Raw genomic sequence first — 144179 nt, forward strand, 5'->3', positions numbered from 1 at the left:
TAGGCCAAAAAAAAATTTTGTGTGTTTATGGTAACCCGACCTAGCCTACAAAAATGCCCGACCCCACCATTTTTAGGTGTCTGTTTTTATTCTATTGTGAATTTTATATTATTTCTTTTAAAAATCCGTTTTTAAATAAGACACAAACAAACATTCTTAGGATTCATGCAGAAAAAATATGATAAAATAAAAAAATCCCTACCTACCTAACCTAATTTTTTCATCAGTGTTACCCTAAACACACAATTTTTTTATAGGCCATATTCAAATAACTGATATAGACTTTTTTGCTTATGTGATATCGTTTATTCGATTAAATGGCATATTTAAAATGAAAATTAAAAGGATTCCACATGGGATTTTCCTATCATCCAAAATTAAGTTTTGTTTACAGATTCAACGATGAATCTATTATTCAAGTCCCCGAGCCCACTCTTCGTTCATCTAAATATGAATTACAAGTTATTTATGTCTCTGATTATATAGTTAAATAATTGTCAAAGTATCAAATTTCCATTTTTCCGGATATATACTAATGAAATGCGATTAATATATATCGATATAATCTGTTTAATATCGAGGAAATAGGATTTTGAACAAAAAATAAAAATAGAGTCTTATTGTCAGTCTTTCGGGAAATGTAATTACTTAATGTTTTTATTTAACGTCGGGTTCGGTGACGCACTATAATTTTGTCGAGAAAAATTCTAATAAATCATACTAAAATAATTGATAAAAATCTAAATTATATTTTCTAACTATTTATTATTTGACGATGATTTTCACATGTCACAGAATAGATAGTTACGATAGTTTTGACTTTTATCATCAATGATGATGATCCGTCAGGCAATTAGTCTTAACAATTCGAATTTGCACTGTCATTCTTTTTCAACAGTGAAGACACCGCTAATTTATTTAAAGTTTATGTAAAGAAAATATCAGCAACACCCCAGTACCAAAATGTCGTCGTCGGATGTACAGACGTTAATGGAGATGGGATTTTCACAGAATAGAGCGTAAGTTAAAACTAGAAACGGCAGAAAAGTTTAATTTAGAGTTGAAAGTATAGTGAAACTTAACTGTAGTAATGTTTAGAACAATTAGAAAGCCTTTTTATTATGATATAAGTCCTATTAAAGGGTAAGAGATCATCCAACATATTTCTCTTACGCATGTAAGATGAAATGCACTATCAATTTGTATAACTTGAAAGGAGTCATGTGGTACTTCCATGTATCGAAAAATCAATTATTTGCATGTCTTGATTATCAATTGAATTTTTTTTTCAAGTGAGAAGGCTTTGGCCAAAAGTGGTTACAAAGGAGTCCAGCTAGCAATGGATTGGTAAGAGTTTATCAGTTTATAACTCATTTTACTTTTATTGTTTATTTTAAGTTAAATTAATCTTTCCCCAAGCCATGGAGGTTCATAGTGTCTGTGCTTACCCCCAGTGGGACACCAGACCATCATAGGTTAACTCCCAGCATAAGCTGGTATCCAATTTCAGCTTGATGGACTGAGACAATAAGATAAAGTCTCTTGTCTAAGTTCACAACAGTATTAAGAGACCACGTACAACAGGGTTTGAACCAGCAACCTTTGGGATAATGGCCTAATGCCTATAACCACTGAGCCATGTGCTCCACTTGTTATGAGTACTTCTACTCTAAACAGACTAACATTAAAAAATCAATTAAGGTTTGCTTTCATTTCATATAAACACATGTTACTGTTTTTATATGACTAGAAATCATGGTATCTACAGGTCTACAAGGTACCAGCATTCACTTTTGAGATGTGGACAGGCATAGCCTACATCCATTCTATACTTGTCCACTTCTCTAAAGAGAATATCCGCAAGGTATAACCTTTTGAGTCATTAGATTTAACTGTTAATATAGTGGTATGATTTTGCCGGAGTAAAATTAAACAGTTAGGATAAATCATTGATTAAATTCTAAATAATATTTATGTTATTACTCGATCATTTTATTTGAAGTCTTAGCCTAAATACGTTATCAACAGAAATCAAAATCTGCTGTCACAGATGCGATAAAATTGTGAAAAATCTGCGTAAGGTGACAAAAGTATCTACCTAATTCAATTCAGACCTGAAAATTTCAATGTATTGTGATAATTATTTCTGAATATAATATATTTTGTAGAGCATGAGGTAACGACAGTCGCTGCACGCTAGCAATGTAATTTCTAGATCTTTGGCGTTCTGGTAGAATTTCGTAATTTAGTACGCTATATAAATTCACCACAATGCTCTATTTTACATTTTTTATAAAATTTTTTCATAAAGTAACTAATTCATCTTTTTGTAATCGATGAGGTAGCTAGTATATAAGATTATTTAATGTGCGGTCAGTTTGTCGAGGTCTCTTCAAGAAGTCATTAACGTAGCTTTATGATATAGCCACTGACATACGAACCCAGCTTTAATTTTTCTTCAGAGCGTATGTCTTCTATCTATCTAATTTATTTATTTTAAAAATGACATATGCTTTTATTAGGTATTGGAACCACGTTTAAGGTACCCTGTTCACTCACTCTCAATTTTAGCTTGATATATAAATTCCAGTACATTTTCTAGTTATTTCTATCCATCGAAGCAAAAACTGCATCGTGTCACTATTCGCATGTCCAGCCTTTTTATCCCTTGAAGAGACAAAAGGCATTGGGTAGATATCCGAAAAGGAAAGTAACGGTCTTTAATTTTTTAAAACAGTTAGAAAAAGTTAATGATATATCTGTTTTAAAATATTGTGTTGTTTGGGGCATTTTTAAATTTTGAAGCATGTAATTTGTTCATATATACAAACCTTAAAAAAGATGTAAATTCATGACGCGGCGATGTCACGTATATATCATGCTATAAATATCAATATTATGTTAGGTTTCCAACGAAATTTAATAAAAAATTTTAATTCGAATTTAATTTTTGATAAGGAAATTTTGATGTATCATTTTATACAATAGCGCGTCATTGAGAGGCGCGGTGCATAGTGTGACATTACTTTTGGATCAATGGTGATTATCAACAGCACAGATTGATTTCCAATCAAACATTTGCCTGTATGAGGACATTGTCAGTATCAGTCAGTATATTAAGGATTGGGGAAACATACCAAGAGGCATTTATTCACATCCTTTATTGTAACAATATTCTGTTTGCCAATTCTAATGAAGACTTCAGATTGAATTTATTAGAAATTTTGTCTATTTTTTCTTTTTTCCAATCCGAGTTCAAAAACATATGCCAAAAAGTTTTCTTGATTCTACTTTTGAATATTCCTAGCATTAAAGTTTATGATGCTTATTATGAGATATATACTTTATATGAGGAATTATATTATGCTAACCGATACCAGTGAATGAACTGAATGAATACCGGTATGTAAAATGTTTCTTTTCTGTTTTAAAATGACATCATGTCAAATTAATTAGCGGTACACTGGTGTTGTCAATTTACTAAACCTCTTGAAAAGATTTAAAAGAAGATTGCAGATTGAATAAAATAAAGCATGGATAATTAAATTTTAATTTGATGATTGTTCTCTATGTGATGATAAGAATATTCATTTGACAGGCTATTTGCTCATGAAGATGACCCCGACATTGATGAACCATTTGAGGCACCAAAAGGAGTTGTTCTAGGAAAGCAAGGTACAAGTCTTTTCTTGACTATTTTGGTAATGAATGAAACAATGAATAGAAAATTTACTGTGGCATTGAATTTTTAGTCCGAGCTGTTTAAAGCATCCAGATTTCATGCAACCAACTTGGGTAATACAGTTACTGTGGAATCATTAGAATTCGTGGTGGCTCAATTTTTTTGGTATTTGTGGGTAGCCCTCCCTCGCGAATTTACATCCTCAAAGAAAACGAATTTAGAAAGAGTTATCTTTCTTGCTGAAACTGAAAACCGACGCATCCACAAAATTACACACCCACAAATAAGCAAACAACCCACAATCCACGAAAATTGGCCCCCATGAAATTAAATGATTTCACAGTACCGGGTATTAATAATATCATTGTATTAATAATATCATTGTAATTTTTATGTATACCGGTAAGTAAAAGTTGCAAATGTTTTAACAGACGATGGTTCTGGGCCTTCAAATACTGAGCCTACTGAGGCCAGCTCTGATGCAGGGGGAGATCAAGCGCAGGCCCGCTCCCTAAAGTGTGATGTGTAAGTTCTTGTAACTTTGTCCTAACACCACATAGCAATGGAAAAAGAGACATTAATGTACCACATATCCGCTTTTTTGCGAAATTTGCAAAAAATAGTATTAGAATATAAGCTCTGTTATTTTTTTGTCTCGGGCATTGCTAGTGATTCAAAAAGTTTCTAATAGCAAACAATGCCAAATATAATTTCAACATATTGTAATTTTTGCAATGTGAAATTGATGCTGGGACCAGGTTCATGATAACAATAATCAAATGTACGTTATTACATGTCTCTAAATTTGTAGATTTTATTTTGTCAATTTATATAAGACACTCAATTTTGAATAAACAAGCTCAATGTTGTAATCTTGAGAAGTTTGGTTAAAAAATAAAATGAAAATCTAAAATTGTTGATAACTATAGATGTGGAAAACTTCTTAAAAGTGAGTTGGATGCGCAGGCTCATGCTGCGCGGACACAACATGACCAGTTTTCTGAATCCACAGAAGAAATCAAACCTTTGACAGAAGAGGAGAAGAAAATACAATTAGAAAAGTAAATATCTTAGATACACAAAACATCTTAATTACTGTGGTTTCATCAATATTTGTTGAATACCAATTTCATGGATTTCGTTGTTTAGTTGATCCACGAAAGTAAATGTTCATTGAAGTGCAATTTTTATTAATATTTTGTATTGATAGGGTCATTGGCCACAAATTTACATATCCTTGAAACTGTAATTTTCACTTTATCCACGAAAATTGATGCCCTTGAATATTAATGAAACCACAGTATTGGAGATTTATTTTGTTTTATATGGCATGCAAAACTGACAATTTTAGAAGAAGTTTCTCTAAGGGATCTATCTATAAAATAACATACTGTAGTTAGTTAAATACCAACCTATTTTACCTGCATTAGTCAACAATGGATTGGCCAAAGGGAGAGTATTTGTAAATTCATTTTTGAATTAATTTGCAGATTTATCTTTGTTTTAACGAAAGAGGGTGATAACTTAAACCATTTACTCTATTGGTTTTGTCAACCCCTGTCCCCCCCCCCCCCCCCCCAAACATATAAAATAAAAAACCAGTCATTCTCTTATTAAGTGTCAAGTTTATGTTACAACCCAACAAGTAAACGTATTGTGTGTCTGTGATTTAAGAAATGTACCGGTATTTTTTAGATTGGCATTTTTCTTTTAAACAGTATCTTTAAGCAGATGAAGATAAGTAGAAAATTAAAAAATGATATCTTCATCTGCTTAAAGATACTGTTTAAGAGAAAAATAAAGTAGAAAATAAAAAAAAAATGATATTCCATTACAATAAACATGAAAGGGCTTATTTCGCAAAAATAATGAATGTCCATACTTATTTGTTGCATGGGTTTCTTTTAAAAGATTACAGGAAAGAATAAAGCAAAAAAGATTAGAAAGAGAAGAACAGGAGAAAAAAGAACAACTGGAACGGGAAAAGTCACGCAGGAAAACTGGGAAGGAACTCGTTGACATAAAACAAAGGTAAGGCATTGGTAGATAGTGCAGTATATTATTGCTACAACATGCAAATACCAGTACTATGAATTGAGTCATTTTGGTTAATTTCATTTAAAAATGCCATCTACCGGTACACATGTAATTATCTGGCAGATTTATCTGATTTAAAAAAAAAAATGGTGCCATGTTGAAGAGGTGGTCAATATGCAATATATTCAATCTGATCAAATTACTTATCTCTACATAAGGCCTATAAAAAAAATTGTGTGTTTAGGGTAACACTGATGAAAAAATTAGGTTAGGTAGGTAGGGATTTTTTTTTATTTTATCATATTTTTTTCTGCATGAATCCTAAGAATGTTTGTTTGTGTCATATTTACAAACAAATTTTTTAATAGAAATAATATAAAATTCACAATTGGATAAAAACAGACATCTAAAAATGGTAGGATAGGTAAGGTCAGGTTACCCTAAACACACAACTTTTTTTTTTAGGCCTAAGTGCACAGCTGTGCTCTTATGTAGAGATCCTGTATTTCAGATTGCAATACATTTTATTTGATAAAGCATGCAGTGTAACTTGGTCTAGCATAACTTGCAGTATTACTTTGCTTGTACAATGTATATCATACAGTCAAACTTCGTTATCTCAAACTAGATGGAACTGTTTTTAAAAAACTTTGAGATATCCGGGGATTCAAGATATTGAGTGTAAAATATTTTAAAAATTAGTGTTTGGGACTTACAAATCACTTCGACATATCCATTGTATTCGAGATATCAGAGTTTGAGATATCGAAGTTCAACTGTATTTGTATCATATGTTGAATTAAAAGTGAATTGATGCAAGAAATGTACTGTAAAGATCTAAGGAAATAAAATTTTATTTTTAACAGAAGAGCTACTGGAAATACCACATTACACTGTTAAAAACCTGTAATTAGAGCAAGAACATTAAATTAAACACATCTATAGTAGTACAGGTACATTATTTGGCAATTAAAAGTTATGTGTTCCTATAGCACATGCATTCTGTTTGCAGAATGGAAGAGCAAGAAATGAAGAAAATAGCAGAGCAAAGAAGAAGGGAGAAAATGGAAGAAAAGCAAGCCAGGTACAATGACAGAGAAATGTGGTTCATTATCACTGTACTGTTCAATGCATTGTAAATATTACTGTAATCTTTACATACATATTATTTATGTACGTATACATTAGAACAGAATGGCCCTATAAATGCTAATGTATAATTATGATAAGTGTTTTCATAAATTTAATTGAGACAAGTATATGAGAAAATCAGATGAACCCATCCTTAAATGGTACCGGTATATGCATTTATGTGTGGTGTGATTTCAGACAACGAGTTAAAGAGCAGATTGAGAAGGACAAACGAGACAGAGCAGCAAAGGTAAAGGGTTGATAGAGAAGGAATTGTTTATCTTTTAACACTAGTGTATACCTGGGTATGTTGTTCATATGTTGTTAAAAACATTGAAAAACTTTAAGAGGGCTCGATATTTGTGGCCATTTTTAGCATGTATGGATCTCCTTGAGAAGAAGAGCTCTGAAAATTATAAGAAATACCCAAAGGACCATGTGCAGTATTATGCATTGTTCGCCCCCAAAATTAAAGTTTTATAAAGATCTTTAAAAATAAGATGGAAGATAGTTAAAATCATATTGAAAATAAGTGTTTAAAAGGTTATCACCACAGTGACATCATAATGTAGAAATGATGTCATGAAGATTATCGTATTTTGATAAATTGATGTATTGTAACAAAATATGGGTGTTTTCCGATTGTTTTTTGACTGGGAAACATCGAGCACAGGCTTGCTCAAGTACCATTTTTTAGTATGATACACCATGTATGTATAATTATATGAAAAAAAATGTGTTAAAATCATATTTGAGCAGACCTGCGCTCTATACTTTTGAATGCAAAATATGAAGAAAAAATGACAAAATTTTCATCTGTTTGCAAAATTGCAGGAAATTTGTCATTGAAATGACGTCATAGATAAACAGCAAATAGGCAATGATGACTAAAATCAAGATTAAAGTGATGGGCATCCTCTGTGCAATGATTTATGAAGATTTGATTTTCATACGATACTATTTAAAAATTGGTTGAAATTGGGGGCAGATATTTGACCATACCAAATGTAGTTCTTTAATATGGAATCTTTCTTTACTTGATAATACTTTATAGCGAAACAAATAATATCTTAAAATTTTAGGTAGATGGTTAATTTGTTAACCATCAAGCCACCTTAAGATGCTTATGCATTTCATTTCCTATATGAATACTGGTATCAGTTCTCGATCCTTACATTATGAAATACGGTAGATTCTTAACCCCTGTGAAAACTATAACGACTTCCACTTTACATGACTGTTCTTGTGGAAGTGTTTGAGTTTAAAAAGATGACAGCATTTTTTAAAATGAATTTGAAAAAATACATATAAAAATACAAAACAATGCATAAAAATACACATTTTTCTAGGGAGGAAAGAAGGGGGGAGTTAAATTATGGCATCTTTTAGAAACTGAACAGTCCCCTATAAAGTCATGGTTAGGAATCTATGTGTAATTCACACCAAAATTTAAATAAATTTGTCAAATATGTGATGTTACTTTCATACTTCATTTTAGTTTGGTTCAGGGGGTCAGTCAAGTGCTCCTGCACCTAATAATACCCCTGCCCCTGCCAGCACGCAACCTCCACCTGCTGCAGAGAAGAAAGACTATTCTGAATGCAGATTACAGGTACATATGTTCTGCAATATATTGCATAATTCAGACACGGTATGCTTAATAGAAGTTTGAATCAATTTTCAGAATTTTTACTTATAACTTTTGGATTATATGTGATTGTTTTTATTTAAAGTTGTTCAAAGTTGTGTGTGCACACTACAGGTACATGTAGGTACAAAGAATATTATAACATGTTGTTACAGATCAGATTAACAAATGGACAAGCGTTAACACAGACATTCTCAGCCAAGGAGCCTCTAGCAGCTGTGCGTGTGTACATTGAGACCAACAGGACAGACGGATCAGGACCCTTTTCCCTAATGACTAATTTTCCCAAAAAAATCTTCCAAGGAGATGATTTTGAAAAACCTTTAGATGTTTTAGGTATGAATGAACACTTGTATGATTGCTGATTTTTTTAAATTTTTTAAAATGCTTACATGAGTTATGTTTAAACTTTATTGATTTCATTTATGAACTAGTATTAACAACATCATATGTTATTACTTAATTAATAATTGCAAATAAAACAAAAAAGATTTAAAGGGAGATTACTCTGAATCTGGTGTAAATTTAATTTTATGAATGTTGTGATGGGTATAGCAGTAGGCTGAATTATAATATAAACTATATAACTCTTTTGTTCAAAATTTCAAGTGATTCTAAATTTTTTGTCAAGATTATTACATAATAATTCATGATATAGGTAATATACCCCATATGTACCGTAGATTTGTTTTAGCAAGTACGGTATTAAGTAAGATACGTATGCAGGAACAACATCAGACATTTTGTTTTAAAATTGTAGGATTAGTACCATCTGCTGTACTTATGGTGAAAGGACAATGATGCAGATCCCAGGTACATGAGTAAAAATTCACCTACATGTGCCAAGCAGAACCTAGGTGTGAAGAATTAGTGGACTTTGTTAATTGGTGCAAACCAACTTTAATTCTATGCTGTTTGAAATTATTATGTATCTATTTCAAGGTTTTTCAAAATTTCAGATTATTAGCGAATTTGTCATTATTTGATTACATGTATTTTTTAAACATGTGTATGTATTTTTACGTTCTTCATAACCTCTGACAGTTCTCTGTTGAATCACATTCATGTAATTACAAGTACTGCACTGAGAATGCTGTCAATACCAATTAAGGTACATACCATGTATTTGTATGGACATGTTTTCATGTTGATAATTTGTGAAATTTTGATTGTTTAAACAATAAATAAAATTAATTAAGCTTATTTTTAAGCTTAAACATTACCAACTTCTTTTCATAATTGTATAGCCTAATATTGAATTAATTTTGCAGAATATTACACGTTATACACAAAACAAAGGACTGAAATAAGTTAAATCCAGAATCCTCACTTTTAAGTACTGATTTAAAGTTTTGTGATATTTTTTTCTAAGTGTCCTGCGCAGATATAGGGGAAAGGGGGGGGGGGGGGGGGGTGGGGGGTCCAGCCCCCCTGGAACACAAATTTATAAATTCACATAGAAAAATTCTTGAAACTACCCCCTCCCCTCTAAAAAAACAAGATTATCACCTGGACCCCTTTATACAGTACCGCACATTAGAACTATTTGGTTTACAGATGCAGTTAGGGAAATGTTTTCATGAAGGTTGAGTACACTGCTACATATGTATCTCAAACAGGTAAAACTTAAAGTCTCTCAAAATATTTTTATTTTCCAGAGAATAAATTTACAATAGAAAAAGTACAAATATATAGATATATAGATTTTTTTACATAAAAAAATAAAGGATAGAGATCTACATGTATATTGACAATCATTTTCAGAATACAATGTATATCAGTACACAGTCAAACCAACCATAACATGAAAAACCTTATAAAATGGAAAAACATCGTTCTCCCTCTTTCAGACAACTGTCGAACAAAATATCAAAATGCCCTTGATTGTATAATGCATACACATTTTGATTTTATAAATAAAGTTGTATTATGCTTAAAATGAAAACATCAACTGAACCTTTCTGATGTGAATACATTAATTGTAGTTTACATAAATATATGTAAATTTTAATGACCTTTAGTTTTTGTGATTTCCCATTGAGAACCATCACTTTGTTGGTCCACTCGGAATAATGGAAACAGGATTTGTAATGGAATTGTTTTGATGGGTCCAAATACAGAGCGAATGTTGTTGCCAATTCCTTGGTCATAAATGGGACCAGTTCTATGAGATTCATAGGATGTCACACCTTTCAGTATTAACATCAGTTCAAACAATAGAAAAAACACTGCAGCACACAAACACAAACAGCAAAGTGGAATCTGTATCATTAAGATGGCATTGAGGATTGAAAAATTTCCCAGTAAAAATTGAACTATTGCGACCAGTGGGAAAAATGAGAAGAAATCATAAAAAGAATTCAGTGGATATACATCATTCAAATAAGTTATCTGGAGGTATAGAGCCCATATATTGCCCCATACCATGTATACAATGTAGAGAATGAAAAATCTTTGATTGTAGAATCCAATACACGAGTCGCTAAAGAAACAATGATGGTCTCTTTTCAGTATGCAGGCATTGCAATGGGTACAATGGAATGATCTAGGTGGAGCATCAACCTGCAAAATAAAAATCATCTCTTCAAAGAATTTTGTCTTGGAAAATTTTTTGATATATGTGCATTTTATCCAACATTCAGTTAGATTATATATATACAGGTAGAGCCATGTTTTAACACAGATTGGACTTTCGGTAGTTCATGTCAAACTCTGATTTGAAGAGGGCAACAGGTCCTAGTTCTTGTTAAAATGGCTCTTAACTTTTTCTTGAATGGATATTGCAGTGAATTGATTAGAAATGCAATGTCTAATGAGTTTTTTGTTATGTTAATCTTTGATATGTTATTTTCATCAGTCACAACCAAATTGGTAAAGTTTAATCTCTATCTACAATATCTATATATTCTCTATAAATTATTACATCTTTGAATCATGCAGGTATTATGAATTTCTTCTGTGACTGATTTCTGAACTGATAATTTTAATAGTGAAAGTGTCGGTTGAAGTATCGAGCCAAGCTTAATCTTGCCCAAGATTACATAGAGGAAGTTACATCTAGATAAGGCATTGAATCCCGCTTTAATAGCTGCAGAACTGTACTTCAACTGGAAATTTGGGTCGATGGCCATAGAGCTACAGCTAGATCCACACACACCAAAAAACTGTATTTATTGTGCACAAATTTTTTTTGGACTTAATTAACTAATTTAGGAACATAAAAATTATTCTGTGAAAATTTTAATAACAAAAAATTCTTGAGATGTCACGCTATACTTTTCATCACTTTACTGTAATTGCCTCACAAGAACTTTTAAACATTCTTACCAGCCCCTTAAAGTGAAACGGTGTGGTTTGTTTACAGGTAAAATGGTGACTCTTAATTGATCCCGAAATGAATTTAACATGCTTTATTTTCCAAGGCTGGTTTCTCTCAGGAATTTTTCTGCATAAAAATATTTACAGATTTTATTCCTCAATTAGCCCAAAACCCTGTGAAACTTATGTGTCCAATAGATACATATACAGTTTTTTATATGGTGTAGCTCTACAGTCCATCAACCCAAATTCCCCGAAGAGCTACAGTTCTGAGATTTGGAGTGATGGGGTCATTCGAAATATCAAGCCATGCCAAACCTTAGCTTAGATTACACAAGCCGCTTTTTTTTTTTTTTTTTATAAATTAATTACTATAGCTGAAACAGAATCTTTTAAGTCTCTGGACAGGCCTATAGTCTCTTAAACGAAACACACAGCCAACCCATAGCCTTGGATGAAGATTGTGCCTGTCAACTTGAGAACAGGGACAGTTTCCAATCAAAGTTATAATGCGTCCCAACTGCAGAAATTTGCATCAATTGGTGCATATGGCTCTGAAACCGCAGAGGTTATTTAATAATAATAATAGTTTATTTCCAATTTTCGGCCCGGGGGGGATACAAGATTACAGATATTAGATAGAAATGCCTAAAAGAAAGATTCTACAAACACATACATGAACTTGTAACCGCGTGGTAACGCTGCCGGGCAAATGTACATATATGTTACTTGGTGAATAAACATATACACGTAAACATATTGTTACCATATAAAAGCATAATCATGATAGCGAAAGTTATCGACAAATTCTTCCACATAGAACCATACCTGACAAGTAGGGCAATACTTCCATCCCCGTGGAGTTTCTGTGGCTTGTGGAAAATGCTTCTTGCTCAGCTCCTTGTCAACGAAGCCAGTGCTTCCAAAAAACATCCCCATCCAATTTATCGTTGTTAAAAACAGTGTGAAGATGGCCAAAAGAATAAATATAACCATGTTCCAGCCACTATAAATGTGTGGAATGAGGTAAAACACCGATTCAAGGAACAGTGAAATGGTCATTCCCCAGAAAAACGCAATTCCTAATTTGCTTACATCTTTTTTCTTCGGCGTGAAATCTCTTTTGCGGTAATGGTCAGATAGTTTTTCTTTTAATGGTGTTTGTGCCTTTCGCTCCCTGACTTCCATTTCTTTATTTACTGAAAATGCGTTGTCCGACTTGTCGACAGCAGGATCTTGTTGTAAAGTGGTTGACCGGTGCGTGCACGTTTGACCGGAAGTTTAATCTATATCCATAACAACATTCCATAACAATGGTTGTAGATAATACGTTCATATGTATGTCGCGATTTTTGAACTTCTCGAAACAGTCCTATTATATATAAAAATAATATTTGACATTCATGATCAAATAAATATGTATGCAACTTTCGATTTTACGTTGCGTGTTGTTTTAATTTTGTTCATGTAAGATTTAGTGTTTTTGTAAACTGGGTAACGTTATTGTTGTGTTGACATGGAAAAAAAAGAAGAAAAAATACAGCTTCATGATCGAAAAAGATATGAAAAGATTAAAAGTATTTGAAACAAGTTTTTAAAAACTTGTTTAAAAAATTTGCAAGATTTAAATTTCGCGCTATATTCACTGGAACGAGATAATCACATGACTAGTGTTTTGGCTGTTCCGAAACACCATTTTTGAATGTTTAAAACATCTCTTGTGTATCTTAAATGAAAAATTCAAGTTTAAATGCTCCTTTATAGATTTGAACGTTCATATTATATTGAAAAAATAATTAATTTTTCACAACTGGATGTCTTGAATCGCAAAGACATTATTCAATGACTTAACGAGGGAGGCAAACGGAATTGCAGCAAGATGGCGGCCATGTGGTCGTGAAACCGGCTCGAAGAAAATTCGTTTGCATCTAAGAACGCGCGCATTTTGTTCTTTAGCGACCACACATATTTGCCAAATATAAGGTAATTTATTGATAAAATACAGCCATATGAAATTAAGACATAGAGGTGATTGAACTTGCGAATAATCAATTCCAGTGTCAGAAAGCGTGGGTATCATCGTTTGCTTTCGCACATTCAGTAAATCTGGTTGGCACTGTAGTATGCAGGTCGATTGAGCAATTAAAATCATTGGATATTTAAGAATATAATATCTTTAAATATAAAGTAATAATGTCATTACGAGCTGTACTTGTTGTGTGCAACTGTCTAGGATTTAAAAGACATGCCGTTTGCGGCATAATCATTCAAAGCTGAGTGAAGCCATTGAAATTGTTTTTTGCGTTTTTTGCAGTTTTTATTATGCATCCTACTCACAACAGCAGCCACCAAAATTCCATATGAAGCCTGTTCTGCTTTGTAGATTATTTTATATAATTCTGAAATGTCCACCCGTGGTTATTTTCTTTACTTCTAACTCCAAATGCCTTGTTTTTTTTATCATGTAAATGTTATTTTTCCTTCAAACTTTATAAATGAATTAAATGAAATTCTTAGATGTTATCCATGCATTTTACAAAGTTATTGCAAATTTGTCCAAAATTAACAATGGAATAAACAAGTTGAGTTTGAAAAAAAAGGTACTGGTGCATCGGTGGCTCGAACTCTTTATCAACATGTAATTGACTAGTAGTTCTCTGTCGATCCACTAAGCCAAGCATGTAGTTGTGTGACTGATAGTAATACTAAAACTATAATACTAATTCAAATTGTCTGTATAAAAAGTCAGATTTATGGTACGAATAAAAGAAATCTGGATAATTTAGAGTTATGGAACATTGCTGAGGATCGGAGATAGTTAAGAATGTTCATTTTCACAACCATATTACACAACTAGATATTTTGGTACTGATTATTTAATAAGAATGTTCATTTTCTCAACCATATTACACAACTAGATATTTAGGTACTGATAATTTAATACGAAAGTTCATTTTCACAACCATATTACACAACCGTATTGTATTGCACAACCGTATTACACAACACTAATATTTATCAGACAAATTTTCTTATGTGTTTATTATACAAATTGAATCTGATAGAGTACCATAACGCTGATTAGACATTTCCATCATCTTAAATATTTTGACAAATTCAAACCTGTTGTAAAAGGAAATAAAATTATCAGTTAGAGTCTGCCTGACCTAGCTTTTCATTATTTTGTGTCTTTTTCCCACAAATTGCCAGGATTAAATGGATTTTTGTATTGTAAATGAGGTATTCACCTATCTTTACAAAGATTACTATTTTCAGTTTTACAAACAGTTTTGTCGAAGTGGCAATTGAAAAATTTTCATTCATATTTTACTCAACTGAAAAATAATTTAATTAACCAGCACGTTTTATTATTTGATTTAAAGGTGGTTCTTGTTGTTCATTGTATATTTATAATGTTGCAAAAAAAGTTAAAAGAATCCTCATTGTTTTCCCCAGAGTTTTTATAATGAATAATCTTTGATTTTAGAGAAAAATGGAAAAGGACAAAAAGGAACAAAATGAGAAACAAAGTAAAGAGAAAGATGCTGCACCTAGTACATCAGGTTCAGCAAAGAAGGTAGGAAACCACAGATTACAGTTATAGAAGGTTGTCTGATGTATTGTAATATGATTTTACATAATGTTGGAGTACCACACATTTTCTGACCTTAAAGCCCAATCATACAATTTCCAATTGAACCTTGCTCTGGAGTGGCGATCTTGATAATTTTCTCGCTCTCAAATCATATGCTATTAATGAAGGACATAAAGAAATTTCCTAGCTATATTTTCAAATTTCTTGTGTTTGTTTTGCACTAAAGCTTACAAAAATTATTTAACAAAATATCGTAATGCATGATAAGTGGAATTTGGTTTTCTGTTTTTAAGTGTTTGAACACTGAAGTACTGTATGAATTAAAAATTACAAAGTGCTCTGTGTGTCAGGGAATTTAGATCAAGGCTAATTTATTTCTCCTTTAACAATAATTACTGTTTTGACAGAGGAGGAAGTCAGTAGATGTTGAACCGAGAACTCCATTGAAGAGACAGAGAGTTCCTGTCCAAAGGTTCCAGTCCCCAACAGAGGACCTCATACCCATCATAAAGGCCAAAACACCCAAGAATGAGGTGGAACTGGTGTACAAAAAGGGTGTTTTCCTTGCTGTCAGGGGGGATGCAGGTAATGCTTTGGAAATTCTTTTATTCTCAGTAAATATGATATGCAAGAATAATTCTTTGTTTTGTTGTTTCTTTTTTATGTTTTTTTTTTTTTTTGTTTTAATCAAAAAAGTAAAATATCATACAGGATTGATTTTAATTAGAAAAGATTCAGATGGTGTCATCAGATTCATTAATGCTTCAATGTCAGGTTTTTACAGAGTAAGAAAGTATTCCACATCTGTGTTTGAATGTCACTGAAAGAATCAAATGCAGTCTGTCATATTGATTTTTATATTTTCAAAAGGTTCTTGATTCTTTTTCTTTTTTTGAGGTGGGGATAGGGCAAATTTTCTCAGTAAATTTGTTATGGGTTGAACCATTATGTCTACTCTCTTGTAAGTTAACATAAATTGTTTATTGTTGATCTTGGAAATCAACACATAAATTTGCTTGTAATGTTCAATTAGCAAGTACAGGTATACATTTGAAATGTGATTTCTGAAATAAAGATGTTGTAATTATACTCAACAAGATAAGGTTACTTCACTTTTAAAATTAATTTGAAAGCAATGGTTTAAAGAAAAAAATACTTTTATCAAGAGCCAGTTAAAGAGATACCTTTTGATTTGTATTTTATTTAAAAAAAAACTTAAGTAATCAACTATTTAACAAAAAGAATAAGGATGTCATAAAAGAGATGTAATTCAATATGATTATGTGTGTTTCCATTTTGCAGGAAGTTTTTACTTATGCAGAACCCAACAGAATGTGTTTCAGAACACAAAACATTTCAAAATTCAGTGGTTGGACAAGGACGAGAAAAGCGATGTGTACAAGTTTGACTTTCTGGACCACACTGAGATAGAGTGTGTGCTCACCAATGTACGCATGGAAAGAGTGGCCAGGGAAACCTACGAGCTCCCAGAGGCAGAGAAGTCCAGAATTGAGCTCATCTTGTCGAAAGCCTTGAAGAAGGAGAAAGGGGAGCCTTATGAAGACCTGGTTATTGACACTGAGGAAGAAATCAGTAATGAAGAAGGTAGGTGTGAGAAGGGGGAATGTGGGTTGTTGTGGATTTGTACTTGGTGGTGGTAATGTGTGTAGATGTCTTAAGAAGTTTATTGATTAGATTGAAAACTTGGCTTTTTTCTGTTTAACTGTTGGCCTTACCGATTTTGTTTATGATAGCTGATATTGCAATTAGTTTTGCTTTTTGTGTACATGTACAATGTATGTTTGTGTCATCAAAGATTTGCTGTTTGAGTTTGCCATCTCAAGAAAGTTGATAGAAAATGTTCAATGCATGAATAAGAAATACACACCAAAAAACAGTTTCACTGTCAGAATGCAGTTGATGTTACTACTTACTAGTAAATAGGAATGTGATTTTTATGTGGAAATGCTGATTTTTCATTTATTTCAAAGACCTAATTATAATTATTGAGATCATTACAGACCCTTTGACTGATTTCATTTCCTTTATTTTTTTCTATGGTAATCACATGCATGAATTAATGAGATTTTTATTTGAAGGACTTTGTTTTCATGAATTTATTGTTCAGGGACCAACCTAGAGGAGAATTTTAGGGAGACTTCACTTTCTTTCAAACAGAAAAATAGGGAGAAGTGAGGGAGACTACCATTACTTGACAACGGCATAATGTTTATGATTATATACACAGATTTAACCTTAAATAATTTAAATTAGATCCAAGTTATTAAATTTTATTAAATTTTATTTGTTTGATGCATTTAATACATTTTATATATGAAATGTTTTGTAATTGTGTTCGCTTAATAACAAATAAAATCAGTTCCTGTATTTCTGTGTATTTTAGAGGTATTAGTCCAACCCTTTAACCCAATTACATCTGTTATGTAGAGGATCTTATTTTTTTTAAGATAACTGTAAACAAACGGTTTTATGATTATTTAAGCATTAATTTGGCGGAGTTATTAACTAATTACAAGTTACCAACTAATTGTAATTTCAATGCTTAAAGTAATAAACATAGGTTGCTCAGTGACAATCTCAAGCTGTTCATCACAACAGGGGCTAACTGAGGCTGTGAAAACGTCCTTAGAATTAGCTATTATCATTTGATTGCCTTTGGGGTTAATTTACATGATTGTGAACTCGTGATAGAGGGCAACTTCAACTTCTCTTTCGGAGGAAATTCTGGCGATCAAAAGGCAACTACATATATTTCGCCCAAGTCGCCCCCCCCCCCCCCCCCCCCAAGGTTGGTCCCTGATTGTTTGATTTTGTTGGAATGAATGCTTATTATAGCATCTTCAATTGCATATTTTATGTAAGATAATTAGTTTGATTGTTATACATTAAGAGTTTGCATGAGTTTTGAATTTTATTTTGATTACATGATAATGTAGATGAAGAGGATGAGGATGAGGATGATGAGCCTGTGCCAAAGAAAGGGAAAGCTAAAAAGAGCATTACTGTTGCTTTCAAAGAAGGTACCTGTACATGCATTCACATGATGCATTGCAGTTGATTGTTTTTATGAAGACTGGTCTTTAAAGTGAAAAAATAACTTGAGACACAAATTTCGAAGGTTCCTACTTTGTCTTATTAATGTAGAACAATGAATTTCACTTAGTTATACTTAAATCTTAGATGAGTAAAACCCAAATTTATAGGAACATTTTTTGACATGAGAAAAGGGGAGGGGAGGGTCGATTAGGTACCTTTTTAATAAAGAGATTGTAGGATCAATCTAGTATTATTTGACCTGATATTTTCAAAATCAAAGTTCCTAAAGACAGTTTCTTATTAATACAGTTTCTTGAATTGGCTTTTTACATTTGTAAAATGTGTATATTTAATTCCGCTCTTAGGTAAAAATGGAAAAAAGCAGCAGCCACCTCGAGGAAGGTCAAGAAAGAAGGAATTTAAAGGTATAAGATTGAGAAACCCACCTCCAAACACTTTGTTTAACTTAAACTTTTGTAGGTACAATGTATCTTGTGAATTTTGTTTTTGAAATTGTTTTGAATTAAAATAACTTGTAATTTGGTTGATTTTTTGTGTGGTTTTTAAAGAAGTAGAGGTAAAGAAAGAAAAGAAAACTGCCTCCCCAGGAAAGAAGAGAGGGCCAGATAAAAACCTCTTGCCAAATCCCAAAATCAAAATACTGGAGAAAGATCCTCTGTTTGAAACAAAGTATGTGTTAGAATATTTTTGAACTGTTTGTTGTATCTATATAGGCTATTCAGATACATGTGTATTTGGTGAATTTAAACTTTTTAGGAATGAATCGATGCAAAAAGGTTTTTACATGAAAAGTGCTATTTGCTATGTATTTATGTTATGTTTAAGTTAAATCTTTTGGTGGTGGTATTATGCTTGTTTTCTTTGCAAATTACATGTACATCTTTAGTGAGATGTTATATCTTCACTTTGTAGAGATCATGTTCCCTTCATCTCAAAGAGGGCACACCAGCGTCTAGTTTTCCGAGCAGTGTTTCAAAATGACATTGACCTCTTGAAACAGTTACTAGAGGACGACCAACACATACATGATGTAAGTGTGCATTGTGAGACTTCTTAAAAATTCTTATCCTATTCTCCTCAGTTTAACATAAATTTTTAAGCTTTTTAAGATTTTTTTTATTGTAACCATGTGTTCTTTGTTATTATCAATTCTTTCAGTACTTACTGAGTGTTAACCTTTGATTATTCAGTTTAAGTAGCATAAAATTCTGATTGGAGATTCTCCATTCTTTATAGAGATACACAACCTTTACTGTTATGCCTTTTGTGATTTTTAAACTTGTTCATGTTTTGAAAATGTCAAAGTTACATATTAATTTTGTCAAAAGTGCAAGTTTTTGGTCATTTGTATGTTACTACAAGTGTTTAAAAATCAAAGTCTTGAAGTAGACCAAATAGAATTTGGCTACCACTTAAAGTGCAGAGTTTCACATACAAATGTACTGTAAGGCTTAATAAAATTGAAACTATGGTTCTCAGGCCCGCGCGCATCCATTTTGAGGATGCCGCATCGCAAATTTTATTGCATTTTCAATAAAATAAAAAGTTGATAATGCGGGGACCTTTCCGGGGAAAAAAAAGTTTCCGCTTTCGGTTTGCATATTGTTTTACTTTCGCTTCTATTGCGCAGCTTCCGGTGTAGTCTTAATCATTAAGTCGCTTCTTTTCGTAAGTAAAAACTTAATGTTCCAAACCTCCTGATGATATAGACGATACTTGTGAAAATGGGGTCGATGGAAATTTTGGACTTATAACGAATGAAATGTCTGCTGTTTCGATTTGTATCTGCCATGGAACCCTTTTAATTCTACCGTGGACTATTATTGAGGGTTTACCCAATGGATGTTCTTTGTTGGACCTGTACCAGGGCGTGAAATCGATGAAATTCGATATAGGAAGTTGGACCTTTCCAGAAAAATTACTGAGTGCCTTCGTTTCTGTGTCAGTTGGCAAAAAAAAGAATGATTTGGACTCCGCGATTATAACCATTATAAACTTTCAGGGTTTATTGATAACTGCGGTGTATTCAAGACTTACTTCTTAATTGTGAAGAAATGTGGTCCTAGTGACTGTCGTATATGTTTGGCCCCAAGATTGCCTAAAGATGTCTTTAGCCAGTCACACAACTTTCCTGATCCAGTGCCAGGTATTTTAGAGTAAACATCATATATGTCATTTTACGTTTTGTAAAGTGGTTTGGTATTAAATGATTGCCATTTATTAAAGGAGAAGAAGGAGTACTAAGGAGAACTACAAGGAGGTCAGTGGGCCTTTTTGAACCAATTATACAGAGGAATATTGTCCTTCTTATCATCAAAACTGGCACAATCATTTGCAAACAGACATGAAATTCCATTTAGTCTATCTGCTCAGACTGCCATAACAGTGAAACAAACAGTAACCTGCATAGATTGCCAGAAACCCAGAGTCACATATAGTGCTGCTAAACTTGGTGCCCGAGAAAGTGCCTTGCTTACCAAAATCATTGGACTTGGATCAGTTTTCATGTGGATATGAACTTCAGGAATTAAAACCTAATAATCCTGATAAAGCACCCTGTATATGTGCTCTGTTGGAGATTGTTTCTATGCGATCAAATTTGGCCTGTGCATCTCCAATTGAGACTCCCTACTTCATGTACAGCTCTGGTGTATTTCCCCCAATGTGCTATCACTGTGGGACACAAGACACAGATACAGAAGAAGGACAGTACCCAATGTGTCATGATTGTGTTGTTTCACAACAACAGCCCCCTTTGAAAGGGAAGAATGTTCAAAGCTCAACAGCAAAGAAGCAGAAAAAAAATGAAAAGAAACAGTTCACCTATAAATGACTACCGTAATCCGGTGAATATAATACGCACTTTTTTCCCAGCATTTTTTACCCTGAGAAAGGGGTGCGTATTATACATCCCTATAGGATTTGGACATATTTTTTCCCTAGCTGAAGCACAGGGTATCATACTGCCGTATTACCTATGCTGTTCACAGACAGGACCGATACCCCGCTATACATCGCAACATTACTTCATTATCACATATATATTGTTATTTAACCCTTAGGGAATCATTGTTATAGCATGTAATTGAAGAAAATGTATACTTTAAGTCTGTTAATAAATAAACTGTTTCAAAATGGCCTTTAAAAATTAATTTGAACTGCTTATTCTTTATCTCCGTGTACGCCGCCATTACAGCTGTTATTAATAGAATGCGGACTTGGATGGCCACGTGCTATTTGTAACCGATCTTTGAAAACAGCTTACACATCATTTGGCTCACTTTTAACCATTTTCATGTAATGCTAATTAGTTTATTGCAAATAATTATGAATATAAATAATTCTATAACCTATTCCGTCAATTGAAGCCATTGAAACAGTACTAGTTGTGCTCCCCCACCGCTAACGCTTGACACCTTGGGTATCTCAGACACCCCCCTTAGGCTATGTGTACTATACACAACACAACTATTTGTGCATATATTTTATTATGTTCCAGGCCTTTAATTGATCACTTTGATCAGAGTCATTTAAGAATTTAATAAGGTCCATTATCTCCATACCTGTACATCGTCCTTTTTCACTTCACAGGGTTTGTAATGACTAAACAATTATATAACGCTTGTTAAAAGTAGTTGATTTTATTTACGGTAGAATATTTAATACTAGGTCTATTTAAAACATTGATTATGAATTAAAGATATTACCGCGATGTATTAGTTACAATATATCCGTATCTAAGAAAATATTGTGTTTTTCTTATTTCCGGTAGCGTATTCCCGCGATGAAGTTGAGCATGCATACAAAGTATAATTGCTTTGTTGATACTCAGGATTACCGTTTGGTCAATTTTTTTGATGCGTATTATACATCCCAACAAGCTTTTTTTCACCATTTTCAGGCCCAAAGTGAGGGGTGCGTATTGTACACTACTGCGTATTATATTCACCGGATTACGGTAGATGTTTTTTGATACCGTTTTTTTCCGACGACTCGTCGATGCGGACGACTCGTCGAATTGCTCATTTTTAGCCAAAATTTTAACAAAATCCTACGATACGTCGATTCAGACGACACGTCGAACTTATCGCTTCAAAATGGTGTATAAAACTGCAGTAACATTATCAGTGTATGATGCCACGATGTCCCCGATATTGCTACCAATTATTATTAATGATTAACATTTAAACAATTACTCTTTATACTTATACATCATGTTTTCAAATACCGACAACATCTACAAAGTCGCTTGCATTTTAAACAATTCCCGATATCCATGTTATGCAAAACTAAACTTACTTTGACAGAAATATTTTATTCCCATGCATTAAAATAATTATCCACATTGACCATCGCCAGTGTATTCGCCATTACGTAACCAGCCACCTGTTGACTCGGCGCGTGGTCAATGTTTGTATAACAATTTCCGGTGTCAGAGGCATGCACCTGTCTCGTGTCGGACTTCAAATGGGGATCTCAAGTGCAGAAAGCTTAGCAATTACTATGATTTGATGAAACTTGTTTACTTTGTATCCAGTAATACAGTTACACGCTATTATTTTAAAGAGACACTGTTAGAATAGATCGATCATTTGTACGACTTGATAATGACGATTTTTTATTTAACAATAATCAAAGAATTGGACAATAATTAATTAATGAACTATAATCACTCTTATAACGGTACTCTTTATGTACACAGTGAGTGAAATTGCCGTATAGATGTCAGCCTTAGCAAGATTATTAACACAACCGGGATCAGTCTACCGTATAAACAATAGAGTTGATAATTGCCGATTACGTATTTTAAGATTGATTTTGACCATAAAATATTTCTTATTTATACTTTCCACTAACAACTCTTTACTAATAAAATAATAAAACTTTAAAACATTCACTGGACCTACTGCAATATTTTTTTCCATCCAAGTTTGGTTTCAATTTTACTGCGCAGAATTATCTTCCCACCATAGTAATATATGGAATCATGTGACAATGTGTTTATAAAAACGGAACGGTAAAACTTTTAATTGATTAAAAAAATACACCATTGTTCAATAACTGTTATTAATATGTATTCTAGTGTTAACAGATGAGTGAAAATGATAATAATTAAAGATGAACATTGAATTCAACAACGTAATTTTCAATAACACAGCCAGCTCAAGATGATTAAAACCAAGATTTTTAATACTATTTTTCACAATTTTCTGACCTCAAGCCTTAGACAAGTCGATCAAGACGATAAGTCGAGTGCTCTGCTTCAGAGAAAAAAAATACCGACTTATCGTCGGGAAAATACGTTTAATAGATATCCTTTATTAGATAATAAAACAGCAGCTTGAATAAAGAAAATCTTGTTTTTTAAATTTTAGGTAGTTAATTTCTTTCTCCGATAAAAAAAACCCTCCCTCATCTGTTTTTTTTACCAATAAAAAAGAAAAAATAAAGCCTCCCTCCCTCATCTATTTTTGGAAAATTTGGCCTGAGAACCAGAGAATTAATTTTACTAATTTACATTGTTTTACTAAATTTCTGAATCTTGCAAGAACTTGCATATAACTTGTGCAATATTGAATTTCTGCACACTACATTTAACCAAATGCAGCTTTAAATTGTTCTATTACATTGTCATTTTACTTACAGATTGATGAACATCGATCAATAATGGACATTCGGTCTCCATTGCATGTTGCCTTAGAACAGAACAACATTGAAGCTTTCAAGTTACTTTATGAAGACATTCACAAGAAGGAGAATAAGCGTCTGAAAAGCGGATGTTTGCCTATACTGTTGTCTGGTATTGACACTGGAAGGTGGGTTTATGATATTTTAGTCAATGTGGCGGTGTGAAAAATTAACAAAATGCAGAAAATAGCCCACTGGACTATCCCACTTAGATTTGGGATAGACTTTGGGAAAATGGGTTTATCCACAAGTATCAACAACAATTTTTTCTATCAACATGAATTTATTCATATTCATATTCAATCTCATATTCAGCAATTTTTTTAAAACATTTTCAGGATAATCCTGCTCCCAGTCTGATTCACTTTCGAAGTCTAACTCTTCTTCTCTTTCTTCCTCTTCACCCTGTTCTCTGTCTCAGTTTCTCCCCTCTCATGTTCTTTCTCACTATCGTGTAGCTTCTGATCTGTCTAAGTCTCTGCAATCTCAATATCATCTCTCTCTCTCCTGTTCTTTTTCTCTATTTATATCTTGCGCTGTTAAACAACGCTTTCTGTGGTCAAATATTTCAACATGGCAGATGTTTGAAAATTGAAAATTGTTTCTTTATATCAGTTATCACATGAAATATGAATGGCTTGAAAGAAATGAATACATTTGTTCAAATGAATAGCTATCAAGAATACATGTAGTATAAGCTACAAGTTATATCTTATGGGTTCTTTGCAATCTACAAGCATGTTCATTCCTGTACATACATTATAAAAAATATATTGCAAAAACTGACGATGTAATGCACATACTTTCCTTTCTACATGTACACATTGATTTACTTAACTTCTCTACTATAGTATCTACAGTATTTTATTTGGTTTCAAATGAAGTAAAATTTTCATTAAGCTTTATATGAATATTATTCTCTTGTAGATACAACCAAGCATCTCTGGGTGTTAGAGCAGTGATAAAACTTAACACATCACGTGGTAACAGAGAAGGAAATGCAGCTTTCCTTAAGGTTTGTGCTCTTCCATTCATTTTCTTTTCAATAATTCATTAAAAACTTACTGATTTAATATGTAGAGCATGCACCATATACAATACTTTAAGGCCATTTTAAGCTGTCAATACCATATTGCAGAAGTAAATGAAGCAAAGTAATAAAACCAAAGGTTTTATTTGCATTGTTTGTTTGTTGAATCCACCTGCAAAGGATAAAACAAAGCAAAAAATTTATGATTGTCACTAGTTGCTGGCTTGCTTGATTGTGTACTCCAAGGGTCTATGGGAATATCTGATAAACTATTGCTAGAAGTTGTTTCTCTTGATCTAAATGTATGCATTTTCACACCCTGATTGCTTGATGGCCCATGTTTGTTATCCTGATTAATTAAGAATTTAACTGCAGCCTACTGTAGTTTGAAAAACAGAATAAGCATTGTATGCATGTGTATATCAATCAATTAGAAGCTTAAATATGTAGTATTTAACTTTCTTGCTTAAGAAGATTGTAGTTAAAAATTTAAAGGTGTGGCTTTGTATTTTAGCATTAACTTGAAAATCATTTTCTATTTGCAATTGATGGTTTTTAGTAAGCCAAAGTCTGATTAAGATAAATAAGCACATAAATGTTTGAACTCATTTAATTAAAAAATTTACAACCTCTAAAACTCTGCAATTAACTGGTATATTATTTTGATATACATGTACAGTGTACATGTAGGAAAAAATATGCATCGATTAATACATGTACATGTTTTTATCTGAATTAATAGATTAGTTTAAATGCCTTTGAAAAATTTTCAAAACAAAAAAAACGTTTGGTAAAGATATGGGAATTTTTATTCATCTTAAATTACATTTGTATATTTTATGAGATTTTTTCTTCCAAATAGGACATAGATATGGAGGATGTGGAGAATATTGATTTGGTCAAACACTGTATGATAAAAGGGGTAAAGAAAGAAACAATGGATGCATTCCTACAGACAACCAATAATAGTAACTATTGGGTATGTGACATAATAAGTGCTTCGGTACTCTAGTCCAAGCAGAAAAAAATACATTTATGTAGTCCTGAATAACATTATCATTATTATTCTTGTAATTATAGGATGTTATTAGCAAGATTCATATTGCTGTGAGTCGTGGGCACTTAGAACTCTCTGGAAAACTAATGGACTCTGCCTTTGAAAAGGGAGGATTTGGCTTTAATTTTCTACACAGAGATGTAAGTCTAGGCTTTTATGAAATTTGTTTTGTAATGTCTCTTCCACTCTTTTAAAATGGCAACTGTGTTAAGCTTCTTTTTAAATTGTATTCCTCTTTATTATAGGTTTTAAACTTTACAAATGAAGATCTCAAATCATTTGCAAGTGCTTCTGTCAGGAAAAAGCCAAATGATAATGCTTTGGTATGTACATGCACAAGAACTTTTACATATAGTTATACAACCCAGTATATTATACCGTATTTCACGGAATTTAGGTCGATACTTTTTTCCCCTGACATGTGGACCTCGCCCTATTCATCGCTTCGCCCAATTTATGTTTTTTTTTTTTTGGTTGGAATTTTGCAAAAATTTATGCAACCCTCCAATAAAATTATGAGTGTTTACTATAATACTGCTTGAATTTCTGTGTAAAAATCGTATGGATTTTAATCAATATACTGTAGTAATTTACCATTTAAACAAAATTAAATGTAAATAGATTTATTTCTTCTTACATTTCTTACTTAGATCACTGACTGAATCATTAAATGCTGTCATGCATTTTGATCGTGTGCTTACGATAAACAGGAAATCGATTTCGCGTGGTAAAAGTAAAATGAGAACCGTACAAAGGGTAATTATGGGGGGAAATATCGTCGGGAAGAAATAAAAAAAAAAAACAATTTGTTTTCATAATAGAATACATGAACAAGTTTTTTTCTGTATATTCAACATAAAACTTTCGATGAAATTTTAGCCAGGTGTCTCTGAAATCAGTCTGGGTAGCGCTGACTTTGTTTATACACAGTTGAACTCTCGGCACGTGCTACTCATGCCTGCAGGCTTCAATAAGATCAGATCGAGGTTGACTCGTGTGTATATACACAGTAAAAAGTCACATAGAGACACAGGGTGGCATGTGCTACCGTAGTCATGCCTCCAGGCTAGGTAACTATCCCCCGGTTAACACCAGTTTGTACACATGGCAGGGAAGTAATAAAAAACGATCTTAAATTATAACCGGCTGTACTGAATTATTTGGTTTGAAAATGTTGACGCAATTTCAGACATTTTCTTACGATGTTTTCAAGAAATACATTTTATTTCCCTTTTGTTTAAAACTGTGAAATAAGATTAAAGGCTACTATATGATAACGTTATTGGTTTAAACCATTTATTCATTAGAACTAGCGGTAATTTTTCGACCAATTCTTCGAAGTCGACCTATTTATACTTTTTTTTATATTATGGCTAAAAACGGCCTCCTTCGCCCAATAAACCGTATCGACCTAAATTCCGTGAAATACGGTACATCTATTGATTTGTTTAAGAATGAACCAAAAGTATCAAAGTGACAATTGAAATGAATATGAAATAAAATGCAATCTATTGAAACTATGTGTACATTTTTTCCTGAAAAATACCCCATCCTATCTGACTACAAATATATTCGTTGAAATGATAATGTGAGTTAGATGTACTCACTACTTTACAGATAAACCCAATGCACTGTGCTTGTATAAATCCTAATGTCAAATACCTGGAAAAGCTCCTCTCTGTGGAGCCGGATTACACCATAGAAGACAAGTATGGCCGTAAGCCCATTCATTTTGCTGCAGCCTGTCAGGGCACAGGGCCCCTGGAACTCCTGCTTCAGAAGTAAGGAGCAACTGAATGCTTTGTTGAGACTTGTAAATTAATTGAATTAAGGTGGTATTGGACACCTCCATATTGTGACATTCTTCTGATTGAAATAAACAATAAAAGCAAGCATAATTTTATAACCTTTTATTTCCCTAAATTGTTACCCAACAGGGTAGTGCAATGGTTTAGAGCATTAACCACGAATCTATAAGTCGTGAGTTTGAGTCCCCCTGCGACTTTTATGACTTTTTTTTAAAGTCAAATTTTGAGAAAAAATTGTAAATTTTAAAATGGAGAAAGTATTTTGATTATGATGTACTTTTATCCACATTAACATCGACAGGTGTCCCATACCATTTTAAAGCATTCAATTTGCTGGGTGGACATTTATTGAGAATTGATTATGGAATTCTCTACTTTTTTTAAACAGAGGAGCCACCCCAAATGAAGTGACAAAGAGAAAAGTCACTCCATTACATTTTGCCTGTTATGCTGGGCGAGTTAAAAATGCTGAAATTCTCCTTGAAAAAGCTAAATCAAGTAAGAAAAAATTGTTTGTATTAGTACATTTATATGAATGAATTGCTTTAAGGTTAGTTTTTGTAAGATATAAAAGGACATATTGTGTCATGTTGTCATCAACTACTCAAAAGATTCGAGTTGGTAAAAATTGTGCGTATACTTGGAGTAAATCAACAAATGTGGTTTTTTTCCCCAGTAAATACGGATAATCAGTTGATGTCTAAATGGGGTGAAGGAGGTGTGAACAGACCTACCTGGGAATCTATCTGTCCAATACACATAGCTGTACAAAATAATGACATGGTATGCTGATATGGAAAAATCATTGTAATTGAGTCACTTGATAGGGAATTTACATTAAAAGGAAAAGAATGCAGTTCATAGTAAAATATTTCATAGAAGAAAATTAATGTGAATTCAAGAAAATTGAAATCTCTGAGATGCAAAATAATGTGCTCTCTAGATGTCTTCTAATAAAATGTTGAGCTCATTGTTTTCTATATGGCTCTATGTTAAACAGGATCTCCTCAATCTCCTTCTGAAGTATGGGGCAAATGTCAACAAACAATTATCAGCTGGCAAAGACAAGTTGTCTCCCTTGATGCTGGCAGCTGCCCATGGGCACCTGGACATAGCAAGAAGGCTTGTTCAGGCGGGGGCCACTGTGGAACTGCTTGGTATAAATCTTCCTTACTTTTTTCAAATGGATGTTTTCACTGCAATTTTTTTATATTGATGAAATGAAAATGTATAGCCTTGTAATGAATTGTTTGACAATGTTTCTTCTTTCAGACAAATACAAAAGATCTGCCTTAACACATGCCGTCATGAATGGCAATGCCAATGTGGCATCCTATTTGTTATACTTGGGATCAGATCCAAACCGAGTAGATAGTTCCGGGAATTCCCTGACTCACTATGCAGCTGCGTATGGATGGTATTTTGTTCTCAAGTTGCTCGTTAATGAGGGTGGAGCTAAGCCCAGTGTGGCTAATGATTGGCAGGTATGAACTAACCATCAGGTTACTCTCAACAAACCAATTATTTCAATGCATGTATTTTGTAAAGCTTTTTGTATGTATGAAATTTAAAGTTTAAGAATTATTTTTTTAGCTTACTCCTGTTGGGATAGCCTATTTAAAAAGTCACATTGGATTGGTCGACTTTCTACTCAAGATGCCAGGAGTTGATGTGAATTTTAAAAATGACACAGGTACAGTTACAGTATAAAGTGAAATAATGCCTTTAAATTTAAAAACAAGTAAACTTTTGTTATGCAGTATAACCTCTTACCACAAAATATATTGAAATAAAAAAAATGAAGCTTCTTGTTTGTAACCAAACAAAGCTTTTGTAACAGATCTCTTTTAATCACAGGTCAGACCTTAGTCAGTTTTGCCTGCAGCAATTTAATAACGAAAGGCCTAGTAGAGCAAGTTTCCTACATTTTGGACAAGGGAGCAGATCCCACGATCGTTGACATCGATGGACTTAATGCAGTAAGTTTTGCATGTCCAGTTTTGTCTTCTATGTTTGTATGGTGTTATACACGGTGAAATTGTATCATTTTTACGCCGCCATGTATATTATTAATAAAACAATGATGTATTTTGTTCTTTACAGCTACATCATTTATGCGATAATGATGAAGAGGTATGAAGTAAATTTTTGTCCTCAAATTTTATGCTTTCTTTACACCACTTGCTATTTGATGTACTCTGGCCTTTTCTCTATTTGATTTTCTCTTTTTAAAGTGGGGATACAATGATTCAAGAATGGACATCACAGTTACAATAGCTAAGTTATTGATAAAGTATGGCTGTAACCCAAAAGCCAAATCTACCAAGAGGCAAACCGCTATCATGTTAGCACTAGCCAAGGTAAGATTCTTTGACTTAATTGTCTAAGAGTTTTCTGCTAATATTCATTTTCAGCTAATGTGAGAAAAAAATTGAGCCCACTTGTGCTTGATTGCCAAGATGAAAGACATATTTTTCTCTGTATTTATTTCACCGCTGCATAATTGTTTTTCAATACAGGCCAATACAAAGCTGGTGAAATATTTGATTGAAGAAGGAGGTACTGTGACACCAGAGAAGAATGACAAGGGGCAAAATTCTTTACATTTACTGACCAAACACTGTACAAGCCATGAATTAGCTTCTCTGTTGAGGACATTTCATAAAGAAGTGAGTTACATGTATTTTGATTCTTTGCGACTATTCCTCTTGCTTATACAGCATGAACCTTTAACTGATTTGTCCTTAAAGTTGACGTTAGGAACCTATAAATCTGCTAAGTTTGATGATCAATTAAGACTTTCAAATATGATGAATTCCATACATGTTTTGATTATCCGTAAAGCCAAAATTAAAAAAAAATTGTTTTGTTTGATGCACTCCGAATGACCTATCAAAATTGGCTCGACTCGATCTTTTATTTTAGTACTAATCAAATTCAATATTTTTTCCTTCTTGGAAGGAAATATAATGATCATATTGGTTTTAAAGTTAAAGTTTTGTATATTACATGTATATCCTGAAAACGCTTTAATTCAAAAAAATATATTACTTGTAACTAGCAAACATCTATACAACATCGATGAAAAAGATAATGGACGAAGCCACGCTACAGTTTCAAATGTGCACTGGATATTTGTAGAAAACTGACTGCTGGCATTGTAGTTATTAAAGAGCATCTAAGAATAAGATCATTAAAACATGCTGAATTCAAAGCTTTGTTTGTATATCATCTTTCTCTGACCTGTGTTAACAGAAATTTGCAAAATATAATACACACTTTTTCTCTAGAAAATTTCCTTGTGAGAAATGCATGTTGTTTTTTTTGCAGGGATTTCAGTATGTCCCTATTACTTTACACCCCAATGGAATTTTGACTCTTTTTAAACATGTAGAATATTGGCTATCGTAATTCAATAAATAACCTTTATACAGAAACACTACTTCTGTTTGTTTACCGCATTTTTTAAACAAATAAAAATAATTGTATGAGCGTATTTAGCGGAAAATGTATTCCCCTTGTGTGTTGATAGATAAATTGTATTGAAATGGCTGTTTAAAATTCCTAGAAACTGTTTATTCAGCAATCAAAGCTTTGCATTCATCATATCCGTGATCGCCGCCATTACAAGATGTTATAAATAGATCTGTGCATTAGATCTCGATTGCAGGCATGAATGAGTAAGCCTGCCACATGATTTTTAAATAAATAGGCATTTTAAGTTCCTGATTACTAGTATTGAAATTAAAACAACTTGTCTTGAAGATTCGTTTTACCTTAATTTTTAACACCTCTGCGGTCCTATAGAAGCCATTGTTGTACACATGTGCGTCCTGCTTATAATCTTTTGCATACAGTGTACCCTTGAGGTAAAGAAATACTTAGAACATTTAGTATCATACAACCGAACCACATTCTTTCATAAATTTTCAAGGCCAAAGATGGGGTGAGGGATGGGAATTCTGTATTATACACAACCATGTATTGTATTTGGGAAAAAAACCCAAAACAAAACAAAAAAACTGACCTACCTACCCACTTTTGAAACTAGGGGATGGAATACATCAACAAAATTTTTTTAATGATGGCCTATTTCTTAGATATCCTGCTTTGTGCTGCAAGATTTACAAGTAAATCAAAAATTCCATTTCAGGCATCTAAGAATGATGTAAAAGAAAATGGCATTGGAGATGAAAGCATGGAAGTCGATGGGGTGAAAAAAAGTCCCTCTGCTCCAAAGGTGCCGTCTCTGAAGAAACAAGCCTCTTTCCAGTCTGCACTGAGTGTGCTGCAACAAATGGTGAATGAGTATGATGACCAGGGATTCACCCCACTTCTGTTGGCTTGTGAAATGTATATGAATTATACAAAACCTCCTAAAAGAAATAATGTAAGTTTATACCACTTGCACAAATGTGCATTTTGAATCACTTCCTGAAGGGTTATTCCATGCTTGGTTGGGACACGGTCAAAACTATTGCTTCGAGGTAGAAAAAAAGACCTGGGAAACTGTTGTACAAGGCTGAAGGCTGAGGACAACAGTTCCTTGGGCTTCTCCATACCATTGGACAAGGTTTTGATTATTGTCTTATTATCTAAATCCAATCTACTACTACACTTTAATCAGATACTAAATAATGAAGTTACTGGGAAATACTAGTAGTTCATTAAATGACTGATTAACAGTTTGTCATATGTTGAACTGTTTCATCATTGGTCATTTTTTGTATGTAGCTCTGTAGTTTAAGATGGTGAACAAAAATATGTGATATCTGTGTAAACAGTGGAATAAAAAATAAATATAGTTCTAGCATAAATTGAATAGAAACAAGAGATTCTCACTCAGTTGGGAGATCTGTTGACTGAGTTGAAGACTAATGCTGATGCTCTTTGCAGGAGCCGGAGATCACTGGCGACCAGTGGTGTCTGGATTTTATTAAGACACTGATTGACATCACCAAAGTGGACTGTAACCAGAGTGTGAAGGAAGTGGAGAAAGGCAGACACAGTAAGTTCAATGAAGGGTCGTGATTGGGTACCAAGATCAGTCAGTCAGAATTAGTACCCTGCCATAACTAAAATGTAAATTTTGAAAACAATGATGATGGATTTTGGGTATATTTTAAAGTCCCCTGACCAGGTTACAGATTCATGCAAACAATTGATAAGTTCATTACATCACATTTTTTATATGATGACTCCATCCTATTTGGTTCGTTACCCTATTGCTGGTCTGGTTTTATAAATTGCATATTGCAGGGGATACTAGAATAACTCATTTTATTTCTTTATTTTGTATCATTTATGAAGACCAGAGTTATTATGGTGAAAAGTGGAGGAATTGGCGTAACATTTGGAACTGATTAACATAATTTAGAGTCTACAAGTAAAAGGTTTATCAGTATGTGACAATAATTGATCACTGGCGATTAACATTGTTTTCCAGGTCTGTATAACCCACTGCATTTCATGGTCCATGCAGCTTCAAAATGGGACACTAAAAGGAAGGGAGTCACTTTTTTCCTCTCAGAGAAAATGAATTTAGAAAGTGCTGAAAGTGGGGGGAAAACACCTCTGGCTTTGGCTGCAACATCAAAGTTGTTTGAAGTTGTTGAAATGTTGGTAAGTGTTTGTTAATTAAGGTTTTATGGACTTAGAAATCAGTTTCAAATGTTTCATTTAGAGTCGCAGAATCTTTTGCCCAGTAAAAAGCAAAAAGCTCAAGTGAGTCTTTTTTTCTGTTGTATGTTATTGACATTGCATTGCTATAGAATTTTCTTATTTTCATCTCCCTTCCTATATGGTAGAATTCATTGAAAAGAACCAAAAAGTACACGTGTCAAAAAAAGTTCTTTTCCCTACAGTTAATGCTATTGTTGTATAAATATTTTCATAGGTGGATGCAGGAGCAAAGGCAGATACACAGTATTTTGTGGATAAAGAGAAAGGAACCAAAGTGAGCTTGGTCAATACAGTTGCATTGTGAGTAAAAAATTTTCCACACAATTAACATTTTATGCATGTTGTTATTAAACGTGGAATTCAATGTTTAAAAGTCTTCCAGAAGTACCATGCTGTTAATCCAGTGTTTTTGTATGTAATCTGCAGGAGTGGTTCTGTCCAAACAATGACATGTTTACTGGCAGCTTTAAATGACATTTCAAAATGTCAAAATACAGAAACCATGAGAACTCCTTTGCATGAAGTTGCATTCAGAAAAGGTGAAAGCATAAAAGATTAACAGATGAGTGATGTTGTATTCATGCAAGCAGATCATCATTTACATTTTAAGCTTTTAATTGAGTGAGCTGTAAAAATGGTTGCGGCCCACAACAGTTTTATTTAGTCAGATCTTCGTACTTTTTCAGGGTCCACGGGTGAGGCTATGGTGCAGAAGGTCAACATCTGTGAGGCTCTGCTGAAGGCAGGGGCGTCGGTTAACGCCAGGGACAAGTGGAACAGGACGCCTCTACACTACTGTGTCAGCAGTAACCCTGGGAATGCCGACGCCAGCACCGCCATGGAGGAACTCCTTTTGGAGAATAAAGCTGATCTCTTCCTGAAGTGTTATCTGGGCAGATTACCGTTACATTACGCTTTCGATAAAGTGGATATGTAAGCACATTTTTGTTTCTGATAGTAAATTTTTTAGTCAGAAGGAAAATGAATTGCATAATACTTGAGGGAAGGGATTTTTTGTCTTTTGATTATACGTTTCCATCTCTTGATCATACTTGTTTATAACAGGAAAAACATTTAGGGTGAATTATTGGGTTTTTTTTTCAAATTATGTAATTTTTAGCATTATTTAAAAAACATACATATTTATGAATATATAAAACACACCCAATGTCATTAGATTAGAAGAATCGTTTTGTTCCATTATCACAAGTAATTTGTTATTGCGTAATATGATCCATTTTTGATAACAATTGACAGGTTTGGTCAGTCCTCTGCTCTTGACCCCATTGAGCTGTGTAGTGTATTGACCGGTGCCATGAAGGGTGAGCACATTGATGATGGAGACAGAAACATTCAGTCCGCTCTCCACTTGGCGGCACAGAGAGGGGCCACTATCTGCTGTGTCCACCTCCTGCAGCAGGTAAATAGAATAGAACCTAATGAATCATAGGGGGGACCCAACCACCAAAACCCATTTGGCTTTACTCATGTACTACTGGTATACAGATGAACATAAGCACCATCAAAATACATATATCTACTTCATACTGACCTTTAGAGTTTATTATGTTAGCTACTCATTCAGGAGTTTGTTACCACCACCTAGTCAAATTTTAAACACTCCCTAAACGTTAACAGCACCCCCTACAACAGCACTTAAAAGGCCTTAAAAGATGAATCAGAAATTCCTGATGATATTCTGTCACAGTTGTTGGGGGGACTAGCAAATGCTGTAGTAGACTTTGGTGTACTTACATTTTACAGGAAAGTTAAATGGCAATGACTTGCACATGTACATATAGTAATACAGCAGAACCTTTAGCAAATTAAAATTGTATGCTATAAGGGCTTTATGCATGCATATTTAAGCTGACATTAGTTAGGACAAACTGTAAATTTTCTTTATCTTGTTCATATATGTACCATAAGTGTCATTAACTTTCATGTATACACTTGTATGTCTGATAGACACCCCTTTAAGTTGGTTGAAAAATCCTGAAATTAATATTGAGTGCCCAATATAACTGCTGTTACCTGGTATAGTCCCCAATAAAGGAGAAAATCAGATGTCAGAATTTTTGTGTGGAATATATAATCGATAAATATTCATTAACATTAAAAAACTGATTTTAACTCATTTAAAAAACTTGTCAATTCAATGTTTTGAATTAATGTTTCAGAAAAATGTGGAGATAAATAAAAAAGATATTAATGGAAATACACCCTTATCTCTGGCTGTGAGCAAAGGTCACGACAGGCAAGTGTTGGAAATTTATTATTAACTAAATGGTCAGTAAAAAAAACCTGTTGAGAGCTAGAATATATGTGAAATACGTTTTAAACATATTGCTACCATGTTTCAGTTTGAAAAGTAATGGACTCTCATTTGAAAGTATACATGTAAAATATGTGAAAAATACTATAGCAAAGATCCTGACAATTTTTTTCATTGTAGTTGTGCTTTAATGCTGATTCAAAAAGGAGCCAGTGTGAATGAGAAAGTAGTAAATGAGGCTCTGAATTATGAAGAACGGTCAAAGACTGATAAACATCCAGAGCCTCATATCTGGGTGTGGAAGCAAGCCAAGCCTGTGGAAGTGAAAGAGAAAAAGGAGTTCTCCATTTTCCAGGTGTGTTATTGTTAGCTAAAAGCCTTGAACTTGTTGTATTCAATAATTTAATAATAATTAGTTAAGTTAAAAAGGAATTTCACACTAAGGATTTCTGACTGAAATTAAGATCCACTGATTAATAAAACAATGTAAAAATTATACAATTGGGTTGTGTAACTTATTTGAAACAGTATATCTTTAAAAAGAAAAATTAAACTTTCAAAGAACTATATATGATATTAGTCAAATTTGGCCCCCAAAATTCGCTATTTTTAAAATGATTCAGGTACATTAACTTGTTGTGTTATTTTAAAAAAGAGTTGACATGAAATATGTTTTTCACCCATTTATTTGATTTATATGCACTCACTGGCAGTATATGACGTCAGAAGTGACGCTATTTTTATAATTCAATCAAAATCAACCAAAATTTGACATTTTTCTTACCTTTTTTCGAATGGGAAATATAGAGCGACTCTTTGAACAAGAACGAACTTTTTGTCACTTATAAGTATTGTACAGATACATCTTTGGTGAAAATATTTTGTTTGTTCAAGCAGTCGCTCAATGTTTCCTTTAAGAAAAACTGCCTCAAAACAAGCCGTTTTATGCTAAAAATGAGAAAATGGCGGGAAAAGGTCAACTTTATGATGTCATATTTTTAAATTGTGGGCACTAAAATCAAAATGAAAATTATGAAAAAACTTCAAATGTATATTTGTACAAATAAAACAAAGAATTACAGTAAAATGACAATGTTCATTTTAGGGGGCCATTTTAGGCTCAAACCATATATAGTCCTTTGAATCCCCTATCAGAAAATGTTTACAAATGTGTTATAGACAACTAATAAATTTTAATCCATTATCAGTATATGTGTACAGGTGTGTTATAGACAACTAATAAGTGATTTAGATATTCATTTGAAATACATGTAAATATAACTACCTGAACCAGTATTCTTGAACTTTTTGAAGATTAGTCATGCATATATACTATATATGCTGAACCGTTCCCAACAAGTTTTTGGAGTAATTTTTTTATAGAATATTATGTGTTCAAGTGTAACAAAGATCTGTGGATAATTATTCTGTGTGTGTACATGAACATGATGGTTGACTACTGTGTGCTTGAAATTTATTTATTTTTTGTTTGTTTATATAGGACTGCATTAAGAAAGAACAACAGGGTGTAGCATACATGGTTCTAGAAGCAGGAGATATCAATGCTTCTATGGTTGAGGTTAGTTTCTTGATAGGAGAACAGTTACAAGCCATTCCTTTACGTGTTTGTTTTATAAAAACCTTGTCAGGTGATGAGAGAAGCTTCCTGAACCACTGTTTCTGAATTTTTTTTAACCAGAGTATTTTGTATTGTTTTGAATCTTGAATGTTGCACTGAGACAGTGCAGTGTTTGTAAGGCGAAACATAGATTAAACCTGCCGGCTACAGACATGTCTGTCTTAAAGCTATTGAAATAGACCCTCTTAGTTGGCACACAGTGAGGTAGCATTGATAATTTTTTTATTTTTTTTCCCATTTATGAAACAGTGTTTGAAGATTCTTTAGTAATCTGATGACAAAGTTTGATATTCAACATGTCTAATTTATACATTTAAAAATATCTAAAAGAAATATTTTGCAGCATTTTGAGTCTCGTTTATTACACAGGCAGCTTTAAAAGTGAACAAATTCAATGTGGCATTACGAGTCTTAAAGAAGATCAAAGATAACAGTAAAGTACAGATGTTGAATGCCAAGAAACAGAACCTGTTTCACATTCTAGCCCTATGTAGCAGCTCAGAAAACCAGGCAGTTCTACAATATCAGGTATATTTAAGGAATGAATTTCATTTCTACAGTAGGTATGCAATACAATATAACTTAACTTGGGGCAGTTTACGCTTTATAAACTGCGAAGCGGCTTATAAAAAAAGCATAAACTGTCCCATTTTATGTTATACTCGTATAACATACATAGATATTAAATTCATTCCTTATAATTTAATTGTTTAAATCAGAAAACAAGGCCCATTATTAAAGGGTACCTGCAGCCCTGCCAATGTGAAACATATGTTAAAGAGTTTATTTACCAAAATTTAATGCAAAAAACCGCATCGAAATCGGTGCAAAAATAACGGAGTTACGCCTCTTCAAAGTGGCTATTTTTACCTGCTTTGGGAAATCTTATCAAGAGAAAACAGAATTAGGCGATAACGAGGCTTCCACGGAAGTGACGTCACGGGGTCAACACGAGGGAAATTTCCTTACAGAGCTATACAAATTAAATTCGATTTTTCAGCCAAAATGATTGATATAGGTCTGATGTTTTGACGTATCTTGTTATTTTAAGTATTGTAGATCTAGAAATTTGTATCCGTTATTATTTTATTACAATCAGATTTCTTTTTAAAGGATTTTAAAATTTGTTATTCTCGTCGCCTTTTTACCGATGAATATCTTAAAACGCTTACATGGGTAAATTTATGTTCATTATTCATTTTTTGATTACATAATATCCTTTCACACACGAGTGATCCGATAATAATGACACAGGTAAACAGGTAAACTAACGAAGCCACTGCTCCAGACACACGTGTATCTGGGGTATGTATACACAAGGTACACGAGTCTGGTGAACAAAGAGAGGGTTTCACACCTCTAGACTGGTAAATTGATTTGTGTATAATTAACTACTCAATTGTTAAAAGATAAAACAGAAAAATAAATTAGACTGTGTAAAATCAAGCATTCGTCAGCTAAAACATGTCCGTCAATCAGTGATTAAAGAATCATGCATGATACTATTAAATAGTAAAACTAATGTTCGAAGTAAATGCATTTATTGTTACTTATCAAATCACTTAAATAATGACCAAATTTACAATTCAGCAAAACAGACCTTTTTTTATGTGAATAAGTAATTATTTTGGATTTATAATTTCTTATTTAATAAAGTGCAACTTTCTTTCGAGCGCTATGGTCAGCAATTAAACGCTTTATAACTCCGTATAGCTTAAATTGTAATACTGACAAGGAATCATTATGAAATCTAAATAAACTGCAACATTTTGACAAAGGATGTAAATAAATGTAAAATTAAATTCCATTATCGTATTTTTAAAAGAATACGAGACAGACTTAATCATGCAGCCATCTTGGACTTTCGCCTTGATCCGTTTATAATCCCGTGTTTGTTTGTTAAAGAATGCATACTATTTTGATTGTTATTGGTCCGATGTCAATAGTATTGAATAATCGGGCGACATCATTTGTAATTTTATGCCTTATATGAGAAATAGACCCCGAGTTACCTTTTACGAAATATCATTATGTATTATCAATATTATTAATCAGTTAATAATATCACTGAGAAATCAATCGAAAGAATGACAATATTAACATACTATGTTTCTTATAACAATGATGCTTTGATTAATTGTCATTTTGCTACATATGGTGTGCATTTATATGTAAAATGTGTTACACATTTGACGAAATTCATGAAGCAAACAATTGTTCGAATTCGGCATTTTTGTTCGATAAAATACGGGTTAAACTCAAACAACAGTATAATAAGTCATCCAGGGTTGATACAGAAATAAAACAACAGAAAAAAATGTTCATATATCAATAAAACAATGCAAGAAAACAAACAGTTTTCATATGATAATCCTGTTTCTCATGCAGCGGCGTTGACCCCGTGACGTCACAGTTCATCTTGCGCCAAATCGGCTTGATTCAAAACTCGTTCAGGTGTGAAATCGGGTTTTCCCCAAATATCTCGAAAACTACTTATGCGATCGCTGTAGAATTTTCAGGATGATGTTTTTACACATAGATATCCATTATATCAAAAATTGACCGGCACTGCAGGTACCCTTTAAGTAAAATAACATTTTGTACAAAATTTAAACATAACGTCAAGCGGATTAATATGTTTGCACGCACATCGCATTGTGTTGTAGGCAAGTTATGTTATACGATATATATGATTTTGTTTAGCCAATCAAATTAGATGTTACAACCGGATCAAATTTTATTTATATATATACTATATTTGATGTCATTGTGTCTATAAAGAGATTTTCAGACATCTGTACCATTAGGGAAGAAAATATAGTTTCTGATTGCTTCAATTTCTCCAAAAAAAACTTTTTCTGGATTTTTCACAGCAATGGCAGTTATTGGTTTCATCTTTACTAGAATGGACAAAAATTTGGCAAGATTTAATAAAAAGTTGCCTTATGTACGATGTAGAGGGAAAGTGTTTGAAGAGGTTTAAGAAAAAGTAGCCTTATGTACAATGTAGAGGGAAAGACTTTGACAAGGTATAATAAACAGGGTTTGACACTAACGGTAGACCGGTGGCCCGAGTCCACCAAAAATTGAGAAGGTCTACAAACAGGTCGTTCCACAAAAGTTTTATTATGAAAATGAAGTTATAAATGCAAATTCTTACATTGAAATTGACAGCCAAAATGAATAAATGAAGTTTTGTGATTGCGGTAACTGCACCAGAATTTCCTCATAAAAAGAAGTTGAAGTTATTCTGTCCTCTGAGTTCATGATTGTGTAAATTAACTTCCTTGGCAATAAAGTGATAGTTGATAAATAAAAAGACATTTTTAATGCAAAATAGAAACTAAAACGATTATAATTTAACCAGTTGGCTATCCTCTACATAACGGTGGTGAGTGGGTCATTGGGTTAGACTAGTTTCTCTATATACATGTACACTGAAGTAAAGTGAAAGATTTTTATTTGTCACTTAGCTTACAAATGATCAGATATTTCCTTTATTAGAGATATAAATACATTTAATAACTCAAATTTCAAACCAGATAAGCTTTTTATTTTTTTTTCTCAAAAAAAGTTAGATTTTTTATTAGCTGTTGTGGACATACTTCTAATCCAATGTACATGTTTATAAGTATAGGCTTTCCCAAAATATTTAACAATATTTTAAATTTTAGTTTTGAATTTGTGAATATCATTAACTTAATAAATAAAATGAAGTCTCCCTGATTTAATTCTCAAACTTATTTCTATAAATTTTTCTGTTGGGGAGATGTAAAGTCTTCCTACAAAAAATTGTGACCTAGTAAAAATATTTTGAATATATGTTTTGCTATTGGAAATGATGATGATGTAGGAAAATGAAATAAATTCAATTAAGTAGAAGATTACACATGTTTATGTTCAAATCAATTACATTTAAGAAGCGTGCATACACTGCATAGCATGGAGTAAATTCATTCAACAAAAATTCCAACATTAATGAAGGTCCACCAAAAATTCTTGACCAGTGGACCTGCAGTCCACCAAAGTTAAAAAGTTAGTCAAACCCTGATTAAAAGTAGACTTGTGTATGATGTAGAGCGAAAGTCTGGTTTGTGACCAGCTGAGTACAAATACGTAAGAACTTCTTTATGTTAAAATTTTATGAAGGGTTCTACATACGTTTTATGTTTGTAGGTTGCAGAAGCCTTGAAGGCCCGTGGAGTATCATTGAGTGAAACAGATGAAAATGGTTGTATCCCTATGCACTATGCAGCTTTAAAGCACCAACCCTACAATTTAGCCAAATTTTTTATAGGTAGGTATACTTATTTATGTATATGTATGGTAATTTTTATATCCAAAATTTGACAGTCAACTTGAAGTAAATGTGTTAATACATGTTTCACATAGAGATTTTCTCTGTTTGTGAATATGATTAAGTTGGGGAATAGCTTGGTAGGATGCCACTCAGCTTTCTACTGGTTGCTAATGGAAAAGAGATACAATTCCGTAAAATTAAAATAAGTTCTTTATTCTTTAAACGTAGGATGGAAAGTGAATTAAAACAAAATCATATTTCGAAACACCCTGTAGTAAAACCCAGCAATGCGAGAAAGCAAGATCGTTTTTATGCTTATAATCTAAGGATCGATAATTCCACATAAGTATTAAAATGCATAACGCTTATAAAATGCAAGAAAACTAGAAAACAAAAATATAAACTGTTGTCATTAAATAATTAAAGAGGAAATACATGTAACTTACAAATATTACTTAGCTGACAAATTTCTACCGATTCTTAAATTCACCTTCTCACATTGAAGAGTTCACTACAGGTTTACGATAATTACGCGGCGATAAAAGAGTAACAGCATAGAAGTTCAATAATAAAAATCACACATTTAAACGAAATGAAGCAAAATAATGTATCATAGCATAAAAAACAATGACGCGAAATATCTTTTATAGAAAATGAAAACTAAATTTCTCGAATGACAAATTCATAGTTCCACAGAATAATAAGAAATATACAATTAATCAATGTTCTTAAGTATTTTAAACAAAACAAACTATAATTTATCAAAATTAGCAACAGAATAATATAATAAAATAATGTAATGAAAACCTAAAATACTGAAAATAGATAACATTTCATTCAAGCTTACCTAATGGAAGAGAGAAGAAATTCTGTAAAATTAATACAAGTTCTTTATTCTTTAAACGACGGATGGAAAGTGAATTAATAAAATTCACTCACCATCCGGCTTAATTTGGAATTGCTCTCATTGACCAATCAGGATACTTGATTTAAATGCTAGCGGGCTAATTTCACAGAATTTCTTCTACGAGCTGACACTGATTACTAAAGGCCAAAAAGGTGATACAGTCAATTAGATGAATTTTGATGTACGTATGTTAACAAAGAGTAGATTAAGTAAAGCCGTAAACGAGTAAAAACAAGTAAATAAGTTTTCTGACGTAATGAAAATAGAATAATCTTTGCGAGTCGCTAATGTGTTGCTCTGATAACACGAAGAATTTATCTTCAAAGGATTTAACAAATTAAGTTATTGTCCAACAATCTGTGGTAACTAAATAATTTCCAGAAAAGTGTCAAATTGTTTAGATGCCATGGTTATTCAATTAAAAAGTACAACGCTACCAATAAATTTTATCGATTAAGAAATAAAGTATAACTTTAAACAGTGAAAAAAAAAAGCAAAGCAGTTAAAATAAGTAAAATATAAATGATTTTGAAATAAAAATTGTAACTCTAAAATGCTAAAAATAGAAAATTAACTTGTGCTGAATTAACATTCAGAAATTATAACCTTTTTAAATTGTTATAGATAGTTTTAAATTCTCTGATTATTAAAACTTTAATGTAACACGTATTCATGCTTCTGTGCATGCTATTAAGGGAAGACTTAATACCTGTTTAAACTATATAACGTTTGGCATATATATTTTAGAGAATATGATAATGATACAATAACCAAATGGATGTTAGTTCAATTGGGTTGGGGTCCTTCACTCTAGATCAGTGATTAAAAAACTCTACATTGCAGACAATGACAAAACCTTTGAGCCAAATAAGAAAGATAAATTTGACAGGACGGTATTGGCAGCTTACTTATGGGGCATGGACCTCACTCAAGCTTTGTCAATGGAAAACAAGTAAGTTCTTGTCATAAATTTAGGATTTTTTTTTATTTGTAAATAAACATAGATTGTAGATGTACATGTATATAAAAAATGAATGTAGAACTTCATGTTAATTCTTGAGCCAAAATTGTAGTTGGCTAAAGATACATTATTAAAGTGTATGTAAAGTCCCATACAATGTAGCTCTGATAAAACATGCTAGAAAATTGATTGAAAAAAGACAGTAACTTTCTCCCAGACATCAAACATTTGTACACATGTGCAAAACAAGGCTATTCAGACTACCTTTTCTGAAGATTATAAATTTTTGACATATTTTGCTTTTGTAGACAATGGTTTAAGCTTTTGACAGAGAAAGGATCAAGCTACGACTTTTTGTGTGATTTCCCCTTGCCTGATTATCCAGCATTTGATGTTATCTCAACAGAGACCACCGACTATTTTACCACCGCTAGCTCATATCGAATCTCGCCCCTTATCGTGGCCATCAATAGTTTTCATTTTGAACTGAGCAAGTTCCTTCTTCAGAATGGAGCGTCTTGTAACTTTGCAGACAGTCAGGGTGTAACTCCACTGATGCATACTGTCAAAAAGGCAAGTGTATGGTTGATTAACCATTGTTCTTTGTTTCAGCATTCATGAAGGCATGGTGAGAAATAGAAAAGTGTTTTTTGTTGTAAAAGATATGAAGTATTTAAAATAGGTCTGGGGGTAAAAAAGAGTGTCTAAATTATTATTTCACATGTATTATATATAAATTATATATTTATAATTTTATTAGGAGAAATGATTTTTAATAATATCAAAATATCAGATTTAAGCAAAAACATTAAAAAAAATTTTAACATGCATGTACATGTGTTGAGTATTCTAAAGCTTTACTGTATTGATATCCTTATCACGTACCATTTGAAAAGTAATTACGAGTAGATTATGAAAACCACATGTACATTTACATGTTCTCTTTATAAGTAAAGGATTCAAGTCGAAACTGTTCATGCTGTAGGAGAAAGAAATGATGGAGGCCAGTAGGGCCGAGATTAGTTCTTTCTCTCACAGAATGGAAGTTTGAGGCCAATATCTACCTTAAAACATTACGTTCTTTGTTTTAAGAATAGACAGTATCAGGTAGACCTGTTGACAATACTGAAAATATATTTTCTAACTTTATACAATAAAACCAGTCTTGCGTAAAACTTTCTTTTGTCACTTAATTGACAGTTTCAGGTATGTGCAAGGGGTTTATAAAGCTGTGCTGTGAAATTCATATTCACTCTTCTACTAAGCAACACAAACATCTTATTCTCTATTGGGGAGAGCATTTAATATGAAACAATATTCAAGCATGTAAAAGAGGTACCGTGTATACTGACACTGGATATAGAGGGTGGGAATGCTGTGCCAAATTTTTATATGACCTACAAAATCATTTGTTGACAGATTAGGCAAACCAAGACAATGCATTTACAGGTTCAAAAATTTTTCCAATGGTGTGGAGGAGGTTGAAGGTCAGTGTTTTAATTTCCAGGTGGGAGAATGTTGTCCAGGTCATCGAGAATTAACTTTTAGATATGTGAAGAAAATGATTTTCATATAGTGCAGTGAAATTTGTCTTGATCCACGTTCTGATCATATATGATGTGATCTGTGGTTACAAGTAATTGATATAATAAAGTGGATTCATTTGGATTCATGATTTTGAAAAATGGAGTAGATATATATCATATTTGATAATTTAGTAGTTTTAAGTGTTTCTCCGATGTATCGTTCCCAAGGTGTAAAACATTAAATCTGTTTCTTATTTTGCAAATGCGATGTCTTTATTATTCTTGTTTCCAACTTGCCGGTAGCCGTCCAATAAGTCAACAGTTTTACCTTTCTCTGTCCAATATTCTTTAAAACAGACAGTTTCTATCCATTATTTTTAAGAATGGGACACCTACAGGTACAGTGTACCTTATTGGATTGTTTTTAAATTTAGAAGTATTACATCTAATTTTTGTATAAAAGCCAAAAAGAACAAAGGATTACATAACAAAATTGATTTAATGCATGTTAATGTACAGGAGATGGTTTACCTTTACATGGAGAGGAGGTAAAGAAATGTAAAAGTCATAGAATTGTGTTATCTGTATTTTTTCAGAACGAAATCAATCTTGTCAAATTGCTGCTCAATCATTCCTATTGTCATGATGATGGACAACAACCAGAAGGCCAGAGAAAGGGAGGTTTCTCTTTGTCAAAACAACATTCTCGCCAGATCTTCCAGATCAAACCCATACAGGAGTTGCCTGATGATGATGAGGATGGTGATGAAGATGATGAAGAAGAAGGTAAGCAAATGATGGCTTTGACATACATCATTTTTGGAGACATCATGTGTAATGAATGCAATGTACTACTGCAAACAACAGTATGATTACAGTCATTGTACAATTGTGTAAGCATGCACATGTGCATGCTAGTTTAGGAGTTGGTCATACTCATGATGGATGACAAGGAGAATGACAGGTGAAAGGACTGCGAACTAGCATTGTCTAGCTGCCTTACTAAAAGTCATTTTTTGATAATTGTCTAATTAAATTAATTTTTTTATAATAATGTTAATATTTACGTATATTTTCATTAGATATAAATGATTTGGTCAAACAGAGAGAGATAACTTTGTATTTTGGGTTTAAATAGCTCATTTTATAATAGAAACTAACGGAAAACAGAATTTTTGTTAAAAACATCTTTCCCAGTTCTTGCTGTTCTGTACAGTAGTACATCTAGGTAGCATTGTTGGGAATTAGTTTGGACTGATTAATGTACATGTACATGCCTTTGGCTTAAAAGTATTTTTTTAGCTCACCTGAGCCAAAGGCTCAAGTGAGCTTTTCTGATCATGATTTGTCCATTGTGTGTCGTCGTTGTCTCCGGCGTTGTTGTAAACTTTTCACATTTTCATCTTCTTCTCAAGAACCAATGGGCAGATTTCAACTAAATTTGGCACAAAGCACCACTAGGTGAAGGGGAGTCAAGTTTGTTCAAATGAAGTGCCACGCCCTCTTTCAAGGGGAGATAATTGAGAATTATTGAAAATTTGTTAGTATTTTACAAAAATTTTCTTCTCAAAAACTATTCGGCCTGAAAAGCTTAAACTTGTGTGTAGGCATCATCAGGTAGTGTAGATTTAAGTTTGTTCAAATCATGGTCCCCTGGGGTAGGGTGGGGCCACAATTGGGGGATCAAGTTTTACATAGGAATATATGGAGAAAATCTTTAAAAATCTTCTTCTCAAAAACTATCAGGTCAGAAAAGCTCAAATTAAAATGGGAGCATCCTCAGGTAGTGTAGATTTAAGTTTGTTCAAATCATGGTCCCCAGGGGTTGGGTGGGGCCACAAAAGGGGGATCTTGTTTTACATAGGAATATATAGAGAAAATCTTTAAAAATCTTCTTCTCAAAAACTATCAGGTCAGAAAAGCTCAAATTAAAATGGAAGCATCCTCAGGAAGTGTAGATTCAAGTTTGTTCAAATCATGGTCCCCGGGGTTGGGTGGGGCCACAATTGGGGGATCAAGTTTTACATAGGAATATATGGAGAAAATCTTTAAAAATCTTCTTCTCAAAAACTATCAGGCCAGAAAAGCTCAAATTAAAATGGGAGCATCCTCAGGTAGTGTAGATTTAAGTTTGTTCAAATCATGGTCCCCAGGGGTTGGGTGGGGCCACAATAGGGGGATCATGTTTTACATAGGAATATATAGAGAAAATCTTTAAAAATCTTCTTCTCAAAAACTATCAGGTCAGAAAAGCTCAAATTAAAATGGAAGCATCCTCAGGAAGTGTAGATTCAAGTTTGTTCAAATCATGGTCCCCGGGGTTGGGTGGGACCACAATTGGGGGATCAAGTTTTACATAGGAATATATGGAGAAAATCTTTAAAAATCTTCTTCTCAAACACTATTAGGCAAGGAAAGCACAGCTTTTGGTGGAAGCATCCTCAGATAGTGTAGATTTAAGTTTGTTCAAATCATGGTCCCCGGGGGTAGGATGGGGCCACAAAAGGGGGAACATGTTTTACATAGGAATATATAGAGAAAATCTTTAAAAATCTTCTTCTCAAAAACTATTAGGTCAGAAAAGCTCAAATTAAAATGGAAGCATCCTCAGGAAGTGTAGATTCAAGTTTGTTCAAATCATGGTCCCCGGGGGTAGTGTGGGGCCACAATTGGGGGATCAAGTTTTACATGGGAATATATGGAGAAAATCTTTAAAAATCTTCTTCTCAAACACTATTAGGCCAGGACAGCTCAGCTTTGGGTGGAAGCATCCTCAGATAGTGTAGATTTAAGTTTGTTCAAATCATGGTCCCCGGGGGTAGGATGGGGCCACAAAAGGGGGATCATGTTTTACATAGGAATATATAGAGAAAATCTTTAAAAATCTTCTTCTCAAAAACTATTAGGTCAGAAAAGCTCAAATTAAAATGGAAGCATCCTCAGGAAGTGTAGATTCAAGTTTGTTCAAATCATGGTCCCCGGGGGTAGTGTGGGGCCACAATTGGGGGATCAAGTTTTACATGGGAATATATGGAGAAAATCTTTAAAAATCTTCTTCTCAAACACTATTAGGCCAGAACAGCTCAGCTTTGGATGGAAGCATCCTCAGATAGTGTAGATTTAAGTTTGTTCAAATCATGGTCCCCGGGGGTAGGGTGGGGCCACAATAGAGGGATCAAGTTTTACATAGGAATATATAGAGAAAATCTTTAAAAATCTTCTTTTTAAAAACTATTAGGCCAGGAAAGCTCAAATTTGAGTGGAAGCATCCTCAGGAAGTGTAGATTCAAGTTTGTTCAAATCATGATCCCTGGGGGTAGTTTTACATAGGAATATATAGAGAAAATCTTTAAAAATCTTCTCAAAAACTATTAAGCCAGAAAAGCTCAAATTAAAATGGAAGCATCCTCAGATAGTGTAGATTCAAGTTTTTTCAAATCATAGTCCCCCGAGGTAGAATGGGGCCACAATTGGGGAATCAATTTTTACATAGGAATATATAGAGAAAATCTTTAAAAATCTTCTTTTTAAAAACTGTTAGGCCAGGAAAGCTCAAATTTGAGTGGAAGCATCATCAGATAGTGTAAATTCAAGTTTGTTCAAATCATGGTCCCCGGGGGTAGGGTGGGGCCACAATTGAGGGATAAATTTTTATATAGGAATATATAGAGAAAATCTTTTTTAAAATTTCTTTTAAAAACTATTTGGCCAAGAAAGCTCAGCTTTGAGTGGAAGCATCCTCAGATAATGTAGATTCAAGTTTGTTTAAATCATGGTCCCTAGGGGTAGGGCGGGGCCACAATTGGGGGATAAATTTTTATATAGAGAGAAAATCCTTAAAATTCTCTTCTCAAAACTATTAGGCCAGGAAAGCCCAAATTTGAGTGGAAGCATTCCCAGATCATATAGATTCAAGTTTGTTTAAATAATAGTCCAGGGGTAGGGTGAGGCCACAATGGGGGATTAATTTTTATTTAGGAATATATAGAGAAAATCTTTAAAAATCTTCTTTTTAAAGGCTATTTGGCCAGAAAAGCTTAAACTTGTGTAGAGGCATCCTTAGGTAGTGTAAATTCAAGTTTGCAAAATCACAGTCCATAGTGGTAGGGCGGGACCGACTGATGGCGGTTTGAATTTTTACATAGGAATAAATAGAGAAAATATTCTGTGAAAGTTTTCTGTCCAAAACTTAGTACTTTGTGTGAAAGCACAAGTTATGCAGATTTAAGTTTGATGAAACCATGATTCCCTAGAGAAAAGTGGGACCACGAAATTGGGGGGGGGGGGGGGGGTATATAGGAATAGAGAAAAAATTTCTTACAGGTACAACAACAAAAGGGGCTTGGTATTTACCAAAAAATAAGAGGTGGATAAAATTGGCAGATTTTCAATTTTTTTTTAGCAAGATCTACTGTACTCAGTTGTCAAGATATTTTGATACTGTAATGCTAATTTGATCAGAATTAAGGCAATTGTTGCTCAGGTGAGCGATGTGGCCCCTGGACCTCTCGTTATTTTCAGTGAATGAACCATCAGAAGCTGACCAGGATAAGGAAGCGGAAGATAACCAGGAAGACGAAGTGGATAAAGGTAAGGAACCTTTATTTTATCTGGGACACTCTGGAGGAGTGAAATAAAAGTATTGTTTATAAATGGAAAGGATAACATGTTCATGTAAATGATTTTTAGAGGTGGATTATGAAGTGGATAACTTTGATCATGATGATGAAAGCGACAGAGACACAGATATACTGGATGCCAGTGATGAGGATGAAGATGATGATAATGATGATGCAGATGTTCCAGAACGATTTCCTTTTATTGTCAAAGTGGCCTCTAAGGAAGATGACAAAGAAAAGAGTCCATCAGGTAATACACTGTGTAATCATTTATAATAATGGTGTTTCTAGTAATTTGTTCTCTGTTGGATACATGAAGTAAAGAAAAAGTATTCTTTTTATTGTTTAATATGCCATTCATTGTTGAAGAGATACATCAAAGAACACAGTTCATACTGTACACCTTAGTCCAAAGTTTCAGCCAGGTTATCTTTCAGATGGCTTATATGTAGCTGCATGCATCTATACATTTATAAAGTCTGACAGCAATCTGATATGAGCATCTGCAATAAGTGATTCGTTAATGCATCGTTTCTCTTTCAGAAAATGAAAAATGGTGGAAAGCTAACCAAGATAAAACAATAATCAAAACCAGCGATGTGAATTTGAATGCCACAGATAATCAGGGGTGGACAGCAGTACATCACACTGTGTGTCCGTTAGAGTTAGGAACATTTGATAACAAAGAGATTCTGACTGTTCTGGCTAATTGTAATGCAGATATTCAAAAGAAAGACCGTGCAGGATTATCTCCCCTTGATCACGCTTTGATCCGTGGGGCGTGTAAACTGGCAGCTCTTCTCCAGAAACTCTCCAATGTGCCGGAGGATAAAATGGTCAGTACACAGATTTTAAAACAGATGACTATTGTATTTTTATGAGCAGAAATTTGACAAACGAACAAAAATGCATGTTTGCTTACTTTTTATTGCATCTGTACATTTTTCCCAAGGATTTAAGATACTGTAGACGTATTTTTGTCCGCGTGGTATTAATTTACGCTATGAACGCGGGCACAAATTTTCCGCGGAATTTTTTCCCAGTTTACTTCAAATGCATTTTGGAATGAAATCTTGAAATTGCATTACATGAATAAGGATAATCGGAAGTTACTTCATTATATAACACTTGCATATACGTGTACCCAATGTATATCGTTTTTATCTATGCAAACTGTCAAACATTTGTATTGAGAATTCACATAATAAATAATGTAATGTCCAAAAGATTTGAATTTTCTGTAAGTTTACTTGCATGAAATTTAAACTTCTCCCAGCTTGAGATAACTGCACGTGTCAAACGACAAATAGCCCCGAGCGGGTCTGTCTTTCAGTCTTTCAATGACCCAATTAACTACACGCTAAGACCCGTCTTTTTACTGCAATTTTTAGATCCCTTTGTACTCTGACTTTTAATTGATAAAACTGATCAACTCATAATTTAAACGACATGTGAACCCATAAATTGACAGTTAATAAAGATTAAAATATTTATTTGGCTTTAAAAATACGACATGCACATAAACAGATAAACATCATAACATCTTGACGGCTAACTAATGACTACCGACCAGTGCACAACCAATAATTACTGTTCACTGTGAACAGTTTTTACAATTTAAGTCCAAAGTTTGACAAATTCTAGGTAATGAAAATCACTCAGAACTAAATTTAATGATAATTATTCAAATGATTTTTTTTTTTCATTCAAAGAATCCGCGCAAATTTTTACCCGCGGATTAAATTGATATTGTGATTCCGCGGAATTATGACCCCGTGGAAAAAAATACAGCTACAGTATTTACAAATTACATGTAAATAAGTTATGGTTTTGATTGATAGGAAAAACCAACATTTGCAAGTAATTCTGACTTGCAAGACCCTCTGTTAAGTGCTGACAAGGTGGATTATAGTGCTGATGCAGAGACTCTGCTGAAGAAATATGCTGCAGAGGATATGGAAGTGGATGGGAAGCAAGAAAAGATGGATTCTGTCGACAGTTTTTGTGCTATGAAGAAAGTAGGGTAAGACAATCTGATGGTTAAGTTTGGCTTGAAAGAGTTGAAGAATTAGTTTTATAAAATAAAAAAATATAATGGTAGGAGATTTGTTTGATGCCTGCATAGTGTGCTGTCTTTACAGAGAGGTTGTAATGGATGAGTCTCAGGGAATAGCTTACGATGCATTGTTATCCAAGGTGGATGTCAGTCAGGGATGGTGGGGGATGTACAACTTCTATCGCCTTCAGGTATTTGTTTCTTTGGTCATTATTTGATACTTATTGCAACTGCCATGACATATTATTGGTCAACTGTTGTTGATATACCGTATTTTTCGGGGCATAGGCCGGTATTTTTTTTCTCCGATGAGCGAGCATCGGCCTATCCCCAGGGATTGGCTAATCGTAGACTCAAAGTTGAAAAAATTAAACAGTAAAATATAAAATCCACTGTTTTTATCCATTGTACTGTTGTAGCAGTTTACTATGAGGGTTGGGTCTTTTCATCCGTCTGAACTATTGTTCGATATTTGTCCCGTTGATAATTTTTGTAATGACATCGTGAGTAATAAAATGTACAGTACTGTACGAGGTATTTCTTTACAACCCCAATCCAGGGACGTATATATACGTCCATGCCCAATCAAAAGAATTTTTTCTCATGTTCGTGTATGAACCCTGGAAACTATTATTGCGTAGTAAAAAAGAAAACGAAACTGGGTAGAATGTAATATGACGGAATTTTTGTGAATTCTTCATGTCTGCGTTCGTTGGGAATCACTGGTTATGGGTGTAGAATAAATCAAATGCTTTGTGTTTTTACAATTGATTTTCTGTTGTATGAAATAACGGTATTCTGGTGACGTGTGTATATACAAAGGTGTGAAACCCGTGACTAAAACACAGCCTGGGGGCACGTAGTGTACACCGTTACACTTCATTGCATTAACTGTGTTTTTAACAAAACAACTTCTCTACATAACGGCAAGTCACTATTTAATTAATTAATGGAAAGAACACAAATTAAATATTTTATGTTTGGTATTTCGTTTTCTCATTATAGCGATTACGGGGGATAACTCTATTTGAATTTGAAACCACGTGTTGAGCTAATGGACGTCATACCCCATATTTACAGTACAAGTAGCTTTCAAAGTATAACTTGATTAAATGAAATTTAGCAATAAGGTATTAATAAAATAAGATATAAAAGGTTTGGTAAAATATTATACTTGGTTCTACCAGACAGAACCACGGAGGTTGGTGTTGCAATTAGATTTACACTATGTAAAATTACGATACGTAACGATACACCGACTAATGCGGAAGAGACAAAACAGCCACAAAACACAGATATATTTTTAAAAATTGCTTTAAATATATATGTTAAGCAAATTTAATAGCGAGCTCCATAGACAACGTGTACGAACGGAGGAAATTCGAGTTGAAATCTGCACATTGTTCAAAGAAAATTTTGTGGACCCGCGTGAAAACGTTCTACTATCCCAGTGATCCTTTGTGGTGCATAGCAACTTGGCGGAACAGGAAGCGTTTCTAAAGAAAATTCTTAGCTGTAAATCGCATACAACATTTTCATTTAACAATAAAAAATCCTTTTAAAAACATTAAAGTAAACAACACATATGCTTACGTAAAAAACTGTACCTATGACGTCATTTCCTTCCCCGAATTTGTCCGACAATTTACGAAAACTGTCGAGCGCAAAAAGTTAAGTATGACGTCACAGTGATCTGGCGTTTTATATTCCCGCGATACATTTAGAGGTGGATCAAGCATCTGTACTGAATGTAACGTGTAGGAAGTACACAGTAGGGAGTCACCGTTAATACTGATACTGCGCTCACTATTAACGGTGACTCTTTGGCTGATTAGTTTTGTTTTAATGATTTTTTTTTTGCTCAGTAAATACACATGCAAGTTCCATGCTAAATTTATTGTCATATTGATCCAATCATTGTATACGTTAGGTAGGTGACAAAAACTTATTAAAAAAGAAAAGTCTAATCATTATTAGATCTACGTGTAGCCACGTCATTTTGTAATGAATAAATAAAAGAAAAAAATTAAACTGTTAAAATATCTACATGTATTTGTTATATGCAACATATGTGGTCAAACCTTTCAATAATATTGGATATCACACACTAAAAAAAAGGGGGAGGGAACATGTCTACAACGTATAGCATACAAAAATTAAAAAGATTAAAAACAAAATTGATGTCACAGAGGAAAACTAAAACACCGGTAACAACAAGGAACAAAATGAGAAATAACACAGACACACAACTTATTGATTTTAATGATCATTATTAAAAGGTAAAGAAGAGATAAAAAAAATTTAAAAACCGGCTTTGTGTTTATCAAAATATTTTAATAAGTCTGTTTAACATTTTATTAATGCTCAGTGGTAGTTTTTTGTTTAAGTGTATAAACCTAGGAAGGGACCATTGGAATAAAAGTTTGATATCTTCCGGTTCCTTGCGGTGGTAAAAGTTTTCGAGACAAAGCCAAAGTTTTTTGGTTTGGGTAAGTCCAGGGGTTGCATTTAACAATGATGACAGATGTGTGACTCCTTCTGCGCTCGCCCCAACGGTCACACCGTAAAACATATTAACTTTAATTACTCCTTTGACTTTCTGCATCGATATTCTGAAAGTATATACTTAATACGATGACTTCCTTAATCAGCGGTCATACTTTCACTATAGTAATCATCGATTGAAAATTGGCCAATTCGGTTATTCTAAGGATTTTTCTTGAATTTTGTCTAAAAATGAGCAATTCCGCCTATGCCCCACATCGACATATGCCCCAAAAAATACGGTACATGTATATAGACTTCACGTATAAATCTTTTGAATCTATGACATGCATATTATCTCTTTTGTCAGGAAGATAGAAACAAAAAAATACTGTCATATTTATTTTTGCTGTTTGGCTGTCTCCACATGATATGTGGTGTTCTGTCTCTTTTAGATTGTTTATCAGAAGGGGATTGACTTGTATATTCTGTTCACACGCTGGGGTCGGATTGGGGACAGTGGCCAGTATCAGCATACTCCATTCCACGCCAAGTCTGAAGCCGTGGCCGAGTTCTGCAAGGTCTTCAAGTCAAAGACTGGCAACACATGGGCCAGTGTCAAAAGGTAGGCACCTTCGCAGCACAGGAACTTTTTTCTATAACCGATTGCTTGCCATACAAGAGCAAATGGATGTTTGAAAAGGATTGCTGGGTTTTGAAGATTACTGAGAATAAACCCATTTTATGTTGAGTTATTCAACTGACTGTGAACCACCATTATTTTCATCAACTTTATTTTGAGATCTACCTGAAATGAACTTGTTTTCGGCGACCAAGCCTTATCCACACCTGTTTATTAAAGACAAGTAATGTAAAATGTGAAAATTTGGAGTATACATATTTTAGCACAATGCAAGTGTCAATACATTGGCTCAATTAAACTTTAGTGCATGCACCATTTAAAAAAAAAAAAAGTTCGATAAAATAAAATCTTGTTTGATCAATAGTTAAGCAATAATGAATTAATGAATTTTCAGGCACCCCTTCATCAGGAAAATTATTGCTGCTTCAAAATTTTTTATCATTATTTTTGCAGATTTATCATTTAATTATTGGTTTTCTCTATTATGAAATCAATGTTAACAAAAACTTAGGTGACTCCGAATAAATGCCAGCAAATTCAATTCTATTTTCACTCAAGCATGTGAACACAACCACTTTGATTTCTAACTCTTTAACACAGGTAAGTGTGGTTGAAACCGCTACTTTTACTTTGGTTCAAATCTTTAGTACATAAATAAAAAAAACTTCATTTATTAGTGATGGTGTGTATTTTTTGATCGTCATGTATTGTCAGCATGGAGGATCGCCATGCTTGATTACATTTTCACCTTGAGACGCTAAATGGAAGTGAAACGGAAAGAAGCCGAATAGTAAAAGTGCTGATGATAGATACTAATAAGCAATAAAATTGAATTTATTAAACAGTGTCTCAGCAAAACTTGCTCAAAATCCTTCACTGTTTACCTGTAAATAAACAGAATCGACCATTTAAAATTACATAAGCGCCCACTTCAGGTATTAAAAAGGGACAGAAATTATTCAATTGTAACTTGAAAAAAAATTGATACATATGGAAAATCATTTGCACACTATTAATTTTGGTGCTCGGGGGCAGTTTCACACTATATTTTCTGGTTTTACAGTATTTGAAAATACTAGCCATGGTCCACGGCTAGAAATATTCTTTACAATGAGACTCGTGTGAACTTTGGAAAAATTTCTTGCGCATGAATAGAAGTTGATTTACAGTATCATATATATTTTTAAAAAGTATGTTATTTTCAACATTGTAATCATTGCTGGGAAGGCAGTGTGCGTGAAAAGAATAATGCTAGAAGTTTTCAAACATTTCTAGTGTTTTAATGTAATTTTTGTAATTCATGTATTTTGGTATTGAGTATATCTAATGCTAATATAAATATAGTAATCTTTAACAAACTAGATATAAAAAAACATTCATAATACTGGAAATTATACACTTATGTATGAAGGAGGGTGCTGCTATTTTTCTAGTTTTATTTCACAGCTTTGTAAACCATCCAAAGAAATACCGACTAGTAGAAAGAGACTCAAATCCTATGAAGGCTCGTGAAGTAGAATTCTGTCTCAATTCGGACATTCCTTCCAAAATGCCAAAAGCTGTACAGGAGCTCATAAAGGAAATGGTATGCTAAAGATATGATATTAACAATAACCAAATTTAAATATATGATGTGTACATGTAGATATGATTGAAATACATGTATTTAGATGGGTTGTTTTCAAACTACATGGCTTCAATATCCAGCAACACTGTATTGTTCATGCATCCTATTTTTCAGTCCAGTGTGAGCATGTTGGATGCAGCAACCAAAAAGTATGGGTTGGATGAGGAGTTAATGCCCTTTGGTCAGCTCAAAAAAGATGCCTTACTTGCTGGAAAGAAAATACTCCTTCAGATCGGGTAAGTTTGTTTCATAGCCATGTTTGAATGAAGAAATATTATTTGAAGTAAAACTTAATGTAAGCAAATTCTGAAAAGAGGCTCAGTGTTTTAATGCATATGATTGCAGAGAGGCATTAAAAAGAATAACTGCAAAGAAGGATACGGGGTCCATTTCTGTGGAAGAGGAAGAGAAGGAGCGTGTAGAGGTAATCATAGTGATAGTGACACTGAGTAATGTTGTTTTGTTACGTACAATGATATTTGGGGCACCCACTCAGATTCTGCTTTGTCTTTGTTGTAGATTGGGAAACTCTCCAATGAATTTTTTCACTTGGTTCCCATGAGAGGCTACACCTTTGAAAAGATAAGGCCCATCCTTGAGGGTAAACAACTCAAAGAGAAGATAGAGCTGGTGCACCATTTGATGGAGCTTGAGTGTGCTAGTAAAATACTGCTAGGGGCACAGGCAAGATTAAAAGGTAGGCTTCAATTTAATTGTTCTCCTGGTCCAAAATTTTAACCAGTGTTTTATCCATGTTACTTGAAGCCAAGAGCCAGTGATTACTGTAGATTCCTAATTAAACGCGAGGAATTAATATCCACGTAAAATGGCGAGAAGCACTCGTCACGGATTTTAACATCTCGCCATTATTATCTGAGAGTTCAGAACTATAAGAAATAAGGAGAAAAGTTCCACATTTGCGATTTTATATTCTCACGATTTGATACAAACCAGCGGGATCGTGGAATTAAGTACTCGTGTAATATAAGGAATTTACAGTATCTAGAATGTAGAATTGGGAAGATTGGGTTAGGAGATGAATTTGTGTCCTTTGTATTGGTTAAGGATGTTTAGCATGTAAATGTTTGAAGGTATTACAGTGTACATGTGTATCTTTTCTTAGTATAGCTAGAAAGTGACACAGCTTTTATTAATTTTTGAGTGTATCAAGTTTGTAAATGGAGTAAAATTGGTTTAATTTACTCAATTTATAGCTATATTTATCAAGTTACACTTGGTTACTGGTAGTAAAAAAAAACTTACTGACACAATAACTCAAAGAAAACAAAACCAAATTGATAAATATTATGCTAAAATATGTTTTTATAATTTTCATTTTTGCTCACAGTAAAGTTGTACAATGCACAACAACACAAACTATTTCTGTGTAGTGGTTAGTTACTCCATAGAATACTGTTCATTTCGCAAAATATTTTGCATACATTCTTAGTACAATAAAGAAATAAACAGCAAGGGGTATGAACTTTGTTGGTCACGTGATCTAATTGTGTGAAGCCTGAAAGGCTTCTCAGAAGATTTGATTACGTACCAACCAAGTTCATTTTTAACATTGCTACTTTTTAATTATATTTACAATTCAAAAAGGCAACCCATTCAGAATTGTTAAAATTACCAAGATTTTATGTTTACAATAATCAAACCGATAAGCCCGTGCTATGATCATTGTGACGTCATGAAAAAGTTCACACAGAATTGAACGTTGTTCATATAAGGAAGCATATTGGCAAATGTTAATATATAAATCAAAGTACTTAAGTACTGAAAGCCGGGCTCTTTTGGTGTATCTTTATGCATATTGTGAAGTAAAGACTGAAAATCTCTCTCTCTCTCTCTCTCTCTCTCTCATGCTTTTAATGTCGGCAAAGCATCAGAGAGCGACCAAATTTTGTAAGCGGCTATAAACAAAAAATAAGTCTGTCTAGTAGAAGTTAAAAAGTTCAACAGTTGCTGCCTTGAATTTTGCAACAAGCATTATATATTCAATCCCCATTTCTTCATTGTGCAGCAAAGTAGTTCATGGAAATTCATGCGCATTGTATGTGTCCAAAATGCATAGTGTTTTAAAAACATGTTATTAATAAGAAAACTAAAAAGAGAGACAATTCATTCGAAATTTAAAAAAAGAAACAAAATGCCAACACTTTTGACAAAACGTGGCTCTTTGGGTAACTATTTGGTATAGCGGAAGCTTTACCTTGACGCTGTTTGGTTTTTTGTTTATTTGTGCTATTTATAGTAACATTGGCGATTGGCCTGCCTATAGCCAGGACTCTGCTTTCAGCAGAGCCCGACTAAAAATGAATAGACTAAAAATACATGTAAAAGATGGTTTCATGCTCCAAAAATGGTATGTCTGTGGATAGTTTGAGAAGCGAAGAAAAATGAATCTGAATTTCCAGAATAACAAGTCTCTGTCTAGTTGATTAGCAAATTAAAACTTCACTCACTAGATTCTTAAGGAACAAACATGTTTATGTTCTTTGATATTCTAATGCATGTACGTGTACCTGTATATATGTTAATGTAGACTTACGCTAGATGTAAACTGATTGTTTTGACGATTGATTTAGAATTGAATCCTCTGGATTATGTGTACCAGGCCATTGGTTGTGGGATCTCGCTGCTTGATGAGGAGAGTGCTGAGGCCCAGTATATCCTCAAGTACATCTACAGTTCTTGTAAGTTAAACACATTATATTCTTTTATGGTGTGAAATTCCTCATTTTCATGTACATGTATATAAAAATGATGGTTGAAATGAAATATTAATGAAACTTGATTTTAGTTTTTTTTTTTTTCATGCCTTTTGTACATTAAAGGTATTCAGTGGATGAATTTCTGTGTCATATATGTATATATGTATATACAGTCATGTACTAACATATTTGTACAAGTGTATCATTCAATGATCTATCGTTGTTGATTTTATTAAAAAAAAAAAGGGTCTTAAGATGTAATGGTCAGACTGGTCTGATTGGCAGAGCCAGATATTTCTTTTACTAGAGCACCTGACTAGAGATTCAAAGGACCAGCTGGGTTCGAATCCCAGTCTTGTCTGTCGTTATATCTCCCATCCTTTTTTCAATGCCATTTCCTGTTAAAGTCTCCTAAACACAACACTCCGATAAGAACTACAAATGCATAAATTACCTGTATGTAAAAATAATAGAGTAGCTATAAAAATTCACCTCATTGCAATGGGAGTTCTTTTTACACTCAGGTCATAGCACTGATGTTCAAGCAATCTACAAAATCTGTCGCCCGGGTGAGGAAGAGGAAATGCGAAATCTAGGTTTTGATAACCACAAGCTCCTCTGGCACGGCAGTGGTACATCCAACTTCATTAGTATACTACACAGAGGTCTGCTGGTCGCCCCCACAGGAATCCCAATTACTGGTCACTTGTTTGGAGAGGTAAGGTACAATTAAATGAGAGACCAATTTCATGTAAATTGGTGATTGAAAGTACCACAGATAAACTGAATTTGCAACCTGAAATAACAATGTATAATACACATATATACATTTGCTGGGTGATACAGTGGACTTGCATAGTATTAGGGGAAAAAAATCAAAAGTTAAGTACTAAACATTATCTCAGTTGAAAGCCAAGCAAAATACATTAATTATTGTAAGGAGAGGATAGGGCGGAGTGTAGAATGTATTAAAGTTGTATAGTGTGTATTTTATTATGTGTATTATAAATGAGTGCAGATATAAGATTTTATCTTATTTTCATTTTGTTGAACCTCACTCTGATAACCCAATGAAAATGTTAATTGAACCAGTGATGAGTGTTAACTTGCATAATATTCTTAGGGTGATCTTGACTCTTTCTTTTGTTTTCCAGGGGATTTATTCATCAGATTCCTTTGCCAAAAGTATGAACTACTGCTACAATACCAGCAGTGATTCTGAAGTAAAACTTGCTTTATTATGTGAGGTATGTTGGAAAGTTTCTGGTCACCTTTCAATACCCAAGTAAGACTTGGGTAATACCACATCTAAAACTGTATAATCATTTATGATATTATTCTGTGCTTTGTCATACAGTGTTATTTTAATTATGTTTCATTGCATATTATTTTGAAGACTGCTTTTTTTAAACTGGTTTTTGTTGTTAAAACTATATTATCGAAACTGTAGTTCCAGGAGTAAACGTGTAAATTTTAAAGATTTTGAAATTGCAAAAAAATTACAAGCATGAGAAGTGCCATTGCTAAACATGCTGTTTTAAATGCTATTGCTAGCTTTGCTGTTGTACATTGCTAGACACTGTTATGAATGCTTTTGCTGGCTTTACTCTTGATGATGTTCCCCATGCAGTCTGAGCAGTGACTGTGGTGGTTTTATATCATCATAGATTGACAGACACGTCCACTGGAGGACTGTGTCGGTGGATTCTTCACCCAGTGTCAGCACAGGCGTGGTTCAAACACTGAACATGCTGGCACTGGCTTTGCGGATTCACACAAACTTACAGATTGATATAAGCAGACCTTTAAAATACTTGAAAGGTTTTCCTAAATTCCAAATTAGTATGAGAATTTTCATGTCAGAAAAGAACAATGTCAAAAAGCCCCTTTCATCCTAATGTTCTTTTAAGAATGAAGCCCTTGTGAGCTTGTCACCCTCTCATTGGTAATTATCATTTTAATCTTTCCTTCCTTTGTGCAGGTTGCTCTAGGTAAAGAACAGATTAAGGAACCTAATAGTGGATATTTTGATAGCAAATTAAATGATACTGACTTCAGAAGTCGTGTTGTGGAGGGTAAAAAGCGGCCTGATGAGGACTTCACAGTGACCATGCCTGGAGGTAAATGTTAGACCTACTATTGAATGCATATGGTTTCACTGGGTAAGGATTATGTTATCCTCACATGTACTCCCTAAGCAACTTTTTCCTGCTGTTTGATAATTTTTGTCGATGTTTCTCAGATTAGTGTTTGATTATACATAGGGGTGCCGTCTGGATTTTAAGCAATACTGTTGAAATTATGTTTTCATTTTGAAATAGGGGTTAATTCATAGGTAAAGTCAGGGTTAGAATCTAATTAATAGAATCTTCACCTCCATGTAATTTTAAATTATTGTGATTTTCACTTATCTAACTTATTCCCTTGCCATGGCACAAATACTCACTGGATGAAAATCAAATTTTAACACAACTTATTGAATCAAATAATGATAACTTTTAATCAAATATTTAAAAGTCATCAGAAATTCTGACAATCTCAATGCAATTTTCGAAAAATTTATAATATGATTTGTAGGTTTCAAAATATTATTTGCAAGCTTATGAACCACTTCCATTTATTGATGAGTATACCTATGTGCTCTGTAGTGAAATCTCTACAGCTTGTTTCTTCCATTTTACAGGATATAGCATCCCTCTTGGTATGTTGGAAGAGACAGTGACAAGGAACGATAAATTTTTCTATAACTACACGACATACACAGAATACATAGTAGAGGATCCGCGGCAGGTTTGTCTGAAATACCTGGTACAGTTCACCAAGGGCAGTGCAAGATAATACCGACCCCCAGTACTAACACTGGCTGGACAGGGGTCAGGGCTAACTCATGGAGGCTTGCTCTCTGTAAACCTTGTATGCTCATAGTTATCATTCAGGTACAAAAACATGGATCATTTACTCCCGACAGTCCACACAAATCAAATAACTTGTTATCACTGTACATTAATGTACAAATATGTTGATGTCTGGCACACTCTGTGGTGAATTTGTTGGACTGCGTTTTTTGTGTCGAGAATTATTATTAGAAACAATGATTTCTATTCTACTTTATTATCACTGATATGAGATGTGTGGTAGATCCAGTATTGTTGACCTATGGTGGAAATACTGCTCTGTTGTTTGTGATATATTGAGTTATGGTAGCTATGTTGTTCTCATCTATGTGTAGATCATCTCATTATTCAAAGACAAGAATTTTTCTCTTACCAATCTTTGTCACTTTGTAGAGTTTATGCCTGTACTACATATGCTTTTGATTGACTTCGAAGCATGTTCAAACTGGTTTTTTTTTATCTCTTTCTTCCTATATAAAACAAAGATAGGTTATTTCATTTTATACCTTTATATAAGTTAAGGGGAATTATCCCACTTCATTTACAGAGATGAAATAATTTTGTGTGCAATCTATTGTGTGATGTCAGACTTTTACGAATCAAGATTTGACACGCAAAGTTTGTTATCTTGATTAGATTTACTTCTCATAATAAAGTAAATAAGTATTTGAGATTTTTTTTTGATAGATTTGAACTAGAAATCATTCAATATCAAAATTGTATATATAGTATATACATTGTACCTATCTATTATAACGTTTGTGTTGTCAGCAGTTAACAAGATTGGTTTCTAACTGTTGATAATTCTTATAGAGCTATTATTAACATAGGTAGTCATTAATAATTTTTACTTCGAAATATTTTTTAAAGAGGATGGTACTACATGGAGTAAATATTACATTAAAAATTAAAAAATATATGCAGTAGTCACTTTTAAAGTGCTATTTTAAATGAAAGAGAGAATTATTGATATAATTTTATATATTTATTGGAGATTATGAAATTTATCTATCACAAATTTTGAATTTTTTGTCTTGTTATATTTTTGGTACTTTCATACACAGTACTATATTAATCAGTTTTAGAGGATTTGAATCTTGTAGAGATTTTACTTTTTCATACATGTACTTTTCTGTAATTATTGAGCACTAATATTTTTTTGAAACACTTACATATCATGAATATTTGTGAATCAAATATAAAGCTGTCTTTTTGTTTCTAATTGATGTAGATAAGACATTGATGTAGAATTTGTAGTGAATGTTGTGAGGCCATCTTGGAGCTGTAATTGGTGTACATGTATATATCATCTCTGTAGCTTGAATGTAACATCATAACAAATTGTATTTTGATATATCCCAATAAATCTGAAAGCTCCTATTCTGTTGGTGAATAAATGTGCAACTTCTATATACGCTACAATCCATTTTTTCAACATTTTCAAGGTTTTAAAACCAAGTTTACCAACCAAGTTCTTTGTTATGGAAAATACTCATGTACGTTACTGTATGGCCAAACTTGTTTTAGGTTTATGAAAAAATTTACACACAGGAAAAATTACATAAACAGCGATTATGAAATCTAAGTCAAGGTCATACCTCACGTCTTTTTTCAGAGATACAAAACTGTATCATGTAATAGAATATTGTAGAACAAATACTGACTAAGGTTGAGGTCAACATTGATTATATTAGACCCCCCCCCCCCCCCCCCCCCCCCCCTCCCCATGACGAAATATATCCTGACGCGATACAATACATATTAATACAACATAACGCGAAGCATATCATTTCATATTACAGTATTGTATCATGTTACATTATTGTAATTGAATCAAAATATGAATCAATATTAATTATGTTGAATAAAATTATATTATATGGTATGATAATATATAATTTTAATTTAGATGAAAATAGTCTGATCAAAACCTACGAAAACTATGAAAAGCAATGTGTTTCTGCTTGTAATTTGTTTTTTCCAAAACTACATGCATTTTCATAAAAAATTGCATTTCTTTTTTGAAAAGGGATTATAAGTTTTACTTTTTGAGACCAATAGTCGGGAATCAAATTGATAAGAGATTTTGATAGAGTAAATAATTGAATAATGAATAATAGAGTGTGAAAATGAATTTTTAAATTAAAATTCTAAAGTCAATTGGTAGGGTGAATTGAGTTCTAGGCATAATTTCTACCCATCCACTGGTTTATAAATGTTTAAACTATTTACCTCTAATTATTGTGAGACTCTTGCGTTTAAGTCTATTTTGCCGTTCCCAAAAATGAATATAATGGCCGAATTGTTTTGTATATTGTTGGCTTCTTGTAAAAGAATCTTTTTTTTTTCATTATATGACAACAACTCTAATTTGGGAGGAAGATATAGCAACATGCAGTGAGAATTTTCGGAGAAGTTTGTTTATTATACCTTATCTTTCTTTCAAAGCGCAAAGGCTCACTACCAATGACATTAACAAGATGGACACTTTTCTCAATTTTTATTCATTACACCAAAGGAATAGACATGTTACTGAACAATGCGAAAAAAAATTAATTCATAGATGTCAATAATAATATAACTTCTTGTTTTGTATACCTTGTTAACAAATGTGTACAAAATCATAATACACTTTTTGATTAAATAAAATCAGGCAATAGTTAAGCCTTTGTAAGCAAAACAACTATCAGCTGGACATGATAATAAAGAGCAATTTAGTCAGAATAAATACAAAAATGACTTCAACAAAATAACATATTTATTAAGACAAATAGCACAGAAACCAATCAGTTAAAGGAAAAAATTGCACATTAACGAGTACATGAATGTAGAACTTAATTCTATAAAGTTGTAAAAAGATAGAAATACAAAAAACCTGCGTCTATTTAACGTTTGATGTACAATGTAGATTTTTCTCTATTTGAAGTACTTTCAGACTTCACATCTATAAATGTAGTGGCATTCGTTCTCCCTTGTTCATCGTTCCGTGTTGAAGTACTTTAAGAAGATCACTAAACCTACTCTCAGGTTTGAGTGTAGAAAAGTATATGTTTATAAACTACCCGATTATACCGATAAACATTTATAGACATTGTTTGATGATGTAATGCATTAAATACTAGCAGTTACCGGCCTCCTTTCCAAAACAAAATCAAGAGAGAATATTAGTTATTTTTAAACGCAAATGTTTTAGCATGATGTCAATATGTTTTATGATATGTGTATTCTCACTGTTAGATACATTTACGCATAATTAATAGATTTGATGATCATAAGATACAGTTCGTAATTTAAAGGGGCATGGTCACGATTTTGGTCAAATTTTTTTTTCCGATTTTAATATTTACAATGCTTCAGAAAGGCATTTTTATTAGGCAACTGAAATTTGAGTGTCATTTGTTGAGTTATTAGCGAGTTACAGAGCTTGAAATTCTTCGTTATGCAAACAAAGCGTTTGTTAACATTTTGAACGTTCAAGTAAAAATTACAATTTTAAACCTAAAACGAATGTATTAAACGTTAGGAACTGTTTATCTATGCTTAGAATGAATTAAAAGATAGAAAAATAAGTTGGAAAAAGATTTCTTACTGGTATATTGAACCTATGTAAACAAAAAACAGGACACGAGCCTTGTTTACATGACAAAGAATTGTGATCCCTGTATCTTGCTTATAACTCTACGACTGACTGTCAAATTTTATTTGATAATTAGAAATGCATTTCTGAATCATTGTAAATAATAAAAACAAAAAAATAAAATTTGACCAAAATCGTAACCATGCCCCTTTAAAACGATATAAACTTCATAATTTGATATATTTTGCTATATACAGAGGTACTTAGGAAGGTAATCTACCTTATTACAACATGACATTCATCAACAAATCCACTGTGTTCGAACACCTCTCTAACGCTTTCTCCTCTTCTTGCTTCTGTCTGGTGCCCCCTTTTGTTTCTTTCCCTTTGACCGAGTCTGATCCTTTTGTTTTCGGGCCTGTCCTTTCTGATGCTTGCGTTTTGTACTAGGTCGTTTGTTTTTGGTATGTTCACTCCCTCCAACTTTCTTGCCTTTCTTTGCTGCTTTTTTAGAGAAATGTTTTGCTGCCTTGGAAGCCGCCTTGGCTGCGATGCTTACCCAGGCGTCTGCGCCGGGTATTAGTAAACCCGGGTTCTGGGATACCGAACCGTGATTTTTACTACATCTACCAGTCCATACAGAGTTTAGAAAATACCCAATATCACCGACAACACACAGAACCAGGATCACAACAATAAACTGACGGCAAAAGTCCATGATTTGTGGTCTAAGTTGACAACAAAGGAAGTCCGTAATCTATCCTGGCTATTTTGTTTATATATATGTGATCTGATATATGTATTTATTAAAGGTATGATGACACGTGTGTCTATCGAACACGTGTTTTTGTTTATTTATATTTATACCGGAAACCAAATTTGATTGGTTTCTATAATAAGTATTTCACCTGTTATACAGGTATTTAAATTAGAGAGGCGCGACTTCTCGTGTTAAGTGAATAAAGAAATTAACGCCATTCGAAGGCTCTCTCTTCGTGCAGTTAGACGTGTTTTGGTTAGCTTCCTCAGAAAGCGACGAAGAGATGCTCGAAGAAGTTATCCTAACCCCAGGAGAAACTACAAACAATTCTTTCGCTTTGACTGACGCCGTGAAACTGCTGACATCAACAATAAATTCTCAATTTCAACAGTTAGCTGAAAAATTACAGGAAGACAGCACAAACTCTGCACAGTTGCTCAAGAAAAAGCTGAAAGATAACATCGCCGGAAAGCTCAAGTTCGAAGGTAACAGAGTGCAATACATATTCAACGAAGAGTGTATTGAAGAACTTGATAAGTTAAAAGATTTGTCTTCCAACGATAAAGATACTGTTAAACGTTTGAGAGAGAAAATTAACACAAGACAAAAGCATATAAGAATTGCAGATGGGTCACCAACTGGGTGGAAAACGGTACAGGAGTACCAACTCAACGACGTGGCTGAAAACTCGGACGACGAGAAACGAATCCGCAGTGCAGAAAACAGGGCGCTCAAACAGACGAAACAGGGGAAGAAGTCCCGGTTCTCTCCTTATCTCAAACCTGCACCAACAGCTGCGGCTGGCTCTCCTGCTCAGCTGCCTTCTTATGGTCTGCAACAGCAGAACAACGTCCTACAGACAGCAAACCCATTCCTTCAGCCCTTTCGTGCAGCTAGCAGGCGCACACCGCAACCAAGTGACGTCTGCTACAAATGTTTCCAAACGGGACACTGGAAATCAAGATGCCCCTCTCAGTTCGGCAGCACTGCGCCCTCCTCCTCAAAATGAAGTTGATGATAAGTATTTACTCAGTTTTGACATGTTTGATCAATGTAATGATAATGATATCTTAATGAAAGAACATATTCAATTTTTTGATGAAATGAATTTTAGTGGTTCAGAAACCAATCAAGGAATAAAGAAAAGCTTGTCAAAGAATTTTAATTTCTGGAAAAGAATAGGTACTTATGATCAAATCTTGCGTATTATTGAGCACGGGTATCATATCAATTTTGAACAAAATCCCCCCAAGATATTTCTAAAGAATAACAAGTCCGCTGAATCTAATTCTGATTTTGTTTCAGATAGCATTGGTGAATTGCTGGAATCAGGTTGCGTTGTACAGGTTCCGTTCAAGCCTTTTGTTGTCAGTCCTTTGAGTGTAGCTGAGAACAGGGAAAAGAAGCGTCTAATTTTAGATCTAAGTGTTTTAAACAACTATATAAAGAAAGAAAAGATTAAATTTGAAGATTACAAAACGGCTTTACAATATTTCAATAAAAATTGTTTTTTAGTTAAGTTCGATTTGAAATCCGGATATCATCACATTGATATTAGCAAAGAATGCCAAACATTTTTAGGTTTTCAATGGAAAGAAAAATATTATTGTTTTACGGTACTACCTTTTGGTCTATCGAGCGCACCATTTGTATTTACTAAGTGTCTTAGATCTATGGTTAGATACTGGAGAGCATGTAACATCAGAATTGTTCTGTATTTAGACGATGGTTTAGTTATGGCTCAGACGTTTGAGGAATGTCAAAGTATTTCAGATTTCATACAAAAATCCCTGGAACAGGCCGGTTTATTTATTAACCATAAGAAATCTGTTTTCAGTCCAGTGCAAGAAATTGAATGGCTTGGCATAATTTGGAATTCTATAGAATTTAATATTTCCATTCCAGAAAGAAGAATAAAAGATGTGGAAGAGACATTATCTAGATTTATCGATATGTTACCTCATGTTTCAGCAAGATGTCTGGCAAAGGTTGCAGGAAAGATCATGTCTTTACATTCTGTTTTAGGAAACATATGCAGATTAATGACCAGATTTTCTTACATGGAGATTGTTTTAAGGAAATCTTGGGATTCAAGACTTAATCTCAAATTTCAGGAAAAGACAATTAGAGAATTGCGATTTTGGTTACAAAACGTACGTAATTATAACATTAGAAAGCTTGCAGATACGGGTCCAGAATGTATTATTGTTTATTCAGATGCTAGTAACGTTGCAGCGGCGGCCTGCACAGTTGGGGTAGACGAATCGAAATTTCACCTGATGTGGAACGAACAAGAAGCGCAAAAGAGTTCAACCTGGCGGGAAATGAGAGCAATTGAACAGGCTTTGTTTTCATTTAAAAATAATTTAAGCTGCAAGTCTGTCAAATGGTTTACAGATAATCAAAATTGTGTCAAAATATTCGAATCAGGTAGCATGAAATTAGAACTTCAAAAATTGGCATTAAGCATTTTTGAATTCTGTAAACGACATAACATCTCAGTCAATATTCAATGGATTCCAAGGGAAGATAATGAAAAGGCTGACTATCTTAGTAAATTGATAGACTATGATGATTGGGGTGTGTCTGTAGATTTTTTTCAGTTTATTGATTCAAAATGGGGTCCACATACCGTCGACAGATTTGCAAATGCAAATAATAAAAAGTTACAAAGATTTAATTCTGTTTTTTGGAATCCTGGCACAGAGGCTGTGAATTGTTTCACACAAGATTGGAGAAATGAAAATAATTGGCTTGTGCCACCAGTTTCTTTAGTTATTAAAACTATTAAATATGTAATTAATTGCAATGCTAAAGGGACTTTGATTGTCCCAAAATGGGTTTCAGCGCCTTATTGGCCCTATGTGTTCAAAGATAACTTGAAAACGTTTGTTTACGTATCAGATGTACTCGAGTTTGAAGACAGTACAAAGATTTTTATTCAAGGAATGAATAAAAATTCCATATTTGGTTCTGAAAGATTTTATTCATCAGTATTAGCTATCCGGCTGGACGCTACAAAAATGTGACTGATTTGATTGTTTTATATTTCAGAGGTGTGTACTGCAGTGAAAGGTCCTGGTACACTAGATATATTATTGATAAGGTCCTGGTACGGAGGTACTGCAGACGATCGAATTTTTTAAAAACTGCTATTTAATGTTACGGTCCTGGTACTATGGTACTGCAGACGACAATAGTGTTTATATACTTTATACATGTGTATGTTAGATTCCTTGTGACGGCGTATTTATTGAATGGACCTGATACGATGGTACTCCAGACGATATTAAAATAAAATTATTGGTTAAAATTGATAAAGGTCCTGGTACGAAAGTATTGCAGATGATTTGGTAAAATTAAATATATTAATTAACGATTTGTTTTATTTTACAGAAAGTAAGAATCATCTGATAAGATGTTCCTGGTATATATAATGATTTTGCATACTTAGACTTGATGTTTTTAGATATACATATTCATGTATATGTATTCATTTTGTACGATTTGCAGATATATTTTCGGTGGGGAGGTGGAGTAATCTATTTTCCAGAATACAAGACCCAAAGCTCCAAGAGTTGGCCGAACTCCTACCATCGTATTGCCTTAAAGCAAGGGCCGAAAATACAACCAAAAAATACAGGTACACATTTAACAGATTTTCTAAGTGGTGCAAGACTTTTGAACCTCATGTCAAAAATCTACCAACAACAGATGTGAATGTATCTCTCTATCTGATTTACATTGCGAAAACTTTTAAATCTGCTCCCAAAATAGAAGAGGCTGTTCATGCTATAGCTTGGGCACATAAACTGGCAGGTTTTTCAAACCCATGTGACTCAACTTTGGTGAAGTTCACAAAGGAAGGTTGTTTACGTGATACCAGTCAACCCGTTACAAAAAAGGACCCTATAACACCAGAAATTCTGTCTTCGATCGTGTCTTTATTGGGAGGAAAGCAAGCATCGCTTTTCGATTTACGTACTTGTTTCATTTTTTTGTTGGGTTATGCAGGGTTTCTGCGTTTTTCTGAAATTGTCATTATTCAAAGATCTCATGTAACTTTTCATGAATCACATTTAAAATTATTTGTTCCCAAAAGCAAAACTGATGTTCAAAACAAGGGTAGTTGTGTATATATTTCACGCACAAGTTCTCAAAACTGTCCTGTGAACCTACTAGAGAGGTATTTGAATTTGTCTGGTATAGAAGAAAATTCAGATGAATATATTTTCAGACAACTGTCTTATAGCAAGAAATTCAATATTTATAGACTCAAGAAATGTAAGGCACCACTGTCATATACCAGAGTTAGAGAAATTGTTTTGTCTACATTAAATACTTTGGGTTTAGACTCAAAAAAGTTTGGTGTGCATAGTCTGCGGTCGGGTGGGGCCACGGCTGCCGCAACTTCAGGAGTAAGTGATAGACTCTTTAAAAAGCACGGGCGGTGGAAAAGTGATAATGCTAAAGACGGCTACGTTCACGAAAATCTAAAAAGTAAACTTTCTGTTTCCAAAAATCTTGGTATATAACTCTTTCTTTATTTGTCGAAACTGCACTCTTGAGAGCGCTTCTGTACCTACACACTGTGTTTATTTATTTTATAAATTATTTATGTTCGGTTGAGTGTAACGAATTAGAACATAAATGTATTTATTAAAGGTATGATGACACGTGTGTCTATCGAACACGTGTTTTTGTTTATTTATATTTATACCGGAAACCAAATTTGATTGGTTTCTATAATAAGTATTTCACCTGTTATACAGGTATGTAAATTAGAGAGGCGCGACTTCTCGTGTTAAGTGAATAAAGAAATTAGCGCCATTCGAAGGCTCTCTCTTCGTGCAGTTAGACGTGGCCCCCACCCACCCACCCACCCTACTTGTTTTCGTGTATCATTTTATTGTAATTAACAATTTTTCTCATTATTGTAGAGAACTGAGGAGAACTGAAGATATTTGTCTATAACTTTATTCGAATAAACTGCACTCTTGAGAGCGCTTCTGTACCTACACACTGTGTTTATTTATTTTATAAATTATTTATGTTCGGTTGAGTGTAACGAATTAGAACATAATGACAAATACCCGTTTATAAATAGAAATTGGAGAATTGGAATTTAAAGGTAAAAATAAACTACTGACAAATTAACCGTGTTATCGTCATGACGCTGCTTATCGTTGTAAATTGCAATTTATGATGTACGCGTGATACCGGTATTGAGAAAAAATATTACTTTTTAAGTTGTAATTCACCTGTTCAAACGAACAGTAAGATATTGTAAACTGAGACTCAAAACATAATTACAAGATCCAAGCATACTCTATTCTCAATAGTTAGATACATTTGTCTTGTCATTAACATTTTCCACAACTGGATACTAGTACATAGAAATGATCAATGAACTTTTCAAACAGACTTATCTACTTATTCTATATCATCTTTTGCTCATTTATTATTTTTGAAATACATAGAGGGTAGATTACTTTTTAAAGGAACAATATAACCTTCCCGTATAATATCTAAAGAATGCAAATTGATTGGCACCAATAGATTCCAAAAAGTTGATACATTTACGCAAATTGCGTTTTACTCCTTTGCCCACATTGATACGCTGTGTATACAGTTGAAATGATAAGTAAATGAGAAGTAGCAGACAAAACCTTGCTATTGGAGTTGGATGCAGTAGTAGCTGGTTTTTGGTAAGGTTGTGCATAGCGCTTCTCTTTGACTGTCCGTATATAAGGCGCGGGTCTCTACCTAGTGTATGCGTTTTACATCATCATAATTTGACGCAAGGCCATCACTCTCATGCTCTCTGACCGTTGTCCAACCTTCGTGAGACTTATCTGCAATTCTTATAAACTCGTTCCTCTTATTAAGCTTATTAGTAATCCCGTCACCAATCTTCGAGCGGTGGGGTCAGACACACGTCTCTGTACCTTTTGCCAAATCACCATATAATCAAAATTAAAGTCATATCTTATTTCCTTCGTGTTTGAACTTCACTGACATATCTCTCTTGGGGGACTTAGTTTTGTTATCAATATCTTTATCAGAAACTGATATTTCCTCTGAGAAACTATCCAGCATTGAGTTCAAGTGTGTACGGAACAAGTTTTTAAATTGTGTCTGCAAGGTCTAGCCGTTCAAGAACTTTGTCCGCAGATTGTGCAGATACTGCAGGTTGTGGTATAGTTTCAACTGCAGGTTTTCCTAATAAATTGTCTTCGTCTATTTTTTCGTAAGATGGTAATCTTTACAGTGCTTCAGTAAGGCATTTCTATTCTATTAGAGTGTCATTCGTTGAGTGATCAGCGAATTGCACTGCCTGCAATATTACTATTTGCAATGTAAACAAATCTTTTCCAGTTCTCAAGTTTTATACCTAAAATGAATGTGTTAAAACGTTAGGAACTAATTATTTCTGCTTAAATGAATAAGAGAATGGATAAATTAGCTTGAACATTTTTTTTACGGGTACATTAAGGGTGATGTGTGGCCATCTTTTGCATTTGAGGATAAGAATGTAAACATTTCTTGAACTGGCTTGTTTCTGTTTCTATCCGACTTTGGCCAAAAATGTTGCCAAAAGATATAAAAGCAATACATGTAAATATGGAGTCATACATTATAGAACAAGACAATGCCTTTATAATCACTCAGAACACCCGTCGAACTGCACAGTTACAGACTTATTTTGAAGATTAAAAACTCTGAAAAAATATGAAGGGGATCATTGGTGTCCTCTCTACGACCATTTGTTGAAAAAAAAGTTCAAGAAATGTTTACATTCCTATCTTCAAATGTACAAGATGGCCGCATTTACCCCTAAAACCTATGCAAACAAAAACAGGACACGAGCCTTGTTTACAATAAAAAGAATCTTGCTTTTAACTCCTCAAATTTCATTTGGTCACTAGAAATGTTTTATTAAAGCATTGTAAATAATAAAAACAGAAAAAAGTTAACCAAATCCTGACCATGCCCCTTTAAGCAATTTAGTACCCAGGTAACTGTCTATAAGCCTGAGTAATCAGAGATTGGATATAGATACAACAACATTTAAACATTCAAACATATGGAATGCCATAGCTGCCTTAAGGTCAATTTCATATTATATGAACTAATATTTCATTTATATGCAATAGTAATATCATTATATGCAGTGGTAATATCATTACATGCAGTGGTAACATCATTATATGCAGTGCTAACATCATTATATGCAGTGCTAACATCATTATATACTGTTTTTTCACCATTATATTCAGGGGTAAAATCTTTATATGAAGTGGTAACATCATTACGTTATGTCGTAAGATCATTATGTGCAGAAGTTTATTCATTATATGCTATGAATAAATCTTTATATGATATGATAAACTCATTTCATACAGACTAAACTCATAATGAACTATTGTTCAATCGTTATGTTATATGGTACACTCTTCATGTGCAGTTGCAAAATCCTTTTATGCAGTGCAACTTCTTGACATTAGGCGATAAGTTTATTATATGCAGTACTAACATCATGTTATGGTGTATTAAAACCATTATGTATGATGGTAAAACCTTTATGTATTGTGGTGAAAGCTTTACATGCAATTGTAAATCCTTTATATGATGTGACAATTTTATAATATGCCGTTGTTGAATCATTATAGTATGAGGCTAGTTCTTTACATGATGTGATCATTTCATTATATGGAGTGGTAACTTCTTTATATGCAGTCGTAACTCTTTATGATGAGGTTGTAAACTGGTTTTTTGCTGAAAAGTTTTAATGGGGAAAAGGTCCAGTTTTATTTTAAAAAGAGATGCCGCGTTGGTTGTGACGATGCACATTTCCTGGTCAACTTGTCGTTTGTTTTGAAGAGAGAGAGAGAGAGAGAGAGAGAGAGAGAGAGAGAGAGAGAGAGAGAGTTTGTTTATCTGTCCTTTAACATCTATATCATAATATCAATCATTCAGGATTATAGACATGGGGGGGGGGGGGGGCTGAAGATGATCGACTATAGGAAATTTATAACTGCACTAAAATCCACATGGATCAGACGAATACTACATTCAAATAGTAAATGGGTTCCAATACTCGAGTCAGTAAACCACGGTAATACGGGTAATCTGTGGAAAAGGGGATTTTCGTTTGTTCTTGATATATGTAAGACTATTACAAATCCTTTCTGGAAGGAGGTTTTTCTATGCTGGACTAAGGTTAATGAAAATTCTAGTAAAACACAAATGAACATTTGGTATGAACAAATATGGGACAACCCAAAGATTCAAATAGAAAATAAACCTATCTTTCTTAAACATTACTTCAATGCAGGCATCTTCTTATTGTGTGATTTATATATAACGTTGATGGGAAATTTATAAGTTACGAGCAATTTCTAGAAATGAATATAAAAACAATCTTTATTGAATATTGTGGAATTAAAAAGGCAGTGACCTCAAGAACAAAACATATAGCACCTTTTGATAAAGCCTTTGGACCACATATCCCCTCATCTTTAAAAATATTTCTTAAAAATGAAAAAGGATGCAACGATATGTATCAATTACTGGTATATAATTGTAAACAAGCTATTATAGCTGTGACAAAATGGCATGCTAATGGAAATATTTTTTTCGGAAAAAACATGGAGTAGAATATTTGAACTCCCTTTTAAGTTACACAGGAAACAAAACTCCGGTGGTTTCAATTCCAAACACTCCATAGAATAGTTCCAACAAAAGAATATCTTTTTAAGTTAAATATTTTGAGTTCTTCATCATGCACTTTTTGCAAGAACTATATAGAAACAATAGAACACCTTTTTTATGACTGTGTACATGTAAAAGAGCTTTGGGTTAAGATAGAAGAATGGATGCTAAATAAATTTAATATATCTGTTTGTCTAGAGAAAACGATAATAGATAGGTTGTATATAGAAAAATATTTACTACTGAAAGATTGTAAATACAATGAATATGAAAAACACTGACAAGATATTTTTAATAAACTATAATTGTCTATCATCATAAAAGGGTCATTAAACACACACATATATGATATTTCAAAAACTAAAGCTGTTTAAAATTTCTTTTTTTTAGCAGAAACATAAATCCATATACCCCACCCCCATTTACCCTCTCCCCCTTCTTTTATCTATCCTGTTCATAAACCTCAAACTCATTGCACATATATTTATGCAACTATGTTATGTATGTTTATGTCTACATTGTGCAAATATAAATATTTATGCACATATGTATATGCGTATATTCTTAGAAAAGCATATTTTTGTATATGTAACTTTTTTTCTACTGTATTATGCTTAAATCAAAATACTGAAAGCAGGGATTATGTACTTAATCTGTGTTAATATTATGCTTTGACATAAACAAATAAATTAAAAATAAATAAATAATATCAATCATTGAACCCACTTTGTGTGAAAAATCGAATGTATTACTAGTATTATTCAATATTCATAGTATACGTATAGTATGCTTTTATTTTAAGAGTAAAAGAAATTACAAAAAATGAAGCAAGCGTTTTAAAATCAAAGTCGAAAGACCTTTGTTTCAATGTACCAGGTAGGTGCTACTCCTCGCTGATCAATGCCTCCAATACAAAAGGAATAGACAGATTTTTATTCATAGACATAGATAAAAATTATTTTTCATTTTTTTTAAAATTAATTTGATATTTAAGAAATAATAAGGAAATTGGTTGGTCTTAACCTCTTTTTATGGTTGTAACACTGTATAAAATTTAAGCTCACCGGGCATGCATTTTTGTATTTTAAATCCTACAAAAAAGGTTTTGCAGTCCCTGTGCTATTTTCCATAAAGCTGTTGCAGATATCCAGAAAATTTTTCGGGGGGGGGGGAGTGCGATGAATACTGAAGATTGCCAAAGGGGTGGGGGGAGGTGGGTCCGAGGCAAATTTTTGGTAATTTCATGGAAATTTAAGAAATTTGAATTTTTCTGGGGCGGGATCCTCCCCGCGACCCACCCCCACCCCCGTTCAAGACCCCCATGCATTAAACAAATTGTAAAATGGTTTTACTGAAAAATGGGTGTTTTTTTTTTAAATATGTCGTTTTCAAAATATATATACGTATTGTTCGACATCGTTAAAAGCAAGCCGTGCAATAATGTAAGAATCAACAAAATACGGATAAGCTTGTTCCAAGCACTACGTTTTATATGGATGCTATTAAAATTATTTTAAATAACGTTAACAATCAAGAGCAAAGTAATTCCTCAATTTAAACGTTTTTGAAGAGACAGAATTAGATTTATTAATTTAAAAAGCTCCAAAGAATTACATGTATATTTAAAACACGATAGCAAGTAGAAATCAAATTGTTCTATGTTAATATCAAGATACATAAAGTGATCTTCCTAAATGTATGCGCGGATCTAGAAGCAGAGGGGGGTATTAAATTTTTACAAAGTACAATCATTTTTTGAAATTTATTTTACTGTTAAAATTAAACGCGTACTCTACTAAAATTTCACTCGATTTATCACACATCGATGTATCAAGAACAGAGAAACAAACTCTCTCTCTCTCTCTCTCTCTCTCTCTCTCTCTCTCTCTCTCTCTCTCTCTCTTCAAAACAAACGACAAGTTGACCAGGAAATGTGCATGTGAACGCGGCATCGTTTTCAAAATAAAACTGGACCTCTTCCCCATTAAAACTTTTCAGCGAAAAACCAGTTTACAACCTCATCATAAAGAGTTACGACTGCATATAAAGAAGTTACCACTCCATATAATGAAATGATCACATCATGTAAAGAACTTACCTCATACTATAATGATTCAACAACGGCATATCATAAAATTGTCACATCATATAAAGGATTTACAATTGCATGTAAAGCTTTCACCACAATACATAAAGGTTTTACCATCATACATAATGGTTTTAATACACCATAACATGATGTTAGTACTGCATATAAGGAACTTATCACCTGATGTCAAGAAGTTGCGCTGAATAAAAGGATTTTGCAACTGCACATGAAGAGTGTACCATGTAACATAACGATTGAACAATATATTTATTATAACATGTAACATACTTGTAATGTAAACTGAAAAATGTTTTCTGTGAAATTGTTCACTTACAAATGTTGCTTTTATTTAGTTAGTTTACATTATATCATGTTGCATAATTTACTTTGTCATTTATTTAGTTAATAAATGACCTTTCCTTATCCTTACATGTGTTTTATGTTATACTTGGCAATACTGAGATCACATGTGTCAAACCGAGCACCACCCTAACAGGTTTCTATAAAGTTCATTATGAGTTTAGCTCTGTACGAAATGAGTTTATCATATCATATTAAAATTTATTCATAGCATATAATGAATAAACTACTGCACATAATGATCTTACGACATAACGTTATGATGTTACCACTTCATATAATTATATTACCCCTGAATATAATGGCAAAATAAAGGTATATAATGATGTTAGCACTGTATATAATGATGTAAGCACTGCATATAATGATGTTAGCACTGCATATAATGATATTACTATTGCATATAAAAAATATACCAATTCATATAAAATGAAATTGACCTTAAGGCAGCTATTGCGTTCCATACAAACACGTGTTACTTGTATCATTCATAAATATATTTATTTCGATAATGGGTCATAAAACATTTCATTTGCAATTATCTGAAACAAAACTGCACAAAATTTTGGCAAATTTTACAAAATATAGTACCATAATAGAGAAGATCTTTACAGTGAGTCATATTGGGATATTTAATGCTACTTAGCTACTTATGTAAGCAACCGATTTTGACCTTAAAGACTTCTCAAGTTCTATTCATTTATCAGTGTATAATAATAACATGAACATTATAAAAAAATCACTATCACGTATATATAGTTTTAAAGTTTCGGATTTTAATAAACAAACAATTGTATGATACAGAAACTGAAAGTGTTTTTCTGATACAATTTAAAAGATTTTCCACGCACAGACAGTAGGTATATTCTGACAATTTACAATCAGCAGATTTTGGTTTATTTCATTGTCATTTTATTACACTATACATTTTGTCTTTATTATGACTAGCTACAAATAAAAATAAAACTGATGTGCTTTCATGCTTCTAAGTATTTGATTCTTTTGGCGATTCCGGTCAGATTCTCTCCCACCATCATCTCACCGTCACCAAGGATACACACGCCGCGTGGAGCTTTTATTCCTCCTTCAGGAATGATGTACCCCAGGAATCGTCCGTCTTTTTCCAGTATGTGAATCTTCTTACCGAGAAAATCTGTAACGATGACCTGACCGACAGAATCAGTGGCGACTGATAAAACTTTAAATTTACTGTCCTTCTCCGAGTACGAGTACCGGAATATGCCCAGTCTATCGACGGCAATGACTGCGTTTTTCTCCCAGTCAGCTACAATAATGTCCCCGTTGACATTCTCAGTGATATAAATCGCCTGTTTGTACAAAGGTTGACTGCGAGTCGTACTGGATTTCCTGGAGCACGGTACCGGTACTGCTGTATCGGACGACTTTGGACTGATCGTCTTTACCGAGACAGACCAGTAGATCACCGGACGCGGCGCGTGTGACGCCGTATGGCTGCCAGTCCCCGGTAGTGAACATCGTCACCACAGTGTCGGTGTCTGATATCATTCTTACGGCTTTAGTTCCACTGTACACTACTTGTTTGTTGTACATACATAAGTACATCCCTTTGTTAGTAATGCTGACGGTGTGGTGGAGGTGTCCCTGGAGATCAAACAACTTCAGTTCTTTGCTCTCTCCTCCCATCCACACTTTGTTATCCTCGGTAACGACCATGTCATACAGACGATTATTATTCTCTTCATTAGCAGGGAACCCAGTGTCTATAACAGAAGTAACTGTTGGTACATTTGATATTTTTGTACCTGATAACTCCTTTTCTTTTAATTTATTTTCCAAATATTCATCTATTTTATACTCATAGAAGTTCGGAAAGGAATACTTTGAGACCTCACTCATTATCTTCTGATTCTGAAACACTGATACAAAACTCTGTAATTCTTTAACATTCTTTGCTGTATGTAATTTTGCCGTTTTTGCGTTCATATCATCCACTCTTCTAATCATTTCTACCAATTCTGTCTTTTGTTTCTGTAGTACAACCTCGTGTTCCTTTTGCATGCCATCCAGTTCCTGGTGAAGTTTTTTCACGGTCTTTTCGATCAGTTTGATCAACTCTTCTCCCCGCTCTGTAACTTCATCTTTTCTCAATTGGTAAACCGAGGGTATTGAGGACAGCAGCTTCGTCGTGTGATCCAGAGTTCTTTGCAATTCATGTTTAGATGACTGAAGCCGATCATTTTCCCGTGCAGTGACTTTTAAAAGTTCCTCAATTTTATCGGAAAGCTCTGACATTTCGTGCGATTTGTGTTTGATAGAAACGCAAAGCATGCAAATCGGAGCATCACAAGTTTTACAGTACGCGGAACAATCGTTTTGGGGATGGGAATCACAGTGGCATGTGTCATCATCATCCTTGCTGGTGTAATCTACAATGTCATGTCCGTTTTTCGATTTCACGCGTAGATGTATGAGGGCACAGGGGTCACAGAGATTGACCCCACACCGTCTGCAGAAAAATGAGACTGGTTGCTGACACAGGTCACATTCCACCACATGCTGGGCTTCATCTCTAGATGCCATCATGAAAGATTTTGTGTGCCCTGTAAAAGATTTTTATCAGAAACATATATTAAATCATACATTGTTTAATTAAGTTTGCAAATGAGTTATTACCTGGGCTGGTAATTTAAAAAATACATGGATGTTTCGATGATAGAAGGGTATTTTTTCGCCAGGATACATGCAATGCTTTGTTTAGTAATTCATGCGGGATAAGAAGGTAGCGATATTGCAAAAGAAAAAATATATAACCTGCGTTAACTTGAAAAGAAATCCATTAAATTGATTGCAAAAAGTAAGTAAAATTAACTAAATTACTGTCAATGTACATCAGTACGTAAGCTAAAACAAACAGCCAAATCGCGTTCTATTAGAATTTGAGACAGACATCATCATGATATTTTCGTGCAGTTCAGTTCGTGACTTTCTTACGTTGATAAAGGTTACGACCAATCGGTAAACGGGGCGTGTAGATTTCAATTTTTTAAATCTATGAATTACAATTGATTTACGTAAGAAACAGAGGGAGCCATATTTGGTGTATGTAATCATACTAAATTAACACTGTTTTTCTTAATGTCACAGATTTCGTTGTAAAGTTTACAAATTATGCTTGATGTATTTTAGCTGCAGCTAGTTGTATTGTTGATATGCCCTCCATGGGCCAATGATTTACAAAAGATTGTTATTTTCTATTTTACATGATCATATCTAGTGGACTTCATACTTTAGATAAAATTCATATAAAGTAAACACTACTCTAAATGTACCTTTTACAAGATAACACGGTGTCAGTGGGACAAAGGTCACAACTTGTATATGCCCAATCAGAAGTTAAAATGTCGTGTCATTTTACAAAGTCAAAAAACCTCTTATCTTTTTTTTCTTCTTTTTTTTTTTTAGATTAAATCGTTATATATAGGCAATCCATAGCGATAGTAAGAAAAAGAGGCATTCTTTTTAAGTATCGTATTCATGTACATTTGTTCAGTTATTAAATCTGATATCACACAACACTACAGTAGTCTTAAGAGGATGCATGTTTGCTAGTGCATTCATCATTATATATCAACTTTCATTGATCAAAACTTCGTCTTAATATACCATTCTTGGTTAAAATATTACCTCATATTAGGAACATAACTTCCAAAATAAAAGAAAATCCCTCTCAAACAACCTAATAATAAAAACGGGCGCAAAATCAACGTTCGGTTTATCAACGACCCTTATACACTATGGGCGCGCTTAATTTACATAACTGGGTGTACACTGGTTTACACCGGTGTAGACATTTTTGTATTGTGTATCAAGTGACTTAAATGGGGAAGTGTAAAAAGGGTAGAGAATATGAGAATAAATATGGTGGAAAAGGGTGCAGTTTTAACAGAGAATCTGATGTTCAACGGCAATCCGAGGCTTTTTTCTGATGTAAATGCAACAAACACCTTTCAAAGGATGACTGCACTGAAGGACATACAATATTTGCGAGAAAGTAACCTTTTAAAGAAGAATTTTTCTTTCAATTGCAGAAATGTTCAACATTCAAACTGCAACTTTACGTGACTTCGTTAAATAAAAGTCTGCTGTTATCAAGTAGGAATTTGTTTTCATAGGCGGGGGTCTTGAATCACCATATGATAATGAGGACGCCCTCTTTTATACTTTTATACCTACTTTATACATAGTAGGCACATGTTTGCCTATTGTTCTCCGTTTAACAGTGGGTTTATATTTGCATCATCTAAGTTATGGATGATTTATAGGCAAACATGTACGAAAGCCGAGAAGGATCATTCGAGATTCGAGATTCGAAATACGAGATTCGAAATACGAGATTCGAGATTCGAAATTCGAGATTCAATATCTAAATTAACCAATCAAATCATGGATCTGAAACCTGTATCCTAGCAACATCAAACTGTTCTAAATAAAGATCATTCGTACATGCTCTTTCCTACAAATAAATGCTATGTTCACAAATAATTATTTGTATTTACTTTTACACAGAATATCTAAGTAGACTAGTAATAATGCAGTGTGCTTCGCGGATCTAAGTGATTTTGTTTGCCCTGGTGCATTTCCACCTGATGCGTTTGAACCCTGGGGTATTTCACCACCAGTAATAGTTTAAAACCCGGGTTTATTTACCCCTTTTGTGTAAAAATGCGGTTATGGTAGAGAACTTCATAAGCGTAGCTAATTTTTTCTGTAGGGGGTCCTAGACCAATTTAAAAAAAAATTACTATGTTAATTTAATAAGCTCCAATTTTCCCGAGGAGGGGGTCCAGATCCCCTGACCCCCTCCTTTCTAGATCCCCGCATGAAGATTAGTACATGTATCTAAATAATCTAAATATAAATAATCTGTCCTGTTTCACTAATAAATAGAAGCATTACTTATCGTTTTTATGTATGCATACAGTGATACACTAGTATTATGATTATAAACAAATCATTGACATATTATCACATTATACGGAATTATTAATAAATATAATTTTTTTCCTTTTCCTCAGTAAACAACTTATTATGAGTCTTACTTTTGGAATTGTATTCAATATAGAAGGATACCTACTCTCTACAATTAAAGGTAGGGATGATAGGGTGCCAATTTGTTCACATTGCCGATTTCTTGTGCAGAAAACAGTAAAACTTTTTAAAAATTTGATTGTGCATGAATATTTCAAAATTAATTGTTGTACATGTATTTTGTTATAATTCATTTATTGATATATCAACAAGAACGAATAAAAGCATATGTTTCACAGCCAAGTTAAGTTTCTCTGTAGTTTCCTACCCCCCCCCCCCCCCCCGCACCAAAATTGACAATAATTACATATAAGTCAAACAAATGTTTACTTTTTTTGTAAGTAAATCTCTAAAGATGTAAATAAGCACTGCAAAAATGTGTGTACTTAATATACTACTACATTACACTTAGCCAGATAAAATATAATCAGGATGAAGCTACAAGGGGTGAGTGGTGCAAATTTACCAATTTGTCGCCATACACACAGAACACCAAATAAAGAAACTGTGAGTGGTGTGTGGAATGCATAAAAGATGGCGGCAAATTATCTCAAATAATCAGTGCAAAAACCCACAAATAGGCTGTTATTTGTTACCTATCCTGCAAAAACATTGATAAAAAATGTTATTGTCCCATAACATAGCCGATTAAGTTAATGTGTACATATGGCCAACGTACATGTAATTCTAATATAGAAGAAGGCGGACGTATCAGGCAGGGATCCAGAAAATTAAATTTCAAAAATGATCGGTTGAATTACATTAAATGCTTTGAAAATTGTTTTAAACTATCGCACGGGTCAAAATGATAGAAGCTATGTACAGTGTAATTGGAAACTTTCATTTTATATCAGTATGTAGTATTACCTGTTATAACAAATGAGAGTATAGCACAACTGCCACAAGCAATACATGTCCTTTACCGGCACCACCTCCCTCCCCATAAAAAAATGAAACAATTGTCGTTTTATTTGCTAAAATGTGTGTGGTTCAAGATTTTTCTTAAGGACATACCCGATTAGAATTGAAAAAGAGTCGTACGTTTAAAACTAATTATGTCAAAATTTTTAGATTCATTTGGTTATATTTTGGTCCATTTGGGTAAATAGATGCACCAGCGCAGCTCTAATTCATATATAATCAGGCCATAAATTCAAAATATTTTCAAAAATTAATAGCTTTAAATCCAGTGGATGAAAAAAAGGAAAGCAAGTCGAACTCGATGAGTGCTAATACCTGTGTTGAATGAATGGTACAGTAGGATATGCGCAAAAAAGTCCCGTCTACTCTTCCTACCCTATATTTATTGGAATATTAAATCCGATTATAAGAGTCAAATTAAAAATCAAGTTTGGACATGTACCTGTTTATCAAAAGTAAACCTACTCATAATTTATCTACCGTGCATCGTTATGGAGCTACACAGAAAGTTTTATATTAATTTGCCGAGCCAAATAAAAAAACCTGGAAAACGAAGAGAAAACAAAGTGTGGACAGAATAACTGGCAAACTAATAAGGACTATAAAGCCCCCCCCCCCTCTCTTGAAATGTATATACTGAAAACAGATTATTGGAGTACAATATCCGCACACAATTTAAAGAACATTTCATGGTTTTTTTTATCATTTTCGCTAGCTAATGTAAGACATCACAAATACCCCAAACCCCCTCACGGAAAAGGAAATGCTAGGTGATGAGAGAGAGAGAGAGAGAGAGAGAGAGAGAGAGAGAGAGAGAGAGAGAGAGAGAGAGAGAGAGAGAGTCGATGTAAAATTAAAGCTTGCTAGTTGGTCTGCCCTACCCTAGCTACCTCCTCTCTTTTCTCCTTTTAGAGGCTTAATTATTGTCTATATATGCTTGTAACAAATCAAATTAATTTCGAATTCTAAATCAAAACTGAATTTGACACTACCAAACTGTCTGTCTGTCTGTCTGTCTGTCTGTCTGTCTGTCTGTCTCTCTCTCTCTCTCTCTCTCTCTCATCACCTAGCATTTCCTTTTCCGTGAGGGGGTTTGGGGTATTTGTGATGTCTTACATTAGCTAGCGAAAATGATAAAAAAAAGCATGAAATATTCCTATTCCTATCTGGATTGTTGTCGTTGAGGTTGTAAATCATTATATCTTCTATGGTTTAAAACTTTATGATAACCTATATTTTGACATGTCGATTATTTCATTGAATTTCGTTTCATAGCTAAAACCACACTCAGTTTTTATTATTTAGATTAAACAGATCTTTCTTCGCGAGCCGATTTTTACACAGTTGGGGCGAATACACAACGGGTTAAAATGGTTCGGGGGGGGGGGGGGGGAAAGACATACAGGACAAACAAAATCACATAGATTTGCAAAGCCCACAGTGTTATCACTAATTTAATTGTTTATCCTGTGTGGGGTCAATTTATCAATGTTAATTTAACCATTTTATAACCACAATATAAGAGCTATTAAGACATTTATTTGTAGGAAAGAGCATGTACGAATGATCTTTATTTAGAACAGTTTGATGTTGCTAGGATACAGGTTTCAGATCCATCATTTGATTGGTTAATTTAGATATTGAATCTCGAATTTCGAATCTCGAATCTCGTATTTCGAATCTCGTATTTCGAATCTCGAATCTCGAATGATCCTTCTCGGCTTTCGTAAACATGCGCTCATGGTTTAAATGAGAGAAAACTGATTCTTCTTACTTAAATTTCGCTTTCTCTGTTGTAACCAAGGATTGATACATGTTGAATATTATAATTCACCACGTGATTTCATATCTCAGGTACCTTTGTAAATACAAAATTCTATCAAGTATGTAAGGTAGCATGTTATGTGGACAATTTTTTTCGAACACGTTTAGTTGTCGAACATTGATTTAAAGTCTTCTGTACTTCTGTACTTATATAGTGGTGGTCTAATGGTTGAAACTATAGTAAATAGTATATATGTACCATATAGAATAGATAGGGTTATGATGAAAGAGTGATCACATATCTTTTTTTATACATGGAATTGTTATTTATGTTAGTCTAATTTTAGTACCATTCTGATAATGTCAGCTCCACCTCTCATGCATATTAATATCAATCTTATGTTCGATCAAGGACAGGCAAAACCCCTTTTTAAAAACAGTTGTTAGGAGAAAAGCATAGAATGAGTTAATTGTATCACAGTCTAAACTATTCATTTATATGTTGGAAATTGACAAGACTCTTTAATAAAATAATCAAAAGTGATATTAGGTTAAAGAGACAGTACAGCTGAAAACACATGTGTTAATAACTTCAGATTTACCCATTGTATCGTTAGGAAACAAGAAATAACATTGAATGTAATAGTTGAAATACATAAAAAAAATCCCTTTCGCATACCCAATTAACGTAATTTTGTGCTTCCAAAAATTTAAGGGTCGTACAAACTGGAATAATCTGATAGGCCTACCGTTTATCTGTACAACGTTGACTTTGATTGACAGTAATTGACACGTGCTGAAAACTACAAGATCTTCGTCCGACTACGGTCATCATGGTATACGAGGATAAAGGGACTCTTTAAACGGAACACATCACCCATTTCTAGATACATGTAATTTATTAATGGTTTACCAATTTCAGTTCATTTTAAAATGAACAGACATAAATATATCAAATAACCCCTCAAGGGGCCTCATTTACTATAATGAATTTAAGTTGTAGTAACTTCTATGATAAACACGCACAATACAGTACATGCTTACAATATAATAATTGTGGTTATTTTAAATACTTTGAACAATTATAACCTGGGAGAAGTAAAAATGACATATTTTTATCAACAAACATATCCAGAAGTATCTTCGCAAGCACTGCATGTGTTTTGTTTACAGTAATACGCATGCGTATTAGTATAGAAGGCTAAACCTCGGAACATGTTGCGTTGTGAATATGTGATTGGTTATATAATTATACGTAATTATTAATTTTAATAAAATAATTAGATTTATTTCATGGAGAACTGTGCAATTTTTTGAAAGTTTATACATTCTTGAGTAATACAAAAATACCGAACCCGATTGGAAAATTTTTACAAGTCGGGTTTTTGATAAGATGCGCCGTACTGTCTCTTTAAGAAATAAACTTAACAGAAGCGACCGAAGCGACCCAAAACCCGGCGCTAAGTGCAGTCGTCCTTTAATGGAGCTTTCCTACAAAAGACACAGTATATGTGACTTGTAATTCGTCATATTACAAAAAATCATTTGTCAAGTTTCTAATCATAACATTCGTCCGCCATATTGATGTCAGTGCTACACCCAACAACGCATGCCCCCGACTCGGTGTACAAAAAGTGTATATTCGGTTTTCACCTGAACGATACACGACTGCACTTGATTTACAAGAGTATACGTTTTTTGAAAATCAATCGCGCCCTGGCTTTTAGAAGTAATGTCACTTCCTGTTAAGGGAATACATGTATAGCCTGGTTCCTGAGGCCTAATACATGTACACCTGATGCGTGTTAAACAGAGTGGTCATGGGCGAGCGCTCTGTTAAAATTTGTGTTGCATGTAAAGTTTATTATAATCTTCTATAAAAAGCAAATGTGAGTATATTTGTTCATACCTGAGGAGTGAAAATTGTAAAAAGTGTACATTCAGTTTACTTTGATAAGGACTACCAGTGCATACATTATGTATAAAATAGAGTAGCAATAAATACATGTGGTTCACTTCGTTGCATGGGGTGTTGTTTTAAACTTAGGTCATAGCACTGAAGTTCAAGCAATCTACAAAATCTGTCGCCCGGGTGAGGAAAAGGAAATGCGAAATCTAGGTCTTGATAACCACAAACTCCTCTGGCATGGCTGTGGTACATCCAACTTCATTAGTATTCTGCACCTCACTCTGATAAGGCTATGAAAATGTTATTTGAACATGTGATGAGCGTTAACTTGCATAACATTCTTAAGGTGATCTTGACTCTTTCTCTTGTTTTCCAGGGGATTTGTTCATCAGATTCCTTTGCCAAAAGTATGAACTACTGCTACAATACCAGCAGTGATTCTGAAGTAAAACTTGCTTTATTATGTAAGGTATGTTGGAAGTTTCTGGTCACCTTTCAATATCCAAGTAAGGCTTGGGCAATACCACATCTAAAACCGTATAATCATTTATGATATTATTCTGTGCTTTGTCCTACAGTGTTAATTTAATTGTGTTTCATTGCATATTACTTTGATGACTGCTTTTTAAACTGGTTTTTGTGTAAATTTGGAAGATTTTGAAATTGCAAAAAATTACAAGCATGAGAATAAATATGTGAAGTGCCATTTCTAAACATGCTGTTTTAAATGCTATTGCTAGCTTTGCTGTTTTACATGATATTGCTAGACACTGTTATGAATGCTTTTGCTGGCTTTGCTCTTGATGATGTTCCCCATGCAGTTTGAGCAGTGACTGTGGTGGTTTTATATTATCATAGATTGACAGACACGTCCACTGGAGGACTGTGTCGGTGGATTCTTCACCCAGTGTCAGCACAGGCGTGGTTCAAACACTGAACATGCTGGCACTGGCTTTGCGGATTCACACAAACTTACAGATTGATATAAGCAGACCTTTAAAATACTTGAAAGGTTTTCCTAAATTCCAAATTAGTATGAGAATTTTCATGTCAGAAAAGAACAATGTCAAAAAGCCCCTTTCATCCTTATGTTCTTTTCTAAGAATGAAGCCCTTGTGAGCTGGTCACCCTCTCATTGGTAATTATCATTTTAATCTTTCCTTCCTTTGTGCAGGTTGCTCTAGGTAAAGAACAGATCAAGGAACCTAATAGTGGATATTTTGATAGCGAATTAAATGATACTGACTTCAGAAGTCGTGTTGTGGAGGGTAAAAAGCGGCCTGATGAGGACTTCACAGTGACCATGCCTGGAGGTAAATGTTAAACCTACTTTTGATACTATTGAATGCATATGCTTTCACTGGGTTAGGTTTATGTTATCCTCACATGTACTCACTAAGCAACTCTTTTCTGCTGTTTGATAATTTTTGTCGATGTTTCTCAGATAAGTGTATGATTATACATAGGGGTGCCATCTGGATTTTAAGCAATACTGTTTAAATGATGTTAGGATCTTGAAATAGGGGTTCAAAGATAAAGTCAGGGTTAGAATCTAATTAATAGAATCTTTGCCTCCATGTAATGGTAAACTATTGTGATTTTCACTTACCTAACTTATTCCCTTGCCATGGCACAAATACTCACTGGATGAAAATCAAATTTTATCACAACTAATTGAAGATCAAATATTTAAAAGTCATCAGAAATTCTGACAAGCTCAATGCAATTTTCGAAAAATTTATAATATTATTTGCAGGTTTCAAAATATTATTTGCAAGCTTATGAACCACTTCCATATATTGATGAGTATACCTATGTGCTCTGTAGTGAAATCTCTACAGCTTGTTTCTTCCATTTTACAGGATATAGCATCCCTCTTGGTATGTTGGAAGAGACAGTGACAATGAACGATAAATTGTTCTATCACTACCCGGCATACACAGAATACATAGTAGAGGATCCGCGGCAGGTTTGTCTGAAATACCTGGTACAGTTCACCAAGGGCAGTGCAAGATAATACCGACCCCCAGTACTAACACTGGCTGGACAGGGGTCAGGGCTAACTCATGGAGGCTTGTTCTTGTATGCTCATAGTTATCATTCAGGTACAAACATGGATCATTTACTCCCGACAGTCCACACAAATCAAATAACTTGTTATCACTGTACATTAATGTACAAATATGTTGATGTCTGGCACACTCTGTGGTGAATTTGTTGGACTGCGTTTTTTGTGTCGAGAATTATTATTAGAAACAATGATTTCTATTCTACTTTATTATCACTGATATGAGATGTGTGGTAGATCCAGTATTGTTGACCTATGGTGGAAATACTGCTCTGTTGTTTGTGATATATTGAGTTATGGTAGCTATGTTGTTCTCATCTATGTGTAGATCATCTCATTATTCAAAGACAAGAATTTTTCTCTTACCAATCTTTGTCACTTTGTAGAGTTTATGCCTGTACTACATATGCTTTTGATTGACTTCGAAGCATGTTCAAACTGGTTTTTTTTATCTCTTTCTTCCTATATAAAACAAAGATAGGTTATTTCATTTTATACCTTTATATAAGTTAAGGGGAATTATCCCACTTCATTTACAGAGATGAAATAATTTTGTGTGCAATCTATTGTGTGATGTCAGACTTTTAAGAATAAAGATTTGACACGCCAAGTTTGTTATCTTGATTAGATTTACTTCTCATAATAAAGTAAATAAGTATTTGAGATTTTTTTTGGATAGATTTGAACTAGAAATCATTCAATATCAAAATTGTATATATAGTATATACATTGTACCTGTCTATTATAACATTTGTGTTGTCAGCAGTTAACAAGATTGGTTTCTAACTGTTGATAATTCTTATAGAGCTATTATTAACATAGGTAGTCATTAATAATTTTTACTTCGAAATATTTTTTAAAGAGGCTGGTACTACATGGAGTAAATATTACATTAAAAATTGAAAAATATATGCAGTAGTCACTTTTAAAGTGCTATTTTAAATGAAAGAGAGAATTATTGATATAATTTTATATATTTATTGGAGATTATGAAATTTATCTATCACAAATTTTGATTTTTTTGTCTTGTTATATTTTTGGTACTTTCATACACAGTACTAAATTAATCAGTTTTAGAGGATTTGAATCTTGTAGAGATTTTACTTTTTCATACATGTACTTTTCTGTAATTATTGAGCACTAATATTTTTTTGAAACACTTACATATCATGAATATTTGTGAATCAAATATAAAGCTGTCTTTTGTTTCTAATTGATGTAGATAAGACATTGATGTAGAATTTGTAGTGAATGTTGTGAGGCCATCTTGGAGCTGTAATTGGTGTACATGTATATATCATCTCTGTAGCTTGAATGTAACATCATAAATTGTATTTTGATATATCCCAATAAATCTGAAAGCTCCTATTCTGTTGGTAAATAAATATGCAACTTCGATATACGCTACAATCTATTTTTTTTTCAACATTTCCAAGGATTTAAAACCAAGTTTTCCAACCAAGTTCTTTGTTATGGAAAATACTCATGTACATTACTGTATGGCCAAACTTGTTTTGGGTTTACGAAAAAAATTTACACACAGAAAAAATGCATAAACAGCGATTATGAAATCTAAGTCACGGTCATACCTCACGTCTTTTTTCAGAGATACAAAACCGTATCATGTAATAGAATATTGAAGAACAAATATTGACTAAGGTTGAGGTCAACATTGATTATATTAGATCCCCCCCTTCCCCATGACGAAATATTTCCTGACGCGATACAATACATAATACAACATAACGCGAAGCATATCATTTCATATTACAGTATTGTATCATGTTACATTATTGTAATTGAATCAAAATATGAATCAATTTTAATTATGTTGAATAAAATTATATTATATGGTATGATAATATATAATTTTAATTTAGATGAAAATAGTCTGATCGAAAACTATGAAAAGCAATGTGTTTCTGCTTGTAATTTTTTTTCTCCAAAACTACATGCATTTTTATAACAAATTGCATTTCTTTTTTGAAAAGGGATTATAAGTTTTACTTTTCAAGACCAATAGTCGGGAATCAAATTGATAAGAGATTTTGATAGAGTAAATAATTGAATAATGAATAATAGAGTGTGAAAATGAATTTAATTCTTAAGTTGAGTTTTAGGCGTAATTTCTACCCATCCACCGGTTTATAAACTGCAACTATTCACCTCTAATTATTGCGAGACTCTTGCGTTTAAGTCTATTTTGCCGCTCCCACAAAACGAATGTAATGGCCAAATTGTTTTGTATATTGTTGGCTTCTTGTAAAAGAAGATTTTTTTTTCATTATATGACAAAAACTCTAATTTGGGAGGAAGATATAGCAACAGGCGGTGAGAATTTTTCGGAGAAGTTTGTTTATTATACCTATTCTTTCTTTCAAAGCGCAAAGGCTCACTACCAATGACATTAACAAGATGGACACTTTTCTCAATTTTTATTCATTACACCAAAGGAATAGACATGTTACTGAACAATGCTAAAAAAAATCTATAATAAAATTTAATTCATAGATGTCAATAATAATATAACTTCTTGTTTTGTATACCTCATTAACAAATGTGTACAATATCATAACACACTTTTTGATTAAATAAGATCAGGCAATATATAAAGCCTTTGTAAGCAAAACAACTATCAGCTGGACATAATAATGAAGAGCAATTTAGTCTTGATACAGAATAAATACAAAAATGACTTCAACAAAATAACATATTAATTAAGACAAATAGCACAGAAACCAATCGGTTAAAGGAAAAAATTGCACATTAACGAGTACATGAATGTAGAACTTAATTTTATATAATGTTGTAAAAAGATAGAAATACAAATAAAAAACGCGTCTATTTAACGTTTGATGTTTAATGTAGATTTTGCCCTATTTGAAGTACTTTCAGACTTCACATCTCTAAATGTAGTGGCATTCGTTTACCCTTGTTCACCGTTCCACGTTGAAGTACTTTAAGAAGATCACTAAACCTACTCTCAGGTTTGAGTGTAGAAAATTTAAGTATATGTTTATAAACATACCGGTAAACATTTATAGATATTGTTTGATGATGTAATGCATGAAATACTAGCAGTTACCGGCCTCCTTTCCAAAACAAAATCAAGAGAGAATATTAGTTATTTTTAAACGCAAATGTTTTAGCATGATGTCAATTTGTTTTATGATTTGTGTATTCCCACTGTTAGATACATTTACGCAGAATTAATATATTTGATGATCATAAGATACGGTTCGTAATTTAAAACGACATAAACTTCATAATTTGATATATTTTGCTATATACAGAGGTACTAAGGAAGGTAATCTACCTTGTTACAACATGACATTCATCAACAAATCGACAGTGTTCGAACACCTCTCTAACGCTTTCTCCTCTTCTTGCTCCCATCTGGTGCCCCCTTTTGTTTCTTTCCCTCTGATCGAGCCTGATCCTTTTGTTTCCGGGCCTGTCCTTTCTGATGCTTGCCTTTTGTACTAGGTAGTTTGTTTTTGGTGTGTTCACTCCCTCCAACTTTCTTGCCTTTCTTTGCTGCTTTTTTAGAGAAATGTTTTGCTGCCTTGGAAGCCGCCTTGGCTGCGATGCTTACCCAGGCCTCCGCGCTGGGTATTAGTAAACCCGACTTCTGGGATACCGTGCCATGATTATTACTACATGTACCAGTCCATACCGAGTTTAGAAAATGCCCAATATCACCAACAACACACAGAACCAGGATCACAACAATAAATTGACGGCAAAAGTCCATGATTTGCGGTCTAGTAGACAACAAAGGAAGTCCCTTATCAATGGAAAAGACAGGTGTCTGTTTCTATCCTGGCTATTTTGTTTATATATATGTGATCTGATATTGACAAATACCCGTTTATAAATAGAAACTGGAAAATTGGAATTTAAAGGTAAAAATAAACTACTGACAAATTAACCGTGTTATCGTCATGACGCTGCTTATCGTTGTAAATTCCATTTACAATGTATGCGTGATACCGGTATTGAAAAAAATAATCATTTTTTAATGTTGCAATTCACCTGTTCAAACGAACAATAAGATATTGTAAACTAAAACTCAAAACACCAATATGTAGGAACAGCTCGCCTGCGCGAGTGCAACATACCTCAAAAATTAAGAAAGAACGAAAAATATGTATATCCCGCCTTAAAAACAAATATCTTATTATATTTAAATTTACATTTTCGGCGACAACCGTCCTTTGCAGAATCCGATTTCCAGCGACAATGTATTTTTAAAATTCCGTCACAAATACCCCAGCTTATTAGCTGCTGCAGAAGCACATTCAGCTAGCAAGCTTTGTAACCTGAATTTTAATTTTTCGAAACCCAGTTCCTGGAGACGCACGATACTGCGGAACCTTTCTAAAATATCATTTTTAACTGCTTCTGAAAAAGATAATTACAAAAACGATTCAACCATACTCTATTCTCAATAGCTAGATACATTTGTCTTGTCATTAACATTTTTCACAAGTAGATACTATATATAGCTGCTTTGGCCAATTCTCAACCAGACTTTTCAAACAGAGTTATCTACTTATTCAATTATATCTTTTGCAGATTTAATATATTTGAAATACATAGAAGGTGGAATACGTTCTAAAGAAACAGCAAAACCTTCCCGTATAATATCTAGTACAAATTGATTAGCACCAATAGATTAAAAAAAATAAATAATATGTTTACGCAAATCGCTTTTTACTCCTTTGTCCGCATTGATACGCTGTGTATACAGTTGAACAGTTGAAATTATGAAGAAATGAGAAGGAGCAGACAAAACCGTGCTTTTGGAGTTGGATACAGTAATAGCTGGTTTTTGGTAAGGTTGTGCATAGCGCTTCCTTCTTATTGTCCGTACGACGCAAGGTCACCGCTCTCGTACTCTCTGACCGTCGTCCAACCTGCAGTAGACAAATCTGCGATCCTAATCAACTTGTTCCTCTTCGTTAGCTTATGAATAAGCCCCGTCCCCAATTCTAAAGCGTTGGGGTCTGACACACGTTTTTGCAGTTTTTCCCAATAAATCAGAATTTAAGTTATATATTATTTCCTTCGTGTTTGAACTTTGCTGACATTTCTCTCTTGATAGACTTTGTTGTTATCAATATCTTTACCAGAAAATGAGATCTCCTCCTAGAAACTATCCAGCTTTAAGTCTAAGTACATGTATATTAAAATGTGTCTGCAAGGTCTTGCCGTTCAGGAGCTTTGTCCGCATATTGTGTCAATACTCCAGGTTGGGCACTGGTCTAGTTTCAACTGCAGGTTTTTGCAATAATTGGCATCATTTATTTCTCTGTACGATGCAAGGAAATCAGTTTTAGACTGTTGAGACAGCTCAGACGTCTGTTGCACGATAGACAACGATTCTCAAATAACTTCTAATACACTAAAGGGGCATGGTCACGGTTTTGATCAAAAATTATTTTTCCGATTATAATTTTTACAATGCGTCAGTAAGGCATTTTTAATTTTTATGAATTTTAATTTCATAATCATTCACTCTTCTACAATTCAACACAAACACCTCATTCCCTTTTGGGGATAGCATTTCTTATTAAACATACCCCTGTAAAACAGTTTCTATATAACTCTATACGAAAAAAAAATCCAGCATTTTGACTGTTGGACTGGAACTGTTAGATTGGAACTGTTAAAATCGACTGTTAAAAAAGACTGTTGACCGGTGACGTCACATTCCGCCAAAACGTGTTATTAATTAGAAGAGGTATAACAAAACAGTTGTTGACTGTGTCTCGGGCAACAGTTGATCTGTCGGACCGGTGTCGTATAATTTAAGGTCCGCCCCGTAAAATAGTCCGGCCGGACCTTTAATGTTAACATTTAAGGTCCGGCTTTCCCCTATAAGAAAAGGTCCTACCCTTAGTCACTTGTTAAAATTTCTCTTAAAGTCATTTTTCTTTTTTGCTCGTGTACTTGTATTTTAAATATGTCTTTGTTTACATAATCCAGTCGGCCATTTGCGTATTACTTTGTGGAATATCAAATATTCATGATAGCGGATTAGATTTTGACCAATTGTTTAAGAATCTGAAAAAAAGAAAACCAAGAGTATTTTGACAATAATTTGTACACACCATTTAGTCCCTCTTCCGGTGTATATGTATTAGCAGAGTGGTTCATGACAGGTAAACACGGGTAAAAGAAGCCCTGCAGGCATTCACACCTGTGTTACACCCCTTAACTGAGAGAGAAAAAAATGTCTGCGCTGTAGTGCTCTACGCAATTAAGATTGGCTTTTTAGCTTTTGCTTTGTTTAATTTTCAGTAGATCAGAAACTTATGATAATATACTAATAACTTATACGTCTCTAGGTAGATTTATCACAAGTTTAAGATAAATAATATAAATTAATAAAAGGTCGCAGATGTGGATTACCGTAAGAGAGGGTATACGTTGACAATATAGTGTATACACGTACGTACTGTGGTACAGTATTCGATCACCTCATTATTCTAAAAGACTTATTCCCTCTTTCTTTAATCAAACGTACAATACTTTTATATGTATATAATGATGCATACATGTAATTAAGCAGGGATTTGGAAACAAGTAAACACTAGTCTTATTATAAGTAAATCCGTTTCCATCGATAATGTTTAAATTCTATATCACGAAGCGCTTTAATGCAGAAATATATTTGTAAACTGCATAAAAAAATCGTTGTTGACTTAAAAAAAAAATTGTATCTCCATGGAGTAAAATATTGACGTCCTTATCAAATGGATAGTGTCTAGAGTAGCAATCTTGCATTGGTATAGATTAATACATGTAACTCTCTCTCTCTCTCTCTCTCTCTCTCTCTCTCTCTCTCTCTCTCTGACTTCCATGTTGGTGAAGTGCCTAGTTACATATCCTTCGATGCAGCAATGGTATCATTGGTATATAGGGAAATACTTAATCAAGTTGACACTTGTATTGACTCTAATTTAATGATGATCTTTTGTTTCAGTGGGTAGGACCCAATGATAAAGTTAAAGAAATGGTCCGCCACGTTGAAATACTGAATGCAGATAATTAATATTCATATGATAAATATTCGTATAAATACTTGTTTTGATTTATCCCTATAATCTTTTAATAGGACCTAATATTATGGCACAGAAAAGGTCCACTTGTTGAAATACCCAAAGCAGAAAATTAACATTCATATTGATACTTGCTTTGATTGACCCCGATGTTCTTTTAATTTAGGGATAGGACCTAGATGTAATATTATGGCTCGTTTAGAAAAGGTCCGCCCCATTGAAATACTGTTTGCAAAAAATTCACAGTATTTTGACCTGATGACCTTTCATTTTAGAGGTAGGACCCAATATTATATACATGTAGTTCAAGAAAAGGTCCGCCTCGTTAAAAGAACTGCATAGTCATGCATGAATGTAGTGAGTTTATTATAGATTTTTATTGTGATATTTTTCAGTTGAACTACGTAATGTTGGAGTGGACATGAAACTGACTTCAGTGAAGGTTTTATTTTTTTAAATGTACTCAGAGTTGTTAGACATTAACTGTAATAATATTTATATATTAAATGATTTTCATCGTAAAATATTTCAATTATGGGGCGAGACCCGATACATGTACATATATATGTACATGCATTGTGTCCTTAAAAATTAGTGTAATGTTAAGTAAGAGAAGTAGTAAAACATATTTAAATTGAGTTTTATCCTACGACTTTTAAAAATGTGACAAACGCATGAAATTCGTTGCAAACGATTGTCCGTTTCGTTGAAATAATCTTAAAATATTAAGGTAGGTTTGTCCTTTATGTCTGACGATATCGATTTTCATCTAATCAAATATGTAGGAAAAATAATGACTGCTATATGTGGGGGTAGCAGGCAGGAATCTAGAGTAACATTTGGCGGAGTGTGAACATTTGGTGAAGTTGACTTTTTTTGGATAGAAATTCTTTTAATCAAAGTTATTTACACAACATCTTCCATTTTAAATATCTAAAAATTAACGGAAAATAAACAATTAAAGTGCCCCCCCCCCCACCATTGCATATGAAATTGAAAAGAAGATTTTTTATATGCAGGTTGGGGTTGTTTTAAATAAATCGGAGCATGTTGTGTACATGACTTTAAAGGAATTTCTAACAAAACAGTGTCAACTACCCAATGGGGTCTAAATTCAGGGGGGGGGGGGGTCCTGTCCTCAAGCACCTGTTATTTTTTTTCAAAGAAGAAAATCGGATCCCTTTAATTTTTTGCCAGAAGCAAAATGCATATACAGCCGAAGGAATATGGCTTTTTACTAATCTTACATGTATGTCTTTAATTTCTTATAAACAAATCAATTCCTTTGGATACTCCCCTTTCTTGATTATTATAGTCCGATCCAAATAGAAAGAGGGATTGAAGAACTGAATAATTTATAATAATTAGCATAACTTTCACTTAATAATATGCCCTAGTCACAGGGGCGTCGTATCCTCTCTCTCTCTCTCTCTCTCTCTCTCTCTCTCTCTCTCTCTCTCTCTCTCTCTCTAAATGTATTATTTATATACATGTCATAGAAAGAAAAGCGGATACGATGCCCCTGTGCCCTAGTGCAAAAAAAAAGTAGCAATGATATCGCTCGCATGTACCGTTGTAATTGATTTGTAAAGAATATTTGATTTAAAAAAGGGTAACGTTTTTAAGCGTGTATCGTATTGGAAAGATGTGCAAAAAGAGGGCAATCGGTTTTTAGAACGCAGTTCGCAGTTCGCAGTTCGCAATTGAATAGTGAACTGCGTTCTATAGAACGCAGTTCGCAATTCAAAATTTAGTGCGATTGAATAGTGAACTGCGTTCTATAGAACGCAGTTCGCAATTCAAAATTTAGAATTCATATTTGGGGCCCGCTTGCCTTATATGCAATTGAATAGTGAACTGCGTTCTATAGAACGCAGTTCGCAATTCAAAATTTAGAATTCATACTTGGGGCCCGCTTGCCTTCTATGCAATTGAATAGTGAACTGCGTTCTATAGAACGCAGTTCGCAATTCAAAATTTAGAATTCATACTTGGGGCCCGCTTGCCTTATATGCAATTGAATAGTGAACTGCGTTCTATAGAACGCAGTTCGCAATTCAAAATTTAGAATTCATATTTGGGGCCCGCTTGCCTTATATGCAATTGAATAGTGAACTGCGTTCTATAGAACGCAGTTCGCAATTCAAAATTTAGAATTCATATTTGGGGCCCGCTTGCCTTATATGCAATTGAATAGTGAACTGCGTTCTATAGAACGCAGTTCGCAATTCAAAATTTAGAATTCATACTTGGGGCCCGCTTGCCTTCTATGCAATTGAATAGTGAACTGCGTTCTATAGAACGCAGTTCGCAATTCAAAATTTAGAATTCATACTTGGGGCCCGCTTGCCTTATATGCAATTGAATAGTGAACTGCGTTCTATAGAACGCAGTTCGCAATTCAAAATTTAGAATTCATATTTGGGGCCCGATTGCCTTATATGCAATTGAATAGTGAACTGCGTTCTATAGAACGCAGTTCGCAATTCAAAATTTAGAATTCATATTTGGGGCCCGCTTGCCTTGTATGCAATTGAATAGTGAACTGCGTTCTATAGAACGCAGTTCGCAATTCAAAATTTAGAATTCATATTTGGGGCCCGCTTGCCTTGTATGCAATTGAATAATGAACTGCGTTCTATAGAACGCAGTTCGCAATTCAAAATTTAAAATTCATACTTGGGGCCCGCTTGCCTTATATGCAATTGAATAGTGAACTGCGTTCTATAGAACGCAGTTCGCAATTCAAAATTTAGAATTCATACTTGGGGCCCGCTTGCCTTATATGCAATTCAAAATTTAGAATTCATATTTGGGGCCCGCTTGCCTTATATGCAATTGAATAGTGAACTGCGTTCTATAGAACGCAGTTCGCAATTCAAAATTTAGAATTCATATTTGGGGCCCGCTTGCCTTATATGCAATTGAATAGTGAACTGCGTTCTATAGAACGCAGTTCGCAATTCAAAATTTAGAATTCATATTTGGGGCCCGCTTGCCTTCTATGCAATTGAATAGTGAACTGCGTTCTATAGAACGCAGTTCGCAATTCAAAATTTAGAATTCATACTTGGGGCCCGCTTGCCTTGTATGCAATTGAATAATGAACTGCGTTCTATAGAACGCAGTTCGCAATTCAAAATTTAAAATTCATACTTGGGGCCCGCTTGCCTTATATGCAATTGAATAGTGAACTGCGTTCTATAGAACGCAGTTCGCAATTCAAAATTTAGAATTCATACTTGGGGCCCGCTTGCCTTATATGCAATTCAAAATTTAGAATTCATATTTGGGGCCTGATTGCCTTATATGCAATTGAATAGTGAACTGCGTTCTATAGAACGCAGTTCGCAATTCAAAATTTAGAATTCATATTTGGGGCCCGCTTGCCTTATATGCAATTGAATAGTGAACTGCATTCTATAGAACGCAGTTCGCAATTCAAAATTTAGAATTCATATTTGGGGCCCGCTTGCCTCATATGCAATTGAATAGTGAACTGCGTTCTATCTAGAACGCAGTTCGCAATTCAAATTGTTGAATAGTGAACTGCGTTCTATCTAGAACGCAGTTCGCAATTCAAAATTTAGAATTCATACTTGGGGCCCGCTTGCCTTATATGCAATTGAAGAGTGAACTGCGTTCTATCTAGAACGCAGTTCGCAATTCAAAATCTAGAATTCATATTTGGGGCCCGATTGCCTTATATGCAATTGAATAGTGAACTGCGTTCTATCTAGAATGCAGTTCGCGATTCAAAATTTAGAATTTATATTTGGGGCCCGCTTGCCTTATATGCAATTGAATAGTGAACTGCGTTCTAGAACGCAGTTCGCAATTCATTCTTGGGGCCCGAAATTTTCAGGGGCATCTACTAGTGGTATTTCACTACCACTGTGAAATTTGGTGATGCAGTAATCTATAGTTTTTGAGATCTGTATGGTGTCCGGATAGGGCCATTTGCATTAGCGCGACATCGCGTTCAGATAAACGAGACATTGCGCTAACACATGTACACAACACACCGTCGCGCTAACGCAACTTTGCACAACACGCCGTCGCGCTAACACAACACGCCGTCGCGCTAACACAACTTTGCTTAACACGCCGTCGCGCTAACGCAACTTTGCAAGTTTCACAGTCTAGTAGGAAGTCGTGTCCGGAAATATTAGACTGCGCATGCTGAAATATGCATGCACGCAAGCATGGATAAAAAATAAATAAAATGTACTTTGAAATATATATATTATTTTCATTTATTATCAGTGCATATGAATAAAAATATAGTTACTAGTGTGTCACTAGATAAGGATATGAATTTCGTGGATCATTGTTTAGTTGATCCACGAAATTAAATATTCATTGAAGTGCAATTTTAATTAACATTTTGTATTGATAGGTTCATTGGCCACTAATTTACGTATACTTGATATTGTGATTTTCACTTTATCCACGAAAATTGATGCCCTTGAATATCAATGAAACTACAGTATTCAATTGCATATAAGCCCGATTCTCAGAAACTATAGATAACTGCATCACCATATTTTCACAGTGGTAGTGAAATACCACTAGTAGATGCCCCTGAAAAATTCAGGTCCCGAATATGAATTCTAAATTTTGATTTGCGAATTGCTTTCTAGATAGAACGCAGTTCACTATTCAATTGCATATAAGCCCGATTCTTAAACATAGGTAATAACAGATTACAAAGCTCACCGAGACGAGGGATCACCTTTTTGAGGAATCACCTTTATGAGACCACCTTTTATCATATTATTTGAAAATCATAGTTAATGATCTTGGATATACATGGATACTGTTTTGACAAAATATCATATAACAATATCATATAATAAAAATTGTATAATTATCATATGTTCATTTCATAGGGTATTATATGATACAATGTTTATCAATACGATAATATAAAATACTATATTGCATCCTATGATACCAGTACAATATATATCATATATTACAATAAAATACTGTAATAAATAATGATGAAATATGATATTGTAACATATGATATGACATTGTATCTTGTTATACATTATTGTATTTGATCACATAATACAATATCATAATATATTATGATATTGATATGATATGATACATTATAATAATATATGATACACTATCATATCACATAATGCATCACAATATTATACTGTATAATATTATAGCATGATATTGCATTGTATGATATTGTATCATATTTAATACAATGTAGGATATTGTATCATATGATACAATAAAATTAGCTACAACATTGACTCATATCAATTGATACAATATCATGTGATATAGTACTATATTATATCATACAATATCATAGTATACTTTATTGTATTATATGATACAATATCACATTATACAATATCATATAATACATTTTCATATATTGATATAATAATATATTATATAAACCAATCTCATTTTATACAATATCGTATCATATGATATGATATATATTATACAATATCATATCATATGATACTATATTATGTTGCAATATCATATGAAATAGCATGTGATAAAATATAATATATGTGATATTATACAATATCATATTATACAATATTGTATCATAATAAACAATACTATACATAACAATATCACAATACAATATCATATCATAATGTACAAAAAAAATTGATAAAATATCATATCGTATCATATAACTTTTTACAATATAATACAATGTATATGATATAATATTGTATCATATAAAACAATAGTGTATCATATCATACAATACTATATCATAGGAATCATATTATATCATTTAACAACGAACACATCTATCAAGCAGGTTTTAGATAGGATAATTTTTTTTAGCAACTTTGATAATGGAGATCTGCATCTGAAACTACCTCTGCAGTTCATTAATATTATAGTTAAATCAACTATGCAAGCTATTATCTATAAAATTTGTGACCTGTTCCAAAAAAACAAATCTCATCCAGCATCCGAAACATACGCCTCAGATTCAGCATTCAAGCCTGCCAGGTGCATCAGTATCATAAGACGTATCATCCATGCAAGTTTTATGAAGTTAGGACCAGTAATAACTAAGATATAATCATCAGAGGGCACCTGCTCCAAAAACTTTAACAAACTCTTAAAACCTTAACCTCCTTCAGCATCCGAAACCTATGGCTCAGATTCAGCATTCATGCCTGTTAGGTGCATCAGTATTATAAGACGCACCATCCATATAAGGTTGGTGAAGTTAAGACCAGTGATAACTAAGTTATAATCATCAAAGGGCACCTGCTCCAAAACTTTAACCAGCTCTAAAAACCTTAACCTCATCCAGCATCCGAAACCTATGGCTCAGATTCGGCATTCCTTCCTGTCAGAGGCATCAGTATCATACGACACACCATCTATGCAAGTTTGGTGAAGTTAGGACCAGTAATAACCAAGATATAATCATCAAAGGGCACCTGCTCCAAAAACTTTAACCAGCTCTTAAAACCTTAACCTCATCCAGCATCTGAAACCTATGGCTCAGATTCAGCATTCAAGCCTGCCAGGTATATCAGTATCATAAGACGCACCATCTATGCAAATTTAGTGAAGTTAGGACCAGTAATAACTAAGATATAATCATCAAAGGGCACCTGCTCCAAAAACGTTAACCAGCTCAAAAACCTTAACCTCATCCAGCATCTGAAACCTATGGCTCAGATTCAGCATTCAAGCCTGCCAGGTATATCAGTATCATAAGACGCACCATCTATGCAAATTTAGTGAAGTTAGGACCAGTAATAACTAAGATATAATCATCAAAGGGCACCTGCTCCAAAAACGTTAACCAGCTCTAAAAACCTTAACCTCATCCAGCATCTGAAACCTAAGGCTCAGATTCAGCATTAAAGCATGTCTGATGCATCAGTATCATAAGATGCACCATCCATGCAAGTTTGGTAAAGTTAGGACCAGTAGTAACCTATAAATTGCTATCAAAGGGCACCTGCACCAAAAACTCTAACTTGCTCCAAAAACCTTAACCTCCTCCAGCATCTGAAACTCATGGCCCTGATTCAGCATTCAGGTCTTTCAAGTCCATGAGTAGGTCAAGATGCATCATCCATGCAAGTTTGATGAAGATAGGACAAGTAATAACTTAGATACAGGACCTGCAACAAAAACTTTAACCAGGTTCGGACGCCGACGCCGACGCCGAGGGTATAGCATAAGCTCCCCCCGACTTCGTTTCGGTGAGCTAAAAACTACCCAAATATGAATTCTAAATTTGAATTGCAAACTGCGTTCTAGATAGAACGCAGTTCACTATTCAATTGCATATAAGGCAAGCGGGCCTCAAATATGAATTCTAAATTTTGAATTGCGAACTGCGTTCTATAGAACGCAGTTCACTATTCAATTGCATATAAGGCAAGCGGGCCTCAAATATGAATTCTAAATTTTGAATTGCGAACTGCGTTCTAGATAGAACGCAGTTCACTATTCAATCGCACTAAATTTTGAATTGCGAACTGCGTTCTATAGAACGCAGTTCACTATTCAATTGCATATAAGGCAAGCGGGTCCCAAATATGAATTCTAAATTTTGAATTGCGAACTGCGTTCTATAGAATGCAGTTCACTATTCAATTGCATATAAGGCAAGCGGGCCCCAAGTATGAATTCTAAATTTTGAATTGCAAACTGCGTTCTATAGAACGCAGTTCACTATTCAATTGCATATAAGGCAAGCGGGCCCCAAATATGAATTCTAAATTTTGAATTGCGAACTGCGTTCTATAGAACTCAGTTCACTATTCAATTGCGAACTGCGAACTGCGAACTGCGTTCTAAAAACCGATTGCCCTCCTTTGGACGTTGGAAATGTCCTTTTACATGATTATTTCAAACACCTGAAGGTGTGAACCCCTCACACCTGCAGGGTGCATGGTGTGTGTATACAACACCTGGTTCAAGCCATTGTTTAATTAATGACACCAATCAGTTTCATTTCCTGTTTATGTAAGATAGACCGGCAAAACTAAAGTTGAAAAGAGAATCCAGTTTTAAACAGCTAATAATTTTTGTGATTTATTTGTGTTCACCAAGCTACATGTATATCAAGTATTTTCATTAAAACTCTGTGCTGGATATTTACTGACTCACCTCGTATAGGTACTCCTTTATAAGAATTACAAAATAATACGACTTACTAAGTATTTTGTATCAAATTAGTCGAAATTAAAAAAATATAAATGAAAAAATATACCCCGGACCTTTAACGTTAGGCGGACCTTTTCTTATACGGGCCGGACCCTTTTAGAGCAAAGGCGGACCCTAAATGTTAACATTAAGGTCCGCCCCGGATCATTTTACGGGGCGGACCTTAAATTATACGACACCGGCTCGCAAACTGTTGCCCGCGGATGTAAAAGAGGTATTACCTATATACTGACACTTTCTAAGTGATATTCTGGATATAGAGGGTGGGAATGCTGTGTCAAATTTTGATATAAGCTATAAAATCATTTGATGAAGGATTAGTCTAACCAAAACAAAGAATGCGTTGACAGGCTCAGATGCAGAAATTCTTCCAAAGGCGTGGAGGAGGTTGAAGGTCAATGTAGTCCAAAATGTAGTCAAGTGATCAAGAATTAATATAGTCCATCCATAACTTATCCGAATGAAACAGTTTTAAATGATCTATACTAGATCAAATACGTATTTAAAGTTATATGAGGCTGACAAAAAGCAAACTCGGGAATATGTATATAGTTAATCTATTAAATAAAATTTTTGCATTTAAAACTTTTTTAAAGAGTTGTTTGCCCTTTCGAAAATTTAAAAAAAATATTTTTTGGAAATATACATAATAAATTATGAATCATTTTAGCATATTTGAAGAGAGCGGAAGCTTATGCAACTTTTTACCACGAGAAATGTAAGAAAATTACTTGTGCTAAAAATATATATCTAAAATGCATTTTCGCATCGACTTCAATGTTAACTTCAACAAATGAGAATTTGTTAATATTCAGTTTTTTTTAATCTCAAAGGTGAGTTTTTATAATTTAATAAACTCATTAAAACTTCATTAAGATTTTAATGATCAAAGTTTCAATCTAGTAGATATGAAATATAACAGTTATTTATGGAATATCTTTACTTTTAGATATTTGAAGAATGTGATTTTCACATTGTGCAGTGAAATTTGTCTTATTTTACATTCTTATCATATATGATGTGTTTTGTTGTTACAAGTAATTAATATAATAATGTGGATTAATTTTGATTCATGATTCTGAAAAATGGAGTAGATATACATGTATATCATATTGGATAATTTAGTAGTTTTAAGTGTTTCTCCACTGTATCGTTCTCAAGTTGTAAAATATTAAATCTGTTTCGTAATTTGCAAATGTGATGTCTTTATTCTCGTTTCCAACTTACCAGTAGTTGTCCAATAAGTTAACAGTTTTACTTTTCTCTGTCCAATATTTAAAAAACAGAGAGTTTCTTTCCATCATTTTAAGAGTGGACACCTACAGGAAACTTACTGGATTGTTTTTTGATCTAGAAGTATTTTAATACTTATCTGGTATAAAAGCCAAAAAATACAAGGGATTGCATTATTAAATTTTTTTAATGACTATTCAATTTCTATACATTCATAATCAGTGTATAATAATAACATTATTAAAAACTAAATCGCGGTCACGTACACATAGTTTTGAAGACTTTGAAACAAACGATAGTATGATATGCATGTAGAAACTGAAATCTTTGTCTCATATCAAATGGAAAAAAAATGAATCACATCATTCAATCTAATATGTTCACCGCAGATTTTACAGACAGTAGGTACAATCTGACATCTTACAGTCAGCTGGTTGGGGTTTATTTCATTGCCATTAACTACAATGTACATTTTTCTCTTTTAGTTCATCAATGTCTAATATTCCATTACTAGTTTTCGATTATAAATAAAACTGATGTGTTTTTAATTTTTTGGCAATTCCGGTCAGACACTCTCCCACCATCATCTCACCGTGACCAAGGATACACACGCCGCGTGGATCTTTTATTCCTCCTTCAGGAATGATGTACCTCAGGAATCGCCCGTCTCTGTCTAGCATGTGAATATGGTCTCCTTGGAAATCAGTAACGATAACGTGACCGACAGAATCAGTAGCGACTGATAGAGCTATAAAATCACCGTCCTTCCCCGAGTACGAGTACCGGAATATGCCCAATCTATCAACAGCAATGACTGCCTTTTTCTCCAAGTCAGTTACAATGATGTCCCCGTTGACATTCTCAGTGATGTACATCGCGTCTTTGTACAGAGGTTGACACTGCGAGTCGTACTGGATTTCCTGGAGCACGGTACCGGTACTGCTGTATCGGACGACTTTGTTCTGATCGTCTTTACGGAGACAGACCAGTAGATCACCGGACGCGGCGCTAGTGACGCCAAATGGTTCCCAGTCCCCGGTAGTGAACATCGTCACCACAGTGTCGGTGTCAGATATCATTCTCACGGATTTATTTAATCTATCAGTGTACACTACTTGTTTGTTGTACATACATAAGTACACGCCTTCGTAAGTAATGCTGACGGTGTGGTGGAGGTTTCCCTGGAGATCAAACAACTTCAGTTCTGTGCTCTCTCCTCCCATCCACACTTTGTTATCCTCGGTAACGACCATGTCATACAGACGATTTTTATTATTTTTATCAGCAGGGAACCCAGTGTCTATAACAGAAGTAACTGTTGGTACATTTAATATTTTTCTACCTGATAACTCCTTTTCTTTTAATTTATTTTCCAAATATTCATCTATTTTATACTCATAGAATTTAGGAAATGAATACTGTGAGACGTCACTCAAAATCTTCTGATTCTGAATCACTGGTACAAAAGTCTGAAAGTCTTTGATGTTCTTTGTTTTTTGTAATTTTGTCGTTTTTACCTTCATATCATCCACTCTTTTAATCATTTCTGCAAACGCTTTCTTTTGTTTCTGTAGTACGACCTCGTGTTCCTTTTGCAAGTCATCCAGTTCCTGGTGAAGTTTCTTCACGGTCTTCTCGATCATTTTGATCCACTCTTCTCCCCGCACGGTAACTTCATCTTTTCTCAGTTGGTAAACCGAGGGTATTGACGACAGCAGGTTCGTCGTGCGTTCCGAATTCTTTGTAATTCATGTTTAGATGACTGAAGTCGATCATTTTCCCGTGCAATAACTTTTAAAAGTTCCTCAATTTTATCGGATAGCTCGGACATTTCGTGCGATTTTTGTTTGATAGAAACGCAAAGGATGCATATCGGAACATCACAAGTTTTACAGTACGCGAAACAATCGTTTTGGGGATGGGAATCACAGTGGCATGTGTCGTCATCATCCTTGCTGGTGTAATCTACAATGTCATGGCCGTTTTTCGATTTCACGCGTAAATGTATGGTGACACAGGGGTCACAGAGATTGACCCCGCATCGTCTGCAGAAAAACGAGACTGGTTGCTGACAAAGATCACATTCTACTAAATGTTGAGCTTCATCTCTTGATGCCATAGTGAACGATTTTGTGTGCCCTGTAAAGATTTTTATTAGAAACATATATAACATCATAAATTGTTTAATTTTATTAATAAGTAATTGTCTGGACTGGTAATTTAAAAAAAAAAAACATGGATGTTAGAATAAAAGAGGGACTTCTATCAGCTAGCATTTATAAATCAAAAGGCCGTTATATAAACATAAAATATTAATATATCAATTAAAGATATTAACAACAAGAAATGGTAATTTTCTAAAGCACAGTCTCTGTAAGTCTGCTAATTAATGGCAACAAAAATATGTCCATGATTTCGTAATTGAGGGATCCTGTGTCCTTATGTGAAATCTTATCTCTCGGACTTTTGTAATTTTTGCGTGAAGAATGATAGCCATTTACATAATTATGTAAGCGGCCCCTTTTTATGCAATGAATTAGAGGAAAATCTACCTTAGTTTTGAAATATTTAAAACGAGGAGTAGGTAAATTGATAAATCCCGAGTAATGTACGTAGCTTGGATCGTGTTTTTATTACAACGACTGGTTATTAATTTAGATGGTTTTGTACAACATGTAACGTCAATGTCAGTTTATAATGGAGGAAGGAAAGTTGCATATGAGGTCAGTGATAAGGTTCATCTTTCCCCTTTCACATGTAATATATTTTGATAATTGTTCTGGAATAAGAATGGGACTCTATAGAGTACATATATCAAAGTTTACGTTCATACAAAATACAAACAGGAATTCCGAAATTTAATTTTTGTCAATTATTTGAGGCCGTATTTTACATCAAACTTTACTTCAGGCACGTGGCTGTACTTCTCCGGAATTTGTGACAATTTTTTCTTATTATTCGACAACTATTTCTGAGATCTACATTATTGCCTTAATCTGAGAGAGAGAGAGAGAGAGAGAGAGAGAGAGAGAGAGAGAGAGAGAGAATTGAACGATGGCCCGATATATTATTTGATTATTCAATAAAGTATTTTTTTCTGAAGGAAATAAATTCCAAATGTCAATAAACTATTATACATTTGATATGATTGTTCGGTTTTTTGTGGTTGCAAACATGATACCTTTGTGGTTAAAATTTGATCTAAAATAATGCATGACATATATTTTTGATAAAGCAAGTCAAGAATAGCTTAGTAATCATTTTATTTCTTAAAAGATGAAAAAATGACAATAACAAACCGTCAACCATCTCAAAAATCCATAAAACGAAATACAAATTCAAAGCAGAGCACCTCCAAAAAGATAGAGGTAGGATTAGATGTATAGGAGGAGTGAGCATCCTCTGCTGACCGGTCACACCCGCCGTGTGATCTTTGTCATAATCGAAAAAACCCCGGAAAAGTCCGTAGACAAATAGGTGAATAGTTATGGTCTAACAATTTTATATATCTTTAAAAAAAACTCAATTTAATGCAATTTATAGTGTTAGGGAGATAACTCTAGTTTATTACCATTATTACCTTTTTATTCGCTAGAATACCTGCAATACACACAGTACATGTCACAGATTTTGGTGTAATGTTTACAAATTATGCTGTTGTATTGATGATATGTCCTCCGGGGGTCCATGATTCACGAAAGAATTATATTCTATTAATGTGGTAGAGTGTTATTTTTTAATTTGTTTTTATTTAAATGATTAAATATCAAATGCAACCAATAAATTCTACAATTCGCGTTTTGAATATCCGCGATGACTTTCCGTAATTAATAAAAGCATACAACACTTTTGGTTTTTATTTTACTTATTCATATAAGTCCTGAGGCTAGTTATTGAAATCCTTGATTTTCATTGGTTGAGGGGGATTCCCGCCAAGTTCTTGGTACTGGTCAGTGAGAGCGAGAAATATTTTCAGCCAGTTGTGAGGTCAATCTTGGTTCCTGGGCTATTTGACTATATATATATTTACATTAATTAATTACGAAAGATTCCAGGACATTGACTGTAAGTTGACTTCTTTTTCATACTAATTCTTTATTTTCCATTAATTAATCTGTTTTTTACCTTTAATGTAATTTAAATGCAATATACTGAGTTTCACTTAGTAGTGATCAAATTAAACTTTGTTTGAATCAAAGTACATGTATATGAAGTTTGTATATCGGTTTTATATGTTTATTAATAGGGCTATTGGCCATTCAGTATTTTCACCCATTAATCGGGCCATACACCTAATTGGAACCCATCTTCGCTAGCCAAGGGTTTTCGGTCCACTTTGCTCCCCATAAACCCTTGGCGGATTTCATTATGAAAACTCGGTGACAGGCTCCGCTTTATGATTGGCTGCAGCTGCGAGTAGCTGATCCAATCACAGTGCATGTAAATATAAACTTTAAAAGAAAACAATCAAGTACAGTGCTTCTCCAACGATGGTCTAACCAGATCGCTTTAAAACCTACATGTATCTATTTTACTGGGATTGAACATGTAGCTCTACAAACTTGTCAAGGCTCGCGTGATCAGCATGGGAAGTAAACATGGCAAATGTAGAAGTTGCCTATCCCGTTAGTATATATACGTCCCTGCTTATGGTTATTGCTTTTAAAGATTCAATGATCTTTGTCTTATTTAATTTCTTTGGTCCGCAATATTCACGACAGCGATACCTGGTTTTATGGAATGAAAACTTTCATATACATGTAAATCGGCGACTTTCTCACTCCGGTCCTTACAAAACACGATGACTAAAACATTCTGTGCTTTCCCTTCGTTATTACTTAATTCGTATTTAACATGTTTAATAGCATCGTTAATTATGTTCCGACATTTGGTAGTCAGCATGTTTTTAAGTTGTATTAATACTGTAGTGTGTATATAACCCGTTGTTTAATTCGATTAAAATGTAAATATGCAAGGGGCGCAACTCAAGTTGCTCGCTAGATAGCGCCACCACATCACCGAGTTTTCGTAATGAAATCCGCCAAGGGTTTACGGGGAGCAAAGTGGACCGAAAACCCTTGGCTAGCGAAGATGATTGGAACCCTGATCCATAATCAGGTATACATGTATAGAAATATGTATTATATTTATTATGAATAAGAGCTGTATAACTCGTATGATTATTATTTATGATTGTGTACGTGAACTTATCAACGATCAAGTTCTTATATAAATTCATACGTGTATATCAACTTTGATATAAGGGGAATAACTCTTATGATTCTTTTGCATAATTTACTCAGTATATATTGTCAACTTTTAAAAAAATTAATTCATGTATAATTCTATGAAAATGTCATTGTATTAATATAATATGTTTATTGTTATAATGAATGCTTATACGCTATTGTTGACCTTTTACAGGGTTCATTTTAAATGAAATTATAATAAATCCATCGAACCTGAGACGTGGAGTTTTCATTTATATATAAAGAAAACGCTGCTACAGAAATGGCACCCACGTTGGGACCTGGGTATTCTCTGGCGGGTGAGAGAGATTGTTTCCAGAACTTTGCCCCACAGGCATTGGCACTCCAGGAGAGTCGGGACGCCTCATTCCTTGGAGGGGGACAATGTGGTAGAGTCAAGTTTATGGCATTCCTACTAGCTCTGGCTAGTGGGTTAACCCTTTAGCTCGATCGGTAGAGTGCTGGACTAGCGTGCCAGAGGACCTGGGTTCAAACCCCAGCAGAGGCAATAATTGTCTCTGTTACATTAACATGATCATATCTGGGAAATTATAGTTTACTACATGAACTTGTATAAAGTAAACGCAACTCTAAAGATAGCACGTTGTCAGTGGGACGAAGGTTACTCTATTAATACCATACTTATACATGCGCAATCGGGTGCATGCATGTCATGTCATGTTATAAAATCTGAAAGCCTCTTTATTGATTAAATCGTTTTAAGCAATCCTTAACGAATGTGAAATAATCGTTTTTATTATTTTTTTAAAACAGCGTATTCATGTACATTTATTATATTTGATATGACACAACACCAGTCTTGGCAGTATGCATGAATGCAAGTGCATGGAACTTTCACTTATCAAGACTTCGTCTGAATATACCAGTCTAGGTTAAGATATTACCTCACATTAGGAACATAACTCCCAAAGAAAAAGACACTTTTTCTCGAACAAAATAAGAAATGGCACAAAATCAACTTTCGGTTTATCAACGATCCTGACACACCATTCGCACTACCCATGTCTTTAGATGATATGTCACTTCCTGTTAAAGGTATACACCAGTAACGACACGGTAGCAACTAAAGTTGATTGGGTGGGGGGGGGGGGGGGGGGGCTTGGCTATTTTGGTAAATCTACCGTTTTCTTATAAGGATTGTTTTTAAGTAAATATCATGGGGCATTCAAAAGTTGGAGTTCTATTCGCTTTTCGCTATTCACTATTCGAATAGCGAATAGAATTCTCTGGTCGGTTCGCTATTCATATTACCGTAAACATGCTAATAAACGTAAATTCAAAATTTCATATAAACTAAAATTTTTCATTGAAAAAACAGTTTTATAGTAAAAATCTTTACTTGCTGACCTCACCTGAACATTGACATAATGAACACGACCAGTAAGAGGCCTAGCTAGCCTGGCAAAAATAGGAAATTTCGTATAATACAATTATAATGGGATAATTTTAAAGGGGCTGGCTAACACCCTGTATCCCACATCTGGGCCTTTATTTTTAGTGACGATGGGGCCCCGGGAGAGCCCAGTCGACCCTCAAAAGGAATTGGGTTTACACGGCCATTAACAGGCTGAGCTAGCCTGGCGAACATATGAAATTTCGTATAATACAATTATAATGGGATATCTTTCAAGGGGCTGGCTAACACCCTGTATCCCATATTTGGGCATTTATATTTCATGGGGATGGGGCCCCGGGACAGCCCAGTCGACCCTCAAAAGGTATAGGGTTTACACGACCAGTAAGAGGCTTAGCTAGCCTGGCGAAAATGCGACATTTCGTATAATACAATTATAATGGAATTTCTTTCAAGGGCTGGTTTACACCCTGTATCTCATATCTCAGCCTTCATATTTGGTGGAAATAGGGCCGCAGGATAGCCCAGTCGACCCTCAAAAGGAATTGGGTTTACATGGCCATTAACAGGCTTTGCTAGCTTGGCGAAAATAGGACATTTCGTATAATACAGTTATAATGGGATAATTTTAAAGGGGCTGGCTAACACCCTGTATCCCACATCTGGGCCTTTATTTTTAGTGACGATGGGGCCCCGGGAGAGCCCAGTCGACCCTCAAAAGGAATTGGGTTTACACGGCCATTAACAGGCTGAGCTAGCCTGGCGGACATATGAAATTTCGTATAATACAATTATAATGGGATATCTTTCAAGGGGCTGGCTAACACCCTGTATCCCATATTTGGGCATTTATATTTCATGGGGATGGGGCCCCGGGACAGCCCAGTCGACCCTCAAAAGGTATAGGGTTTACACGACCAGTAAGAGGCTTAGCTAGCCTGGCGAAAATGCGACATTTCGTATAATACAATTATAATGGAATTTCTTTCAAGGGCTGGCTTACACCCTGTATCTCATATCTCAGCCTTCATATTTGGTGGAAATAGGGCCGCAGGATAGCCCAGTCGACCCTCAAAAGGAATTGGGTTTACATGGCCATTAACAGGCTTTGCTAGCTTGGCGAAAATAGGACATTTCGTATAATACAGTTATAATGGAATATCTTTCAAGGGGCTGGCAAACACCCTGTGTCCCATATCTTGGTTTCATATTTGGCGAGGATGGGCCCCGGGACAGCCCAGTCGACCCTCAAAAGGAATTGGGTTTACACGGCCATTAACAGGCTTAGTTAGCCTGGCGAAAATAGGAAATTTCGTATAATACAATTTTAATGGGATATCTTTCAAAGAGGCTGGCTTACACCCTGTATCCCATATTTGGCCTTCATGTTTGTTGGAAATGGGGCCCCGGGACAGCCCAGTCGACTCTTAAAAGGAATTGGGTTACACGACCAGTAACAGGCTAAGCTTGCCTGGCGAAAATAGGAAATTTCGTATAATACAATTTTAATGGGATATCTTTCAAGGGGCTGGCTAACACCCTGTATCCCACATCTTGGCATTCATATTTGGTGAGGATGGTGTCCCGGAAGTCCAGAGGGAGTTCATGATTTTCATCGGATTATTTCCAGGGAAACCAGGAATAAAATAAAGAAGAAATAAGAAAGAATGAAATTGTTTTTTATAATGCAAATACATGTACTGCCAACAAGCTTGGTCATCTCTTAACAGAACATTAAATGCTTTGATTGATCGCTGAATCGGGAAAAACTTTTTTTTGTTTTAGATATCATAAATCTGTTACTAATATATTTCTTTCCTAGTTGAAAATTACTATTTACCAATTAGCTATAAAAAGAATAAGGCTTGAAAAACGGAATTTGTACGAGTGTGAAATTAAACCTGGTAGTTGCCGAGACCTAAGCTTTTCCTTCACATAAAATGCATTTAATGGACATTGCCCCAAGATCAGTTTGTATTTCTGAGTCAATGATAAATTGTTCATCATGTGATAAATCATTTATTTTTTAATGTATTATAGGCGTTAAATGCATGTATATATAAATATACATACATGTATTAAGCATATAGATGTACATGAGTGCTAATGTTTATATCTGTAGCCTTTCTATCATATATCTTTTGGATGTGTTAATTGTACATTATGAACGTTTATTATACAATATTCCTGCTACCCCTTTGAGGACCATTAATGATAAATAAAGAATTGAAATTTACAGGTTTAAAGAAAACTTTGAAGAGTTTTATAATTTATAAAAAAAGTATTTGCTTTTCAAGATATCGGATAATTCTGGCACTCAGTTTCATAAGTGCCTGATACATGTACACATGCAGACTAGGAATATAGCGAGGACAGCGCACCAGTGTTGACTGAAATGCACGCAAATACTTTGGATTCCCAAGCGAGGTGGTAGTGATTGTAGAAGAGACATATATTTATAACATCAATATTGATTCAAACAAATAAAGCAACATTAATTAAAATCAAGGAATAAATATTTGCACACCAATTTTTTTCTTTAAAATATGTTTTGGTATGTAAAGCGGCAGCCACAACTTTCCTGGATTGTCTTTTTTTCTTCAAACAATAAATTTATATACAGTCACATAAATGCATACATGTACTAGTCACTAATAGTTATACAATATCTGACATTTTGCTGCCGGACTCAGGTTCAGTTCTCTTAAATATATCACAATTTTGCAAGTCGATAAAGAGTGGGAACCTTAGTTCCGGCGTAGCGTATAGTTACCTAAGAAAAAACCTACTAACATGTCCATGCATGGATTTAGAGCAGAGAGTCGCCCACCCCCTGCCAAACAAAATTATCTCTCAGAGCCCCCCCCCCCCCACGGGCGTTTTTTCTCGAAATATTGAAGGAGACCTTGACTTTCATATCAACAAACTAATACGCTTTCTTGTTTTGTTTATTTTGGGTGGTGGCATGGGATGGTTTCGCAGAAAAGATCCGTCAAATTTTATAAAAAGGGGTAAACATGAAGTTTGGGTGGTTATTTGAGGGTTAAAAATTCCTAGAATATTTATTTCTTATGTTTTTTGGATAAGGGGCTTATGTCTATGTCATTGACAAATGACACTTTAGATGCGAAACCGTGCCTTCTTTTTTCACTTTCGATTTTTAATGGAAAAGGAAGGGGGGTTATCAGAACATGAAATCTCACTCGAATGGAACGTGAATGATTTTCAAAACAATTCTTGAATATTTGAATTAATATACATTAGGCTGCAAATCCTATCGTAGTTTATGGGAGTCGCCCGGGATTAGAGAGTATAATTGGACCTACGTATATAAAAAAAGCGAATAAGGGACAATTCTTCAAAAACTTTTGAGATCGACCCTGGCTATTCTAATAAATGTTAAATGTAAGTTGTACATTTTTTATTCCGCAATGTCTCTCAAACAAGTAAACCAGTTGAAACAAATTTTAGAAATCCACTGAAAAAAAAATACTCTGAAAAAAATACTATCAGCATCTGCTTTACCTTTCCTCCACATATAGAAACATTTTCAACTTTAAGTTAAATAGGAATGAATATCTCGCATTTTAGCGAAAAGTGAAGAAATAATTAGACATAACTATGATATAAATCAATTTCAAATTACAAAGCGATGTGTAAAATAAGGTGTAATTTACTAATTTTCGATTCACCATTAATCGCTATAACAAAAAAAAGACAGGGCTGTCCCGGGGCCCCATCCTCACCAAATATGAAGGCCCAAATATGGGATACAGGGTGTGAGCCAGCCCCTTGAAAGAAATCCCAGTATAACTGCATATGTCACATTTTTCGCCAGGCTAGGTAAGCCTCTTACTGGTCGTGTAAACCCAATTCCTTTTGAGGGTCGACTGGGCTGTCTCAGGGCCCCATCCTCACCAAATATGAAGGCCCAAATATGGAATACAGGGTGTGAGCCAGCCCCTAGAAAGAAATCCCATTATAACTGTATCATACGAAATGTCGCATTTTTCGCCAGGCTAGGTAAGCTTCTTACTGGTCGCGTAAACCCAATTCCTTTTGAGTGTCGACTGGGGTGTCCCGGGTCCCTATCCTCACCAAATATGAAGGCCCAAATATGGGATACAGGGTGTGAGCCAGCCCCTAAAAAGAAATCCCAGTATAATTGTATTATACGAAATGTCGCATTTTTCGCCAGGCTAGCTAAGCCTCTTACTAGTCGTGTTCATTATGTCAATGTTCAGGTCAGGTCAGCAAGTAATAATTTTTACTATAAAACTGGGTTTTTTTTAATTAAAAAGGGAAGTTTATATGAAATTTTGAATTTACGTTTATTAGCATGTTTACGGTAATTTGAATAGCGAACCGACCACATAATTCTATTCGCTATTCGAATAGTGAATAGTGAAAAGCGAATAGAACTCCAACTTCTGAATGCCTGGAATATCTTAACTTTTAGATATTTGAAGAATGTGATTTTCACATAGTGCAGCAAAATTTGTCTTATTCTACATTCTTATCATATACGATGTGATTTGTGGTTACACGTAATTAATATAACAAAGTGGATTAATTTTGATTCATGATTCTGAAACAAGGAGTAGACATATATCATATTGGATAATTTAGTAGTTTTTAGTGTATTCACTGTATCGTTCTCAAGTTGTAAAATATTGCAAATGTGATGTCTTTGTTTTCGTTTCCAACTAACCGGTAGTTGTCCAATTAGTTAACAGTTTTACCTTTTTCTGTCCAATATTTAAAAAACAGACAGCTTTTATCCATCATTTTAAGAGTGGACACCTACAGGAAACATACTGGATTGTTTTTTGTTCTAGAAATATTAATATAATTATCTGGTAAAAAAACCAAAAAGTACAAGGGATTACATTATTAAAACTACATTATTAAAACTATTTAATGATTATTCAAGTTCTATATGTTCATAATCAGTGTATAATGATTACATTATTAAAAAGTAAATCACGGTCACGTACACATAGTTTTGAAGACTTTTGATTTTAATAAACAAACGATAGTATGATATACATGTACATATAGAAACTGAAACCTTTGTCTGATATCAAATGGAAGAAAGATTGAATCACATCATACAATCTAATATGGTCACCGCAGATTTTACAGACAGTAAGTACAATCTGACATCTTACAGTCAGCTGATTAGGGTTTATTTCATTGCCATTAACTACAATGTACATTTTTCTCTTTTAGTTCATCAATGTCTAATATTCCATTACTAGTTTTCGATTATAAATTAAACTGATGTACTTTCAATCTTCTAAATATTTAATTCTTTTGGCGATTCCGGTGAAACACTCTCCTACCATCATCTCACCGTGACCAAGGATACACACGCCGCGTGGTCTATTTATTTTTCCTTCAGGATTGATGTACCTCAGGAATTGCCCGTCTCTGTCCAGTATGTGAATCTTGTTTCCTTTGTAATCAGTAATGATGACGTGACCGACAGAATCAGTAGCGACTGATACAGCTTTAAAATCACTGTCCTTCCCCGAGTACGAGTACAATAATATGCCCAATCTATCGACAGCAATGACTGCGTTTTTCTCCAAGTCAGTTACAATGATGTCCCCGTTGACATTCTCAGTGACGTAAGTCACGTCGTTGTACAGAGGTTGACACTGCGAGTCGTACTGGATTTCCTGGAGCACGGTACCGGTACTGCTGTATCGGACGACTTTGGACTGATCGTCTTTACGGAGACAGACCAGTAGATCACCGGACGCCGCGCTTGTGACGCCACGTGGTATCCAGTCCCCGGTAGTGAACATCGTCACTACAGTGTCGGTGTCAGATATCATTTTTACGTCATTTATTCCAGTGTACACTACTTGTTTGTTGTAAATACATACGAACATGCCTCGGGCAGTAATGCTGACGGTGTGGTGGAGGTTTCCCTGGAGATCAAACAACTTCAGTTCTGTGCTCTCTCCTCCCATCCACACTTTGTTATCCTTGGTAACGGCCATGTCATACAGACGGTTTTTTAACTTTTCACTAGCAGGGAACCCAGTGTCTATAACAGAAGTAACTGTTGGTACCTCTAATATTCTTCTACCTGATAACGCCTTTTCTTTTAATTTATTTTCTAAATATTCATCTATTTTATACTCATAGAAGTTCGGAAAGGAATACTGTGAGACCTCACTCATTATCTTCTGATTCTGAAACACTGATACAAAACTCTGTAATTCTTTAACATTCTTTGCTGTATGTAATTTTGCCGTTTTTGCGTTCATATCATCCACTCTTCTAATCATTTCTACCAATTCTGTCTTTTGTTTCTGTAGTACAACCTCGTGTTCCTTTTGCATGCCATCCAGTTCCTGGTGAAGTTTTTTCACGGTCTTTTCGATCAGTTTGATCCACTCTTCTCCCCGCTCTGTAACTTCATCTTTTCTCAATTGGTAAACCGAGGGTATTGAGGACAGCAGCTTCGTCGTGTGATCCAGAGTTCTTTGTAATTCATGTTTAGATGACTGAAGCCGATCATTTTCCCGTGCAGTGACTTTTAAAAGTTCCTCAATTTTATCGGAAAGCTCTGACATTTCGTGCGATTTGTGTTTGATAGAAACGCAAAGCATGCAAATCGGAGCATCACAAGTTTTACAGTACGCGGAACAATCGTTTTGGGGATGGGAATCACAGTGGCATGTGTCATCATCATCCTTGCTGGTGTAATCTACAATGTCATGTCCGTTTTTCGATTTCACGCGTAGATGTATGAGGGCACAGGGGTCACAGAGATTGACCCCACACCGTCTGCAGAAAAATGAGACTGGTTGCTGACACAGGTCACATTCCACCACATGCTGGGCTTCATCTCTAGATGCCATCATGAAAGATTTTGTGTGCCCTGTAAAAGATTTTTATCAGAAACATATATTAAATCATACATTGTTTAATTGAGTTTGCAAATGAGTTATTACCTGGGCTGGTAATTTAAAAAAATACATGGATGTTTCGATGATAGAAGGATTTTTTTTTGCCAGGATACATGCAATGCTTTGTTTAGTAATTCGTGCGGGATAAGAAGGTAGCGATATGGCAAAAGAAAAATACATAACCCGCGATAACTTTAAAAGAAATGTATTAAATTGATTGTAAAAAGTAAGTAAAATTAACTAAATTACTGTCAATGTACATCAGTACGTTAGCTAAAACAAACAGCCAAATCGTCTTCTATTAGAATTTGAGACAGACATCATCATGATATTTTCGTGCAGTTCGGTTCGTGACTTTCTTACGTAGATAAAGGTTACGACCAATCAATAAACGGGGCGTGTAGATTTCAATTTTTTAAATCTATGAATTACAATTGATTTACGTAAGAAACAGAGGGAGCCATACTTGGTGTATGTAATCATATTGAATTAACACTGTATTTCTTAATGTCACAGATCTCGTTGTAAAGTTTACAAATTATGCTTGATGTATTTTAGCTGCAGCTAGTTGTATTGATGCTATGCCCTCCAATGATTTACAAAAGATTGTTATTTTCTATTTACATGATCATATCTAGGGGACTTCATACTTTAAATATAATTCATATAAAGTAAACACTACTTACAAGATAGCACGGTGTCAGTGGGACAAAGGTCACAACTTGTACAGTTAAAGTGTCTTGTGATTTTACAAAGTCAAAAAGCCTCTTATTTTTTTTTTTAGATTAAATCAGGCAATCCTTAGCGATAGTAAAAAAAAGAGGCATTCTTTTTAATATCGTATTCATGTACATTTATTCAGTTATTTAATCTGATATCACACAACACTACAGTAGTCTTAACAGGATGTATGCTTGTTATGTGCATTCATCATTACATATCAATTTTCATTTATCAAAACTTCGTCTTAATATACCAATCTTGGTTAAAGTATTACCTCACATTAGGAACATAATAACTTCCAAAATAAAAGAAAATACCTCTCAAACAAAATAAAAACGGGCACAAAATCAACTTTTGGTTTATGAACGACCCTTGTGCAGAAGGATAGCCTTATACACTATGGGCGCGCTTGATTTAGCTAACTGGGTGTACACTAGTGTACACTGGTGTAATGTGTATCAAATGCACTTAAATGGGGTAGTGTCTATATATATATATATATATATATATATATATATATATATATATATATATATATATATATATATATATATATATATATATATATATGGGGTAGAGAAGATGAGAATAAATATGGCGAAGAAGACGCAGTTTTAATAGAGATTCTGATGTTCAACGGCAATCCGAGGTTTTTTTCTGATGTAAATGCATTAAGATAAACACATTTCAAAGGAAGATTGCACTTAAGGACATACGATATTTGCGAAAAAGTAAACTTTTAAAAGAAGAACGTTTCTTTCAATTGCAGAAATGGTCAACATTCAAACTGCAACTTTACGTAATTGCGTTAAATAAAAGTATGATGTTACCAAGTCCGAATTTTTTTCATAGGCGGGGTTCATCACGGTTTCTTGAATCTCCATATGATAATGAGGACGCCCACTTTTACACCGACTTCATACATAGTAAGCGCACTAGTATTGTTCTCCGTTTAACAGTAGGTTTATATTTGCATTAAAGGGAGAATAATAGACAAACATGCGCTCATGGTTTAATTGAGAGAAAACTGATTCTTATTACTTTCGCTTTCTCTGTTGTAACCAAGGGTTGATACATGTTGAATATTATAATTCACCACGTGATTTCATACATCAGGTAACTTTATGAATACAAAATTCTATCAAGTATGTAAGGTAGCATGTTATGTGTTAACTAGGACAATTTGTTTCGAACACGTTTAGTTGTCAAACATAGATTTAAAGTCTTCTGTACTTCTGTACTTACATGGTGGTGGTCTAATTGTTGAAACTGTAGAAAATAGTATATTTGTACCATATAGAACAGAAAGGGCTACGATGAAAGAGTGATCACATATTTTTTTTAAACATGGCATTGTTATTTATGCTAGTCTAATTTTAGTACCATTCTGATGTCAGCTCCACCTCTCATGCATATTGATATCAATCTTATGTTCGATCAAGGACAGATAAGCAAAACCTCTCTTATTTCGAAAGTTGTAAGGAAAAAAGCAAAGATTAAGTTAATTGCATCACAGTCTAAACTATTCATTTATGTTGGAAATTGACAAGACTCTTTAATAAAATAATCAAAAGTGATATTAGGTTAAGAAATAAACGCAACAGAAACGACCGAAAAAGACCAAAACCCGGTGCTAAGTGCAGTCATCCTTTAATGGCTTTCATACAAAAGACAAATTATATGTGACTTCTAATCGTTATTTTACTCAAAATCATTTGTCAAGTTTCCAATCATAACATTCGTCCGCCATATTGATGTCAGTGCTACACCCAGCAACTCATGCCCCCGACTCGGTGTAAAAAAGTGTACATTAGGTTTACACAACTGGACTTGATTTACTTGATTCGCTACTGGACTTGATTTGCTTGATTCGCTAGTGAATCGCTACACAACTGGACTTGATTTACAAGTGTACATGGTGTACACCTTTTTGGAAAATCAAACGCGCCCTGACCTTCAGAGGTAATGTCACTTCCTGTTAACGGAATACACCCAATGAGTGTTAAATAGAGCGCGCTCGTCAAAATTTGTGTTGCAGTAGAATTCATTATACTCTTCCACGAAAAGCAAATATGAGAATATTTATTCATATCTGAGAAGTAAAAATTGTTTGCCTATTTACGAACCATTAAATCCTTTTTTTTAATACTGCTTATTCATCTATTCATAAATGATGAAATTTTCGCGAACTCTGTTATCGATAATTACCCGGCCCGGCTATTTTGGTAAACCTACCGTTTCACCCTGTTTCTAAGAGGATTTTTTTTAATGCAAATTGCATACCTCTCCACTTGGACAGTATAAAAATTGAAGAGTGTCTATGTAGATCAAAGACGGTGTTGCAGTTCCTTATTTTCCTTAAAGGAGTTGCAGATAAAATTTAAAAAATGAAAGTTACATAATTTGATGTAATTCTGTTTTTCCTTGCAACGTTGTAATAATTTAAAGCAATGTTATCTACTTTGTATTGAATTTTATAAGAACATTACATGTATGGTTACACAGACAAAATCGGCAGATTTCACGCTTTATAAAAGGGGAATCCTCATTGTTGTGAAAAACAATATTATTTAAATCTTGACGTTTAGAGTAAGACAATTTTTTGAAAACTGCCATTTTCAATTTCTGTTTCATAGAGACATATTTTTAAAAAAAATCAAACTTTTCGGGAAATTATTTTAAAATACCTTTGAAATCTAAGAATGCTGTGCGCTAGATTAGTCGAGTGGTAGCGCCGTTGGAATAGAGAATGTTTCAGTGTCCGACTTCTTTGATTGGGTTCTAATCCCGAAACAGTTGGAATTTTTTTAATACATATTTTTTGTAATCGCATGAAAAAATAATTTATATAAATGATTTAAGAAAGCCAGAATAAAGTTATTTAAACGCTTGTTTATGTAATATTTTACATGCGTGCTTAATTAAATTTTATTAAGATTACTTACTATCTGAAGCCCCCGTTATAAGCTTGAATATTCAACATTTTCTTCTTAACTCTTTCTTAACGAAGGATTTTAAAACAATCTACGCATCAATGTAGAAAGTTGATTTACCCCCCTTTTTATGAATAATCGGGTATGCCAATTGCAAAGATTGTTAAAAGCACCCCCCCCCCCAAAAAAAAAAAAAACCATTAATAAAGTATGAATCGGTAATAAAGCAATAGGTTAATGAAAATACGTACGGATACATTTGTTGCACCTTTTTTTATCTGGACTAGGCGTTTATTTAAAGTAGTCCGAGGATCGCACTACGTCATAATACTGAATTTACAATATTGGTTCGACTTTTACAAAGCGTTTTTGATACCTGGTATTGATTTTGCTCTACATCGCTGTTGTAAACAATGGCAAAAATAAGCAATTAGAACGGTAATATACCATTATATGTATTCTATGAGAGATAGAAATGATTAATGTTGAGAAACTCGATTCTGTTAAAGTAAAATGAAAAACGAAGTTTCTGATTAACCAGGATCTCAGACATGCTTTTATCTTCTTTGTTTTGTCCCCCCCCCCCCGGCCGAATTTTTCTTTTTCTTTTACTAAAACTGGTTTAAATTTAGAGAAAGAAGCTATTTTGAATTTAATCAATCGTCAATTAATTAATGTTTAAATGATATCTAACATTGTTGACAGATCTAGGCAGAAAACTGTAGCAAAATGTGATTTTTACGGATTTTTTCGTCAGGGTCTACTTGGTTTAGAGCTTATAGCGTGAAAAGTAATCCGTCAACATATAATTTATTTTACCAAATCTTTTTTCTAAGATGTCAATCTATAGAATAAACACCATGAATTTAAGTTTGAGTCCATAAAATAGTAAAAAAAATTACCAAACGCGATACTAGAAGTGCATTTTTTGTATTCTATTTTGATACATCAGGTCCATAAAGCGTACTTACTCACAAAACTTTGCGCAGAATTATTGATGAGATACTGGCACTGTACCAGTTATCGGCTAAAATTTAACGTTTTCTTTTCGTAATTCCTTATTTAATGATATTTTTGGATAAAAATTGACATACTGTAAAAAGTGAACTCCTTATTTATGTATCTGTTAGTTTATATCATTATTTAGAACCCAAAACATCTTGTTTTGTGCTTTTAAGCACGCCCCGAATTTGCCGAGTTTTTACGATTTACTGTACCAGTTATCGGCTTCGTGATAATAACTTAGTAAAAATCCGTGCTCATGTTGATTTTATACTCTGCTAAATGTAGTTTGAATTATACCCCTTGTGAGGTCAGACTATTTAAAGTATTCGGGGTCATGATACATTATAAACAAAACTCATAAAATAATTTGTTTATTATCATACGGTAATACACCAAATCGTACACTATTCAATACATAATTGTGCAATTAGGCATTCAATTGCGCTACGAATCTCTCGGATATTTGTGAATTCCTTTTGTTTATAGATGTTAAATGTATTGATTTTATATGTCAAATCAAAGCAGGGATATAATAACGTATCACAAAGAGGTAATATTCTATTTTTAACTTATTACGTCACTTCCCCCACTGCTGAAAGTGCAAAGATATAAAATCAGCGGTAAACAATGATCGTTTAAGCTCATGTATAAAACATATTCAAGAAAGTTTTCAAGCAAACTTACTTTTCTTTATTCGAAAAAGACGACTGAATTAAAAAATCTTGGATTGTCGCGTGCTATAAACCCGAACTCTCAGTTTAGCCGATAACTGGTCTTAGCCGATAACTGGTACAGTACCAGTATGGCTTAAATAAATATTTATACTCTATTTTGTATGTTCAGTTCTAATTTTCCCAAAATTTGTAATTATTATTAGGAAAAACGGACATCTGGCAAATTTCATAATTGTCAATAATTTTCGCAAGGGGTTACACCCGTCTGAGAGGCGATAACAAACAAACTAGCATGTAAACATACATATTTTCTTTTGGATATGTATTGCTAGAATGTTTATTTATCATTTAAAGCTAAGATTTTAATGATTGAGCCCATTTAGTGCCGAGTATAGAACTACCTTAAATACTATAGAAACATGCGATAAATATAATTAAAACTTTGACGGTTTTGAAGAGCCAGAATCAGATTTATTTATGCATAGCTCAAACGAATGATACTTTCAACACGCTGGACAGGAGAAATTGAATCGATATATGTTAACATCAAAATACTAAATATATGGCCATCCTTCTAACTGTACTTGGTGGTTGCCGTGTTCAATAGAAATGTACGTAAAAATACGGAACATACCTGTAATGTAAATACATGTAAAGTCGCCTACGTAATGTGTCTATACATTGTATATAGATTTGGCTCTTCACGCGATACGGATATTTAAAGGCCCTTTGCACGTTAAGGAATAGTCTAACTGCATGCAGAACTGTAGCTCTCCGGGAAAAAAAATATTGACAGACCGGACTGTCAATATTTTTTTCCCCGGAGAGCTACAGTTCTGCAGCTAGGAATAGTCCTGCTTTTTTGCAACACTCTCTTTACCCCCGTCCCTAATCTCACAATCTCCTCACATATGTTTGTAGAATATTGTTTTTGGTCCGCATTTTAAGGTTGTAAACGAGTAGAAGCCGGAAAATTTTTGAATTTGAGTGTACGTCACTTTAAAAAAAAAAAAAACCATTTACGGTGTCGCGCAGCCTGTGAACCATATTTTTCATTCCGTTTTTGAATTGAAATTTTTCAAATCCCAAAACTTTTCATCAGACTTCATAAGACAATACCGCAATTAAATACATGTAGAAGGTGTTTTTTTTTTCAATAGCAACAGTCAGTTTAACAAACGTAATAATAGTTTCACCCTGGTCACAGAATTTTAAGTTCATGTACATCTTATTTGTGTGCTTTACTGCGATCGGAGATCTCTTAAAATCGACAAGTTTTCAAATGGGGCCCACACGAGTATACTTCTGTCATGTATATTTTGCAGACTGCTATGTGCACACGCAGTCTAATACAAGATTGTGATGGTCTTTCTTTTTTGTTTTTAAAAGTGTTTTCATATGTTTGTTCACTTATGTATATATCTTAAACCTATGAATCGTATGGTTCTTGGTAATAAACAATACAATACAATACGAATACAATACAATACGTGTTCTCTAGCAGTCCTGTAGGATCCGTATCAGCCCAGCAAATTGGTATGGGTATTGTCGTGAAAACTGTCTTGAAAAAACAACTCCTATAATAATTGCTAGTTATGTAAAAATTGTATAGTAAGTAGAGGCGGAACGGATCACACATGTTGAAAGAGTACGTTTCATTTGCACCGCTAAATTCTTGTACAATGTTTTGTAAAATTGTAAAATTCTAGACATTTTTTATTGCAATTTACTATATATATGTATCGTATTTTTATATATGTAAATTAATAATTCCGTTTTTGACTGACACGTAAGGCAGCATGGGAAAAAATCCATATCGTGACGTTCTTCCTATAGAAATAATCAGTAAAATAAAGTATATTTTTATGATTTTCTCTTTTGAAAAAAATGTTACTTACATACGTAACAGCGTAGCGAAGAACCTGTAAGTCATCCGTTCGAATAACGCTGTGTTGTTGTTTTTTAAATTATTTTTATCTTTCCACAATTTTTTAAAATTTAAATCAAAATTTTAGTCAATATTCGGTCAAATTTTGAAAACTTTGAAAAATATCAACAGATGTCCCTGCAAAGAGGAAAGGCATGCTCAGCCAGACCCGTGATGTTCCAAATGATATTACGGATACGATGACGTCTGAAGCTTTCAAAAACTTTTCAGCTCTAATATTCGATATTCAAATACTGAAATCAAAATATCACCAGAAGAAAAACATATTATGCTGCCTAAACATACATTCAAGTTGATTACTTTATTTCAAACTTAAAATTTTTAGGATTAAAAACATCTTTAAAATCATAAACATAAAGCAAAAAATATAAACAGGAGTAGGCGTTCTTTTACTTTCTAGCCAACTGACTCAAATAACATTATATACCGAGATGTGAGTGATTTAATCGGTGCTTTTCCAAATTAGTGTTTCTTTAAAATAAGTATATAAATTTAATAAAAGAAGAATGTCTAATTTAATAAAAGAAGAATGTCTAACAAATTAATTGAAATAAGTAGATTAAATATTTTGTTATGCTTTTAAAATACAATCACAGACGTAAGGAGACTTATTCTTTAATAGCTCATGGAGTAGAACAATTTTCATTTTCAATAAGATATTTCAAATTAGAGATGAGTACCTGAAGATTATTTTGGGAAACCGTAGTTAATTTGAGGCGAACAGATTAAGTTAACGTATCAAAGTGCAGAATACACAGCTGGAAGAAAATGTGATATGAACAATTTCGGTACGTTTAAATACGGAATTTTGATACAGGCGTTTTGTGGTTCGACCCTAGTGTGATGATTTTTCTAACTTAATTCATACATTTAATAATTATTTGAATATTAGTTTTCAAATTTAGTGTATTATAATCAAAATTTCAGCGTAATTATATTAGAGATACTTAGCATAAAATATTTTCAACTGACTACTGGTATTTATTTAAAAGAAGTAAAATAAACTTTCTTGCTCTAATAATCATACTTGTATAAATTGATTTTCATGTCACAATTTCTCTGCAGATTTTGTGAATATTATTGAATAAACCTGCCCTAAAATATTTCGTCTTTCTACAAATAATTTTTTCTAATTCTTGTTTAGTTTGAAAGTAATAAAGAAGGTAAAAGAAATTGCGTCCGTGTTGGTTTAAAATAAAACTTGCGCGATTTATTTGAGAAATAATAGGCATGTTAAGCATGAGAAAACTGACGTTATTAAAGGATGGAGCAATGGATGTGTGTGAACCTTAAGCATCAATCCAATGCATTATGTCTATCTTAATTAGTTGCAGTGCCCTAAATAAATCCTACAACAGGATATTATTATTGCCGCTGGTTGTAAGAATTACATGTAAATTCAGATTACTTGTTACAGATAATTTAAATTCATAACAAAGTGAGAACGGATAAAAATACAAAAAGAAGTCAATGATTTTATACCTATTTTTTTTTTTTGGACAGCAAGAAGTATGCTACAAAAGAATTCAGACGATTGGATCATTCACTGCATTTTTGTCCTATAAAATAAAAAGAAGTCAATGATTTTATACCTATTTTTTTTTTGGACAGCAAGAAGTATGCTACAAAAGAATTCAGACGATTGGATCATTCACTGCATTTTTGTCCTATAAAATACCCGCATCACCAACCCCCCCAACATAGGATGAAATAATTGAATAGACTGCAAAGGAAGAAATCAATGAATAGACCCCAAAAGACTTTAGCTACTACTTAAAACCAAAACCACAATGAAAAAAGTACTGTTTATGAAAATAGATCAGGTAAGAGCTCGGAAAATAAATATTCTTCGTTTAGAGCATTAATTGAAAAGTATTGATAACTCTTTGTGTTATCATATCAAGTTTTAATAAAACATTAAATAAGTTATGTTTGAATGAACGATTCTTTTTAAAACCTTGATCATCACCATCGTTTAGATAGTTTTGTTTTATTTCAAAGAACGTATGTGCAGCACGTGCACGTACAGTATCAATATTAGTAAACTGAACACTTACAATTACGTTGAGTAGACAACCTAGAAAATATTTCCTATCATCAACATGTAATATCGGAACTCTGACTTTTTATTTTTCACCGATCATAATCACCAAGAATTGTATTAATCTGAAAATTGTACAATAATTAATGCATGGATATTACATTAACCGTCAAAGTTAATCAAGCAGATATAGTTACATTCTACTAAACATTCTTATCTGTCTTAACAATATTGTCACTTGGCCTTTAGATCCTGGCTTTCCTTGAATTCTTGGCTTCTGTCGATATCCGTTCCGTTTTATCCTCGCCTCGGATCGGGCTTTCGTCGGCGAATCGGCCACCCTGGCCATCTGCTGCGTCTTCCGTAACGTCGCCCCGGAGTGTATGCATCCGCACTCGGCATTAACAATGCTGAGTTCATGGAAATCAAATCACCTCCGCTTGGGTTGTTGATGATTCTATTGATGTCTCCAACAATGGATAAGACCAGGAGAAAAAAAATAAGATTTCCGTGGAACTTCATTTGGATTCTTGGTACGTCAAAACTTAAATCAACTGCTCCTTTCTCTCTTTTGCAATTCAACTGCAGCTCAGCTTTCTTCGATTGTATCTTTCTTCTTTTATATGTGTCTTCTTTCCGGATATCATTAATCACGGGGCCGAGTACAGTTCGTATGCGCACGACTTTGCACACCTTTCTATTTTCGTGCAGCCGTAGGTGCAAAGTTAAGACTTTCTTCTGTACTACGTTTTAATGCAAAATTAAAATAATTTGTAAATTTATGAAATGAGGAAAAGTGATTTTATTACTGTGATTGGGTAAAATGCTAAAATGGCGCTTACGCCTCATCGTTTCCCGGTATTGAAAACTATGCATAAAGCCAGAAACAAAAGTATGGTTTGTTCATTTATTAGAGGTGGCAATGTACTTTTAATTCAAAAGTTAATTGACAGAGCATTAAGAAAATCATTTTAGCATTTTAAAAGTGTTCATTAATTTTTATAAGCCAGTATATACCCCAATATGCCAATTTTCGGGGGGAAATCGTTTTTGATATTGCCACTTGACCAAACTACGAGGCAAACAATTTTTTTTTACATTTCGTCGTTTGGTGACTTTTTACAATCGTTTTTATATATTTGAAAGAAAATGGAATCACTAGAGCCAAAGTAAAAAAATATATGGGGTTACTGTGAAAATTTAGTGGTTTTTAACAAATTCCCATAGGGTCCAAAGTAAAAATTGACAACTTTCGAGGCGACGTCCTGGGAAATCAGAGAGGTAAATAACTATTTTAGGTTATATCAAAATAATTTATATACAACGTACGAGTAAAACTAATCAGAAATTTAATCAGAATATTTGGGGTAAAATACTTAGATTCGGTCATGTTAACTACGCATGTTTTTTTACTTTACCTTTTAATAAAGGCAAGCGAGGATTAGATCATTTCGGGGTATTTTAAAATTTATTCATTAGAAAGAAACGAACGCGAATAATACATATTTATGACGAGGTATGAATTCCATTTACCAATTAAAACGCCTATTGAAAATAATTTGGTAATTTGTGATATATTAGATTTGCTATTTGAAGCTATTTGAAATTGGGACTTAAAGATGACGTTTACTCAGAATGAAAAAAAAGTCCACTGATGATGATAAAAAACCAACTATTGTCTGTTATTGACCTTACATGGTAGTGTTATTCTTCACTTTCAAAAAAGTAGATCAATGACCTACTCTTTGAAATAATGGCCATTGAATATTTTTTGAAAATTTAAGAAAAATCCCTAAAAATTGTACACTATGATTGAGATTTTCTTATCTCTTTTACAAAGGAAATGCGGTTTATGAATGGCAGTGACATTAAATAGACACATGTACAACGCATTAAATTTTCATTCAGAATTTTAATAAATATTCAAGTCTGAATTTCCTCTATCAGTTTCAAATCCCTACCCATTTTTGATTCAATATAACAAAAAACTGAATGATGATAATGCTTAAAACAATTATAGTATTTAACAAAGTATATTGACCTTTCACTGCTGGCATAAAATTTATATGAGGTCAATGATCAAAATTTTGAGATAATAGGTGCCTTTTATCATTTTTTAGCATTTTTCAATATTTTTGTAGTGTGTGCCATACGATTATCTAAACGAATGAGCGAGATAAAACCAACAGGAAAAATAAAAAAATTATATTGACTAACAAATAAAATCTTAACTTTAAATATTTTAGTACTACCAAAAATGTTTCAGTGGAAAACAAAATCTGAAAAATTTAGTCCGAATTTCCTCTGTTTTGTTTAAAGTCAAACTTTGTTTGAGCCTAATTCCATAATATAGTGAAATTATCGAATGTAATTCCAATAATATTTTAGTTCATAAATACTTTATGTGTTAAGAATAAATATTACTCATGACATTGGACTTTTTAACAATCCGGATTTGAGAACTCAAACAATGAGTAAACAACGTCCTTAACAAGTTATATGTATTTTGTTTTTGTGTTGAAATTTGCATCAGGTTTAAAAATAAATTCGGGAAATATTAGATATGAAAGCAAGTGCTACAAAATAACACATTAAAATTACATTAGGAACCACTTACGATTAAAGGGAAGTTTATAAAACGGCGAAGACATTATATTTGTAGCGATAAAGACCAATTAGGCTTAGTCACGAAGAATCATACGTTTTTATAATAATTAAGTAAACTGTTTTTCATTGTTATGGGTACAAAGCCTTATATAAAAATACTTTTGTTGAAATTTTGTTTTAAGAAATATCATAAGAAACCACATGCAATACTTATAAATACACTACTCAAATGTTTTACCATATGATGGCGTATGTCAAAAAGCAAAGCCATGGAAAATATTTTACGTCTTTGACTGGAATATGCTGGTTATCAATCCTAGGCCTCAAATAGTTGAAAAATCCTTATTGTTTAAATTTCTTCCTTGTTTATGTTACAAAACAAATCGGAGTAATCAGCGACAGCGAAATAAATTTTGTCTTACCATGCTTAAGATTGTAATGTGTAGTAGCTTTTTGCAGATCAATATATTTTCCAGGCTAGGTGGAGGCCTGATTTTCGGCGACTCTACTGTGTTAGTTGATAAGATTTGAATTATCCAGGGGCGTGTCCGTACTCCCCAGCATCCCTCTAGATCGGCATATAATTTAGGCAAAGCCTTTACTGAAGCTTAGGGTTTCTTTGATCAGATCAAAGATCAGATTTAATATATTATACAAATAGAGTGATTGTGTAGATATATGTTGGTAAACTTGTTGGTAAACTTTTTCCAAATACCATAAGATTTGGATAAGATAAAAAATAAATGTGCAATGTAAAATTAAATTTTAAAACAAATTGTTTAAATTACATCAATTTAACTTTAATTTTTGAAAAATCTAGTAGCGCTTCATCACTTAAAATTTGTTTCAAATGAATCGATTGATATTGACTTTGATGAAAATCAATATGAAATTTTTTAATAAATTTATGGCAAAATTAATAGCAGAGGGATATTACACCTTAAGCCCAGATTTACGCCCTTTTGAGAAACGGGCCCCTGGTGTTTAAAGCATTGCGTTTCTCATTTGCCAGCTACAGTGAGTACAGTAGCCGTCTTTCTTAGTAGTCTAGTGCAGGAGTCAGTGTCTGAATCAGTGTTATCAGCATATTTCTACAGTATTAAGTGGTATCACGATCTATATGTATGTGTTAATAATCCATGTAATTCTAAGCTTTTACATATGGTTATGGAAGGAAGAAAGAGAATTCTTAGCAAACCGATCCAGAAGAAGGAACCGATTACTCCTGCAATTTTAGAACAGATCATAGCGAAGTATGGAAATGACAACTATAAACGTGATTTATTATGTGTAAGAGTGTGCGCTATGTTTTTGATTGGATTTGCAGGGTTTTTCAGATACAACGAGTTAGCAAATTTACGTGTTAGAAATATATCATTTTATGAAATGTGTATGTCTGTACATATTGAAAGTAGCAAAACTGATGTTTATAGACGAGGTAATGATGTGCTTATTGCTAGTACAGGTAAATCTACCTGTCCTGTTTATTGGACAAAGCTTTATTAATTTTGCAGCTTGCAGAATTATCAGATAAGCCAGAAATTTTTATTCTTCGTTCCATACGTTATTTGAAATCGCAAAAATGTCATAAGCTTTGTGTCATTAACAAACCTTTTATACTAGGGCGCGAGAAATTCTGCTTGAGGCTCTATCGTCTATTGGTTTAAATTCAAAGCTTTTTGGTTTGCATAGCTTGCACAGTGGCGGTGCTACATCTGCAGCTTCAAGGGGTGTAAATGAAAGGTTATTAAAAGTACATGGCCGATGGAAATTGGATTTTTCAAGGGACAATCATATTAAAGACACTGTTGAAAAGCAATTAAACGTTACAAAAAATTTAAGCATATAAAATTAAATGTACGTTGTCGTTTATTGTGTTATAAATTGTATTGCTTGTGTATCTATCAGCCAAACGTCATATTAGTGTCTCTTTGAATCTCTAAACGCTAGCAAGCAGCGTACCTATGTAGTACTTGTTGGTTTTATTCATTTGGCACTTTATTGTTTTATATTCGGACGAAGGTAGTGAGGGAGAATATAATTAAAATTATGTGCGTGATGGGTTTTCATACGTACTCGAATGGGTTTCGGGTCACGTGATCAGGTAATATAAATAGTATGACCGTGCGGTGGCGTGGCACTCTAAGCTCGCTCGCTAGTAGCGATTTAAGTTAAAATGGCTGCAGATGATATGGAAAGTGTTGATGTTTGGTTGACAGATGGTTTTCTAATATGTGTTTTTGTGTATAAATAAAATGACGCTAGCGAGCAGCGTACCTATGTAGTACTCATTTAGCACTTTATTGTTTTATATTCGGACGAACGTAGTGAGGGAGAATATAAACGCTGCTATGTAGATACTATAGAAACATGCGATGAATATAATTACAACTCTGGCGGTTTTGAAGAACCAGATGTCGCTCAAAAGAATGATACTTCCAACACGCTGGACAGGTGAAATCAAATTGATATATTTACATGTTCTAGTGTCTTTGCCTGTGATAACATTACGTATCGATTTTGTACTATATAACCCAGAAACTATAGACCATTTCATAGTACTGTTGATGCAATTTTTGCATTACAAACAGTTGTGAACAAATATCTCTCGAAAAAATGTAGATTGTATTGCGGCTTCGTAGATTTCAAGCGTGCCTTTGACACAGTGGATAGGGTTAAAATATGGAATAAAATTTCAATGTATGGAATCAGAGGTAAACCTCTGAAGATTTTACGTTTACTTTATAATAATATTAAGTCTTGTGTTTTATTAGATGGTAAGTTATCAGATTTTTTTGTGAATAATCTTGGTGTTTTACAAGGGGAAATAATTTCCCCTCTCCTTTTTTCCCTCTATGTCAATGATTGCGAAATGGAATTTCTAAGCAATGGAAATACTCCAATTGAATTACAAGAGCTATCCTTATTTTTACTGATGTACGTAGACGACATGGTTATTTTTGCTCAGTCTGCTGCTGACATACAGTCAATGTTGAATACTTTAGAAAATTATACAGAGAAATGAAATGGTCGTTAACGGTTAATGTAAACAAAACAAAAATAATGGTTTTTAGAAATGGGGGAATTTTGCGAACAGAAGATGTGTGGTTTTATAAGTGTGAACAAATTGAAGTAGTGAACATTTTTTATTATCTAGGACTTTTGGTGAATTACAATGGCAAATTTCATGTTACGCAAAAACAATTGTCATTACAATGTATGAAGGCGCTTTTTGCACTGAAAAGGAAATGTTGTAATATGAGTCTTAACTTTACTACGCTTTTGTCCCTTTTTGACACTTATGTAGGAAGCATTGCTTACTACGGTTGTGAAGTCTGGGGCTTTCATTCTGCCCCAAATATAGAAAAAATTCATCTTAATTATTGTAAAAACATACTTAATGTTAAAAGGGGCACATCTAATGCAGTTATTTATTGTGAATTGGGCAGAATGCCTCTGCAATGTATCAGAAAAATACGTATTTTAAGATACTGGATGAAACTTTTATCATCAAAAAATTGCATTTTGAATTCATGTTATGTTAATATGTATAATGAAACTTTAGGTAAAAACAAATGTAAAAACTGGGCTGCAGAGATCAAGAACATGTTAACAAGTATTGGGCGAATGAACTTATGGGAAAACCAATTTTTTTAAAAGCCAGAAATTATTTTAACAATCGCCAAGCAACGTATTTTTGATAATTTTAAATAGTCTCTACTAGCTGACATAAATGCCTCTTCCAAATGTACAATCTATAGAAATTTAGTTGATCATTGTACCTTGCAGTCATATATAACAAAAAGAATTCCTTTACAATATAAGAAACTTATATGTAAATTAAGATAATCATCCCATTGTCTTACCATCGAAACTGGCAGATATAACAATATTCCATTACAAAGACGTTAATGTCCTCTATGTACAAGATATAGAAGATGAATATCATTTATATTGAAATGTCCCTATTACTGTAACTTAAGAGAAAAATTCCTTAAGAAGTTTTATTATATTAAACCCTCTGTCTTTAAATTAATTCTATTATTGTCAACACAAAATGTAAAGGATTTGTGCAATTTAGGTAAATATATTGAAAATGCTTTTGTAATCAGAAAACTTCATGTATAAACTTGCCTTTTTTCAAGTGACCAGTATATGTATTATAACATGTGTATATTAATTGTATATGTCTATGAGCTGTACAGCTGTTGACATTAAACAATACAATACAACCCATAATACAAATGACGCCAAATTGAGGCGCCAGCGGGGTTTGCTTATTAATATTTAAATATTTAATCGTACGATGGCTTAAAATTATATAAATATAAGTAATAAGGAATCATTCTTTGAATATTATGAGGTGATAATTTCGGTCGGGGCGTGATGAAATCAATCATAAAGCCCTTCGGGCTTTATTGGATTTGATCACGCCCCGACCGAAATTATCACATCATAATACTCAAAGAATGATTCCTTATTCCTTATATATGTTATCATCAAAATACTATATACATGGCCATCTTCCTAGCTGGCTGTACTTGATGGTTGACGTGTTCGATAGAAATATGAAGGCGGGTGTTCCATGACTCAAGTATCTGTAGAATTTTTGCGTGAAAACGTAGTTAATTTAGGGTGAAAATAATAAGTTAACCTATGAAAGTACAGAATACACAATTCAAAGAAAATTTATTACAAACAATATAAGTACGTTTAAATACTGAATTTTGACACAAGCGTTTTGTGGTTTCGATCCTTGTGTGATGATTTTATTCATACATTTGATAATTATTTAAATATTAGTTTTAATATATGGTATTATAATCAATTTTTTCAGTGTAATTATATTAGAGATACGTAACATAAAATATGGAAAATACATTCAGCTGACTACAAGTATTTATTTAAAAGAAGTTAAATAAACTTTCTTGCTCTAATAATCATACTTGTATAAATTGATTTTCATGTCACAATTTCTGTGCAGATTTTGTGAATATTATTGAATAAACCTGCCCTAATATTTTCATCTTTCTACAAATAATTTTTTTAAACACTTGTTTAGTTTGAAAGTAATAAAGAAGGTAAAAGAAATTGCGTTCGTGTTGGTTTAAAATAAAACTTGCGCGATTTATTTGAAAAATAATAGGCATGTTAAGCATGAGAAAACTGATCTAATTAAAGGATGGAGCAATGGATGTGTGTGAACCTTAGGCATTAATCCAATGTTTATCTTCATTAATTGCAGCGCCTTAAATAAATCCTACAACAGGATATAATTATCATAACGGAAATTCTATAGAAATTGGTTAAAGTACATGCGTTAGATAGATAGCGTATATTTATTTAGGTTCATGGAGAAATGTTTTATTAAGTCCAGTGATGAGCCTGTCGACGCCGGGTCAGAAATCTAAATAAAACGCATCTACTGACCACGGTGCGTCAGATCATTAGTATGCACTTAATCGCATTTACTTATTAGGAGGAGAATGTTGTAGCGCAGTGTCCGTGCGTATAAAATGGGGGTGCGGGAAATACGGCTCTCCAGTAGTCATCTGGAAGCTGTCTTTCTGCCTCCTCTTTTATACAGGTAAGATAAATTATAACGCTTGCGCGCATTCTCATAAGTAAAGTTAATAGATTCAGAGGGTTCAACTAATATTTTATTTTCAGAGATTTTTGTAATAAATATTAATGTTGATAAATTTTATTGTAATTAATATTGATATTTATTGTTAAAATGTCATATTAAATTAATAAAAGAGTAGTCATCTGGAAGCTGTCTTTCTGCCTCCTCTTTTTTACAGACTGGGACACGGGCTACTCCCCATGTAGAGGAGGAGACATTCCGGAAACACCTTGGCTAGGGCGCCGCTGGTTGTAAGAATTAAATTCAGACCACTTGTTATAGATAAAATTAAATTCATGACAAAGTGAGAACGGATAAAAATACAAAAAGAATACAAAGATTTTATACCTATTTTTTTTTTGGACATCAGAATTCAGACGATTGGATCATTCACTGCAGTTTTGTCCTATAAAATACTCGCATCATCACACCCCCCCCCCCCCCAACATAGGATGCAATAAATGAATAGACCGCAAAGGAAGAAATCAATGAATAGACCCCAAGAGACATCCTTAGCTACTACTTAAAACCAAAACCACAATGATAAAGTACTGTTTATAAAAATAGATCAGGTAAGAGCTCGGAAAATAAATATTCCGCGTTTACAGCATTTAACGCATTAATTGAAAAGTATTGATGCTCTACGTGTTATCATATCAACTTTTAATAAAACATTGAATTAGTTATGTTTGAATAAACGATTCTTGTTTAAAAGTTTAATCATCACCATCGTTTAGATAGTTTCGTTTTATTTCAAAGAACGTATGTGCAGCACGTACAATATCAAGTGTGTTGTAACTCGTTAAGTAGTACCTAATTTACGATGCTTTTGTGAAACGGTACCCAGAACACTTACAATTACGTTTAGTAGATATCTATAACCTTGAAAATATTTCCAATCATCAACATGTAATATCGGAACTCTGACTTTTTATTTTTCACCGATCATCATCACCAAGAATTGTATTCATCTGAAAATTGTTCAGTGATTAATGCATGGATATTACATTCACCGTCAAAGTGAATCAAGCAGATATAGTTACATTCTACTTTCTACATTCTTATCTGTCTTAACAATATTGTCACTTGGCCTGTAGATCCTGGCTTTCCTTGAATTTTTAGCTTCTGTCGATATCCGTTCCGGTTTATCCTCGCTTTGGTCTGGGCTTTAGACGGCGAATCGGCCTCCACCGCCTTATGATGCGTCTTCCGATACGTCGCAACGCAGGGACTGCTTCCGCACCCGGCATTAACAATGCCGAGTTCATGGAAATCGAATCACCCCGCTTGGGTTGTTGATGAGTCTATTGATGTCTCCAACAATAGATAAGACCAGGTGGGGGAAAAAAACATTTCCGTGGAACTTCATTAAAATTTGGTTTCTTGGTACGTAAAACTTCAATCAGCTGCTCCTTTCTCTCTTTTGCAATTCAACTGCAGCTCAGCTTTCTTCGATTGAGTCTTCTTATAGGTATCACACCGGTAATTGTTTTCACTATATAGCACTATGGAGGCAACAAATTCTTAAAAACAAGTTTGTATTTCTCATGACAAAACATTCGGGGGAAATGTTATTTGTTACTTATCTCGTCAGCTAACACCATAAAAAGGGCAAGCGATACGGCATTTTCTCAAAATATCTAGCTCCAAACAGGTCTACCCTCAAAACCACGTGTTTTCCGTTTGTGTGTAAACAGACTGCACACTTCCCAGGGAGCTGCTGCATGTGCCCTGAAAGAAGTATTCCCTATGAAAAAAGATCATCACCTAACAAAATACATGAAATGTCCTTCTCAGGGGTACAAAAAAATTTAAAACTGAGTAAAGTAAAATGTAAAAATGCAATCAAGGAGAAAAATAATTCTGAAGTATATACATGTTTATGGAACTAATTGACTAAATTGACTAAATTCATTTTGATTGGTCGATTACCGGTGTGATACCTTAATATATTTGTCTTCTTTCCGGATGTCATTAATCACTAGGCCGAGTACAGTTCGAGTGCGCATGACTTTGCGCACCTTTCTATTTTCATGCAGCCGTAGGTGCAAAGTTTTAACTTTCTTTTGTACTACGGTTTTATGCAAAATTAAAATATTTTGTACATTTATTAAATGAGAAATAGTGATTTTATTAACTTGATGGGGTAAAATGCTAAAATGGCGCTTACGCGTCATCGTTTCCTGGTATTGTAAACTATGCACAAACTATGCATAAAGCCAAAGACAAAAAAATTGGTTTGAACATATTTTATTGTATATATAATATACAAAGGGTTCGAACACAAGTTCTTGCAACTTACTAGCTTTTCACCCTAAAGACAAAAAGTATGATTTGCTCATTTTTAGAGGTGGCAATGGATTTTTAATTCAAAAATATATTGACAGAGTATTTAGAGTTAAAAAGTGTTCTTTTGTTCATTAATTTTTATAAGCCAATATATACCCAAATATGCTAATTTTCGGGGGAAACTCGTATTTGATATTGTCCCTTGACCAAACTACGAGGCAAACATACTTTTTTTTTTACATTTCATCGTTTGATGACTTTTTACAATCGTTTTCATATATTTAAAAGAAAACGGAATCATTAGGACCAAAGTAAATAAAAAATATGGTAAAAACAAAATCCCATTGGGGCCCTCGTAATAACTTTTGAGCCGACCCCCTAAGAAATTGGGGAGGTGAATAGCCATTTTTGGTTATCTAAAAATAATTGATATACAATGTAGGAGTAAAATTACATTCCAGAAATTTCATAAAAATATGGAGGGTAATATAGTTAGATTCGGTCTCGATAATTATGCATTTTTTTGGAGTTTATCTTTTAATAAAGGCAAGCGAGGGTAAGATCAATTCGTTTTATTCAAAATTTTGTTTTATTAATTGAAAGAAACGATCGCAAACAAAATATATTTGCGATGAAGTCTGAATTCCATTTACCAATTAAAAACGTCTATTGAAGTTCTCTCTTATATAAGATAAGATATTAGATATTGGTACTTAACAAGTTACATGTATTCCGTTTTCGTGTTGTATATCGTGTTGACCCCAGAGAAAATGTGTGAAAAAGTTTCGGTGACTTCGCTTGGAGGGGGGGGGTGTACATAAAACATCATTATTTCATACAATTTATAAAAAATGGAAATTTACATCCCGTAAAAGATTATGTTGTTTACGACGATAAATTCTACATCGTATTTGATCTGCTGAAACTTTACGGGCCAGTTTAGACGGTCCGATGTACATGTATTATAATTGGGTCATTGTTTTGAGGCAGTAGAACATTTCAGAGATTATCTGGGCTAAGTATGCATCGTTTATGATAGTATGACTAATGTTTATTTTTAGCATTAATTAGTTATCTCTTCCATCTGCACTAATGCTAACAAGTGTGTGTATAAACTTATACACCCCTATTCTAAATAATGGTATAGCCCGTTTGGTTTATTTATTTCAGTGGTTTGGATTATACCATTTGAAGATTGGTATTTTTTCATTTACGGTTTGTGATTGGTCAGTATTGGTCACAACTGATAGAGTTTGGCGGGAGATATTCTTATGTATTCTGGTTTTGTAATTCTTTAAAATTGCAACCTAGACTTCTAACCAGACAGGTGTGTTATTGAAATGCAGACTGAGATAAAGCCTACAGACTCAGACCTGATTGTTATTCTTTTAAAAAATATAATTATTCAAATAAATACAATTCTAAACTGTTATAAGACTAGTTAAAGAATAAAATAAAGTAATAGATAAAATTGATAAATAAGAATGAGTGTTATGTGAATGTTTGGAATACAATATAATATAAATATCGGTGAGCAGTATATGTCTTATATATTTAATTGTGTAGACAAGATCTAAAATATTGTATAAATTGTAAATAGGTCAAGTTGTCATACATGTAATAAGCCTGATCTGCTGATTGAAACATACATGTATATATGCAGTGTCGTGCACTCAGTTTCATAAATTGGTAACTATATATCTGTTGAAATTCATTATTGTAAATAGTTTTAATATAATCTATTTATTAGAGTAATGTCTCTAATAGCTGGAAATGTTATATAACATAAAATTCATATTTATCGTGTATTGCGGTGTGAAATGTAAAGATATATCATCGTCCTATAAGTAAATGCATGTCATACATGTTTGTGGTGTCTATAATGTTTGTATTGTTATAATGGTGTGCTTATGCGTTTTATGTATTGTTAAAGGTTACACATTAACAACAAACTTAGCGTGCTGTTGGCTACAAAAGCCCATTGTTTGCCATTTTTTGTCTAAACACACTGATTTAACACCCAAAACGCAAGTAAAACGACTTTTAACACATCAACCCGTTTTCCTGCAGGTGTCACTGCAGTATTAATTTTTACTATATATAATTATTCTTACCAAAATTGCGCAACTTTATATACAGATTGAAAAATTCAAAGCGAACTTCTGGGAAAAATCCTCTTGACATCTTTTTAAACAACACTTCATTTACAATCTAGTAGCAAAAACACACGTGTATCCAGCAAGGAATGAGACTTTGTTTACGTCGGAGTTACGCTAGACTGGTTCTATGTCTCTGTCGTATCGTATAGTATCGTATATCGCGCATATCAGACAGGCATTGCCAGTCTAAAGTTACACATGTGCTTGAAAATCAAGCCCGGACCATTTCACACCCTCCGGAAGCAACATGCATAAAAAATTCAAATAACCTCGCATTGGTACAAAACTGGGATAGTCAGACATCTTACACATTGTTTTTCATCTCATAAAAAATCAGCTCCTGTCCCGGGCGGAAACGCCCCAAATTCAAAGGGGAATTCGGGAATTATTTCGCCTCAGCCATGTTTTGACGTAAATCTTCAGTGAATTACTGTAGTGACACCCTAACCGGGATGCTATATACCTCGCCATTTTGAAGAAGAATTTACCAGACGTTAATTTTGAAAGTAAGTTTATGATTTGTGGGTTAAACTGTAAAGGAAACGTTTAAGTAGACAATAAAAATATCAATCAGATTTTATGAAATACCGGTAGATCGATCGTAGTTCCGAATTCAGTTCATACTAACTACATAGTATGTTTTATCGCGTTCTCGAGATTATTGAAGATTTTTAATGATAACAAACAACAAAAATCAAGCAGATTTTATGAAATACAAGTAGATTGTAGTTCCGATTTCAGTTCAAACCACATAGTAAAATATGCCATATGTTTTTACCGCATTTCGAGATTCTTTTTATTTTCATACTTAAAGATTTTTAATAATATTTTCATCGATTGCTGCGTATTTATGTATAAATGTATGCCGATCAAATCAAACAAATAGTTTAACCTCGATATTGGTAAATTGGTTAAAACAGGTTAATAGGAAATTAATAGGGCTGTCCCGGGTCACCGAAATAACCGAGAACCGCCGAACAATATGTTTCGGTTTCAGTTCCGATTTTCCGGATTTCAAATCGGTTTCGATTTGTGTAACAGAATCTAGTAGCAAAAACACACGTGTATCCAGCAAGAAATGAGACTCTGTTTACGTCGGAGTTACGCTAGACTGGTTCTTTGTCTCTGTCGTATCTTATAGTATCGTATATCGCGCATATCAGACAGGCATTGCCAGTCTAAAGTTACACATGTGCTTGAAAATCAAGCCCGGACCATTTCACACCCTCCGGAAGCAACATGCATAAAAAATTCAAATAACCTCGCATTGGTACAAAACTGGGATAGTCAGACATCTTACACATTGTTTTTCATCTCATAAAAAATCAGCTCCTGTCCCGGGCGGAAACGCCCCAAATTCAAAGGGGAATTCGGGAATTATTTCGCCTCAGCCATGTTTTGACGTAAATCTTCAGTGAATTACTGTAGTGACACCCTAACCGGGATGCTATATACCTCGCCATTTTGAAGAAGAATTTACCAGACGTTAATTTTGAAAGTAAGTTTATGATTTGTGGGTTAAACTGTAAAGGAAACGTTTAAGTAGACAATAAAAATATCAATCAGATTTTATGAAATACCGGTAGATCGATCGTAGTTCCGAATTCAGTTCATACTAACTACATAGTATGTTTTATCGCGTTCTCGAGATTATTGAAGATTTTTAATGATAACAAACAATAAAAATCAAGCAGATTTTATGAAATACAAGTAGATTGTAGTTCCGATTTCAGTTCAAACCACATAGTAAAATATGCCATATGTTTTTACCGCATTTCGAGATTCTTTTTATTTTCATACTTAAAGATTTTTAATAATATTTTCATCGATTGCTGCGTATTTATGTATAAATGTATGCCGATCAAATCAAACAAATAGTTTAACCTCGATATTGGTAAATTGGTTAAAACAGGTTAATAGGAAATTAATAGGGCTGTCCCGGGTCACCGAAATAACCGAGAACCGCCGAACAATATGTTTCGGTTTCAGTTCCGATTTTCCGGATTTCAAATCGGTTTCGATTTGTGTAACAGAATCTAGTAGCAAAAACACACGTGTATCCAGCAAGAAATGAGACTCTGTTTACGTCGGAGTTACGCTAGACTGGTTCTTTGTCTCTGTCGTATCTTATAGTATCGTATATCGCGCATATCAGACAGGCATTGCCAGTCTAAAGTTACACATGTGCTTGAAAATCAAGCCCGGACCATTTCACACCCTCCGGAAGCAACATGCATAAAAAATTCAAATAACCTCGCATTGGTACAAAACTGGGATAGTCAGACATCTTACACATTGTTTTTCATCTCAAAAAAAATCAGCTCCTGTCCCGGGCGGAAACGCCCCAAATTCAAAGGGGAATTCGGGAATTATTTCGCCTCAGCCATGTTTTGACGTAAATCTTCAGTGAATTACTGTAGTGACACCCTAACCGGGATGCTATATACCTCGCCATTTTGAAGAAGAATTTACCAGACGTTAATTTTG

General features: G+C 33.7%; 6 protein-coding genes, 1 non-coding gene and 2 pseudogenes across 8 annotated transcripts; 5 read left to right on the forward strand and 4 right to left on the reverse strand.

Annotated features, from left to right (window-relative positions):
• The first annotated feature begins 852 nt into the window (after positions 1-852).
• LOC128177744 (UBX domain-containing protein 1-like) lies at positions 853-9720 on the forward strand. The gene is made up of 11 exons (XM_052844577.1): positions 853-1019; positions 1294-1347; positions 3599-3675; positions 4114-4207; positions 4612-4743; positions 5594-5713; positions 6732-6803; positions 7049-7100; positions 8349-8462; positions 8654-8834; positions 9259-9720. The coding sequence occupies exons 1-11, from the start codon at positions 964-966 to the stop codon at positions 9297-9299; spliced, it is 993 nt and encodes a 330-aa protein (XP_052700537.1). The 5' UTR covers positions 853-963; the 3' UTR covers positions 9300-9720.
• Positions 9721-10129: 409 nt separating this feature from the next.
• Positions 10130-13113, reverse strand: LOC128177745 (probable palmitoyltransferase ZDHHC24). Its single transcript, XM_052844578.1, has 2 exons — positions 12645-13113; positions 10130-11060 (listed from the first exon to the last, which is right to left on the reverse strand). Exons 1-2 carry the CDS (start codon positions 13002-13004, stop codon positions 10506-10508), a joined length of 915 nt encoding a protein of 304 aa, XP_052700538.1. The 5' UTR covers positions 13005-13113; the 3' UTR covers positions 10130-10505.
• Positions 13114-13651: 538 nt separating this feature from the next.
• On the forward strand, positions 13652-63780 carry LOC128176413 (poly [ADP-ribose] polymerase tankyrase-like). 2 transcript variants are annotated; one of them, XM_052842716.1, is made up of 53 exons: positions 13652-13799; positions 15304-15393; positions 15819-15996; positions 16714-17016; positions 18369-18452; positions 18834-18893; positions 19038-19158; positions 19402-19519; positions 24136-24305; positions 25105-25192; positions 26070-26186; positions 26288-26404; positions 26510-26587; positions 27882-28045; positions 28461-28570; positions 28749-28855; positions 29073-29229; positions 29345-29556; positions 29666-29765; positions 29930-30051; positions 30176-30205; positions 30307-30432; positions 30592-30741; positions 32226-32462; positions 32969-33080; positions 33519-33694; positions 33969-34054; positions 34181-34293; positions 34441-34687; positions 35012-35174; positions 35935-36011; positions 36210-36384; positions 37531-37608; positions 38038-38196; positions 41845-41965; positions 43719-43827; positions 44145-44409; positions 45959-46148; positions 49884-49952; positions 50052-50231; positions 50525-50817; positions 51823-52004; positions 52123-52228; positions 54977-55146; positions 56611-56749; positions 56906-57027; positions 57137-57215; positions 57311-57488; positions 59383-59490; positions 60033-60226; positions 60663-60755; positions 61490-61628; positions 62192-63780. In XM_052842716.1, exons 2-53 carry the CDS (start codon positions 15310-15312, stop codon positions 62344-62346), a joined length of 7311 nt encoding a protein of 2436 aa, XP_052698676.1. In that variant the 5' UTR covers positions 13652-13799; positions 15304-15309; the 3' UTR covers positions 62347-63780. The 2 variants fall into 2 exon arrangements, with proteins under 2 accessions (XP_052698676.1, XP_052698677.1); XM_052842717.1 differs by lacking the exon at positions 18369-18452.
• Positions 37674-37948, forward strand: LOC128179111 (small nucleolar RNA U85). The gene has a single exon (XR_008243044.1). It is a non-coding gene; the product is annotated as a small nucleolar RNA U85 (small nucleolar RNA).
• A 3241-nt stretch (positions 63781-67021) lies between the features above and the next one.
• LOC128176414 (uncharacterized) lies at positions 67022-67756 on the forward strand. The gene has a single exon (XM_052842718.1). It carries the CDS (start codon positions 67023-67025, stop codon positions 67746-67748), a length of 726 nt encoding a protein of 241 aa, XP_052698678.1. The 5' UTR covers position 67022; the 3' UTR covers positions 67749-67756.
• Positions 67757-78630: 10874 nt separating this feature from the next.
• Positions 78631-81655, reverse strand: LOC128176416 (E3 ubiquitin-protein ligase TRIM71-like; annotated as a pseudogene).
• Positions 81656-87947: 6292 nt separating this feature from the next.
• LOC128176418 (uncharacterized) lies at positions 87948-91003 on the forward strand. Its single transcript, XM_052842722.1, has 3 exons — positions 87948-88036; positions 88742-88880; positions 89430-91003. The coding sequence occupies exons 1-3, from the start codon at positions 87977-87979 to the stop codon at positions 89582-89584; spliced, it is 354 nt and encodes a 117-aa protein (XP_052698682.1). The 5' UTR covers positions 87948-87976; the 3' UTR covers positions 89585-91003.
• Positions 91004-106658: 15655 nt separating this feature from the next.
• LOC128175844 (E3 ubiquitin-protein ligase TRIM71-like) lies at positions 106659-112419 on the reverse strand (annotated as a pseudogene).
• Positions 112420-117669: 5250 nt separating this feature from the next.
• On the reverse strand, positions 117670-120792 carry LOC128176417 (E3 ubiquitin-protein ligase TRIM36-like). Its single transcript, XM_052842721.1, has 2 exons — positions 120728-120792; positions 117670-119659 (listed from the first exon to the last, which is right to left on the reverse strand). The coding sequence occupies exon 2, from the start codon at positions 119640-119642 to the stop codon at positions 118053-118055; it is 1590 nt and encodes a 529-aa protein (XP_052698681.1). The 5' UTR covers positions 119643-119659; positions 120728-120792; the 3' UTR covers positions 117670-118052.
• Between the last annotated feature and the right edge of the window lie 23387 nt (positions 120793-144179).

Source organism: Crassostrea angulata, chromosome 3 (genome assembly GCF_025612915.1).
Source record: "Crassostrea angulata isolate pt1a10 chromosome 3, ASM2561291v2, whole genome shotgun sequence".
NCBI lineage: Eukaryota > Metazoa > Mollusca > Bivalvia > Ostreida > Ostreidae > Magallana > Magallana angulata.

Coding starts and splice junctions, on each gene's coding strand:
- LOC128177744 (XM_052844577.1), top strand. CDS start 964: ATGTCGTCGTCGGATGTACAGACGTTAATGGAGATGGGATTTTCACAG. Junction 3,676..4,113: donor AGTTGTTCTAGGAAAGCAAG/GTACAAGTCTTT, acceptor ATGTTTTAACAG/ACGATGGTTCTGGGCCTTCA. Junction 8,835..9,258: donor AAAACCTTTAGATGTTTTAG/GTATGAATGAAC, acceptor TTAAAATTGTAG/GATTAGTACCATCTGCTGTA.
- LOC128177745 (XM_052844578.1), bottom strand. CDS start 13,004: ATGGAAGTCAGGGAGCGAAAGGCACAAACACCATTAAAAGAAAAACTA. Junction 11,061..12,644: donor AGTATTGCCCTACTTGTCAG/GTATGGTTCTAT, acceptor TTTATTTTGCAG/GTTGATGCTCCACCTAGATC.
- LOC128176413 (XM_052842716.1), top strand. CDS start 15,310: ATGGAAAAGGACAAAAAGGAACAAAATGAGAAACAAAGTAAAGAGAAA. Junction 17,017..18,368: donor AGAAATCAGTAATGAAGAAG/GTAGGTGTGAGA, acceptor ATGATAATGTAG/ATGAAGAGGATGAGGATGAG. Junction 34,688..35,011: donor GCTTTCGATAAAGTGGATAT/GTAAGCACATTT, acceptor AACAATTGACAG/GTTTGGTCAGTCCTCTGCTC.
- LOC128176414 (XM_052842718.1), top strand. CDS start 67,023: ATGCTCGAAGAAGTTATCCTAACCCCAGGAGAAACTACAAACAATTCT.
- LOC128176418 (XM_052842722.1), top strand. CDS start 87,977: ATGAACTACTGCTACAATACCAGCAGTGATTCTGAAGTAAAACTTGCT. Junction 88,037..88,741: donor AACTTGCTTTATTATGTAAG/GTATGTTGGAAG, acceptor TCCTTTGTGCAG/GTTGCTCTAGGTAAAGAACA. Junction 88,881..89,429: donor CACAGTGACCATGCCTGGAG/GTAAATGTTAAA, acceptor TCCATTTTACAG/GATATAGCATCCCTCTTGGT.
- LOC128176417 (XM_052842721.1), bottom strand. CDS start 119,642: ATGATGGCATCTAGAGATGAAGCCCAGCATGTGGTGGAATGTGACCTG.